Below are 115758 nucleotides of genomic sequence, written 5' to 3' on the forward strand. Positions count from 1 at the left end.
TAAAATTATTTTCAGTTTCTTCCATTAGAGTGAAAACTCTTAAGACTAAGAAATTTATATTGTTCTCTTTGGCTCTATCCCTAGGACCTAGATAGCACCTAAAACATATGGGCACTCAAAATACTTGTTGAAGGAATTATTTATCGAACATTTCTTTGTACCCAATCTCTTTGTGTCATAATAGGAAACCACTGGTATAATTAGCAGGTTCTTACACTCAAGTAAAAATAGTAATGGGGGATGCCTGGGTGGCTCAGCGGTTTAGCTCCTGCCTTCAGTCCAGGGCGTGATCCTGGAGTCCTGGGACCGAGTCCTGCATCGGGCTCCCTTCATGGAGCCTGCTTCTCACTCTGCCTATGTCTCTGCCTCTCTCTCTCTCTCTTCTGTGTCTCTCATGGATAAATAAATAAAAATCTAAATAATAATAATAATAATAGATAACACTTATAGACTGTTTGCCTGTGCCATAGCCTCTTCATGGCACCTCATGTATGTTTTAGTCTTCACAACAAGCCTGTAAAGTAGCCACTATTTATAAGTCCATTTTGCAGACAAGGGAAATATAATACAAATATTCATATAATTTTTGTTCATTTTTATTTTATTGTTGTAAGAATAATGTGAAATTACTTTTTTAACAAATTTTTAAATGTATAATGAATTATTGTCGACTATAGATACAATGCAGATCTCTAAAGACTATTCATTTTAGCTAAAATTTTATGCCCATTGACTAGAAGCTCCCTATCCGTCCCTTCGGTCCCTGGAAACGACCATTCTTTTTAAGTCTATGAATTTGACTATTTTAGATACTCATACAATTGGAATCATGTAGTATTTATCCTTCTGTGATTGCCAGTTTCACTTAGCATGATGTTCTCAGGGTCCATTCAAGTTGTCACATATTTCAGAATTCTCTCCTTTTTTAAGGCTGGATAGTATTTTATTATATTAATATACCCACTTTTTCTTAAGCAAAATTTAAAATATATTCATCAGAAAATTTACATTACATCATAACCTTTAAAAATATGAATACTTATTTCATCTCAGCAAAAGGAATGGTATTATTGTAACCTTTTTTAATTTTTTAAAAGGTTTCTTTTTTTTTTTTTAAGACTTTACTTATTTATTCATATAGACAGAGAGAGGCAGAGACACAGGCAGAGGGGGAAGCAGGCTCCATGCAGGGACCCACCCCGGGTCCCCAGGGATCACGGCCCGGACAGAGGCGGCACTAAACCACTGAGCCATCTGGGCTGCCCTAAAACGTTTCTTTTAAAAAACTTGTTTGAGTACAGTGGACACATTAGTTTGAAGGGTACAACCTAGGAGGGATCCCTGGGTGGCTCAGCAGTTGGGTGTCTGCCTTTGGCTCAGGGCACGATCCCGGAGTTCCAGATCGAGTCCCACATTGGGCTCCGGGCATGGAGCCTGCTTCTCCCTCTGCCTCTGAGAGTCTCTGCCTCTCTCTCTCTATGTCTCTCATGAATAAATAAATAAAATATTTTTTTAAAAAGGGTACAACCTAGTGATTCAACTTCTCTGCATGTTATGCTATCTATGCTCAGCACAAGCGGAGCTACCACCTGTCACCATACAACCCTATCACAGCATCATTGACTATATTCCCCATGTGTCTCTTTTATTCCCATGATTTATTCATTCCATAACTGGAAGCTTGCATCTCCTACTCCCTTTCATTGATTTTGTCCATTCTTCCCTTCCCTTTCTCCCTGGCAACCATGAATTTGTTCTCTGTATTTACAGGTCTGATTCGGCTTTTTGTTTGTTTGTTTATTCATTTGTTTTGTGTTTTGAATTCCATATATGAGTGAAATCATATCGTATTTGTCTTTCTCACTATGACTTATTTCACTCAGCATAATCCTTTCTAGGTCCATCCATGTTACCACAATGGCATAATCTCATTCCTTTTGATGGCTGCACAGTATTCCTGTGTGTGTGTGTGTGTGTGTGTGTGTGTGTGTGTGTGTATACCACATCTTCTTTATCCATTTATCTATTGGCCGGACACTTCCATATCTTAACTATTGTAAATAATGCTGCAATAAACGTAGGGTGCATATATATTTTCAAACTAGTGTTCCATCTTCTTTGGGTAAATACCCAGTAGTGGAATTACTGGATTATATAGTATCTCTCTTTTTAATTGTTCATGGAATCTCCATACTGTTTCCCACCCCCCAACAGTGCACAACGGTTTGTTTGGTTTTTTTTTTTGTCTACATATTTGTCAACACTTGTTATTTCTTATGTTTTTTATTCTAGCCATTCTGACATGGATAAGGTGATGTCTCATTTGGTTTTGATTTGCATTTCTCTGGTGACCAGTGGTGTTGATCATCTTTTCTTGTGTCTATCAGCCATTTGTATATCTTCTTTGGTAAAATGTCTATTCAGTTCCTCTGCCCATTTTTTAATCAAATCATTTGGGTTTTTTGGTGTTGAGTTGTATAAAATCTTTATATATTTTGGATATCAACCCCTTCTCAGGTATATCATTTGCAAATATCTCGTCCCATTCGTAAGTTGCCTTTTTGTTTAATGATGTCCTTCACTCTGCACAAACTTTTTATATTGATGTAGTCCCAATAGTTTAATTCTGCTTTTGTTTCCCTTACCTTAGGAGACTATCTAGAAAAATGTTGCTACTTCCAATGTCAGAGAAATTACTGTCGTGTGTTCTCTTCTAGGATTTTTTTAGGTTTCAGGTCTCATATTTAGGTCTTTAATCCATTTAGAGTTTATTTTTGTGTAAGATGTAGGAAAAGGTCCAGTTTCATTCTTCTGCATGTAGCTGTCCAGTTTTCCCAGCACCCTTTGTTGAAGAGACTTTCTTTTCCCCATTATATATTCTTATGTCTTTGTCATAGATCAGTCGACCATATATATATGTGGATTTATTTCTGACCTCTCTATTCTGTTCCATTGACCTGTGTGTCTTTTTTTATGCCAGTACCATATTTTTTATTACTATAGCTTTGCATTATATCTTGAAATCTAGAATTGTGATGCCTCCAGCTTTGTTCTTTTTTTTTTTTTTAAGATTTTTATTTATTTATTCATGAGGGCACACAGAGAGAGAGAGGCAAAGACACAGGCAGAGGGAGAAGCAGGCTCCACGCAGGGAGCCTGAAGTGGGGCTCGGTCCCGGGTCTCCAGGATCACGCCCTGGGCTGAAGGCAGTGCTAAACCACTGAGCCACCAGGGATGCCCCAGCTTTGTTCTTTCTCAAGATTGCTTTGACTATTTGGAATTCTTTATGATTGTATGGAAATTTTAGTATTATTCGTTCTAGTTCTGTGAGAAATGCTATTTATATGCCACATTTTCTTTTCAGTCATCTGTTCATGGACATTTAGTTGGTTCAATGTCTTAGCTATTGTGAAGAGTGCTGCAATGAATATGAGTACTAATATCACTTCAAAATCCTAATTTCAATTCTTTTGGATAAATATCCAGAAATGGGATTACTGGATCATGTGGTGGTTCTGTTTTTAATTTTTTGAGGAAGCTCCATACTATTTTTCATAGCAGCAGTTACACCATTTTGCATTCCCAGTGTGCGAGAATTTCAGTTTTTCCACATTATCACCAATGTCCTTTTCCTTTTTCTGATAATAACCTTCCCTACAGGTATGAGGCATATTTCATTCTGGTTTTGATTTGCATTTCCCTCATAGTTAGTGATACAGAGTTTTGTTTTGAGGTGTTTTGGTCACTTATATATCTTCTTTGGAAAAATATCTATTCAAGTTCTTAGCCTATTTAAAAAATCATGGTATTAGTGTTTTTGCTTGCATTATAGGAGTTCTTTCTATATTTTGAAGATTAACCTTATATCAGATAAGTGGTTTACAAACATTTTCTCTGATATAGTCCCACTTATTTATTTTTGAGGTGTTTTTGTTTGTTTGTTTTCTAACAGGACTTATGTAACTTAACCTAGGTAATGTACTGGTAACTGCCTAAGCTGGAACGTGAGCCCAATCAGTCTAGTTCTAGGTTATAAGCAGACCTACTAACTAACAAACTTTAAAGTACATCTTTAACTTCTAGGTTGGTGGTTTTCCAGCATTGATGTATTCTTGATAAGTCATTAAACTAAAGACCTGAAAGACTGCAGCTTTTGAATCTAGAAGGCTAACCAGAAGCAGAATATATATAAATTGTCTAAATTGCTTGAGAGGAGGCATTCACTACTCAACATCCAGTCAAAAATACAATGCCAAACTTGGTTTCTTTTCTAAACTTGCCTACCTCTTTTTTTTGTGTAATGCCTCATTCTAAAAAAAAAAAAAAAAAAAAAAAAAAAAAGATAGGACTGAATATTTAACAATATTAACGATTTAGTGCATAATAATATAAAAGACACTTCTAATACCAGAAGTGTCCAAGTTAAATGAGCTTAAGTGGTGAAATTAAACCATAGAACCTGAAAATGATTATTTAAATAAGTTTTAGCAAGTTGTGTTTGGCACATACATCTCTGTTTGGAAGTTACAAAATGATTTTAATTATAATAAAGGAAAAGGCTAACTTCTATTGAGTCTCTTTTAAGGAAATAACTTTGTTTTTATTCATCTTTTTTCCTCAAAGCTTCTAGCATAATGCCTAGAACAGGAGACTCACCCAAAAGCATTTATAAATGACCAAAAATATTATGGTAAAATATGTTGTTCTGCTTGTTTAAAACTGGACCTAAGTGAACAACTCCTTTGGTTTCCTTCTAACGTCACAAACAAGGCTGTTTTGATCTCTGGAAGCCACAACTTCCTGTTACCATCCCAAATACAATAATATGTTTTTTTACCTATTGGCAAGTCTTTGTTTGGGCCTAATAAAGTTAAAACAAAATACACAAGTAAGAATGAGACCCTGCGCTATGTGTAGAATACCTGAAAGTGTGGGAAAATAATCATTAAAAATGGAACCCCCCAAATAGGCTGTCAGAATGGATATGACACTTCTTCATGCTCTGAAAATATTTAGGGGAGAATATTCAGTATCAAGTGTCACCTTATAATATTTTTGTGTCTGAAAGGACACACCTGAAATGGAAAGAAAAGAAGGGCTAAAGTTGGAAAAGAAAGTCTAGACGTCTAGACATCAGTCTTTTGTTTAAGTAACTTGACGTACAGGACTAAATATCCATAGTAGAGCATGGAAAGGGTAGGGGCTTTTCTTCATTAGTTTTCTCATTCAGTTCCTCTACTCAACCTTGCTTGATCAACTGTGTGTGGACAGGCCTATCCCTTTCTCTCCACCTTAGAGGAGTTCACCAATGATTGGGTGTGTTTATTACTGAATTACTCAATAGGAAATGAGTCTCACATCATATTCATCTAATCAAGACAATTTCAGAACAAATGCCAATGTCACCACCACTGTCTCATTCTTTTATTGAGAAAAAAGAAAGGGAAAATAAACCTCAATTTTCCAAATACTGAGATAGTATAGACTTTTAATGATGAAGTAATCAAAATAATCAGTTGACTATGAAAATAAAATAAAATATGAATACATTTAATTCATATGTGCATTAAAATTTCTATTGTATTTAAGTGCTGTACTGAGTTCTAAGGTTAGAAGATGGAATGATTAATTGTTTTCCACTAGCTGGAAGACATAACAGGAGAGGAAACTGTAGATGCTCCTCCAGTGGTATGGGGAAAAAAAGGCTAAGGGAAGAGAGACGATGGAATAATTGCTTCTGCTTGGCAGAGAGATTACAGAAGGCCAAGGATTCACAAATAATTAAGATTTCACCAGGATAACAAAGAAAATTCATTCCAGGAAGAAGCAGTAGCATAAGCAAAAGTACTGAGACTTGAATAAAATGCACAATACATTTGTAAAATGTTCAAAAAAACTCAATCTGAAAGAAAAATAGTGCCCCCAGAGGAATTCTGGGTGTTGTAGGGAAAGGTAGGTTTTGAGAGGGCCCCATTTAGGGTTTTTTTTTTTTTTTTTTTAACTTGCTATGTCATGTTAACCAATTATTCTTTGACTGAATGCAATCTTTTCAAAAAGGATATTGTGTTACCATATTAGGATTAGGATTATCTAAAGAGAATAGACAATAATTTATTTTAGCTGTAGCATTCCTATCTGTATCAAGGACCCCTAATACAGGTAGGGAAAGTGTGAAAGGGGGCAATAGTTCATATATGGATAGTCACTTCAATAAATAATCATATCAAAAACCACATAATGATTAAAAGAACATTGTTAAACCATAAATATCGCAAATATCAGTGCTCTATTAAACTTGACTGCACTTGATCCAATTTACCTGGTTATTGGCCTTTAATTTGAGGTGGTTTGCCAAAATCTCAAATACTCATGTTACTTTTTATTTTCTACATAGGTTAATCTATGCCCTATTTATACTCCTTTGTTCTAATAAAATAGTGTTGGCAAATTGGCAATGGTCCTAACTCAGATTACTTTATGAATAGGAAATTAAAATTATTGGCATAAAATAGAACCACAGTGGATATTCACTATAATCTACTCTTCAGTTGCCTCGCACATATCCAAAGACACATCTCTAGCTCCAAAAATATCCTCACCATGCATAACGATGTGTCACCAAAAACAAACACCCATCTCCTTCCCAAATGGGAAATTATACTAAGTCTTGTCTGTTAGACCTTTACAATGTCCTGTGGTAAGTGTTCTTAAAGTCCAAACTTTCTGTATAATCTCCTTCAGTACAGTTGAATCAGACTCTAATATGAGTTTCAAAATACCAGTCTTGGGTCAGAAAATGAGTTTCAGTATTCTTCAATCAGGGTCCCAAAAAGATATAGATAGCACAACTAAACAGGTTAACTTCAAGGAGGAACTGTTTACAAAGGGACTATTTACTAAGGAAGGATTAGATGTGGGAATTACAAGGTAGAACACAGGAACCCAGGGTTTTGTAGTAGTTGAGCTATCACCCCTAGGCCAGAAGTTACCAAAGGAAAGAGAGAGTCACACAGAGTGATTTGGCTTGAGCAGATCAATGACTTTCTGTGAAGGTCACAGGAGGCAAACTTGTAAGAAGGGAGCCAGGAGATAAGAATTGTGACCTTATCCTCTTCCCTGCCTGTGATTGTCTTTAGACCAGTTAGGCTCACTGGTTGAGCTAAAGTCAATTTTCCAAACAAGAGTATTGCAATTCAGTGGAGAATAATATGGAATGATTTGGAGAGTCAAATGTAATTTTAAAAATATCTAATCTCTGTCTATAAGTAGACTAGAAAATTAATCCTACCATATCATGGTGTCTGGGCAATGGAATTATATTTCTTATGGTTTTTATAGTACATATTGTTAACAAGAGATCATTTTCTTCCATTTTTTTCTCTCTAAATGAGATATTTCATTATAGTTTCTCTTGCCTGTGGTGCACCTTTATTTGCTCCTCTGAATCCATTGTCCTCTCTCTACCTTTCTCTACCCTACTTTCTGTACTGGAAGGCTGGCCTGTTTAGACATCATTCATGGATCCTTACATCCTCTGGCTTCCAGATGGTCTAAGCCTATTGGGAAGTAGAGCAGTAGATTTGTGAGGCATATGTTCGTTTTGGGATATGCTGAGGATGAAAGTAGGTCTGACCAAAGTGTCAAAATTTTAGAATCTCTCTATCAGATATGAGGACAAAGAACAAGTATGAAATTAGTTAAAGGAATGGAGAAAGGACCAATGATGCAGCGGGGCAGAGCATTCCTGAGATATTCCTGAAAACTATGGGAGATCAGGGTAAGAGATCTAAGTAAAAGAGAAGCATGATTAAACTTGAATTTGTATATATGAAAAAGGTATAAGTCCCACCAAACAGGACTTTCTATAAATGTTCATGGAGCAATAATAACAGTAAGTGGTCCTTTCTATAAACCAATCTAAGAATTGAGGACCTTTCCTTAGGCTATTTATCAAAATATCCAAAACACAAAGAATACAAATTGCTAAGAATTTTTTTCTTGGAACTTCCTATGTGTATTCTCTATATCCCATATTGTTTGTTAGTTCTCGATATCAAATTTTTTAAAAGTTCATTTTTTCCTACCAGTAGTAGACTTTTTTTTAAGGCATGATAAATTTAAGGATTTAAGATAGTCAATCAAATGGTTAAAGTTTTCATTTGTCATTACTTTGAGAAGTTAAAGGATCAGAACTGTGCGATAGCAAGATACTTACACAGGTGTAGAATAATAGCTATAAGGATAGGCATTTATACCATTTACTTTTTAAAAAATAACCCTCTTCCAGTCAAACACAGATTCCGTTAAAAAAACTCAAAATACAAGCATACAGAGTTTATTTCTGATTTGCTTTTGATATTTAAGAACTGACAGGAGCTATGAAATAAATTTCACAAATGCAGAGGCAAATCAACAGTTGAACACAACTAAACTCTTCATGACAAATACTTATAATTAAAAAGAAGCAGCTTTTTTTTTTAAGATTTTATTTATTTATTTGACAGAGTGAGAAAGAGAGCACAAGCATGGGGAGCAGCAGAGGAAAAGGGAGTAACAGAATCCCTGCTGAGCAGGGAACCCAATGTGGGGCTGGATCCCAGGACACTGGGATCAGGACCTGAGTCAAAGGCAGATGCTTAACTGACAGAGCCACCCAGGTACCCCCAAAAGAAAGCGTTTTAATAATGAGTCCATCCTATTAAAAACTTTCAAAATACTATTTTTGAAAATAAGAAAAAACTTGGTCTCTCAGGGCTATTATTTTGCAGAAGAAAACTATTCCTTCCCCAACCCTAATATTTAGACATTTGAAAAAATAAAAGAAATGGTATTATGAAGCTATAAATAAATGACTTAAAATCTAAATGAATGTTCCACAGTCACGACTAATAATGTTAAAATCAACTGTTTTAATATATCAACCACACCTTCTTGGTTTGCCTTCTTTACTTCTCCATCATTACTTAATGAAGGATTATATTTTCAAACATAGTTAAATCTACTTGTGATATATGTATATGCTAATGCTAAGTGTATGAAGTGCATGTGTATATTTTGGGGGGAAAAGGATAGAGATGGGGAATAAGAACTGAGATAAGTTATAAGTAATAAAAATGAAATACAAATGAAATAACCAAATTTTAAAGGTTGTTGTTTCAGATTATTCCGTGAATAATTATTTGACCATATTACTGAGTACAAAACACACATATTAATGAGAAAAGGGTGGAGGGCAAACTTCCAGTTTCAAAATGGCAAACATTTGAGGTAATCTCTCCTCCTACACTAAATTTATAGAAATGAAGGAGATGTATTTTAAAAATAAAAACAACCAGAGTAAAAACCAAACAAATATAAGTCATGGGGATAAAAGACACAGCAAAAGGTATACAATCAATGATATTGTAATAGTGTTGTAACAGGAAGGTAGCCACAACTATGGTGCACATAGCATAATGTATAAACTTGTCAAGTCACTAAGTCATATACAGGAAATTAATGTAATATTGTTTGCCAACTATAGTTAAAAAATAATTAAATTAAATTAAATTAAAACCATCACCAACAGAAAAACAAACAAGACCTTATAGAACTACAAAAAGATTAATTGACCTTTGAAAAATACAAACAGGTATGAGAGAGGTTACAGATCAGGATTCCCTTGGGAAAGTCTGACCTAGGAGGTAAGAGTAGCAACACTAATGTTCTAAGCCTAAAGATGATGAAATCCAGGAGAAAGAGCTAAACCCAGAAGCAATTGGCAGGATGATTAGTTGGAGTACCACAAAGGGAGGAGCCAGCAGGTCAATCCATGTATATCTCTTTCTTCCTCCTCTTGCAAGACAAATGGCACTATCTACCTCCAGGCAGGAAAGATGAATATGAGCAGTTATTGCAGAGAAAAAGGACAATGGCCTTGAGGGCTAGTGGCATGAAGAGGAATGGGGAGCCCTCAAATCCAGACCAGTCATTAAGTTACCCTACCAGGCATGACATCCTTCACTAGGTGTAGAGAGAAAGTATAGAAGAAATATTTCAGTAGATAAATGACTAGAATTTTCCAGAACCACACAAAGACATGAAACCTCACAAAGGGCCAGCAAGGGCCATGCAAAATTAAAAACAGAAAAGAGATGGTGAAATCTTAGAATATCAAGTCAAAGAGGAAAATCTTGATGGCATTTGATTTGAAAGAAAAGATAGATTCCTTACAGGACAAGAAAAACAGACTTTTCATCAGCATATTGCTTGCAGTGAAACAAACAGAATATTAAGTGGAAAACCTTTGAACCTGAAATTCTGTATCTAGTCCAATTATCAAACAAAATCATTTTCAGAGAAAATAACTGGGAATGTGATGATTTCCTTTCCTAGTTCTGCATGAGTTTAGCTTAATGCTAAGTATCAAATAAGTTTTAAACATATTTCAGGTAGGATATGCAGCTGATCCTGCCTTCAGGCTCCCTGCCAACAGCCTACTATGGATGGAAGCAATTGTTAATTTCTCCACAATGAAATCTATTCTTTGGAAGCTACACTCAGTCTGTTTCTTTGTAACATGCTTATTTTCTACCCATTTCTTTATGCCTCCCCTCTACTTCACAAAGAACATAGGTTTTAAATTTATGTGGAGCCTCCTGTCTCTGCCCTGAGTCCCATATCTCTAAAACCCATCTTTCTACAATCCCATATGTCCACCAGACTTGAATCATGGCCTACCCCAATCTGGCTCATACAAATACCACTTAAGCTTTGGTTAGGGCAAATTAAAATTTTTAGTGACATAGGAGATTATATGTTATGTCAGAGCTTGAGGCCACAATGTGTCAATGATAAATCCGAAGAAATAAAATAGTCATCTAGCCTCTTTAAATTTAAATCTTAGTCCTACAATTTACTAGTTGTGTGACCCAAGGCCAGTCTCACTAAACACGTCTGAACCTATTTTTATAAATAAGGAGAATACCTTTTTACCTCAGGGTTATTGTGCAAAACAAATGATCTAATATATTTAAGAAGCCTAAACAATAGTAGGCTATCAATAGATGGGAGTTTTCTTCACTTCCTCCCTCTTAAGAGCAGGGAAAATTCCATGTATAAAGAAAAATAAATTGATTTAGCTTTGAAGAAGAATTTGAGAAATAAAAACAAAAATTCATTTTTCCAGTCCATGAATTTAAAAGGTCAAAAATGAGTTAAATGCACCGGGTGATATTTTAATTTACCCAAGTTGCTTTCTGTAAATGTCTATTTAAAAATCAAGTCATCAACGTTCATTAGATTACTTCTTTCTGCCCGTGGACACCGCCGGTAAGCATCATTAAAATCTCCCCTCCCACAGCCATCATGTCTAAGTCAGAGTCTCCCAAAGAGCCTGAGCAGCTGCGAAAACTCTTCATCAGAGGTTTGAGCTTTGAAACAATCAATGGAAGTCTGAGGAGCAATAGGGAATGCTTATGTACTGTGTGGTAATGAGAGACCCCAACACCAAGCCCTCCAGAGGCTTTGGGTTCTTCACCTTCACTGTGGAGGAGGTGGATGCAGCCATGAATCCAAGGCCGCACAAGGTGGATGGAAGAGTTGTGGAACCAAAGAGGGCTGTCTCAACAGATTCTCAAAGACTTGGTGGCCACTTAACTGTGAAAAAGATTTTTGTTGGTGGCATTAGAGAAGAACATCGTTAGGTGAGAACATCACCTAAGAGAGTATTTTGAACAGTATGGGAAAACTGAAGTGATTGAGATCATGACAGACCAAGGCAGTGGCAAAAAGAGAGGTTTTGCTTTTGTATCATTTGATGACCATGACTCAGTAGACAAGATTGTCATTCAAATATCCCATGCTGTGAATGGCCACAACTATGAAAAAAGGAAAGCACTATCGAAGCAAGAGATGGCTAGTGTTTCATCCAGACAAAGTGGTTGAAGAAGTGATTCTGGAAACTTTGGTAGTGGTCGTGGAGGTAGTTTTGGTGGGAATGACAACTTTGGTCGTGGAGGGAGCTTCAGTGGTCGAGTGGCTTCAGTGGCAGTCAAGGGGTGGTGGATACAGTGGCTGTGGGGATGCTATAATGGATTTGGTAATGCTGGAAGCAACTTTGGAGGTGGCAGAAACTATCATGATTTTGGCAATTACAACAATCAATCCTCAAATTTTGGACCCGTGAAAGGAAGAAATTTTGGAGGCAGAAGCTCTGGCTCCTATAGTGGTGGAGGCCAATACTTGGCCAAACCACGAAATCAAGGTGGTTATGGCAGTTCCAGCAGCAGCAGCTATGGCAGTTGCGGAAGTCTTTAATTACTGCCAGGAAACAAGGCTTAGCAGGCGAGGAGAGCCAGAGAAGTGACAGGGAAGCTACAGGTTACAACAGATTTGTGAACTCAGCCAAGCACAGTGGTGGCAGGGCCTAGCTGCTACAAAGAAGACATGTTTTAGACAATACTCATGTGTGTGGGCAAAAAACTCAAGGACTGTATTTGTGATAAATTATATAACAATTTTAGTTTCTGTTCTGTGGAAAGTGTAAAGCATTCCAACAAAGGGCTTTAATGTAGATTTTTTTTTTTTTTGCACTCATGTTGTTGATTGCTAAATACAATAGTCTGATCATGACGCTAAATAAATGTGTATTTAAAATAAAAATAAAATAAAATTATCAAATATTTGAGTATGTAAAACACATGAACCACTCCCAATGTGTTTATACCGTGTAGTTATATATTTGTGTAACTAAAGCATATAAACCAGAGTATTTGTATGTTAACTCACAATGAGAAATACTGTCAACCTAGCTAAGTGGACCATAATTTTCAGTCTGGCCTGACCAGCACATTCTTTTCTGGTAGTCAAATCTCCTGGGAAAATCAAACTATCAGAATATTCTCTAGTGAACATGTGTTAGAATAAACATTAGTTAGGCAATTCCAGTGTAGCTGATGCATCTTCTCCACAGTGGACATCTACCCACTGGGTTATCCAAAAACTAGGGGTGGCCTCTTACCCTGTGCTCGGTTTGATGTTGTTTCTTGCTACTAATAGTAGACCTTGGAACTCTACTGGTTTCTGCTTCTGTGGCTTAATTGTTCTTCCTTTAAATTTACTTTGTCTTCTATTGGGGTTCGTGGAAAATGAACTTTAAATTTTGAAGCAGAAGCTTCCAAGAAGAAAATGACATACAGTTTTCCTGCATGATGTGGAAATTAAGTAGGCCTTTTACACTTGTACACAAGCAACTTTCCATTATTCTTGAGGAGAGTCCTGAATATAGGGAAGTAGGCCCCAAGGAGAGAGCCCTGACACTGGGCTGAAGTGTTCTGCTTGGTTATATAAATTTGATTTATTAGCAAGGCTGCCTCCACAGAGCTGAAGACAGTTGCTCTTAAATCTGTTTTCAGTCTGCTCCTTACCTGAAAATTACTATTTAATTCCTGGAAGCTGTGTTTATAATATTTATTCAAGAATTTACTCCCAGGAGGGTAGGAGATGGGCAGCCTGGGTGGCTCAGCGGTTTAGCGCCGCCTTCAGCCCAGGGCGTGGTCCTGTAGACCCGAGATCCAGTCCCACGTCGGGCTCCCTGCATGGAGCCTGCTTCTCCCTCTGCCTGTGTCTCTGCCCCCCCCCCTCTCTGTGTGTGTGTCTCATGAATAAACAAATAAAATCTTAAAAAAAAAAAAAAAGGAGGATAGGAGATGAAATTGCATTATATTTGCAGTTGGAACTTCTCCTTGCCTCATCCTGAAGGCATGACTAAAAGCAAACTATTGAATTTGGTGCAGTGGCATTTGAACTACGATGTAACCTTTTCCCATAAAGTGTTATTTGAGATGGAATTGGACAAATCATGTGACTGGTTTAAGTAATTGGTTGAACCAGATTCCATTAGCGGCAAGGATGTGGGTTTTCCTCTGATCAGAATGGAATTGTTCCTCACACGCCGTGTGCGTGTGTGTGTGTGTGTGTGTGTGTGTTGACTCATGCTACGTCGAAGTCTGATGGTTGCTTTGCAGGGACTTGGAAGTATAGTTGGGCTGTAGGTTCTAAGAGTAGCTACTTGTGATAGCAGCTATTAGTCAGAGATATAAACTAGTGGCTCACAGTCCCATTGAAGCCCACAGAAATGTTTGGTTTGGCCATGGCAGTGTCATTTAAAAAATAAAAGAATCAGGTGCCACACTGCTCTGGAGTAAAGTTTTGCTAAAAAATATTAGCTTCAGACTTCTTGCAAAATCAGGTCTGGCAACCGAGGTCTTTGTTCCCAAGGGTAAACTTTGCTCCCAGCAGCTTCTCCCTTTCAATAGAGCAGGTGTTGGCCAGTTCACCACAACTCTCACATTGCCTGTTATTTGGTGACATTTAGGCCAAATCTTGTGGCCACTTTTCTTATAGCACGCAGCCTGCGCACTTCTCCATGACCCAGTGGGGTCTCAAGCATCTTATGGAGAATTTCCAAAACAGTGTCACCCCTCAGGAGCTGCGCAGGCAATGCCAGTGGTAGTTAGAGGCAGAGTGACAGGGTGATAAACATGAGTAGCCGCAAAGGTAGCAAATATCCTGTCAGCCAGCAGGATTGGAAGGCTGTAGGGAGGAACTTCACATAGCAGAGCTCCTAGCCATATGCAAGGCAATACTCTGGAAACTCTCCAAACAGGTGCAAATATCTGATAATCAGATAGTCTTTATGCATCATTATCTAGACATGAAAATTAAACATCACCTCTGTTTGTAGTGACAAGCTAATGAAGCTGGAGACATGTATTGCACAAGTTCTGGAGGGGTCATCTCAGGGTCACCTTTTCACTTTCTTATTTATTTTTCACTCTCTAACTTGCATGTGAAGGCTTGCTTTGGCTTTAAATAGAACAGAAAGTAAGCAGTTTTCCTTTGAAAACAGTAGACAGGGGTAGGGGGGAGTGACATGTTTCTTTAATGGCTATAGAAAGGCAGTGATTTAGATGTGGGTCACACCTTCTTATAGGGAGCATAGCTTAAACCTTATACTTTCCCCAAATGTGGTCACAAATGTGAATATTTTCACTAGATGGATAATAGACTTTTATATAATTCTGTATTTTAGAGTACTGACAGTATGTAATTTGTGCTGTTGCATTTGCTTTTGGAGAGATCTGCTGTACAACAGTTCAAACCTGAAACCTTTCGTAGAAGTTGAAATACCTGAGATCAGATATACTGTGGGAATGGGATAGGTATATTCTTTTTGGAAGAAGCCTTGTAAAGACAAGAGTTGGACCTCCAACTGAGCATCGTTATCTAAGGAATAACTTTTTAATTCACTTCAGTGAATTTAAGTACCTATATGTACGTACATTAATTATAAATTTTATATAATCTATCTAATATGTCATAAAGGAAAGAGAAGTATGTGAAGCAAATGCAGAGAAACGAGAATTTTTTTCTGCTTTGTTTTTTGTTGTTCTTGATTTGTTTTTTGAGAAAAAATAGTTTTTATAAGTAAAAACGGAGACAGGAAAGATCTGGATAATAGGGAGTGTCCGTGTGCAACTATTGCAAAATATTGCCTAATTGCCTCCCAATGTTGTTTACCAATTTACACTCCCATGAGCAGTAGGCGAGAGTTCCTGTGTCCATCCATGGGTATTTCTGTCATTATATCTCACGTACCTACACATAGCAGGAATATAAATGATGTTTGATGAATGAACAAATGAATGAGAACAAGGATTTTTTTAACCATAGGCACAGTCCAAAATATAGATTCAGTCCCAGCTCTTCCTAACATCATGTAAGGGCAAATCTAGCATTACACAGGGGCTGTTCAGAGAAGCAAAGTAGAACACACTACATGGAAAGAATAGTGACCAAGAACTATCAAATCCCAGGTAAGAAAAATGTAATAGAATATGGATAGGACATGGCAGGAAGGCAGTTCTCCAGAAGGCCATATACAGAGATCCAAGCAGCACTGACTATTTCAGTGAATTCTCATCTAGTGGGAATTCAAACGCTGAGGGCAAGACCCCAGTTTCTAGAAAGGACTGTTGGCTTTATGGGAAGAAAGATAGTGGGAGGTACAAAAGACTTTAAGGGGCAGCCCGGGTGGCTCAGCGGTTTAGCACTGCCTTCGGCCCAGGGCCTGATCCCAGGGACCTGGGATCGAGTCCCACATCGGGCTCCCTGCGTGGAGCCTGCTTCTCCCTCTGCCTGTGTCTCCGCCTCTCTCTCTGTGTCTCTATGAATAAATAAATAAAAATCTTAAAAAAAAAAAAAGACTTTAAGGAGGATAGGCATTGAGTGGAAACTAGAAAAAAAACACAGAGTTAGAGAAGAAAGTTGAGACATTTTGAGGGGATCATTCTACTCAATTATAGCCAATAATAAATGTAAGGAAGATATAATCAGTAACATGTTTCTTTCTTTTTGCTTCCTGATCTCAAAATTAATGAAAAGTTTTGCTTTGATTAAATGCCTCAGTTCAATATTTATTGTTTGTATCTATTGTTTTACTATTGAAAAATTATATGCATAAGACTTTATATGCTACAAGGTACCCTAATAGAAAATAATAAAATGAAAAATAAAGACTAGCCATTCCTTATAAACAAGCACTTGTCAGAGTTTCCATAAATTTTGCAAATCTGAGTGGCAGGCTTTCTCTATATTAACACCCCTCATGGGGGGGGGGGGGTTAGGGGCTTTAACCTGCACCACTTGAGTGCTACAAGTAAGGCATGATTCTCCACGGAAGCAATACTGCATCTTTGGTGGAGACAATGAAAGTGCTTCATCCAGACTACTACGCCTTCCAGAGTTCAGAAGTCAGATGTCATTTAAGAATCTGGGGCTATTGGGACGCCTGGGTGGCTCAGCGGTTGAGCATATGCCTTTGGCTCAGGACCGGATCCCAGAGTTCCTGGAGTCCCCCATCAGGCTCCCTGCATGGAGCCTGCTTCTCCTCCCTCTGCCTATGTCTCTCCCTGTCTTTGTGTCTCTCATCAATGAATAAATAAAATCTTTAAAAAAAAAAAAGAATCTGGGGCTATTAGGAGCAGAAAAATAGAATTGACAGATTCCTGTAAAAAGTTGGTATCTTGCCATACTTGTTTTTCCTAGAAGGAAATACATTTCCCCTACTTCTGTAAATGTCATTGAGGAATAAAGGAATGGTAAGTCCCCTCAACCTCTGGGTTCATAGCCAACCTTTAGTTGTCCACTTCTGATATTGAGTTCCTCATCCTGAAAACCACATATATGTTTAGAGATTTTTGGTTGAATAATAAAAAATTTAAAGAAAACTTTTCCTCCTACTTTTAAAACTCCTTAATTCTCAGAATCTTTCCAAGCTTTCCTTTCTTTTCTACATGACATTAAGGCCAAATGTTTTCCACCTGGAGGCCCTTTTGAACATCCTCATAATTCCAGGGAGAGGTTCCTGTTTATCCAAATCCCAGCAAAACAAGGAAGAGGATACAGCCCATGATGACTCAACCCGACTGCAGTTCAAAAGTAGAAAGATGGGTTAAGAGGGAAGACAGTGCTCTGCAGCAGATGTGCTTGCAAGGAGGCAGGGGTGTGGAGCATGCAGAAAGCACCTCACCCACATGAACAAAGCCCATAAGTGTTCGCTCATCAGCTCAGTAGCTTCTGCAGCCAACATCTGCCATGACACCTATGTTTATAGCCATGGTAATTGCACTGTGTCAAAAGGATTATTTCACTGTCACAATTCACTAAGGGCAAACCTTGTTATGAGAAAATTGAGGCTTGGACTTGGGTTTTTTTTTTTTTCATCTTTATTAAGGTATAAAATTCATCTTGCATAACTGAAAAGTAGGGAATGCTTCACAAATTTGTGTGTCATCCTTGGCAGGGTTCATGCTAATCTCTGCTTGGCTCCAATTTTTGTATATATGCTGCAGAAACAAGCACTAGGCTTGTTTGGATTTTTATTTGGGGTGTTGTATTTTTTCAGTTACTATTCTGACATTCTATAGGTCTGACAAATCATCAAATCTCAATACACCAATATGCTCTTTGAGAAAAATAGATTTTCACATCATTTTAATTGTTCCTTTACACTGAACAGAGTTGTTTTCTTTTTCTTAAAACAGTGCGTGCTGATTTAGTTATTGTATAATTATTATTTTTGAATTTCTGGTGATACTAGTTCTCTCTTCTCAAATATTTCTCAACAATGATCATCTATAAATTCTTCCAGATAAAACGCTGAATCATTTCATCAAGTACGCCTCCCGTAGAGAAAAAAACCTCTTAATTTTTTCTCTCATCAAAATATATTCCTGATAGTCTTGAGTTAAATATAAATATGCAAACCAGCACCAGAAACAATTAGAAGGAAACATAATTGATTATATCTTACCTCCAGGCAGAGAAGAACTTTCCCGCATAAAAAGCAAAGGAAAAAGCACACGATGGCTTAGTTTTACTTGCTGGATAATCTTGGGCAAAATATTTATCCTTTCTATTCCTTTGTGTCCACATCTATGTGGTTGAGAAATAAGCTCAGTCATGGTGAGTTTATGGAACATCAACTATATGGAATGTCAGACAAGCAGTGAAAAACATACTGAAGAAGTATAGGGATAAAAAAAAAACACTTATGTAATCTTTAGAAGTAATGTAGTATAATCATAAGAATAGATTTTGGCATTGGACAAACCTGGTTTGTAAATTCTGCCTTTGTCACTTTAGTAGATCTGCGACTTACATATGATGATAGCAGTTAATTTTATTCATTTTTTTTGAAGATTTTTTATGTTTTTATTCACAAGAGAAACAGAGAGAGAGGCAGGACATAGGCAGAGGGAGAAGCAGGCTCCCTGCAGGGAGCCTGATGCGGGACTCAATCCTAGGACCCTGGGATCATGCCCTGAGCCAAAGGCAGATGCTCAACCGCTGAGTCACCCAGGTGCCCCTGATGATAGCAGTTTAAAGGGTTGTTCTGAGGTTAAAACAGTAGAGGCTATAGTACCAAAATTATAATTTCATTATCCAAAACAGTAAACCAATCATCCAAATTCTAATGCAATCCAAAGACCAATCCTAACTCAATCAGTTCCTTCCAGAACAATCTTCTGTCTTTGTTTAATTTCTCCTTGTAACAAGGCTATCAGCATCACAATCTACTCCTAAAAACATGTCAACCAGATAAGAAAGCAACTTACAGGGATCCCTGGGTGGCGCAGCGGTTTGGCGCCTGCCTTTGGCCCAGGGCGCGATCCTGGAGACCCGGGATCGAATCCCACATCAGGCTCCGGTGCATGGAGCCTGCTTCTCCCTCTGCCTATGTCTCTGCCTCTCTCTCTCTCTCTCTCTCTCTCTCTCTCTCTCTGTGACTATCATAAATAAATAAAAATTTAAAAAAAAAAAAAAGAAAGCAACTTACAAAAAAGAAGAGTATTTGCAATGCATGTGATCAAGTGTTAATGCCTTTTATATTAAAAAAAGACTCCTAAAAATCAATATAAAAGACGAACAAGTTAAATAGAAAAAATGAGTAAGTAACTAGCAATTCGTAAAAGAAAAACAAAGAATGGAGACAAAGATGTTAGTTTCATTTGTAATTAAAAACTGCAAGTTAAAATAAGAATATACTATTGTCTACCAATCAGCGTCAGGTATTAAAAAAGACTGATAATACTCAATGTCGCTGACAGTGAGGGTGTAATAGTGACTGGTGGTGAGTTTATAAATTGGTGCATTTTTGGAAGGCGATCTAATAGTACATTCAAAAATCCTTAAAAACTTAAATTGTCCTTAGCAATATCATTGAAAGTAATTTGACCTAAAAATATCACAGAGAAGTATAAATATTTATGTACATGAATGTTCATTAGAGCATTATTTTATAATAAAATGAAAAAATAGGGCAACTTGGGTGGCTCAGCGGTTTTGCGCTTGCCTTCAGCCCAGGGCATGATCCTGAGTCCCACATCCGGCTCCCTGCATAGGGCCTGCTTCTCCCTCTGCCTGTGTCTCTGCCCCGCCCCCCACCCTCTGTCTCTCATGAATAAATAAATAAAATCTTTTAAAAATAATAAATAAATAAATAAATAAATAAATAAATAAAATGAAAAAATAATCTAAATTTCTGTCACTTGTGGAATGGTTAGATAAATACGTAATTGCCATCTGTTTGTGTATTACACTACTACCAGAAATAGTGACTTTGAGGGCCATCTAAATATTGAAGAAATACTTGTAACTAAGTGTTAGACGGAATAAAAAGGATATAAACTGTATTTCTTATACTATTCCGATCCTGAGAATGAACCACTTCACCACATACACACGCACGCACACAACAAACACAATGTAATGTACATGAAGTCTAGATTTTTTTTCACTTTTTTTTGATTATCAGTATTGTCTAAAGTTTCTGCAATGAGGATTTATTTACAATTTATAGGTTAAGAACAGGGTTTCTTTTTCCTTCAAAAAAGTGATCATTTCATATACAAGTGATATTTTATTCTTTCTGTTTTAATTAATTCTACTTTTTCCAGATGTTTGCAATCAATCAATAGATAAATAAGTGTGATTATTTTATTTCTAAAAAGACCTTGGTGATGAAACAGTCCATCTTTATAGCCTGAATGCTGAAGTGTATATAAAGACAGAATTTAGGACACACGAACAATAAAAAGGCTTAATCAGGAATCAACAAATGCAAAAAAATTATATCAACAATACAGAAGGATGATTTGGTCCAGCTGGGTAAGCTTTCGTTTATTTTATTTTTTAAAGATTTTATGTATTTATTCATGAGAGACACCGAGACAGAGAAAGAGGCAGAGACACAGGCAGAGGGAGAAGCAGGCTCCAGGCAGGGAGCCAGACATGGGACTGGATCGTGGGTCTCCAGGGTCACGCCCCAGGCCGAAGGCGGCGCAAACAGCGGAGCCACCCGGGCTGCCCCAGGTTTTGTTTAGACTCAGGTTCAGGCAAATACACCACTCCTACTAAATTGAGCTGATGTCCCAAGTTCTATCCTTCACCTGTCCAGAAAAACAGACAGAAAAAAAGGTTTGGAATGGAAAGAGCAAGCCCAATTTATTCACAGTATCAAGCACTTGTTCAGTGAACTGTCTGATCATTTAAATTAATGCTGATTTTGAAGGAGGAGAGCAAGGGTCTCGTCTTCCAGAGTCAAAGAATGAATCTCACGGACAAAGGAGAGTAAAACGATAGGAGCTTAAGTTAAGGACACAGAAAAAGCTCCCAGGAGTGAGAGATCCCGACAGGGTTGCCCACGTGGGCCTCCACTGACAGTCTTATTTAGAACTGACCAGGGAGCTTGTGGTCTTCTCATTTTTTTTTTTCTTTTTTAAGGTTTTATTTATTTATTCATGAGAGACACAGAAAGAAAAGCAGAGACACAGGCAGAGGGAGAAGCAGGCTCCATGCAGGGAGCCCGACGTGGGACTCAATCCCAGGTCTCCAAGATCACACCCTGGGCTGAAGGCTGCACTAAACCGCTGAGCCACCTGGGGTTCCTGGCTCTTCTCATTCTTGTGCCGTCTTGGTTTGAGTCAGGACTGGTGAGAACATCTTTAATGGCTTCCTTTTGGGTTTGATTATTCTTGGTTGGTCACAGGCGACTGTCATATATATATTTTATGACACACACACAAAAAAATATATATATATATCTTCCCCATCATCCACACTTAGGACAGAGTTGTCTGGTTTGTTCCCTTATCTCTGGTTTCCTTACACCTCAGCATTTTGGGGATTTTGTTTTGTGAGCCTGATTCCTTGGCCCCCCTTCCTATTTTTCCCTACCTAACCCAGCCTGTCCCTTACTCAATTTGAGTTAGAAATTGAGGTAAAGGGGATCCCTGGGGGCTCAGCGGTTTAGCACCTGCCTTCGGCCTAGGGCGTGATCCTGGGGTCCTGAGATCCAGTCCAGGGATGGAGTCCCCCGTTGGGCTCCCTGCATGGAGCCTGCTTCTCCCTCTGCCTGTGTCTCTGCCTCTCTCTCTCTCTCTCTCTCTCTCTCTCTCTCTCTCGGTGTGTGTGTGTGTGTCTCTCATGAATAAACAAATAAAATCTTAAAAAAAAAAAGGAATTGAGGTAAAGGGTGTAGGCATAACTTAAGGAAATGTGCAGGCAGGCCCTACACGAGCAGGATGTGCAAGCATTTCATTTCCTGGACCAAATAGTAAAATCATTAGTAAAATCAACATATCTATGGTTTTTCTCAAATCTAATAGTCTATGATGTTATATGTTGTTTCATAATTAATGAATTTATGGATATGCAGGAAATTCCTGTCTTCTAATTCCATTCTGAAAAATATTTGATCAAAGTGAAAATAGAGACAAAATTGTTGATGACTAGTCATCCTATAAAGGCATAGCAAAACAGCTACCAGGTCGTAATTTTAGCTGTGGTCTTACAGGAAAAATTTCTTATTGTTACCCCAAAATACTGCATGATGTTCTTTGTGAGGGAAAAACCCCAAAGCAGGCAGCATGCAGCTAAGAGAAAATAACACTTACAAATCCCTTTATTTTAGTTCTCAAGTGCTGAGTCAACAGCCTTGTTGATAAAATCTTCAAATTTGGCCTCTTGGTCCCCGCATGACAGCATTCAAATATTTTAACAAAGTTCACATTAATAACTGTGGTCACCTGCATAATTTCTCTTGGAGTTTGCACACTAATCTTACCACTCTCTGAAGCAGTTGGGAAACTCTTGATGTATGTAGTTATTCTTTAAAAGCACCAAGAGAGTAATTATAATATAAGGATGGGTGGATGCATATAATTTGGAATTTTAACTCAGAGATCCCTATCTAGAAATTCCCTGGCGATGAAACTTTGTCAGAGAGACAAATGCTTGTACATATACAGGAGAGATTCAAATGCCTGGAGAAGAGAGGGTGTAGTCACCTCAGAAAGGAGCGGCCTGGTGCTTTGGTTGCAAAGCCCTGAGGCAGATGCTAAAGACTGGTGTTCCTCTTTGGCTTTCCTCTCTTTGTTTTTAGCCTTCTAAATGCTGTACATGCATAGTAAAGCCTGAAAATTTGAAAGTCTCTGGAAATGAAATTGAAAAATTAATAGTTTATTGGGGGCTTGGGTGGCTCAGTCAATTACACATCTGGCTCTTGATTTCTGCTCAGGTCAGGATCTCAGGATGGTGGGATCAAGTCCCAAATCCAGGCCTGTGTCCCACTCAGCAGGGAGTCTGCTGGTCCCTCTCCCTCTGCTCCCTGCCCCCTACTCACTTTCTCTCAAATAAATAAATAGGATCTTTAAAAAAAAAAAAATTTAACAGTTTCTTATTTTTAGGAAGCGAAGTATCTCATTTATGTAGAAAAGAGGTAATCATTTTTCAGCGGATTGGCAAATGCTTTCATTCTTACTTGGGAAAGACTTCTTAGATGCTGTTTGGTCTTTTCTATTATTTTATGTAAAATAGTCTATAGAAAGTGTGCTGTGAATTAGACATCTTTTCTCCTGCCATTGGGGCTAATGTCATTGACTCATTTCTAAGACAACACCATGAAACCCTCAGGTAAGGAGTCACTGGTTGTTATTACTAGGTTGAGCAAGTTTTAGAACTAATGATGCGGTTTGAAGCAGTGGTGGGGCTTGGGGCCAATGGCCAAGAAAGAATTCTCGAGACATCGTCAGTGCAAAAAAAGGTGGTTTTATTAAAGCACAAAGACAGGACTCATGGGCAGAAAGAACAGCATCATAAGTGTGAGGGGTGACTGCTTACAAATCTTGGAGTTGGGAAGTAAAAACAGGGAAGTTTCCAAAAGGACTTTCATATGTTAAAGAGGACTCAGGATCCTGGAGCGCTAGCTATTATCAAGCCAAGGTTGTGTTTCCCACTAGTAAAGCATTAAACTTAAGACATTTAGGAGTTTCCTGGAGAAACATTATACTCTACCTGCCTCAAGTATCTATCATTGGACTGAATTTAATTTCATCTACATTTCCTTCTGCCTTTGTTTCCCACTGCTGTAACATGCAGAGGAAATTTCTAAAGTGTGAGTTAATCCTTTTCTTTGCTCTAAATGGGATCTAAACTGTGTAACTATTGTGAATGCAGTCTAAGAAAAGGAAGAGTGAAAAAAACTGGCTTTACAGACGGAGTAGTAATCATTAAGCTGGATAGAATAGTCTCTTCTAGTCAGATGTAACTATATAAGACCCTAACAGGTAGAAAATTCATTTGACATGGAGTCATCTTTTGAATGATGAGTTTATGCTAAAGGATTCATCCAGACCAGGATCTATCCAGACTTCACCCTTTCAAAACTGATAAAGTCTGTAAAGTTCCTTAAATATGATTTAATACCTGTGTCTCCCCCTTGGTCTGCAAAGCCCAGCTCTTTGGAGGTTCCTCCCTGAAGATTATACTAGATTTTTCCTTCTCCTTGTTCCCAGAGTATATCATAGATTATTTTATTATAATCATAGCTAGTGCATACAGTGCTTACTATGTGATAAGCATTATTTTAGGTTCTTTAGCTATATTAATTCATTTTAACTTCAAATTAACTTTATAAGTAAGGTTCTAATATTTTATTTTATTTTATTTTATTTATTCATGAGAGACACACACAGAGAGAGAGAGGCAGAGACACAGACAGAGGGAGAAACATGGGACTCGACCCCAGGTCTCCAGGATCACACCCTGGGCTGAAGGCGGCGCTAAACCGCCGAGCCACCCGGGCTGCCCTATAACTATCTTTACATGCTTAGGTCATTGTGATGTGATTTATAATAAGTGTATCTTTGTTCTTCCTGTTCCTGGCACAGAGATCCTAAAACTCTTGGAATTTCCTAAATGATGAGAGCCAAAAAGGTGTCTTCTATTATGTTAATGAAGTGACTTTTGGGAAGCCCTTAGGTCGCCTAAAGGTGGGGCTGGTTGTCCAGGGAACCAACCAACTGATGAGAGGTTTGGACCCTTCAGTCCTTCCTCCTGACTTTCACAAACTGCAGAGGAGCTGAAGATTAAGTCCAATCACCAATGGCTAGGAATTTAATGAGTTTAGAGAGCTTCCATATTGCTGAACCAGTATGCCTGGCTCCAAACTCCACAGGGAGAGAAGCTACTTTGTTTAGGACCTCGCCCTATGTATATCTTCTTCTGACTATTATCCTTAGTAATAAACCACTAGTCTGGTGGCTAAATTGGTTTCCTGAGTTTGGTGAGCAGCTCTAGCAGATAATCAAATCTAAAGAGAAGATCATGGGAATCTCTGATTTATAACCAGTCAGAAGCACAGGAAACAACATGGACTTGTGATTGGCATCTGAAGTGAAAGGCAATCTTGTGGGACTGAGCTCTTAACCTGTGGAATCTGATGCTATCTGAGTGGATAGTGTCAGAATTAAGTTGAATTATAGGACACCCAGCTGGTGTCAGAGAACTGCTCGGTGGTGTGTGGAAAAACCCACATATTAGAATTGAGTGGAATGTACTAGTCATCCTTAAGAACTGGGGCGTAAGGGTCGTAACTTACTCATCTTTATATTCCCACTGCTGAGTACACAGTGTAGGAGCTTAATAGTTGTTGTTGAAATGAATTACAGGGTGCTTCGGTGGCTCAGTGGGTGAGCCCCTGCCTTTGGCTCAGGTCGTGATCCAGTCCCCCTCGCCCCGCCATCAGGCTCCCAGCAGGGAGCCTAACTATGTCTCTGCTCTCTCTGTGTGTCTCTCATGAATAAATAAATAAAATCTTTTTTAAAAAAAAAAGAAATGAAGGGCAGCCTGGGTGACTCAGCGGTTTAGCACCGCCTTGGGCCCAGGGCATGATCCTGGAGACCTGGGATCGAGTCTCGCATCGGGATCCCTGCATGGAGACTGCTTCTCCCTCTGCTTGTGTCTCTACCTCTCTCTGTTTCTCATGAATAAATAAATAAAATCTTAAAAAAAAAAATTACAAACTCTTTAAGGACTAGAATCTTTATGCTTTTAACACTCACAGTATGCATCATACTTTGAATGTTCTGCATACTGGAAATGGTAAGTAAGTATAGATAAAGGAATAAATCTATCCCCTTTTGAAAAGGATAACTATTAAAGGGAAGAGTAGCAAGTGTTGCAAAATATAAAATATAAATGGGATTTATTTGTAAAAATGGGATCTCTTAAAGGTTAAAAAGTCAGCAAATCTGAATCCCCTTTTAAAATGTAATTATTTCTCCTTTACAAACTGCAATAATTCACTTCTCTTCAAACCAAATTTCTATCATCTTATGCACTGACTAAACTTTTTCCTTGGAAGGTCAAAAACATTAGTGTCTGAGATGAGCAATTTTGAGCTTTTTATTCTCCTTGGCACAGAGGCTATTTCTTGAGTAAGACAGTTACAGGTTAACACATAATTCCTATCCACTGGACTCTGAAACTTTCCCCTTTCCCTCCGTGAAATTTTTTCAAGTCACTTACATGACTCCCTGATTCCCTCTTACAGCCCGTTTCCAGATTTGGTAATCACTATCTAACACCAGTTTTTGTCTTCCCCTTATTTGTTTCTGGTTTTTATTGTTTTGAAGAGCTAACAATTCATTTTCATTTTTCTAGCAATTTCTTTGCTAGTGATCCTATTTATGCTCGGACTATGCTCTGCTATATTCCAGGGGACCTAAAAATTCCCTTTTATATGTTTCTTTCTTTTTCAACCTGTCAACAGATAAAATTCAGATGTATAATAATTATTAAGTATATATATTCAAATTTATTTAATGGGCTTACATAATTTCTTCCAAACCATATCTTTGATTATGAGTCATCTCAAAATGTTAGTGACCTGACAAAGTCACAGTCCATAGTTAGTCTGGCAGTTCCCTTCAATAGCTCTCTTAAAATTGTTGACTCAGGGAAGTCCCATGCTCAGTTTATCCATAGGACAATAGTGAAGGACCTTTAAGAAGCCAGGTCTGGGAAGTGACACAAATGGCTTCTGTCTATATCCCATTTACCATTTCATATAACTGCAATCTAGCTGATGTAACTTCAAGAGACACTTGGAACCATAGCACTACCATATGCCTCCAAAAAGGCAGTAAGATTAATGAGCATCTAGCCAGTCCTCCTTTCTGGCTGCTTATTATCCCTTTATTCATCCTCCCACACATAAAACACAGTCACTTCCATCACCAACCCAAAACCTTTAATCACTAACTGCATCAACTCAAAATCCAGGCTCTCCAGTTGCCATGTAGTCCTTTCCATCTGATCAAGATGTGAAGCCCCAGGCTCTGGAGACCTAAGAACTAGAAAGACAAGGAAGTGATCCTCACCCAAGCAGATATCTAATTACAAAGATGGAGTAGGGATAAGATAACCACAATTAACACTTCCATTTAGAAGAATAAGAAACACAGCAGTCACTGGTTCTAACCAATTTTGAAATCCCACTGGGCAGACACTGCCCCTGGGCAGGGGAAAACCTTGATTAGGCTCAATTATCTTTTCTGGGGAGAACTTCATTAACCAGTGTCCTCAATCTCTGGAGGGCTCTTCCTTGTCCATTATTTTCCTTGACTAAATCTGGTGTGGGTATTGTATAGATTGAAGGGGATGTATAGATTGAAAAGCCTACCTACTCCTGCATGGTTGGGGTTCTGCAAGTTGTTTTAAATCCCAATATCACAGATGGTTTTTTTTATTGTACTTTCTTAGTTTCATTGGTAGAATCATTTCTTCAAAAATTTAGTGGTTTAAGATCTGTGTCCAATTAATTCCAAATGCCAGTAACCACACCAATAGTCTTTTTCTAGACATGATTCTGCAGTCTGATTTGTGTTGTAGCTTCACCCTATGATTTCCTTTTTACTTAATGGCAGCTACCTTGAAATCTATCTTAAGCAAATTAAGGTCATACTCATAATCTGATCCTTTCCTTTATCCTTTATCCTTTATCCTTTATCCAATCATCGGGTTGTACTTAACTTTCTTCATTCTTAGCTTTTAGTAAATCTATCTCTGATTGTTTAGGGTTTAGACATTAGGACTCTTAAGCTTGCAAGGCCCTAAATTTCTATTCTCTCTCTCTCTCTTTCTCTCTCTCTCTCTCTCTCTCAATTCTTTTTTTAACAATACTTTGCCAAATGAGCAAATAGTCCTAAAAAAAAAACACTGCTAACATTTGGTTTTCCAAACTCTTTTCTGTAGCGTTTACAAGATCAATTGGTACATGGTCTGCATTGTAAAGAAAAGCAGGTAACAAATATACTGAAAATACTGCCACCATATAACGCAGCTATCCATAACTATTACTTCACTCTCCAGAGCCAATAGCTGACCTAATGCCACATATTTTAGGTTTTTGTTATGCCAGTACCTCACTTCTGTTACCAATTACTGTGCTAAAAGGAGTAAAGATCACTAGCAGCTTTAACAATAAACCTTCAAATCAGAGGAGCATAATACAACAAAAGTTTGTCTCCAGTTCATAATGTGGCGCAAGGAGCTTTTTCAGGCGACTCTACTCCAAATGAAGACTCAGTTTTGGATTCCTTCCTTCGTCACACTCTTCCATCACATTTTTAACCTTGAACAGAAAGGTAATGTGAGATAATAGAAAATACATATATTGGACTTTGCCCCCAGTTCCTGGCAAAGAGCTCCTAGAACCCTTGTAATTTCCTAAGTGGTAAGAATACCAGGAGCAACTCTTATTCTAATATTGGTCTTTGACCCCATCTCTGACAAAGGGCTCCTAAAACCCAAATAAATTCCTAAGTGATTCCTTCACTAGGAATATTTTTTGTTCTAATGAGGCAACTCTGGATGGATTCCTACATGGCTTCTGGATGGTGGCTGATCACGGGGAAGACCAACCCATGATTATTAGAAGCTTAGAATTTTCAGTTCCAGCCCCTCTCGCATCCCCTTGCCATCTTTAGAGAGGGGAGGGCCTGGAAATGGAGTTAATAATTGGTCTTGCCCATGTGAGGAAGCCTCCATAAAATCCTAATAGTGTAGGGTTCAGAAAGCTTCCAGGCTGGCAAAAACTACATGGGGGAATGATATACTCCAACTCTATGGGGACAGAAATTCCTGTGCTCAGACATCCTCACCCCTCACCCTATGTATCTCTTTATCTGACTTTTTTTTTTCTATACCCTTTATCATATCCTTTAATAAACTGGTAAACATAAGGAAGTGTATCTATGAGTTCTGTGAACCACACTAGCAAATTAATCAAACCCAAGGAAAGGGGTGTTGGGACCTCTGATCTATAGTCAGTTGGCCAGAAGCACAGGTAGTAACCTGGGCTTGCAACCTGTATCTGAAGGGGCGTGTGGGGTGGGAGGGGCAGTCTTATGGGCCTGAGCCCTTAGCCTGTGGGATCTGACACAGTCTCCATATAGATAGAGTCAGAACTGAGTTAAATTGTAAGACACTTAACTGGTGTTGCAGAGAATTTGCTTGGTATTGGGAACTCCACACATTTGGTGACCAGAGTGTCAGAAGTGAATCGTTCTATGTGAATAATAAAGGACACTCATAAAAAAGAAACATACGATAGGGAAGAAATGGGGTTTTCCTTATATACCGGGGGAAAAAAATCCTTTAGAGAGTATATATAAGATTGAGGAGACATTTTTAGTGGCTAGCACTGGAAGTGGCAAACAGCACCTTAACTCATTGTCTATAAACCAGTCACTTGGCCCCATGCTAATGACAAAAGAAGCTGTGAAATGTAAGTTTCCTGTGTGCTTAGTAAAATGAAAAAGTATTGTTCAGTATATAGGCAATCCATCTTTGCCACAGTATGATAGTGAGAAAAAGCCCCAGATTTAGAGCAGTTTGTATTTGCATCCTGACTCTTAGTTCTTACTAAATGTCTGATCTCAGCCAAGTTAATTAATGTCTCTTAATTTTTGTTTCCTAATATGTAAACACTATTCATAAAACCTAGCTTTACAAAAAAAAAAAAAAGCGCTTTATTGAAAGGATTTTATGTAATGAAGAGAATTGCCAAAAAAAAAAAAAAAAAAAAAAAGAGAAGAGAATTGCCAGGAAAGGAAGAGAACCACATTCTGAAATGGGGAGTGTACAGAGGATACTAGGCAACAGACCACCACTGAGACCATGGACCTGGGGCCATGAGGGTACTGTTGTTGCCATTGGTGATCCTTGGATGCCACTACTTGCACAGCCACCCACCCCTGGCACTGGACACCATATACCACACCCGTTCTTTTTCCACCCGAGCCATGGAACAGGTGTTGCTTATGTACTGCTGCCACTATCGGGGTAGATTCTTCACCACTCCTGCTCTCTTGTATCACTAGCTCCCCGTGCTAAGTCAAGCAGATGCAGCTAATTAGTTGAGTCCAGATCATGTTCCTGTGCCCTAGCTGGAAAGGAAGATGGTATAAGTATACATGGGCTGTAGGGCTTCTGTCAAAGAATTCCACAAATACAAAAAGGGAATTTGTGCTCAAGGCAAAGAGAACAACAAAAGATAAATATTTACTTCAGATACTTGTTGGTCTATATCTAGCAATTTCTGGGTTCAAGGGGTAAAAGTAAATGAAATAGTTCCTACCTCTAAAAAGCTGTATATGAAAGTATTTTATGAATTGGAAAGCTCTCAGAAATTGAAGATCCTGATATTACCGCAATAATTTTAATATCCAGACTATACTAATAGATTCTAGAGATATTTTTATAGACTTACATTAACGCATCCATCTAATTTCAACATTACCTTAATCTATTCAAACATTATATGTTTGAATATATGCCTCAAAATTTTACTTCATATGTACAATATTATTTTTAACCAATAGCTTTTGATGAAGATTAGTTGATAGCAACTCCAAAGTTAAAAAATACAGTATATGTGAATGAGTTCTATGATTTCCGTTTAATCACTGAAGCTGTAGTTCCTGATAGAGCAGAAGACTTGCCTTTGTTTATATGGAATCATGTCAAACCACTTAGGAGAAAAAAAAGCAGGCAAAATAAAAATGTTGTCTTCTACTGTAAATAGAGACTTTGGAATTTCACGTGTTTCATTAAAGAATTTCTTACTTTTTCTACATTATGATATAAAAGAACTGTGGATCTCTGAAGAGTACTTCTTCCGCAGAGAACAAAGGAAATGTCCCTCTCCCAGAGCTAAATTAGTAATTAACATTCAGTGAGTTGAATGTGCTTCTAAAAGAAAGCACTGCAGGGCAGCCTGGGTGGCTCAGTGGTTTAGCGCCGCCTTCAGCCCAGGGCCTGATCCTGGAGACCCGGGATTGAGTCCCACGTCAGGCTCCCTGCATGGAGCCTGCTTCTCCTTCTGCCTGTGTCTCTGCCTCTCTCTCTGTGTCTCTCATGAATAAATAAATAAAATCTTGAAAAAAAAAATACCGCAGGTCATTTACTTTGTTTATTGTGGCAATGGACTTGGGAGTTTGTGACAGAGCCTGACCCAGAAGGACAGATCGAAATGGGAGGTAGCACCAAGTCTCACAAGTCCTACTTCTTCGGGAAACAAATCATAAGGAACAGGTGATAACAATCAGCATCCAGCAGGCAAACACAAGGCAAAATAAGCAAAAGCTTGTAGTTCCAACATGATCAGGTCTGAAAGGGTTAGTTGGTTCATCTGTCTTGGGATTTCAAAATAACCATTTCTGCAAATGTAAAATCATTTCAAAATGCAATATGTATAAAAATGCCCATGAAATAACCAGAAAGAATAAATATAATTATGCTGAAAATAGAGAAGCAGCAGCAGAATCACCCTTTACAGAGCAACTACAAACCACTTTACAATAATGTTTCATTCAGTAGGTAATATTTCTGAATCTATTCCTTCTCAATCCACCTAGTCAAAGAAATAACTAACCTAACCTTGTTCACTAGCTAGAAGATGAAACAGATGACAACAGAATTGTAATCTCACTGAATGATATAATAAGCTTTTTCTTTCTCAAATAGTGATGTCTACATTTCTTCATCCCCCACAACAAGCTCACTCTTTTTAAAAACTTTTTGAAGCACTTTAATCAGTGACAAAAGACATTCTTTAGAGTCCCCTAGGTGCCAATTTAGCATTTTTACCCATGATGAACAGTCACTACACCATCGGTTAAGGAGCAATTGGTGATATTAAAACACACTTAATATAGTTAAATATTCTATATGGGAGCATAATATCCTCTTAATTTTTACATTCAACAGTTAAGAAAATATTATTCCAACCATTTCCTCTAATAGACTATGCTGCATATTCAAGTGCCTTCTATTTCTTTTGTGTTTGTTCAAAGGAAACAATACAATAAAGATATAGAACACAGAGTAAGTGCAATACAAATAATTTTGGCAGGCACAGAGCTCCAAAGATAATCCTCTTTCAAGGTCATTAATGATGATTAAAGAAAGATAAAATAATAGCTTCAAATGAAATGCTTCCTAGTGACAGCATATTAAAATCTTTTTTTTAGCATATTAAAATCTATTAATGCAATATTTAGTTTCACTTAAACCAACAAGATAATTGCAAAGGAAATTCCACTTGAAAAAAACCCCACTATATTTGGCATGGTAAAACATGAGGATTTTAATGAATATGGTATATCATTTCTTTTTTTTCTACATTTATGTTTACTAATATAAATAGATGCATCAATTAACATCAATTTTATAGCTTATCCTGTTACTATCACTTGCTGAACTAAAAAGTAGAATTAAAATATAGCTACTATGATATTATCTTCTTCTAACCCTAGACAGTATTTAAGAGCAGGGGATCATCAGAGGCCTAAAAATTAAATATGCTCATCTTCAGCACTGATTTTCATATTCTTTCTCAAAATACCCTAGTCTTCATATCCCAGGTTCCACTGTGTATTATTATTTTTAGACTATTAAATTCACAGAATGGAATTATTTTTTTTAAGATTTTATTTATTTATTTATTTATTTATTTATTTATTTATTTATTTATAAGTTACAGAGAGAGAGAGAGAGAGAGAGGCAGAGACACAGGCAGAGGGAGAAGCAGGTTCCACGCAAGGAGCCCAATGTGGGACTCCATCCCAGGGGCCCTGGGATCATGCCCTGAGCTGAAGGCAGATGCTCAACCCCTGAACCACCCAGGTGTCCACACAGAATGGAAGTAAACACACTCTCCATTTCATTGCACATTATCAGCATCTGTCAATATCTTTTTGTTTGTTTTTAATTTCCAACTTTTACTATTTTTTTCCATTCATCTACCAGCTTCATCTCTCTGCCACCCTTGTATATTTAATATATACCTTTCCAGTCTGTTATTTCTGTTGATTTAGACACATTCATATCCTTAAAAATAAATGTAGTGTTGTTTTCTGGGTGTGTGTATTTGATCTCTTTAAAAGATATTCCCTTATAAATCTCGTATTCTTTTTTTTCCCACTTGTCATGATATTTGAAGATTCATCTAGCTATATATTAACAGAGAACATTAATTATTTTTTAAAAAATATTTTGTTTACTTATTCATGAGAGACACACAGAGAGGCAGAGACATAGGCAGAGGGAGAAGCAGGCTTCCTTCAGAGAGCCTGATGTGGAATTCTATCCTGGACCCTGGGATCATGATCTGAGGCAAAGGCAGATACTCAACCACTGAACCACCCAGGCATCCCAACATAGAACATTAATTCTGAGTGCTGCATATTTCTTAATTATCTTATGTCTATTTCTCATTTTACTTCCCATTCCTCTTCTGATAGACATCTAGGCTTCCTCCATTTCTATTACCTCAAACAGTGCTATAAAAACTATTACTAGTGACAGTTGTAAGAGACCTGGGGTATAATTGCTACATCATATAGAATGTATAAGTGTAGTTAATTTACCAAGTACTTCCAGATTGCTCTCTGGAATGATTGCACCAGTTTACTGTCCCTAAAGCTGTGTGAGAAGTTCCTTATTGGGTGCTTGGGTGGCTCAGTGGTTGAGCATCTGCCTTTGGCCCAGGGCATGATCCTAGGATCCTGGGATCAAGTCCCACATCACCACATCAGGCTCCCCATGGGGAGCCTGCTTCTCCCTCTGCCTATGTCTCTGCTTCTCTGTGTCTCTCATGAATAAATGAGGTATTTTTTTAAAAAAAAGAGAGAGAAGTTCCTTATTTCCCAACATCCTCACCATGACTTAATATATCAAACTTTATTTTATTTATTTATTTATTTATTTTATAATCAAACTTTCTAATTAGTGTTCTAATTTGCATTTTTATGATTAATACTAAGGGTAAATAGCTCTTCAGTTGCTTATTAGTCATTTGGGTTTTCCTGTTTATTTTTGTATCTTCTGTTTTGACAGTAGAATGCAAACTTTATGGATGCTGTTATTTGTTTGCATCTTCTTTCCTTTCCTGGTTGGTTTTGTCACAAAGTTATCTAATTAATCTTTTAAAAGAAAAACCAGCTCTGGATTTGTATAGCAATGCCTAGCACTTAGATGCTCAATATATATCAAATGAGCGATGAATAAAAGAATGCATGACAAATGAATGTTATTTGCTGCATAATAAACAACTGCACAACTCAATGACAACATGGGCGTGCAGACTGGTCTGCTGAAAGTTGTGGCTCTGCTGAGATCTACCAGGCTTGGCTCCAGTCTGCAGTTTGGAGTAATATCTAAATGATTTAATAACTAGATAGCATGGACAACAACTAATCTTTTTTTTTTTTAATTTTTATTTATTTATGATAGTTACAGAGAGAAAGAGAGGCAGAGACACAGGCAGAGGGAGAAGCAGGCTCCATGCACCGGGAGCCCGATGTGGGATTCGATCCTGGGTCTCCAGGATCGCGCCCTGGGCCAAAGGCAGGCGCCAAACCGCTCCGCCACCCAGGGATCCCAACAACTAATCTTAATAGAATGTTGAACATACTGGAACAGATAGATGCCTGTGTAACTATCTGATACCGGTGCAATGCTGAATGACAGCCTAACTTGGGACGATCATCTCTCTTTGCTAGTTATATGTATCATCATAATCCTGATTAATATCTCTATAATGCAAAGTTTTTATACCAAAATTCTCTGCCCAATGACCCAGTTCCTTTTTTTAAATAAATTTATTTTTATTGGTGTTCAATTTGTCAACATACAGAATAACACCCAGTGCTCATCCCGTCAAGTGCCCACCTCAGTGCCCGTCACCCAGTCACCCCCAACCCTGCCCACCTCCCCTTCCACCACCCCTAGTTAGTTTCCCAGAGTTAGGAGTCTTTCATGTTCTGTCTCCCTTTCTGATATTTCCCACTTATTTTTTCTCCTTTCCCCTTTATTCCCTTTCATTATTTTTTATATTCCCCAAATGAATGAGACTATATAATGTTTGTCCTTCTCTGATTGACTTACTTCATTCAGCATAATACCCTCCAGTTCCATCCACGTCGAAGCAAATGGTGGGTATTTGTCGTTTCTAATGGCTGAGGAATATTCCATTGCATACATCGACCACATCTTCTTTATCATTCATCTTTTGATGGACACCGAGGCTCCTTCCACAGTTTGGCTATTGTGGCCATTGCTGCTAGAAACATCGGGGTGCAAGTGTCCCGGCGTTTCATTGCATCTGTATCTTTGGGGTAAATCCCCAGCAGTGCAATTGCTGGCAATGACCCAGTTCTGATGCTGATCTGTTCTAAATTGGTTGGTGACATATTTTTGAAATCTTCTCCCTGTAACAATTAAGAGATCATTCACATTTTATCATGAACAATATGATTTTTAAGATTACAAAATATTAGGATGCCTGGGTGACTCAGTGGTTGAGTGTCTACCTTCGGCTCAAAGCATGATCCTGGAGTCCTGGGATCAAGTTCCGCATAGGGCTCCCGCAGGGAGCCTGCTTCTTCTGCCTCTGCCTGTGTCTCTGCTTCTCCCTGTATCTCTCATGAATAAATAAATAAATAAAATCTTTAAACAAAAAATATTACAAAATGTTTAAGATGTTAAAAGTTAAAATACTTTCAAGAAAAATCTGCAATTATGAATATTGTTTATCATCCAGCAAGGATATTCTTTTTCTTTCCAAATTAGATGACCTGACATAATATCAAATTATAATCATGGATTATTTTATTTATTTTTGAAGATTTTATTTCTTTATTCACGAGAAACAGAGAGAGGTAGAGACTTAGGCAGAGGGAGGAGAAGCAGGCTCCATGCAGGGAGCCTGATGCAGGACCTGATCCCAGGACTCCAGGATCGCACCTTGAGCCGGAGGCAGACACTCAACCACTGAGCCACTCAGGTGTCCCATGGATTATTTTACATAGAGTTTTTATATCAAAATTTAACAAAACAGTGATGAGCTTTATTTGACACTACAGTCCTTACTGTTCTCTTTTAAAATATTTGGGTCTAATATTCAAGGGTCAGAATATTTCTTCCTAGGAACTTGCTTTCAATTAGCCTATCTTGCCACTAGATGGAGAGTGATGACGGTGTACAGTCTCATAACCAGTCAGCCTTTAAAGATAGCTTTTTAGGGTACTGCATATGTTTGAAGCCTTGCCTTAATCTAGCAAAAGGTTAATATTCTGGTTTCAAAGGTAAAATTAGAAGAGTTCTTTCCCCTCTAACTCATTAAGTATGAATAAAACAAGGCTTCTTTTTAATTCCTCCTCTAAGTCTCTCTATATTTGTTTGGGAAGAAAAGGAAGAATTGTTGCCTCCAGTAATAGCAAGTAATCAATCAGTCGGTCCATCTATCCATCAATCTCTCTTAACATTTCAGTCTAGATGCTGAACTTGCCACCTGGTAGAAGAAAAAGATGTATCAACTGTTGTCCTGAAAATCTAAGGGTTCCCCAGAATTCATCCAGCCACATTAATCAGGAAAGGATAGTGATTCCCTTAGCAGATTCCAGCAGATGGAATGACAGCTGTCTGTTTGGGCCTTTCAGACCCCCCTGAATCAAAGAACTCTTTCTTATAGAGCTTCTTTCCCTCCAGAGCTCTTACTGCGAGTGGCAAGACATTCAGAGGCTGGACCCATTCACAAGTAACCCACAGACCTCATAAAACTATACTGATAGATATTCCAATACAATTCAAGTCTAGCATTTGCACCAAAATTGAAGTGGCTGAATCATAATCAAGTTATATAACCTTATTTTAAGTTAAAGCCTACAGGCTTACCTAAGTTTAATTTTAGGACAGTAGAAGAAGAACTTTTCCTTAAATATTTATTTGAAAGACATACAAAGGATTGTCTGTCTATCAGTACAAGCTATAGTAAGAGGCCACTAGATTTTAAGTCACTTATTTAACTAGCGATACGTGTGCATGGATGAACAAAACAAACGTTACATTTCTTATCATTTGAGATAATGAATAAAGGCATTGTTGAGAAATATTGGGGTAATGGGTGAAGACTTGACTGTAATTCACCTATGTAAGAATTAAAATGTTCAAACTCACTAGCAAAAGAAATTCTTAAGGTTTTTTTGTTGTTATTTTGTGTGTGTGTGTGTGTGTTTTAAGTAAACTCTACCCTAAATGTGGGGCTCCAACTCATGACCTCAAGATCAAGAGTCACATGCTCCATGTACTGAGCCAGCCAGATGCCCCTGAAATTCTTAGTTTTTAAACGATTTTTTTTTTTTTTTTTTTGAGAGAGAGAGAGAGAATGCGAGGGTAGGGGATGGGGGCAGAGCAAGGGAGAGAGAGAATGTCAAGCAGGCTCCATATTCAGTGCAGAGCCTTAGAGGGGCTCAATCTCCTGACCCTGAGATCATGACCTGACCAAAAATCAAGTGTCAGATGCTGAACCAACTGAACCACCCAGGTGTCCTGTGTCATTTTCCTTTTTTAAAGTACAAATGCAGGGCACCTGGATGGCTAAATCAGCTAAGCCCCCAGGCTCCAAGCTTAGCAGGGAGTCAGCTTGAGAGTATCTCCCTTACCCTTTGCCCCTCCCCCTGACCCTACCCTTAAGGCTCTCTCTCTCTCTCTCTCTCAAATAAATAAGTAAATCTTTAAAAAAAAAAAAAAGAAGAAAGAAAAGTACAAATGCATTTATCATGATTGACAATATGGAACAAAGACAGATATAAAGAGTATAAACTGGTATAAGTTTCCAACAGGGCAATTTTGCAACAATTATAAAAAACTTGAACAGAATTCATATTGTTTGGCTCAGAGATTTCACTTATAGGAATTTAATTATTTATCAGAGGGAAAATATGTATCAATCTAAAGTCAAAATTCAAAGAATGGTTAAATAAATTATGATTCAATGCTCCACTTTCCATATTAGTCTACTTCTAATACCTCTGATAGTCCTGTGCCTTTGAGGTTGGAAGGCAAAAACTGCATTTCCCACATGGCTTCACTGTTAGGGTCCTGGGTAGGTTTGGACACCAGGTCCATGGAGGCAGGACTCATGGCAGTGGCTATTTATGGTGCTGCAAACCCATGGGAGCTCGCATGGTTCTGCTGGTCACCGCTTTGTGATTTGATGACTTCCCAGAGGCAGTGCTGCCTCCAGAACAGGGAATTAGCAGGCAAGTGGAAGTAATCACAAGTTCACTTAGTTCCTGCCATTCCAAAGAGTTTAAGCCATCTAACACCCAATATTAAAATTTTGCTTAAATTAGGTATGACAGTCTGCAAGTGAACACCATGTCCAATAACTCATCTTGTATGATGGAATATGACACATCAATTTAAAAATCACATTGTGGGATGCCTGGGTGGCTCAGCGGTTGAGCCTCTGCCTTTGACTCAGGTCATGATCCCAGGGATCAAGTCCTGCATGGGACTCCCCACAGGGAGCCTGCTTCTCCCTCCTGCCGATGTCTCTGCCTATCTCTCTGTGTCTCTCATAAACAAATATATAAAATCTTAAAAAAAAATAAAAAATAAAAAAGAACTGTCTTGTAGTCCTTCCTCTGAATGACTGACTACCTTTTATCTGCATTGCATAGTCTTTATTCTAAAAGTGTCTATAAACATATACAGATCATATTGGTGTGGTCTCAGGTTTATAAGTTTTTCAAATAAAAATATGATGACTGTGTCATCTCATAGAATGGAGGTAGAAAACATATTTAAAACTTGGGACACCTGGGTGGCTCAGTTGGTTAATGTCTGATGTTGGCTCAGGTCATGATCTCAGGGTCCTGGGATCCAGCGGAGGTCTGGCTCCCCAGTCAGCAGGGAGTCTGCTTGTCCCTCTTCCCCTCCTCCCTCATCATCCCTCCCCCTCCTAGTCCCTTTCCTGCTCTCTTTCTCTCAAATACATAAAATATTTTTAAAAAAGAAAATGTATTTAAAACTAAAATGGACTGTGCTTCTCCTATGTGCTGTTAAAAAGATAAATTGAGGCATATTAAAAATTTTGAGTTTAGCTGAGCAAAAATCAATTCAAATTGGGTGGTGCCAAACCAGAAATAGTTAGGGTGTTCCACCCACAAGAGCTGCAAAGAGACTTTTATAAAGAAAAAGCTGAAGTAAGGTAAGGAGATTATTTTTTCACTTTAATTCAATTAGTCAACATATAGTAGATCATTAGTTCCACATGTACTTTTCAATATCTCATCAGTTGTACGTAATCCCCAGTGCTCATCACAGTAAGGAAATTAGTGATTGGCTATAGCTTAAAGCCTAGTTAGCTGTTGTTTGTCTTTACCTTTTGATGTAGTAACATTGAGGCATTTACAAGCTTAGGGTTTGGTTTGCTTACCTGGGTCAGCAGGATGTTTAGAGCCACCTCAATCCAATGGCCTCATTGGTTGATTAATTTGATACAGGTAGGGATAATGTAATTTATTTGAGAGGGAAAAACATTTCTGTCCTATTCCCTTACCCTCTTATAAAGAATGGGGACAAGCGGAAGACCAGTAGATTAACTGTTCAGAAGGAAAAAAAAACACCAAATGGAAGCCATCCTCCAACCTTCCATCTCTTCCCAAGAATTAGCTGAACAATTGGAAGCAGGAGATATGCAGGATTTATGCCATTTATGTGAATTTGAGCCAAATTTGTTTGAATATTGAAGGACAGGCTAGATGATTAACTGCATTACTCCTAAAAAACGCTTTTGAGGGAAACTGGGTAGAACAGCATTTTAAGGTTAACAGCAGACGGGAAGTCTTTTTAGTTCTTAAGAGTTAAAAAATCGTATGTAATTTTTCTTACAACCAGGTTGAACTCGAACTTATTCCGTGAATTTGAATGCTTGTTCTTAAAGACATAGAGGCCCTTTAAGAAGATAGTTTTTGGCATAAGTAATGATCGATAAGTTATAAATCAGTGGGAAGTAAATTGAGCCAGTAAAAGAAATTAGAAATGTAGTCGTATATCATTAAATCTTAATTTTGACAATGTTGTGAGCAATAGAAGCAAAAAGAAAAAAAAAATGTTCACCTTTAGCCCAGAAAGCTGACTCAGAGCCTGCATAATTCCGATAAGGATCAAATACGTGCTGGCTGCTACATTCTTAAAGGGTCTCATGACAGTACATCTTACTGATAGTTAATACCCAGCTGAATTTCTTGCAGAAAACTCTTGCAAAAGTAATTTTACAAGTAGAAATTTGAAGCAGGGCAGCCTGGGTGGCTCAGCGGTTTAGCACCGCCTTCAGTCCAGGGCCTGTTACTAGAGACTCAGGATAGAATCCCAGGTTGGGCTCCCTGCATGGAGCCTGCTTCTCCTCTGCCTGGGTCTCTGCCTCTCTCTCCTCTCTGTGTTTCTCATGAATGAATAAATAAAATCTTTAAAAAAAGAAAGAAAGAAAATTTGAAGCAAACATTTATGATCTAATAGTCCCTGCACCGGCCCTCCCCCTTGAACACTAAGTATATAACCACCAGCTTCCGACAGGCAAAGCGCAGCCTTTTCTACACATCAGTCTGGTCCTTGTGCTACTTAAATATATTAAGTTGCCACGTAAAATGTCTCAAGAGTTCTTTCTTGACCATCCTGAGCTCAAGGATCCTTACAACAATGTGATTTAAAAAAATTTTTTTATTTATCTATTCATGAGAGAGAGAGAGAGAGAGGAGGGCAGAGACACAGGCAGAGGGAGAAGCAGGCTCCATGCAGGGAGCCTGATGTGGGACTTGATCCAGGGACTGGATCTCAGGATCCCGGGATCAAGCCTTGGGCCGAAGGCAGACGCTCAACCCCCCAGCCACCCAGGGATCCTTAATTGACTCTTTTTTAATGCTTGGTAGAATTCCCCTATGAAGCCATCTGGCCCCGGACTTTTATTTATTGGGAAATATTTAATTTTGATACAATTAAAAATTATACATAAATTGTATACAATTAATTGTGATACAATTTCTTTGCTGGTTATTGGTCCGTTCAAGTTTTCTATTTCTTCCTGTTTCAGTTTTGGTAGTTTATATGTTTTTAGGAACTTACCCATTCCTTCCCAATTGCCCAATTTCTTAGCATATAATTTTTCACAATATTCTCTTTGTTTGTATTTCTGTGATGTTGGTTATGATCTCTCCTCTTTCATTGTGATTTTATTTATTTGGGTCCTTTCTCCTTTCTTTTGGATAAGTCTAGGAGGGGTTTATCGATTTTATTAATTTCTTCAAAGAACCAGCTCCTGGTTTCATTGATCTGCTCTACTGTTCTAATGAATAGTTTTTGTGTTGTTCTTTTTTGTTGTTGTTGTTTCCATATCATTTATTTGTGTTCTAATCTTCATTATTTTCCTTCTTCTGCTGGCTTTAGGCTTTTGTTGTTCTTTTTCTAGCTTCTTTAGGTGTAAGGTTAGTGTTGTGCCTAATATTGAGAATCCGAGAAACCACCAAGGAGCTGACACCGATGCAAGTGAATGAAGGTTTATTTGCAAGCTCGAGCTTGGGTCCAAGTTTACCGACACAGCGGAGCAAGGACTTGGACCCCGAAGTGGGTTACAGCTGGGTTTTTTATAGGCTGGTCTAGGGGATTTTTCAGAAGGGGGGGGAGGAATTTCTCAAGTTCCGTTTACATTCTGATATGGGGCTTAAGGGCATTGAGCTCTGTTCTCATTCTAATATGGGACTTTCTGCCTGGGCTTGGGCTCTGTTGTCATTCTGATTTGGGATTCTCTGCCGAGTACATTGAGGACATTCTGTAGTCCCCCCGCCCACCCCAAAGTTCAGCTCTTATTCACAGGCCTAAGATGGCTGTACTTGTGCTAATGCTAAACTTGAGGTGGGATGGCCTTAATTTTTCTCGGCCTCCACAGTTAGATTGCATATTTGAAATTTTTCTTGCTTCTTGAGGTGGGCCTGTATACACTTTCCCCTTATGACTGCCATTGTTCCATCCCAAAGGTTTTGGACCATCATGTTTTCATCTTATCTGCTGTTCAGTCCACATTATGGTAAAAAATTATTAGCCTTCAATATTCATGTGTTACTTTCAGCTTTAGCCACACAGAGAAAATGATTCCCAGTCTGATTCCTGAATTCTAAATTCTGGGGGAAGTGACTTGGAACTTATTCCTATTCCTACTTCACCTTCCTAAGCTGTGGCCATAAGATAACTCTGCCATTATACAAAAGTGTCTACCAATAGCTGTGTATCTGAGGAGCAGTTAAGCACAGTTGTAGAGCTGGTCATAATGCCCTACAAGTGTCAATTGTTAGATTTTCAGAAATTCTGGAAGCTGGTTGTTGGGTGTGGTTTTTTTTTTTTTTTTAAGATTTTATTTATTTACTCACGAGAGACACAGAGAGAGAGGCAGAGACACAGGCACAGGGAGAAGCAGGCTCCATGCAGGGAGCCCAATGTGGGACTCGATCCCAGGACTCCAGGATCATGCCCTGGGCTGAAGGCAAACGCCCAACCACTGAGCCACCCAGGCGCCCCTGGAAGCTGGTTGTTAAACACACGGATTATTAAAAATTAGATTTATATAAAGCGATAGTTAAGTGCATTATATTTAAAACAAAAGTAACAAATTTCAAGACTGATCACTTCCCAATTTTTTCAACTAAATTTTAGTATTGTCTATGTTCTTGAGGTGATCTATATTTACATCTATTGCATCTGCAGAGTGGAAATAATATATACGTATGCTACTGCATACTTCTCAACTTTATTGAGTGATGTGATGTCACATTTGTAGCTTGAAATAGGTCATGGTGGGAGTATTTATACCACAGAAATGGGCAAACACTACAGAGAAGACTTTTTTTTTCTGGAGAGCTGGTTTTTAAATATTTACCAGCTCACCACCAGTTAAAGGAGTCCAATTACCCTTTACTATTTACTACTTCTACTACACTAGATGATAAATTCCTTTAAACTGGCTGTAACACAATTGATTCTAATACAGTAGTTTCTTTTATGATTTTTGATATAGCTTTTAAGATCTTATTCATTTATTAGAGAGATAGTGAGAAAGAGAGTACATGTGGGGAGGAGAGGGAGTAGGAGGTTCCCCTCTGAGCAGGGAGCCCCATGTTGGGCTCAATTCCAGGACCCTGAGATTATGACCTGAGCCAACGCAGCTGTTTAAATAACTGAGCCACCCAGGTGCTCCTGATTTTTGATATTCTAACCAAGTTACAAGAAAACTGAGTATGTACCCTGGTTAGCATGATTTGAATCTAATTGATTGTGATGTTTTAAAGGCACCACATCCAAATATACTCTTTATAGTAGAATTCATTCTTCAAATGATTGGATTATATTTTTCTAATACCAGTGGCAGTAAAGGATAGAGGATAGACAGACCTTGGAATCAGAAAAGGCAAGTTCAGACTCTAGTTCTGCAATATACTAGCCATGAACTTCTATCTAGCAATCTATAAAATAAGGGTTAAATGACAGTGCACATAAAACACTTTTTATAGTGCTTGGCAGCTAATCATTACTCAGTAAATTTTGAACTGTTATCTTAGGACATTATTGTCCATGTATCAGTTGCTTCATCTCTAGTTTCCCTAACTCTCCCAACACACATGTATAATACCCTCACCCTTGTACTACGCATTGCCTCGGTATAATGGGCCTGTACTCAATTTAGATTTCCAAGTTAGAATCTCAAACATTTACTGGAAAAAAAAAAGCATTTTGAGTTCATTTTCATGTCTGCATTCAACAAATAATGGCTGCACAGCTCCTTGTTTAGTACTACGGGAGGATAAAACTACAGATAGGGTAAGGATCATACATTTTTTTAAAAGATTTTATCTATTTATTTATTTATTTATTTATTTATTTATTTATTTATTTATTCATGAGATACACACACACACACACACACAGAGAGGCAGAGGGAGAAGCAGGCTGCATGCAGGGAGCTCGATGTGGGACTCCATTCTGGATCCTAGGATCACGTCCTGAGCCAAAGGCAGATGCTCAACCGCTGAGTCACCCAGGAGTCCCCCCCCCTTTTTTTTTTTTTTAATATTTTATCTACTTATTTGAGAAAGAGAAAGAGAGAGAGAGCATGAGTGGTGGGAGAGGTAGATGGAGAGGGGGAGGCAGACTCCCTGCTAAGCAGGGAGACCCATGTGGAGCTCTATCCCAGGACCCTGAGATCATGACCTGAATCAAGCAGACACTTAACTGAGCCACCCAAGTACCTCAAGGATCATACATTTCTTTTTTTTTTTTTTTTTTAAGATTTTATTTATTTATTCATGAGAGACAGAGAGAGAGAGAGAGAGGCAGAGACACAGGCAGAGGGAGAAGCAGGCTCCATGCAGGGAGCCCAGCATAGGACTTGATCCTGAGTCTCTGGGATCACGCCCTGGGCCGAAGGCGGCGCTAAACTGCTAAGCCACCCGAGCTACCCGGATCATACATTTCTAAAATTTTCAAAAAATTTTAAAATCTTTTTTTTTTAATTTTTTTATTTTTTATTTTTATTCATGATAGGCACACAGTGAGAGAGAGAGAGGCAGAGACACAGGCAGAGGGAGAAGCAGGCTCCATGCACCGGGAGCCTGATGTGGGATTCGATCCCGGATCTCCAGGATCGCGCCCTGGGCCAAAGGCAGGCGCCAAACCGCTGCGCCACCCAGGGATCCCAAATTTTCAAAAAATTTTAAAAATTGTTTACCATTTATTTTCATAAACACTTTATAAAGAATTGTACTATTCTGGTACTCCAAGTATATATATCCCAATTTTGGTTCAAAAACTAAGATGGTGGTTTTAAGGATAAATTACTGCTCACCAGGAGGATAAATTACTGCTCACTATGTGTTTGGATAGTCATGTACACAAGTAGCCACAAAGAGAACAGCAAGTGTAATGGGACTACAGAGCATGCTGTGGTCACTTGAGGCAAACTGAGGGATATCTCTCTCTCTCTCTCACACACACACACACAAAATACTAGTTTTCCTTTATACAAGGTATACATACTTAACATTGATTAAAAATTAAGGTCAATAGGGACGTCTGGGTGGCTCAATGGTTTAGGGCCTGCCTTCCACTCGGGGCGTGGTCCTGGAGTTCTGGGATCGAGTCCCACGTCAGGTTCCCTGCATGGAGCCTGCTTCTCCCTCTGCCTGTGTCTCTGCCTCTCTCTCTCTCTCTCTGTCTCTCATGAATAAATAAATAAAATCATTAAAAATGTAAGCAAATAAAATTACGGTCAATAAAAGAAAAGTGGAAAGAAAATGTCACAGTTAGGAAGCATGTTTGATTCCTTATACAGAGCATGGAGGGTACCAATGCACAGCCTTTTAGGCAAATGCCACATAAAACAACTGGAATATAATTTAAGATACAAGAAATAGCTCTGATTGTTTCACAGATTTTGCTGACTTAATCTCATCTCTAGCAAATATCTTTCTTATTTCCTTCTCCCAGAATCAAGTCATCATTATGGGGAGTTGGTGTTGATTGTTTTTTTACTTTGGCTGCTCTTTATGCCATAAACAGCATTTTAGTCTTCTGCTCTTGACCCTGTGGATTTTTTTTTTTTTTTTTATTCATGGCCTCTGGCTTATCTGTTTCTGTTTCTGCTGATTTTACTTTTTTTAAAAAATTGAGCTATAATTGACATATAATACTGTATTAGTTTTAGGTGTACAACATAATGATTTGATATATGTATATATCGTGAAATAATTACCACAGGACATTTAGTTAAAATCCATTACCACACATAGTTACAAATTTTGTCCTTGTGATGAGTACTTTTAAGCTTTACTCTCTCAGCAATTTTGAAAAATGCGATACACTATTATTAAATATAGTCACCATGATATATATTGCACTCCCAGGACTTTTTTATCTTCCAACTGGAAGTTTGTACCTTTTGACCACCTATCCTTATTTTGCCTACCTTCCTACTCCTTGCTTTTGACAACCATCAATCTGGTTGATTATAAACTGTATATTATATAACTATAATTATAAATTCAGCTTTAAAATTTTTTATTTTATTTTATTTTAAATTTTACTTATATTTATTTAATTTTATTTTCTATATTTTTAAGTAGGTCCCATTTCTAGTGTGGAACCCATTGTGGGGCTTGAATTCATGACCCTGAGATCAAGACCTGAGCTAAGATCAAGAGTCAGACACTTAACTGACTGAGCCACCTAGGGGCCTGTGGTTCACACATATAAATGTGGTTCCACATATAAATGATGTCATATAGTATTTGTCTATCTCTGTCTGACTTATTTTACTTTAATTAGCATAATGTCCCAAAGGTCCAACCATGTTGTAAAAGGCAGGATTTTCTTCTTCTTCTTCTTTTTTTTATAGCTGAATAATATTCTATTGTACACACACACACACACACACACACACCAATATTTTCTTTATCCATTCATTAATCCATGGGCACTTTGGTTGCTTTTCCATCTTGGCTATTACAAATAATGCTACAATGAACATGGAGGTGCAGATATCTTTTCAAGATAATGTTTTCATTTTCTTCAGATAAATAACTAGAAGTGGACTTGCTGGATCATATGGTAATATTATCTTAATTTTTTGAGGAACCTTCATACTGTTTTCTTTTTTCTAAAGATTTTACTTATTTATTCATGAGAGACAGAGACAGAGACAGAGAGACAGAGACACAAGCAGAGAAGCAGGCTCCATGCAGGGAGCCTGACTTGGGACTCGATCCCAGGTCTCCAGGATCACGCCCTGAGCCGCAGGTGGCGCTAAACCGCTGAGCCACCCAGGCTGCCCCTTCATACTGTTTTCAATGGTGGCTGTACCAGTTTGCATTCCCACCAACATTGCACAAGGGTTCCCTTTTCTCCATATCTACTGAATACTTGTTCTTTCTTTCTTTTTTGATAATAGTCATTCTAAAGGTATGAGGTGAGATACCTCATTGTGGTTTTGACTTGCTTTTCTGATGATCAGTGATGTCGCACACATTTTCATATACCTGATGGCTATGTGCATCTTCTTTTGTGCATCTTCTTTTGAAAAAAAAATAGTTCCTCTACCTATTTTTAATTGGACGGGTTTTTTTTTTTTTTTTTTTTGGTCTTTTTTTTTCTGCTCTTGCGTTGTAGGAGTTTTTTTTTTTTTTTTATACATTTTGAATGTTAACTCCTGATCAGATATATTATTTTCCCATTCCATAAGTTACTTTTTCATTTTGTTGATAGTTTCCTTTACAATACAGAAGCTTTTTTAGTTTGATGTAGTTTCACTTTTTTTTTTTTTAAAGATTTTATTTATTTATTCATGAGAGATACAGAAAGAGAGGCAGAGACATAGGCAGAGAGAGAAGCAGGCTCCTCGCAGGGAGCCAGAGGTGGAATCGATTCCCGGATCCTGGGATCATGCCCTGAGCGAGCCAAAGGCAGAGGCTCAACCATTGAACCACCAAGCCGACCCACTTGTTTTTGTTTTTGTTGCCAAATCCAAAGAGTCATTGTCATGACAAATGTCAAGGAACTTACCCCTATGTTTTCCTTTAGGAGTTTTATGGTTCGGGTCTTATATTCAAGTCTTTATTCCATTTTGAGCTGATTTTTGTGTATGGTATAAGATAGATGCCCAGTTTCATTCTTTGGCATGTAGATATCTAGCACCATATATTAAAGATGCTATCTTTTCCCTGTTTTTTGTTTGTTTGTTTTTAAGAGTAACAAATGTTTATTTAGAAATGGATAAGTAATACAAAGTCTTCTTCCTTATTGCCTCTTCCTTTCCTTTGAACAAGAGACACAGATGGGGAATATACAAGAGTGAGTGAGAGGTAGAGTGGGACACAAGAGAGACCACATTCTCTTCCCAGTTTCCTATGATGACATCGTGTTGAGCAGAGTAGAAAAACAGGCTTCAGCCCCCAATGTATCATATGGCTATCCAGAGGACAATGTCCAGATCACCAGACAGCTGCAGCTGGGCTCAATGAAACTCTGTAATAACCAGAGAGGCCTGACATGGGAATAGGATGGGGGAGGAGAGGGTAAATCATGCATGCAATGCCTTTACTGTCCTACTTTGAAACAGAATCCAAGCAGTGATCCAACTGTCCCTAATACCTGGGAGACCAGGTCTGTCTGGGTGCTTTCTTTGGCCAAGAGGGAGAAAGGGTAGGAGGAATGTCTTCCAGTACTAAAGAGAACTAAATTTGTACCCATTCAAAGAGGAAGAAGGGAACAAAAGGAGTTTCTTTTCTTTTCTTTTCTTTTCTTTCTTTTCTTTTCTTCTTTCTTTCTTTTTTCTTTCTTTCTTCTTTCTTTCTTTTTCTTTCTTTTCTTTTTCTTTCTTTCTTTTCTTCTTTTTTCTTTTTTTTCTTTTCTTTCTTTTCTTTTTTTTCTTTCTTTTCTTTTTTTAGAACTGGAAGTAGAGCACCATTAGGCACATTTCTTAGATTTCCCAGACCTGCACAACCCCAGAGCTGGAGGACTGAGCTGGTCTCAAACTCAGGTCTTCTCTGCTTCACAGATTTAATTCTGTGGAACATGAGTTTGTCGGTTTCCTTCTTCACTGGGCTAGCCCAAGCAGGTCACGAGAGGCTCTTAGTACCTCAAATCCATTTTACTTTTTGGCTTGTGCCTTTCACAGCACTTGCTACTGGTTTACTGGTTTTGTAGAGCTCCCTGAATCCTGCTCCCTAACTCGCTCCAGCTCTGCCAGCCTGGATTCCCATTACAGCCCCAACAAACAAACAGAAGACTGAGAATGACATTGGAGCAAGGACACCTATATTCAGGGTTAAGTAGGAGGAAAGTAAGGGTTACCTGTTGATTTTCATGACTCCCTCCCTGTAAGTTTACCAGAGGTTGGCTCTGTCCCTCTATCCATGGCCCCAATTCCTAGCAGTCAATACTATACAGTTATCCTATCTGGATTCTGGTAACTTCACCCTGAATTTTCTCATTCTAGCCTAGTGTAGTGCTATGGAATCCAGATTAAGTGAGGAAGAATATAGCCAGCATTTGTAGCTGAGTTGCACAGTCAGTACTGAGTAAATGCCAGCTACTGATATTATTGAGAAACAGAACAATTTTAGAAGCCCAGAATCTTTAAATACCCTAGGAGTAATTATTTTTTAAATGCTGTGCAAAACCCTGGTTATTTTTAATACTATATTTTGAAAATCTGTTTCCTATTTCAAGAATTAAACCAATATAATTTTCGTTAAAGGAGGCAAGGCAGTCTTCTGTGGTACACACACAAAAAGAACACTAAAAGAAACTTGATGTTGATATCTAGATGCAGAAGAAAAGGTTCAGGTACCTGGTTTCAAATCAGAAGACTAATATAATTTCAAATGTAAGAATGCTGTGCAATATTTAATTAGTATTCATATTTTTATTGACTTTTTCAACTTAAAAGTTTGTTGTTATAAATAACTCCATCCGCTGAGCATGCGGTTTAAATGAGATAATATACGTGAAAGAAAAGTTAAAGTTCTAAGTAAACGTGCCAGTCAAATGTTATTTTAAGACTATATACTATGCTGAATTGTGCAAGCCAGAACACGCTACACCAAGCACTCTGCTACATTACATTCAATTGTTCAGCAATATTTACTGTGGTTTGGTAAATGTGATCCTTCCTCATTCTTTGGCAGTTCTGGAAGAGTTTCAAGCAATTTGTTAACCAGAAAGGACCTAGTGTTACTAGGAACCAGACTTGAATTCAGTCTGATTCCAGAAGATGGTGCAGAATACATATTGAAATATGCTTATTGATTCCCATCAAGGTATCTTTAAATCTTTTTTTTTTAAGATTTTATTTATTTATTTATTTATTTATTTATTTATTTATTTATTTATTCATGAGAGACACACAGAGAGAGGCAGAGACACAGGCAGAGGGAGAAGCAGGCTCCTCGCAGGGAGCCTGATGTGAGCCTTGATCCTCGATTGTGTCCTGAGCCAATTCCTGGACCCCAGGATCACGCCCTGAGCCGAAGGCAGACCCTCGACCACTGAGCCACTCAGGCGTCCCTCTTTAAATCTTTATAAACCTATCTCCCATGGTTCAGGACATTCCCTCTCTAACTTCTTGATTGTGTTATTTTATAAAAAGATCTCATCTTTAGGATGCATGAGAGAAGATATTTTCAGTTACTGCTTAGCTCTGATAACATAATCATGGATTATCAAATGGTATTTTGATATCATCTCAATTTTTTTTGGCTGTTTCTCTTGTTCTTTAAGATTATTAAAGAAAACTTCAAATATATTTTTAAGAAAGTAGAGAGGAGAGTATGTGTCTCTATGTATGCACTATCACCCATTTTCAACTCATAAGCATGCTTGTTTCATAGCTAACCACCTTATAACTTCTGTTCTTATATCGCTTCTTTTGAAGCAAATCTTGGATTCTGTATCTTACCATCTGCAAATATTTTAGTGGGTGTCATGAAATTATAAGAATTCTTTTTAAAACATAACTTACTACAACTAAAAAAAAATCAACAACAAGTTTTTAAAATTAATTCACTCAGTTTTTGAAGTTTGTGATAGGTATATGTGAGTATGAATATGTGTTTGTGTGTGTACTCATGTATTCAAATCAGCGTCTAAATAAGGTCCAAGGTATTAGTTTCATAGAGCTGCTAAAAAAAAAAAAAATGCCTGAAACAGGGTGACTTAAAACAACAGAAATTTATTCTCACAGTTCTGGAGGCTAGAAGTCTGAAATCAAAATGTAGACAGGGTCACGCTCCTTCTGAAACCTGTAGGGGAGACTCTTTCTTTGGCTCTCTTAGCTTCTGGTTTTAGCACGTTATCCTTGGAGCTCCTTGGCTTTATCACCCAACCCAACTCTGTTGTCACGTGCGTGTTTCTTTGTGTATATCACTGTGTCTCTTTTCCTCTTGTCAGAATACCAGTCATACTGAGTTAAGGGCACACCCTACTTCACTCTTACCTCACCTTAATGAGTTACATATGAAAAAACCCTATATCCACATAAGATTACATTCTGAGGTACTTCAGTTTAGGTCTTCAACATATTCTTTTGGGGGACACAATTCAACCTATAACATCGATGTACTATAATTGGTTTATTGTTTTTACATCTCTCATATGTTTAATGTATAGAATACTTACTCCTGTAGAATTTCCTATTGTCTGGATTTTGCTAATGGTATTTGTATGGATTACTTAACTTATTCATCTGTGCTTTTCCTATTCCCTAGAGCATGATTTTTCAGCATGAGCACTATTGGCATTTGGGTAAGATAGTTCTTCGTTAGTGGGTAGGGGTGTGTATGTGGATAGCTTTAGACTTCTGTGCATCATAGGGTGTTTAACAGCATCCCTGGCTCTTACCCATTATGAGCTACTAGCATTTCTTCTGTTGGGCCAACCATAAATTTCTCCAAAAATTGCCAAATATCCCCATGGCACAGAATTTTCCCTGGTTTAGTTTTTTGGCAAGATTATTTCATAGATAATGTTATGTATTTCCATCAAGGGGCACATAAAATCTGATTGTCTTTCTGATATATAAATTAGCAACCTTTAATAATCATTGCCTTGATCTGTATTTCATTAATAGCCATAAAATAGCAGTCCTAGCTATATCATTGCTTCACCCCGGCCATGTATTAGCTCATATACGTTCATAGAGAAACTTTATCAACTATTTGCTTGGTAACCCCAAGATACAGTTCTACCTGGAAACACAAGGTTAATGATGATTTCTCTTTGTTTACAAGTTTTTAAAATAATTTGTTCCTTAGTTAGCATCATCCAAAGAGGACCGAGGGGCCTGTTTCTTTTTAACTATTTTAGAATTTATCGATTTAAACATAATCCAATGCAATTTTATCTTTACAGAGGAACAAAGTGTCTCATATTTGGCTAGTGGGAGCCACTTCAGTTAGCAGCTCTTCTGAGTCATTTTGACAGGATCCTAGCATTCTCTGATCAGTTTTCCAGTATGATCAGATGTCTTTGATTCACATTGTATATTTGCCTTCCCTATGTTGATATTCTTTAAGACTTGGGATTGAGTCTTCCTTACTCTATAGACCTTTTCCAGGGCAAACGCACACTTGATACATAGACACTTCAATCAGTAATATTGGCCAGGTAAAGGCAATTGAGAGGAATGATTCTTATTGAAAAGTGATTAAAAGCATTACACGTCAACAAAAGCACACAAGCACTGTGTTGGTTCAAAGAAAGTCTTAGATCAGCAGGCATCAATTTGCAAGGTGTGTAATGTAATCTAGTCTTGCCTGATTTATTTATTCTTTTTTCTTTAGTCTTGCCTGATTTAATGTTGAGTATTGTGAAACATATGTTTCGGAGACTCCAGATTTTATTGTTTTCCTCTGAGGAGTGCTGATGACTTTGAACTTATGTATGACTGGTTTTACATTTTATAGGCATTAATCTTTGGAAGGTGCAAGGTGTTTTCCATTCCTGCCCTCCAGTGGGCTCAACCTTGAAACTCTGTCTGCTCAAATCTTGTACTGCTCTTGTTTCAGGCGAGGTCCTGATTAGGCCCTTGGGATCCCTTTCATTGGCATTCTCCTTACATCCTTGACCATACCATGGCCTCTTTTTCCCTCAGAACTTTTGTATGTGCTGTTCTCTTCCTGGAAGACTCTTTCCTTCACCTGTTACTAGGTATCAGTCTCAACTTCACCTCAATAAGGCCTTTACTAGTTTTTCCACATAAAAAGCTCGCCTCCCCAACCCTGCCTCACTATAATTGCCTCTTACTTGTGTCTTTCATAGAGTTCATCATGATTTTTTAATTTTTTTTTTACTTATGTCTTGTCTCCTTAATTAGAATGTAAAGTTGAACTCCTTGAAGAAATTAGATTCTATATAATAAATGAATCTTTAAACCCTAGAGTCTGTAACAATATTTGGGACTGGAACAGGAATTTAATAAAACACTCGCTGACTGAATCAATAAGCGAGTAGAACATGATATAATGCTTTTCTTGATTCAGCCTTTTCTTACCTAACCATTGAATATCGACCTGAATCCAACCAGGGCAGCTCTGCCACCTTGGACCATTTTTTCCCGAAAAACATCGTTCTACCCACCACCTCTACCCTTTCTTCCTAGGTTAATAATAGTGTTTCAGATCTCAGGTAGGCTTAATTGTCCCTTCCCCAGAAAGCTTTCCTTGACTCTATTCTGTACCCTCCACCAGTCTGAGTGACACGCCCCTGAGAGTCCCCATAACACTGCGTTTACTTGAGGCACTACTATCAATTGGGTGGGGGCCGGAGGTAAATTGCCTGGACTTGAATTATGTTTGTTACCACTCCTGGTGACCCTGAGCACTTTAATTTCATATTTCCTCACTTTCCCTTTATGTAACGTAGAGCTAGAAATAATCGAATTGGGCTTTTGGAAGATGATATTAGATTGCACAGGCCAAATACTTAGAGCAGTACCTGGGCACACAGTAAGCACACACAATTTTCAGCTATTCCTATTACACACCAATCTTCTGTTATCTTGCTTCTTCCATACATTTTACTGGAGAATTCCTTAAGGGCAGAAATACTGTTGTTTATCCTTCATTCCTAAGCGTCTGATAAGCAGCTGGGTTTTACATTACCTGTTTTTTTCTTCCTCTTCCCCCCCCCCCCCCCCCCCCGCAGGCCCTCTTTGAGCTCCTCCCACTGACATGAGCTTGGCCTCAATTTGTTACAAAGGCCAGCAAAAAACCAAGACACTCTACACTACTTGTCTTCCTTTGAACAAGCTGTTAGTTTTTATGTGACAATGTTACCCTTGCTTCCCTTCAAAATTTCCTTCACTTGTGAACTCAGTTATGGGACAGTGAAACTAAGGGACATTTTCAATCTTTTGGACAATGAACTTTTAAATTTATTTTTATTTTTTTATTTCTTTTAATATTTTAATATTTTTATTTTTAATATCTTAATTTTTAATATTTTATATTTTTTATTTAAAATTAATTTTTTATATTTTTTATTTTTATATCTTTTATTTTCTCATTTTTTATTTTTTAAATTTTTAATTTTTAAGATATTTTTTATATTTTTGTATTTTTTTACTTTTTAAAATTTTTTATTTTTATTTTTTAATTTTTTTAATTTTTTAATTTTTAATTTTTTAATTTTTATATTTTTAATTTTTATTTTTTATTATTTATTTATTTTATTTATTTATTTATCTTTATTTTTTATTTTTATATTTTTATTTTTTATATTTCATATATTTATTTTTTATTTGTATTTTTATTTTTTAAATATTTTTATATTTTTTATTTTTTACTTATTTTTATTTTTTATTTTTTACATTTTTTTATTTTTTATTTTTTATTTTATTTTTATATTTTTTATTTTTATTATTTATTTGTAAATTTATTTTATTTTTTATTTATTTTTATTTTTTAAGTATTTTTTTATTTTTTATTTTTTATTTTTTTATATTTTTTATTTTTATTATTTTAAAATTTATTTTATTTATTTTTATTTTTTATTTTTAATTGTTAATTTTTTAATTTTTAATTTTTTTATTTTTTAATTTATTTTATTTTTTATTTATTTTTATTTTTAAAATTTTTTTAAAATTTTTTTTGGACTATGAACTTTATGAGGATTTCCTTGCAGATTTTTTCCCCCTCCTTCCAGATTTTACCGTATTGTGTAGTTAGGTGACTTTTGGTCACTTGTGGAGTTTCAATTTCTCCAGAGTCTGTTTACATCGACCGTGCGCCCCCCCGCCCCGCGCCTCGCTAAGTGTCTAGATCAAACCTGGGACTTCGTGACTTACGCAGCTGCTAGAGTACAGCGGGACTAACCTCCTCAAGCACAGCGAGCGAGGCGGGCTTTTCTGGGCCAGGTGAGCCGGCGGCGTCCGCGCTGCCCGCGGCTCGGCCTAGGGCAGCGGAGCAGAGGCGGCCGCCAAGGGACCGGCCCGGACTGCGCCCGCCTCCGGTTTCCGAGCGGGGCCGCGAGCTGCGCGGCACAGCCGGAAGCACCTTTGCCCGAGGGAGGTCCGTCAGTCGGCTTTCCGGGGAGGAAGCGGCGCCACCCGGGCGCACCCAGCGCGGCCCCCCGCCGGGCAAGCTACAACCCCGGCGACCCAGTCCCTAAACGGAGCCTCCAGCGGCGGACATCCGGGCTGCGGGAGGCTGAGCGACGTGATGACGCCACCACGCGCCCCTGCCCGCCCGCCGCCCCGCCGCCCCGCCGCCCCGCCCCTCTCCGCACTGTGACGCTTCCAGCGAGGAACGAAGCGTAAACAGCGCAGGGCATTTCGGGAGCGGGATTGTTTCGCGCAGGAAGCAGGCTCCATTTTAGCGCCGCCCGCCGTCGCCATCTGTTTCCCTTCCCTCCCCCTCGCCCCCTCCCGTCCCCAAACCCCAACGAGAGGGCCGGGCCTAGGGCGCCAGGGGTTGCGGTGGAAGGAGAGACGGGAGAAAGGGAAGGAGCAGGAAGGAAAAGGGTGAGTGAGAAGGGAGCGCCGTGGAGGCCCAGTGAGCAGCGCGCAGCCCAGCGGCCGGACTGACGGACGTGCCCGAGCCACGGCTGCCGCGGCTGCGGCGCCCGCGCGAGTCGCATCGAGGCGGCGGCGGCGGCGGCGGCGGCGGCAGCGGCGGAAACAGGAGGGGAGCAATGGCGGCCGACAGCCGGGAGGAGAAAGGTTAGTGCGGAGGAAGGTGACCGGGCGGAGGCGACGCTCCGGGGTGCTGGAGGAGCCGCGGCGTCGTTGCGGGGTGGGGGAGGGGGAGGGGTGGGGGTGGGGGTGGGGCTCAGCCTCAGCCTCAGCCTCAGCCTGCCCCGCGCCCGGCCGCCGCTGCCCCTCCGAGACTCCCGCACTCCCTGGAAGAGACCAGGCCCGCCTTTTGGTCCTCGGTGCCCGTCTGACCTGGCGCTCCCCGTCGCCTAGGGTGCTGGTTCTTGATCCCGTTCCCCTCTCGGCTTTCCGTTTGGCAGCCCTGGGCGCGGCCGAGAGGGCCTGTTGTGAGTGGCCGGCCCCCAGGTTTATTTCCCGGTGGGATGCTGGCCGCGGATGTAATGCGTATTTTCCGAACGGCTCTTTTCTTTTAGGCAGAATTTCGAAAAGCTCTTAATGGCGCGATCAAAACTGGTAGCCGAGTGAGAGCGGTGTTTAAGAAGTTGTGCAGGTGCAGTAGTGGATCCCGAAAAATACCTACCGAGTTACTTACGGCGCTTCCTGTTAAACAGGCAAAGGGGCAAGAATCGCTCTTTTGGTTTTTTGTTTGTTTGTTTGTTTCCGAACCCTTATTTTGGAAGACATTATGTTTGGAAAGATACTTAATCTGATTTAGACTTGGCAAAAAAAAAAAAAAAAAAAAAGAAAGAAAAGAAAAGAAAGAAAGAAAATCCTGGCCACTATTCTGATAGAAACAAATTGTGCTAGCCCCCAAAGGATACGACCGGGAACAAATGGGAGTGATTTATAGAAAGCTGTAGGAATAACATTACAGTGAAATACAGGAAGAACTGGTGTTGGCAGAATGGAATGTCATGTGCTTTGAAATGCCGACCTCCCAGGCCTACAGGTATTAATACATATCCCGGATCATTACCCGTCTAGCGAGTGATCTGGACTGGATGCTGCTTTTAGGGGGAGTCTTTTTCTGACTTTAAGATTACCTTGGTAGTTTTGGAAAGGTTATAGTTGATAAAAAAAAAAAAAAAAATATATATATATATATATATATATATATATATGGCACAGCTGCTGCTCTGTGTCTCACAGATCTACTTGTCTGTGTGGCTAATTAACCTGGGGGTGGGGGGTTCGTTAAATGGATCCTAGGGTCAAGTTGCATTTAGGCCATGATCTCTCTAATTTTTCTCTTTAAGAGGAAGAAGAGTCTTCGTGCTTCAGCAAACTGCTCAAGAGTAGGGACAGGCTTGGGAAGTGGTGCGTGGGAATATGTTTTAAGATACTGATGCTGTCTTAAGGCAATTTAGTGATTGGGTTGTAGTAGTGTAAGGAATTTTCATTAAATCTTACCCCCCCCCCCCAGAAGTTTGAAAGGAATGTGCACTTCAGGTTGCACGGTGATAGTGATGAGAAGAAACTGCTTTTAATTACTAGTAAAGTCAGTTATTAAAGTAGATGATTTTAATTAATAAAAATTAATTCGGTCACCATTTGTATCAGAGTGTAATCTGTGAGCTGTGTGTGTGGGAGTGGGTGGTGGTTGTGGTGGGTGAAATAGACCAAATACAAAATGAGTAAAAGTCAAGTACTTCCCAAGAATTCATTGTTAAAACGAACATAATTGTTGCCAGTGATGATGGAGACACAGTAATGTAATGTACATTGTGGAAGAGAAGTAGGTTATGTTTAAAAAAATTTTTTTTTTGAAATGGATTTAGTGCAATCCAAACACACTTTATAACATTTTTAGGGACTTAAAATGCCACCTATTAGCAATACTTAGGATAAGTCCTCTAGCTTTTGAAAGACCTTACATTTGTGTAGTTTTTAAAAAACTTAATTTCTGTAGTTGAATTTACATCTATTTTAAAATCTCTGATATAAGTGCTTACCTTTATAGTTTAGATCAAAGATTGTCTCTAGTTTACTGGGAAAGCTAGCAAATACAAACTTGGAATTGTTTATTGTGTAGTAAGATTTCTAGGATAACTTATTTTGCAAATCAGGAAACTAAGGTCCAAGGTGTCTCACTTAATCATTGTCACACAACTAGAATAATAAGCAGAATCAGAATACCTAATTCACTCTTCCTTCCCATACTTCAACAAGAAAAAGTGGGAAGTGAAGTACTTACTGTCATTAGTAATCTTATATGAAGCATTACGAAATTATAAAGTTAAGCTCTGTAAGAATCTTAGACTTGTCACAGGCCTTCGATGATTTCATGAATGGTGTAGAATCATGATAAGAACTGAATTTAAGTTGCAGAAATTTGCTGTTAGTCACAGAACAGTTAAAAGACTTGGTTATAGAGTCCTTGGATTATTGGGCTTTGTACCTTAACTGTATAACAGACATTAACTTTTATAATGCTCTATAATACCCATACTTAGAAGCTGAAACCTATATATGACAAATTGCCAACTCCCTCTGATTCCTGTGGTGATTCTATGTCCAAAAAGTGGATTTGAAAGATACTGGAATGTTGGTGGTGTTAAATAATGGTAGTTTTTCTATGTAAGGAATGCATGTCTTTTCTATTTTAAACCTCTTGTGTTCATTTTATTTCTTAAGCTCTTAGGAAGTTCTCTCTGAAAAACAATGTAAAAGTTTAATATATCCAAAATGAGGATAATGAGTTACCACTTTAATAAGTAACGTGCTTTCCACATTACCAGATTGAAAGCTCCATCAGGGCCAAGAGTGTGTCTCTCTTGTTCACCAGATTCTTGGTGAACAGTTAATCATGACTCAGTGCCTTGAATAAATGACTTCCAAGGTTGGACTTCATTGGTAACTGTGAGACATTTGTTACTTCTATCCAAAGCTAAGAGTTTTCTCCACTTAATTTGTACACACAGTCACACAGGCAAGTACATATAAACATGCACACACGGTTGTATATACATACACATGTTCTATGTACGTAGTAGAACAACCTTTAGAAAAAGGTTGACTGTTTTTAAAATATTTTATTTATTTATATATTTATGAGGGGGAGAGATACAGATAGAGATAGAGAGAGAGACAGGCAAAGGGAGAAGCAGGATCCCTGCGGGGAGCTCAATGTGGGACTCGTATCTCAGGACCCCCGGAATCTCGCCCTGTGCCACCCAGGTGCCCCAAAGGTTGACCTTATTTTGGTCCACTTTAGTTAGAGTTTTAGAAAGCATGGACTATGTATTTGGTATTCCAGTGTATTTGTTCTACTCAATAGAAATAGGATAAAAAATTTAAAATGCTCTCCTTAGACTTCAGATTGTATGCTTATTGGAGAGCAGCAAATTTGGGTGGGGCGGAAAATGTTAAGTCTCTACACTTCATTTAGCGGAATGACAGTTTTGAATGACAAAACAGTAACTGAGACTGGTCTAATGTTAAATGTAACAGAAGGGGAGGTTCCAGAAAATCTTGGTGTCAAAGCCCATTAAAACTATATTAAATGAATTAAAAGATACAGTGTATTTCGGTGTTCTGTGTTGTAAAACAGGATGTGTAGTATATTTAACTGCCAGGTTTTCTTTGTTTAAGTACTCTAGGTCTTAGTTTGTTTCTGGACCCTCAAATAAATAATACTTTGTATCTCCTGATCCAGAAGCTTTAGGCTGTGTCTCAGATAAAGGTTAATTTTCTACACTGATAACCCCAGAGTTAAGGTTTTTGGCCTTCCTGGGCCAGGAATTTCAAGATTAAGGTGTAATTCCGGTATAATGCTAAGAGCACTGAATTTTTCACAGATGATTGCACTTCCCCAGAGGAGTCAAGCTAGCAGCAACCTGCATTTTTGTTTTATTTTATTTTTTTCATTTTTGTTTTATTTTTGAAGCAACATTTAAGTCAGTTTCAAATGGAAATACGAGTTTGGGAATCCTCTTGAAACTTTGGAAGATTGGACAACATGGTGCTTGAATTTTGTTGAAGTAGTTAATCCACTAGAATTGTGTAGGATTGTCCTTGCTATTTCTATTTCATAAAGTCTCTTACATGCCAAATTTTTTTGCAGCTATTTAACATTATTTGGGAGTTACTGCATACTGGGGTCAGGCAGATAAAGTACTTGTTTAATAGTTAATGTAGGTGTTAGGCTAAAGAAAAGTAAAAGAGCAAGGATAGTTTGTGTGCAGGCAGTATTTGTGTGTGTGTGTATATATACACACACACACACACACACACACACACACATATATTTACCAGGCATAAACCCAGATTGTCTTTTGTAAACCTTGACATACTCCACCTTCTCTGTATCAGGACTGCTCCTGCTGGTTGCTTGCAGGTGAGAATCTGGGTCTTGAATGACCAAATAGCCCTTCTAAAAATGCAAGGTGTGTGCATTTTTGTATTGAATCCTTGTAGTCTTCACAACAGTGTCTAAGAGCTAGATTCATATTATAATTGTTAGGGTATAACTTTTGGATGAATTTTAGTTGTAAATAGCAGTACTATTTAATGAATAATTTTGAGCTAATTGTGACAAAATTCATTTTGTGGCATCTTAAACAGTTTTGAATTTTTAAAATAATTTAAAAAATATTGTATTCTTTTTTTGTTTTTTTTTAAAGATTTTATTTATTTATTCATGACAGACATAGAGAGGCAGAGACACAGGCAGAGAGAGAAGCAGGTTCCATACCAGGAACCCGACGTGGGACTTGATCCTGGGACTCCAGGATCGCGCCCTGGGCCGAAGGCAGGCACTAAACCGCTGAGCCACCCAGGGATCCCCAAAATATTGTATTCTTTATACAGACTTACCCAAAGACTACATGAAGTGCTTTATCTCAAATATTACTAGTTATTTTTGTAGTATGTGAATTGTGTATGTTCATAGAATTCTTCTTAATCTGACATTTGTTAACCTTTGTTCATTTCACTTTTTTTTTTAAAATTTTTATTTATTTATGATAGTCACAGAGAGAGAAAGAGAGGCAGAGACACAGGCAGAGGGAGAAGCAGGCTCCATGCACCGGGAGCCCGACGTGGGATTCGATCCCGGGTCTCCAGGATCGCGCCCTGGGCCAAAGGCAGGCGCCAAACTGCTGCGCCACCCAGGGATCCCCATTTCACTTTTTATTAATAGTCTTAGGTTGGGGTGCAGCTGTCAGGCTACTATGAAGGAATTGAATGTAAAATACACAGAATGATAATATAATATACAGTATATTTTAAGACAGTGATTCAAAATTATTAAGCATTTATTTTAAAAATAAAAATTAAGTTTTTTTAAATAAAATTAAATTTATTAAGGTACTTTAAAGATCACTCTAGAGAACTACTGGGTGTTACTTTGTCTCTTAAGAGAATTTTTTTTCCCCAAAAAGGATATTCCAGTGATGATTAGTCTTCAGCAGCAGTAGCTTCTGAGAAATTAAAATAACGGTTTACTTTAGGACAGCCTGGGTGGTTCAGTTGTTTAGCGCCACCTTCAGCCCAGGGCGTGATCCTGGAGACTCTGGATGAGTCCCATGCCAGGCTCCCTGCATGGATCCTGCTTCTTCCTCTGCCCATGTCTCTGCCTCTGTCTCTGTCTCTCATGAATAAATAAATTTTAAAAAAATCTTAAAAAATATGTTTACTTTATAATTACTTCATTCTGGGTTGAAAAAGTGAAATATGTACAAAGTGTACTTTTTCTAGCCAATGAAAGAAGTGGTCAGAGAAAGCAGCTTAAATTAGCTTTGTAATAACTCAGTACTGTAAATACTCAACCTTTTAAAACTGTATTTCGGTTTTTAAAAACACACCTTACATTTGTAATTAAAATCCTTAAGTTTAAACAAAACTAAGTTGATGGTTGGTGATAGTTGAAAACACCCACCAAGTATCTGACACTTCTACCATCTATTAGGTGGAGTCTGTTTTCCTCTGTTTGAAACTCGGGTTGACTTTTGTGATTACCTCTGAATAAAATAGTGACCTGAGCTTCTACCTGGCCTTTTCTCTTTTGGGATATACATCTTTAGAGTTCTAAACCACCATGTAAAAAGTCTGCCTACCTTGAAGCTGCCATGATGGAGAGTGCCCACAGAAAGAAACGCCCTCGAAGCTTTAGCTGTTTTGAGTCTTCCCAGTATAGGTGCCAGCCAGACACGGAATGAACAAGGCTTCAGGTGATTCTAGCCCTAGCCACCCTCTGAACTGCAAACACATGAGAGACCTTAGTTGAGCACCAGAACCATCAGCAGAAATAAATAACAAATGATTATATTGTTTTAGCCACTAAGTTTGGGGATTTGTAGTTATACAGCAATAGGTACTCGGAACATGTATTTATTTGTTTATTAAAAAAAGAAGAGGATTTTTGTGTTCTGGACCAGATTTTGTGTTATCATGTACCCTAGTCATGAACACAAGGTTTGTGGCAGGCAGGGCTTATTAGAATCTGATAGTGATACGGAATGGCTTATAGGTTAAAACACATTCAAATAAGTGTGCTCCTTTTCCTTTCCCCAAACACTGGTCTTTTTATTCTAAATGCCTCTTACCAGAAGTGAAGAAACTGTGGAGCTCAGACTGGGACCTTCCTGAAGATACCTAGCTCTTATATGATAACCTGGATTTTCTTTCTTCTAGATCCAGATCTTTTTCCTGTATATTATATTTAAGTAAATATATATATAAGGGGTTTTAGTAATGGAGAAAACAGTTTAAAATGCCATTTATATTAAGGCTTGGCATACTTTTTTTGTAAAGGGTCAGATAGTAAATAATATTTTAGGCTTTGGGGGCCACATAAGGGTTTTTTGTCACATGTTGTTCTATGTCCCCCCCCACCCCCTTTTAAACATAACCTCTTTAGGATGCAAAAACCATTCTTACTGATAAATAAACCATAGGCTGAATTTGTTCTGTAGGTCTTTTGCCAGTACTGTGATTAAATACCACAGTTCGATTATTTTTTTTTAATGTTTTTTTTTCCTTTAAGATTTTATTTATTTATTCATGAGAGACACACACACACACACAGAGGCAGAGACACAGGCAGAGAGAGAAGCAGGCTCCATGCAGGGAGCCCGCTGTGGAACTCGATCCCAGGTCTCCAGGATTACACCCTGGGCTGCAGGCAGCGCTAAACCGCTGCGCCACCAGGGCTGCCCCCACAGTTCGATTATTGATATCATGAAATATAAAATGGATAAAAGTAAGTGGACCGTTAAGTGAGGATGTAGTGTTTGATCTTAAAGTAAATTTCAAGATGCTATAATGTCAATTATACAGAGCTCTGTGGTACATTAGTTTTTTTTTTTTAAGATTTATTTATTTATTCATGATAGACACAGAGATTGAGAGAGAGGCAGAGACACAGGAGGAGGGAGAAGCGGGCTCCATGCTGGGAGCCCGACTTGGGACTTGATCCCAGGACTCCAGGATCACGCCCTGGGCCAAAGGCAGGCGCCAAACCGCTGAGCCACTCAGGGATCCCCTAAACATGACTCTTTAATAATATTTTGCATTTTTGTTATACTTTGTTTAAAGGTTTTTTTTTTTTTTTTTTTAAATACTCCCCATCTAATTTAACTCTAGATTTAGAAAACCTGAACTGTAGGCTTGTACCCATCTATCTCTAGACATGAATTTGGCCACCCTATACTTATGTATCTGTGAAGTAATAGATGATAAACCATACTTTAGGTGTTTCATATATGTACATAAGATACGTGTGAAAGTGCCAAATGTTAAAAAAAAGTATTGCTTAAAATTTGTTGTCCTAAAAATTTGTAGCTTAAAAACAGCAGCCAGTCTCTGCATTTGACTTAATACAGTTAAGACTTTTTAAAACAATACCTTTTTGTAGGGAACCCATGATTTAAATATGCCTGAAATTTGCATTGATTTAAATTAACCTGAGCAGTTCCTTCATTCTGTGTTAGATTTAGCATATATAAAGTATATAACTTCATTTAAATGTTCAGGCTTTCCGGTTGATTCTGTAATACAAAGCTAGTAATTTCATGGAAAGATTTGTGTAGCACTATACTTACTTAATTGCCTATTTCATTGTGATAGGTTTTTTTTTTTTTTTGGTTTAGAAATGTAATTTTTGTGAAGATTGTTGGATTTACTTTTTTATTGACTAGAGAGCTAAAGTAAGGAAATCCATATAGTATGTATATTCATTTTAGAAAAATAGTAAAGTCCACTCTTTTTTTTTTTTTTTTTAAGATTTATTTATTTGACAGGGTGCACAGCGGCTGAGCCACCCAGGTGCCCCCTTGATGTTCTTGGCAGCAACTGTTGACTCAAAATACTAAGGAAGATGTTCTCTTAAACAGTAACTGTGTCTGACTCCAAATACTGAGATGTTACTTTTTCTGTACCCTGTGTAACCTTGTTTTCTTTCATATACCTACATTAAATATTTTAGTTCTCTTCAGTCACTGATTTCTGTCCCCCTTTGGAGATACTTTAGTTTCATTTATCCTGTTTATAGACCTTAAGTCAGGTCAGTAGCCCTTGCTATAATTTTGAATGGGCTTTGCTTTTTGACTGGAACCATAAATGTAATTGTCCTGTCTCATCAGTGTTCATGACTTTATATTTCCCTTTACCACACTTTAAATTTGGGAAGATAAGCACCAGAATGCTTAGGTTCAAAGCATTTACCATTAGCTTTAGTGTATTATTAAAAAAAAAAATCAATTTTATTTATTTTATTTTTAAAAAGATTTTTTTGTATTTGAGAGTGAGCATGAGCAGGGGCAGATAGAGAAGCAGGACACACCCCCCGCCCCCGCAGGAGGGAGTTGGACCTGAGGCTCAGTCCCAGGACCTGAACTGAAGGCAGATGCCTAACCAGCTGAGCTACCCAGGCACCCCTATTAAAAAAAATATAAAGTAGTAAATATTTGCATGTATTTCTAGGATTTATTTTGTTCTGTTGGATGTGGCAGGAATTAAGGATGCAGTGCAAATACTGAGTTACAGGTTTTCATGATCATTAGTATGTCAGTTATAGTCAGTAGTTCTCTTGTCTAAATAAGTTAACATGTTTCATAGTTTGTATCAGCAGCCTGAAATGCTTTTGATTGTGTAGCACAAAAGTACTCTTTGTGTGTGTGTGTGTGTGTGTTGACATTTGGACAGAATAGCTATAAGAATAGTACAATATTATTGTTATTATTATTATTTTTTATTTTTATTTTTTTTACCTTTCAACCACTCCACAAATGTTGACTTCCCATATTATTTTTCTTGAGGTCATTTGCCCCTAATTTTCTCTGTGGATACATGCAGACACTTTTTCTGAACCAAATGTCAGTTGCAGGCATAATACTTTTTTGTTCTTGAATACTTAAGTATGTATTTCCTAAGAATTAGGACATTTACTTAATGATAGTATTATCAAAATCAGGAAACAGTGATATTTATAGACCTTATTATAATTTCACTAGCTTCCCAGTTATGTTTTTTATTCAGTTATCATGTCTTTTTTATCCTCCTTTAATCTGGAGTAATTTCTTACTGCTTGTAGTGCATGACCTTTCATTTTGGTTTATTTGATATTTTCTCACATATAGGTTCAGAGTTTGAATATCACAGATGTGTGCATCATGCCAGGTGGTCTGTGATACTGATTTGACTCACCTTGGTTAAGTTTGAATCTGTCATCTTCCTCTACTTAAAATTATTTTTTCTTGGTAATCAATAAGTATCTTGAGTACACATCCTTATTTAAGTGTGTGTGTTTATGTTACCTGCATGTATTTCTGTACTAATATTTTGTGTACGTTTTAGAGCAGTTAGAAAAATGAGAAATTATGTGATGAGATACAGATATAGAAGTTCTTGACATTTTCTTTTTTCGTAGTTTATCCTTTCATATCCTATGGGGTGGGTGTATACTACTCCTGGCTTTGTAGGTCTGTATCATGTTCTTTACTGTGAATGGTTTTATAGAATTAGTCTTGTATTTGGTCCTGAAATAAAAGGTCTTTGAGGGTTATGTTTTCATATTTACTTAGACCCAACATAGTAGTAGTAGAAGATAAATGCTTCATGGTAATGATTTTTCCCTATTTTTAATTCTTTGCTTTCAGATGGAGAACTTAATGTTCTTGATGATATTTTGACTGAAGTACCAGAACAGGATGATGAACTTTATAATCCAGAGAGTGAACAAGATAAAAACGAGAAGAAGGGTATGTAATATTTTTAAATTTTGTTAAAATAAGTTTAAATAAAGATTTAATTTATTAAGAAAGTGACTTTTTTTTCTTATTCCTTGAATCTGTTAACACCAAAGTACAATCATAACAAACTATGGTACCCAATTCTATATGAATAAAAGTGATCTATTGTTTTTCAAATGTGTAATATTTATATTTGCAAGCTTTTTTTAATGATTAACATTTTAGAAAACATTTTAAAGAAATTAGCCTTTTTTTTTTTCTCTGATACATATTATCTGTCAGTCTTTGGTGAAACAAATAGAATGCCTAAAATACTTTTATATGCTTTCTTTAAATTGTATTTTTAAGGATCAAAAAGAAAAAGTGACCGAATGGAATCTACTGACATCAAGCGACAAAAACCTTCTGTTCATTCAAGACAGTTGCTTTCTAAGCCATTGAGCTCATCTGTTAGCAATAACAAAAGAATAGTTAGTACAAAGGGAAAGTCAGTTGGAGAGTATAAAAATGAGGAATATCAAAGATCTGAAAGAAGCAAGCGTTTAGAAGCTGATCGGAAGATTCGTTTGTCTAGCAGTGCTTCTAGAGAACCTTATAAGAGTCAACCTGAAAAAACTTGTCTACGGAAAAGAGATCCTGAAAGGAGGACCAAATCCCCTACACCAGATGGTTCTGAGGTAGTAAGTGTTATTGCAGATGTAAAACAAAGCAATTCTTATTGAGGCTTTAGAACTATTTATTCACTCTGACCTTGTCTGTTATATGACTGCTGATTCCCTTTTTCTTTAAACATCAGAGAATTGGGCTTGAAGTGGATAGACGTGCAAGCAGATCCAGCCAATCTTCTAAGGAAGAAGTAAACTCTGAAGAATATGGCTCTGACCATGAGACTGGCAGCAGTGGTTCTTCTGATGAACAAGGCAATAATACTGAGAATGAAGAGGAAGGGGTGGAAGATGTGGAGGAAGATGAAGAAGTAGAAGAAGATGCAGAGGAAGATGAAGAAGTAGATGAAGATGGAGAAGAGGAGGAGGAGGAGGAAGAAGAGGAGGAGGAGGAGGAAGAAGAGGAGGAGGAGGAGGAGGAGGAAGAATATGAACAGGATGAGAGAGACCAGAAGGAAGAGGGAAATGATTATGATACTCGAAGTGAAGCTAGCGACTCTGATTCTGAATCCGTTTCCTTCACAGATGGATCTGTTAGATCTGGTTCAGGCACAGATGGATCAGGTACTAATTTTTGTATATACAAGTTTGTCTTTAAAAAAAAAAATACCTGCTTTTTTTCTGAACATGCTTTAGTTGAATTATGAAATACTTTGAGATGTGGGATGTTAGTAAGGTTGTCTTGTGATTTTTTTTTTTTTATAATTATATGCTTTTGAGTATTATAAATACATTTGAGTAAGATTTATATATCTTAGTAAATATGCTTCCCAGCTTCATATTGATTGTATTCTAAATGAATACAAATCTGATTACTGTATGGAAATGTATTTCAGGTTTTAATGTTATAAATTCTTAAATTTTTTTTTTTTTAAAGATTTATTCATGAGAGACACACACAGAGAGGCAGAGACACAGGCAGAGGGAGAAGCAGGCTCCATGCAGGGAGCCTGATGCAGGACTTGATCCCTGGACTCCAGGATCACACCCTGAACTGGAGGCAGATGTGCTTAACTGCCAAGCCACCCAGGGGTCCCAATTCTTAGATTTTCATTCTAGTGAACAGGTTATTTAAACACTGATGTCTGATGTACTTGAAATACATATATATGGATTTTTTTTTAAGTTTTTTTTTTTTTTTAAATTAGAGACAGAGAGAGAGATAGAGAGAGGCAGGCAGAGAGAGAAGCAGGCTCCATGCCAGGAGCCTGACATGGGACTCGATCCTGGGTCTCCAGGATCACACCTTGGGCTGAAGGTGGCGCTAAACCGCTAAGCCACCGCGGCTGCCCATGTACTTGAAATACATTGATATGGAACTTGTCTACTAGGTATTACAGTATTTCCACGTTCAGTGCCTCTAGATTTCTGTCATATGGTAATAGAAATTAAAACAACTTTCTCTTTCTCTTGGGCGTACACACTCTTTTTCCACTTCTCTATCTGTAGGCTGACTGACTTGGGCAGGATCTCCCAAAGGCTGGGTGTAAAAGTACAAGAGGTGGAAAATAGGAGTTTAAAATTCTTGTGGAGAAATTAAGAGCTTTCTTGGGTCATTGCTTCAGTACTACATGTCCTACCACTTTATCCCTATCTGATCTACGAGATGTAAATAATAGGAATGGTAGGTAGTTGTCACTAGTTCAAGGTGGGGGGCTCTTTTGAGGGGAAATTCAGAGTGTACAACAAGGAGCAGTCAGGGTACTTAAGAAATCTATTGGCCATTTTATGATGATTATGCTTACTGTCATGGCTATCCTTTGTCAGGATACAGCCAGATATGCTACATACGCTAAATGAATGAAACGTTGGAATATTAAGAAAAAATGCATTCTTTTGTTATATAGGATCATTATAACTTCATTATTACTATTATTTTTTAATGATTTTATTTATTTATTCATAGAGACAGGGAGGCCGAGACACAGGCAGAGGGAGAAGCAGGCTACATGCAGAGAGCCTGACGTGGGACTCGATCCAGGGTCTCCAGGATCACGCCCTGGGCTGCAGGCGGCGCTAAACCGCTGCGCCACCAGGGCAGCCCATAACTTCATTATTATACAATTTTATCATTTTTATAGTACATTCTTAGTAATATCATTTTAATAGTACATTGTTAGTAAATCATATTCTTAAAATTGAATAGATGATAGAGCAGATGGCCAGCTATTTTCTAGAGATTGGTAACTGAAGTGCTTTCAACCTTTTGCTCACTGAAATTCTAGGCTTGGGAGTTTAGAGAGGATTTTTTTTTTCTTTTAAGATTTTATTTATTTATTTGTGAGAGACAGATTGGCAGAGACATAGGCAGACGGAGAAGCAGGCTCCCTACAGGGAGCTTGATGCAGGACTCCATCCTAGAACCCTGGAATCACAACCTGAGCCAAAGGTAGACGCTCTACCACTGAATCACCGAGGTGCCCCTAGTGAGGATTTTGAAGGGGGTTAAAGAGTTAAACTGAGTAGATGAGTAGTTGCAGTTGATATAAAACTTGGTAGAATTTTTTTTTTTAAAGATTTACTTGAGAGCGAAATCAAGAGAGAATGTGAGCAGGGGTGGGGGTGCAGAGGGAGAGGGAGAAGCAGACTCCCCCTGAGCAGGGAGTCGAATGCAAGGCTTGACCCCAGGACCCTGACCTGACCTGAAGGCAGAGGCTTAACCAGCTGAGCCACTCAGGTGCCCCAAACTATGTAGAATCTTTAATTGCACTCTCCCATCATTTTTTTTTTTGCAAACTGATGGGATAACATATCTTTAATAATTTATAATAATGGATAGAAAACAAAAAGTGCATGACAGTGAATGTTCATTTATTGTGATGAATGTGTGAAACATCCATGGCATCGGGGACATTTTATTATAGGAATCTTTTTTATATCCATGTTAAGAATTCTTATTTGTCTTAATATAAGTCAAACAAGGGAGACTTGTTTAAATGAGTAGGATCTGAAATAATCTGCATTTTTAAAAATCTGCATTTTTTAACAAGCTCCTAGGTGATGTTAATCACTAGCAAGGTACTTGATAATTCATATTTTTTGTGAATAAGATATTTCAACTTGAATGGTAGCCCATGGGTTCATGAACCTTGATATCAAAACTGTTTATTAGAAGAGATTTATTGTTTTAAAAGAGATATCTGGAATTCTTACTTTGCTTATTAAAGGAAATTGGAGGATGCCTGGGTGGCTCAGCGGTTGTGCGTCTGCCTTTGGCTCAGAGTATGATCCCAGAGTCCCAGAATGGAGTCCTACAATCGGGCTCCCCCTGCATGGAGCCTGCTTTTCCCTCTGCCTGTGTCTCTGCCTCTCTCTCTTTCTTTCTCTCTGCATCTCATGAATAAATACAATCTTTAACAAAAAAAAAAAAAAAAGAAAGAAAGAAAGAAAAAGGAAACTGGCTTTTCCTTGGAAGATTCCTTATGTGCAACATGTTTTATTAGAGACTGTGTCTGGTGTGCAGGAAGTTATTGTTTAAAGATTTTATTTATTTATTTATGAGAGACACAGAGAGGCAGAGACATAGGCAGAGGAGAAGCAGACTCCCTGCAGGGAGCTTGATGTGGGACTCGATCCTGGGACCACAGGAACCACAGGATCATTCCCTGAGCCAAAGGCAGATGCTCAACTGCTGAGCCACCCAGGTGTCCTGGAAGTTACTATTTTTAATCAGGGAGTAGTTTCTCATAAAAATGTGTGAAAGAAAAAGGGGTGAATTTGGAACTCCTTAAGTAGGAGATGTCTTTTTTTTTTTTAAGATTTTTTTAGTTTTAGAGAGTGTGAGGGACAGGCTGGGGGTGCTGGGGTGGGTAAAGGGAAAGAGAATCTCCAGCACTCCCTGCAAAGTGTGGAACCTGACCCTGCGTTTAATTTCGGGACGCTGAGTTCCTGACGTGAGCTGAAATCAAGAGTTGGACACTGAACTGACTGAGCCACCCCGTCACCCCAGGAGATGTCTATTTTTGAACACAAGGGATCACGGTTTAGTTTCTATAATATGAGTTTCCTAGATTCTAGTTTATTTTACCCTTTTTTGATTCGGAAGGGGTATACTTGGGTGGTCATTGAAAGTTTGTTAGATCACTTTCATTGTTTTTTTGACCTGAGAATAATAGAGGAGATCATAAACTTAAGAGCAGTGGGAGTGTTTTATACAAAAACAGACGAAAAATCCTTGGAGATTTCTAATGATAATTTATTTTTAAAAGTTGAAATTTTCTCTTAGAAAACCAAACAGTTGAGTAGGATCTCAACTTTGCTCCTTTTTTTTCTGTATCACATTAGTGAGAGATCCTTTCAATACTTTAAACGATAAGGTATTGTTTTTAATCAGCAACAGGTGTGTATTATTAGTGATCGATTCATAATGACTAGACTCTTACATGTGCAAAGAGAAAAATTATAAGAAACATACTGAAATTTTTAAATAAATTAGTAAGGTTTTACTTTTTAGTCTCTGTCCTTCATCGATTCACTGAATTGGGTTTCTGCTCAGTGCTAGGCACGATATAGGAATGTGTATATGTGTATCCAGTAAACAAAACACATGTATGAGAGAGATTGAGGATTTGACAAAACCTTCTGTTTCTCATCTATTTGGGTGAGGTTTTCTAGTAATTTTACACTAAAAAGGCTTTAGTCTGTTCACTTGAAGTCTTATAGTTGGCCCTAGGGAAAGGATTCTTAAAATTTTTAGAAGTTCAGACATCATTCAAAGCAAGCAAGCCTGGAAATAAATGCTTTTCTCTGTAGCTGGTTGTTTGAGATATTATTATGCCCCCATGGTTGCTGGCTTTAAATGAGCTTGGTTTTGTAATTGTGCCAGTATTTACTGCCCTGCTCTTTCAGCCCTGTGTTAGGAAAATCATCACGTAACAAACTTCGTGTTATGTCTATTTGGACAGACAGCAGTACATAATAAAAGGAAAGAAGATATTTAAAAGAAAAGGAATGTAGAATGTCGTTGGAATTTTCCATCTTCAAACTAATTAGACTTGGAATTTAGGAGTAGTAGTAAAATATCTTTTCTATTTGCTCAATCAGAAGAGAGCTCAGGGCTTGTACTTTCAAGGTAGAGGAACTTGCATTTGAAACTAGGTTCTACCATCCAGGAACATGGGACCCTGGCCAAGTTGCCTAGCTACTCCTCTTTTCTGTAAATGAGAATAATAGCTTTAAGAGTCTTATGAGCTTATTATGAGGATTAGGGAGGTAATTTAGCTAAATCTTTTTAAATAGGTAACTCCTTTTTGTTACATAATAGAAAATTGTATGCAGGATCATTTCGTTTTAGCTTTTGCTATTTTTATAAAAATAAATGTGTGCATTTTCTGCCATGTTTATTCCTTCTCTCCTGGCTGAAAAGTAACTTATAATGATATAATTAAAATACCAATAAACATAGACAGGAGAGCCTAATTCCATTTTAAGTCTTTGTTTATATGCTTATAAAGTTCCAAATTAAGCTTGAAATTGTTCTTAAATGACGGGTAATGCAGACCTCTTCTGTCGACTGGACATTCTCAGCTTTTTAGTAGAAACACATAGGCTATTCAAAACATTTTAGAAGTAAATTTTAAATTCAATTTGAAAAGAACAGTAATCCAAGAGGGAAATGGTCAAGAAGAATGGAATTGAAGACATAAAAGCAAGCAGTGGCAGCCAGAAAAGGAATCACTAACTTACTATAGTGTATTACTATTTTTTGACAGTTGAAAAGTTTTGAGTTCTGGGGTTTGTCAGACATCTAAGAATCAGCATTGGAATTGTAATGAAGAATGATAGTATACTTTTTAGAGAGACGACTAGAACAGTGGTATCTGGTACATAGAAACACTATTTTTTTACTGAAATTAAAGCAGTGTTTGCTTTGCAGATTTTTCCTTCTCTTGGAAAATGTTATTCAGTACTACTTTAATGTAGGATAAGTAGTTCTCAGTTATGACCATGTGCTTTTAATTTGATTGAAGTTGATGGGAGAAACAACATGTTTCTGTTTTTTGAACAGTTTTTTTTTTTTTTTTTTTTTTTAAGATTTTATTTATTTATTCATGAGAGACACACACAGAGAGAGAGGCAGAGACACAGGCAGAGGGAGAAGCCGGCTCCATGCAGGGAGCCTGATGCAGGACCCGATTCCGGGTCTTCAGGATCACGCCCCAGACCGAAGGTGGCACTAAACCGCTGAGCCACCAGGGCTGCCCTGAACAGTGTTTTTGAAATGGAATACCTTCTGAGGAAACTGAGGGATTAGAGAAGAGATTAGCAATGAGTAGTATTTAGGGATTGTGCAAAAACCAGGCGTAAGATATATTCTTATTTGAGTACCTGTACCTATATTGTAATGTTTTAAAAAATCTTGTTTGATTCTTTTTAGATGAGAAAAAGAAGGAAAGGAAGAGAGCTAGAGGCATTTCTCCAATTGTTTTTGATAGAAGTGGAAGCTCTGCATCGGAATCATACGCAGGTATCCTCATTTTACTTTTATTTGTGATCATATCTGACTGATTCTAATATAATTTGCTGTAGAAAGTGTGGAGGCTGTAGTTTAGTGTGAATTTGTTGATGTTCATTAGTATTGATTTTTGGCATGTTCAGTGTAATACTTCTAGAGGAAACTAAGCTTTTTCTTATTATTTTAATCCTGTTCTGTTACTGCTTAAGTGGAATTTCACTTTTTTTTTCTTGGAAGATGATGATTCAGTGACTAGTTTTCTGAGTGGGAAACTGTTCAAATATACATACTTAAAAAAAATTCAAACAACCCAAAAAACAAAACACTCGTACACATTGAGAAGTATTTTTTTTTGTGTGTGTGGGTGCGCCAGGAAGAATAATTTGTCTTGAATGAGAACTTTATGTGACAAGACTGTAGAAATTTTGTCTTATCTCTATTAAAGCTCAATCTGAACAAATGTACTTTGGCTAAATACAGGTTCAGAAAAGAAGCATGAGAAATTATCATCTTCCGTTCGTGCTGTCCGAAAAGGTATCATTTAAATTTGAAATTGTTTTCATTGCATGCTGCATAAAGTCATTATTTTGCCTTATTAGTTCTCCATTAATGGTTGGTTTTAATGTAGTAATGTTCTGATATATTACATTTAAAAAAAGGGTTAATAATGTAATCTTACAAAAGGTACAGCTCCACATATACTTACTGCATATCTTTTAGAACGATAGCAAGGTATTTTAGTTTTGGACACAGATGGAATATATATTTTTAATAGCATATAATGGTCTATTTAAATGAATAATCTTGTAAAAGAAATCAATAAAATTTATAGCCGTTTCATAATTAAATGTGAATCTGATATATCGGAACATCACTAGATTAGATTTAACTTCTTACAGAATGCTGGTGTCTTTTCTTAGCTTTGCTCTATTATGTGTTGTGGCTCAGCTTTCCAGGTCGAATGGGCGATGATGAATTTTAAGTTTAGTTGGGTTGTGGAGGGCTAATTTCAGTACAGCTTTACACCTTTGTGATAATGGCCTCCGGTTAATCACTTTGGATTTCTTTTTTTCAGATCAAACCAGTAAACTCAAATATGTCCTACAGGATGCAAGATTTTTTCTCATAAAGAGTAACAACCATGAGAATGTGTCTCTTGCCAAAGCTAAGGTATTAGCATCAGTTCTGTTGAAACTATCCCAATCTTGAAAATTTTAAATGGAAGGTAGACTTAAAATATTTTGAGTAGTATACTGTGATTTTCATTAAAGCTTTCAGGATTCACAGTCCAGTTGCCATTTAGGGTCTGCTTTGTGGCTGATGAGGCATCTTGGTAGTAATTTAAGTCTTTTAAAGATGATATTAGAAGTCAAAATACTTGATATTGAAGAATATGTGTGTTTCATACTTTGTACTGTAAAATAGTGCTGCTTTTGATTTTTTTGTTTCTGAATTTGGTTGCTAAGTTATTGTACTAACACTTTAAAAGTTTATGCAATTAACATTTTTTGTTTTATATCAATGCTGATTTTATACCTTGAGATCTTCTTAAGAAATCATTCTATTATGGAGAGGTTTTTTTATTTTTTTATATTTAGAAGTAACATCACTTGGATTTAGAAGAAAAGGGAGAGTTAGCTTAAATGCCCACCCAAGGCTTTGCAAAAATGGTATGTCCAGTTGCTATAGGATATTGTAAGATACTAATTTTCTGCTACGTTTTTGCTACAAACATACATCTGTTTGTTACAGCATTATAAAATATTTCTTTTCTTGGTTTAAAAGGAGTCATTTCAGCTTCTATTGATTTTTAGAAAGTAAATAATTTTTCCAACCCTATTTTTGTCAGTGTAAAAATCTCATATATTTCACATTAATGATTACCCAACAAACTTTTTAAATGGAAGGAATAATATATTAAATAGCTATGTACTGGAAGTTTATCCTGTTGCTCTGCTAGATTGAATTTAAAGCAAAAGTATTAAGCACTTAGTGTGAATGAGATCTTGATTGTATGAACAGATTGAACTGAATTAGAGTTTCTGCCTTACTTTATCATTCTATTTTAATCTTGTTACAAACAAGTAATTAAAGTGTCTTTAGAAATCAATAACTTTTTTCTGGTGCTATGTACAACACAGGTTTCTTAGTCAAACTATTGATGAATAAAAATTTGAACTTAAATAGAAAAAATGAGAAAGGCTAGGAACTGGACAAATTCTTCACTGATGGATTTACCTATACAGTATTCTTTAATTATTTTGGCTAGGCGGTTTTTAAAGGAGAAATATGTATATATATATATATATATATATGTATTATTCACCTTCAAACATCTTATTTTTACCATAGTAAATGGTTGTGATATTAAAATAGCTGTAGGTGGTTCTTTCTGTTATATAGAATTCTAGCTCATAAAAGTTTTGACACCCCTGACACAACGTGTTTTTCTGATGTTTTTAATGATTTTGTGAAGGTTGAGAATTTTCTCCATATTTTTCTTGAGTTTTTAATAAATTAGTACATTATTTTGACAGTTGATAAATAAGACTTTATTATAGCTTACTTGAATTTAAAGCAAACAGTATCAGTAGTCTTGGTCTATTGCAGATAAAATTGCAAAGATGAAAGATTTGCATTAATTTCTGTCTGATCTTTACATCATTTGTGTAGGGTGTTTGGTCCACACTGCCTGTAAATGAGAAGAAATTAAATGCTGCATTCAGATCTGCAAGGAGTGTTATATTAATATTTTCTGTCAGAGAGAGTGGAAAATTTCAAGGTAAGAAAACAATAATGTGGATATATAAAAGCATCATTTATAGTAGCATGTATATTTTATATTATGATTTGATTCCCTTAGGATTTGCAAGGCTTTCTTCAGAATCACATCATGGAGGATCTCCTATACATTGGGTGCTGCCAGCTGGAATGAATGCTAAAATGTTGGGAGGAGTTTTTAAAATTGACTGGATTTGCAGGTAAATTGCACAATTGTGTAGATGATTAAATTTGCCTTTGTTTTGAATAGGCTACCAGTTGGGAGTAATGTTAAAACTCCACAGTCATTTAGTTTTAATTTATTTTTTCTTATTACTCTTTTTTTGGTCTCATTCCTAGGCTGATTTGGATCCAGAAAGTTTGGCAGTACTAAAATAAAACTAGTATCACCGTGTTTTGCTTGTCTTGTTCACTGTCTACATAATCTAATATAGTAATGTGAAGGGCAAAAGTTTATTTAGTCAGGAGTTTTATGTATTCCATTCTCTATGTTAGTAATAGAATAGTAAGTTTGTAACTGGAGTAGGAAAATAGTCACTTTTTAACTTGGCTAACATTTTGGAGGTGACTTAGCTGTGAACAACTGGCTTCTTAAGTTGGCAAATCGTGTTTAGTTGGCATTATAATGTTTTGATACTGATGTAATTAAGATTTAAATGTATTTATTTAGAAGAATAGACTCATTTTGAGCTCTGAGTTATTACCACTATTTTTATTTTTTTATTATTTTTTTTTAATATTTATTCATGAGGTGGGGGGGAGAGGGGCAGAGACACAGGCAGAGGGAGAAGCGGGCTCCATGCAGGGAGCCTGATGTGGGACTTGATCCCGGGTCTCCAGGATCACGCCCTGGGCTGAAGGCAGGCGCTAAACCGCTGAGCCACCTAGGGATCCCTATTTTTATATTCTTACTGAATGATTGTACATTGTTTAAAAATGATTAAAATAAATTTAGGTGATACAAACTTTTAACACTTCAGGACAGTGTCCTGTGGAGAACTATAGGATGAGGCAGAAGGTAGAAGGCTTTTCGTAGGATAAAGAATGAGGAAAAAGGAAGAGACAAATAGAAAATGTTTGGATAGGGCTACGTTGTCAGCCTTGTTTGGGATGAGAAAGTCCAGACTGAGGTGGCTTGGTGTTTGGGAATTGGCTGATTGGATATACTGCATTTCTGTCAAACAGAGCACTTAACAGGGATACAAAAGTTAAAGAAGCTTGTTGAAATGGCTCCTTGGACACAAGCAGTTCTATTCTGGACCTAGAAAGTTATTTTAACATAAAAAGCTAGTTATTTGAGTGAACTTTATGTGGCATGCACACATCTGTTGCCTGTAAAATTAATTTCAGTAAAAAAAATAAACAGATCATATGTATTTTTTGTAAGTTAAAGATAGCTTAGGTGTTGGATTTTGATGGAGATGGAGAGATTGGATAATAAGAATAAAAAGTGCTATTAATATTCTGGAAGGCAAACCAGCCCATGAGCATGAAAACAAACCATGGGGATAAGAAGGTGGGAAGGTGGGGGTTGATATGTGAGTAGAATAGGGAGCCACCTTTTTTTATGAAGCAGATGTTAAAGAGAACAAAAAAAAGCAAAGATGAACAGTAATGTGGGCCACCCTAGGAGTTAAACTTTTACTTAAGGGACAGTGAAGGACTATGAAGATACACGGGCAATGATACTGTTAAAAATAGTGCATTAGGTTGATTGTTGATAGAGTGGTAAAAAGCTATCTGCATAAATAGATCATTACTCCTCATCCCATCATTACTTTCTATAGTGTAAAATTAGAAGCAATCTAAATTCTTCCATATAGGAAATTGGTTAAGTGAATTATGGTTTGTCACTTAAATGTAGTATGCAGAAGTAATTATCCATGTAACAACATAGAAGATCATAATGAAAAATTGGATAATTATAATTTTGGAATGCAGTGTTGGTGCTGAGACTGTAGGTCATATTACTCTGCTCCTATTACACCTACAGTTTTAAATTATAAATTTATGATTGTTTAGAAATTAGGATTGTGCTGAGTGAAGTCAGTCAGTCGGAGAAGGACAAACATTATATGTTCTCATTCATTTGGGGAATATAAATAATAGTGAAAGGGAATATAAGGGAAGGGAGAAGAAATGTGTGGGAAATATCAGAAAGGGAGACAGAACATAAAGACTCCTAACTCTGGGAAACGAACAGGGGTGGTAGAAGGGGAGGAGGGCAGGGGGTGGGAGTGAATGGGTGACGGGCACTGGGGGTTATTCTGTATGTTGGTAAATTGAACACCAATAAAAAATAAATTAAAAAAAAAGAAATTAGGATTGTAGTTAAGTTATACTTAAATTATAATCAAATTAAAATCATAAAATTAAAAAATTCTTTATAGGGAAAACAAAGTACTTCCAATTTCTTAGCAGATTGATTTATTTGGATGGCTATAACTGTGAAGGCCAAAGAAGTTCATGGCTTTACGATTAGAAATGTTAATGATGTTACTGGAAAATATTTGGAGATGATGTCCTAGGATTAGGAGGCAAAATAACCAATTTTAGACTGGTTGCAGTACATTTTGTTTTGAATGTTACTTTTTCTATTAACCTTTGTTTCCAAATTCTTGATAAAGAAATCTTTTTCTTTATTTTTTTTTAAGATTTTATTTATTTATTCATGAGAGACAGAGAGGTAGAGACACAGGCAGAGGGAGAAGCAGGCTCCATGGAGGGAGACCGATGTGGGACTTGATCCCAGGTCTCCAGGGCCATACCCTGGGCTGAAGGCAGCGCTAAACCGCTGAGCCACGTGGGCTGCCCTTTTACTTAATTTCAGAAGATAAGCTTAATTTGTTCATATATTATTGTCTTCCTGTTTCTCTCCATTGACGTATTAGCTATTTTATTAACTTGTTTGAAATGTGTATACCAGCAGAAGGCGTACAAAACCAGCTAGTCCATCTTACTAACTTTCTGTACAAGATTTTGGGTTGTAAAGTTTCTGTATTGTATTTTTTTTAAAGACTTATTTATTTATTCATTCATTCATTCATTCATTCATTCATTCATTTATTCAGAGAGAGCGAAAGAGAGGCAGACACACAGGCAGACAGAGAAGCAGGCTCCATGCTGGGAGCCCGACGCGGGACTTGATCCTGGGTCTTCAGGATCACACCCGGGGCCGCGTTAAACCACTGCGCCACCGGGGCTGCCCTCTTTATTATATTTTAATTAAGTTTTAGGTTTACCTGGAAAGAATTTCCTTTTTCTTCTTTTTTCTTTTTTTTTTTTCCAAATTGTTTTTTTTTTCCTTTTTTTTTTTTTTTTTTTTTTTTTTTTAAGATTATTTTTATTAGAGAGAGAGAGAGAGGCAGGCAGAGGGAGAAGCAGGCTCCATGCAGGGAGCCTGATGTGGGACTTTATCCCGGGTATCCAGGATCATGCCTGGGGCTGAAGGTGGCACTAAATCACTAAGCCACCAAGGCTGCCCTTTCTAATTTTTTTCTTATTAAAGATTTAATTATTTGAGGGCACCTGGGTGGCTCAGTTGGTTAAGCATCTGCCTTCGGCTCAGGTCCTTATCCCAGGGTCTTGGGATAGAGCACCGCATCTGGCTCCCTGCTCAGCGGGGAGGGAGCCCCCCTTCCTCTGCCCCTTCCTCTGCCACTACCTCTGCTTGTGCCTGCTCGCTCTCTTTTTCTCAAAAAAATAAAGAAAATCTTTAAAATAATAAAAAGACTTACTTGAGAGAGAGAGCGCTCATGCGTGCATGAGTGGGAGGGAGCCAGAGGGAGTATGAGAGAGAGAATCTCAAGTACTCTGTGCTGAGCACAGAGCCTGATTTGGGGCTTGCTCTCACAGTCCTGAGGTCATGACCGGAGCTGAAACCAAGAGTCAGATGCTTAAAACTGACTGCCACCCCATCCCCCCGAAAGAATGTTCTTTTTTTTTTTTTTTTTTTTAAGATTTTATTTATTTGAGGGATGCCTGGGTGGCTCAGCGTCTTTTAAGCGTATGCCTTCAGCTCAGGTCACGATCCTGGGGTCCTGGGATCGAATCTTGCATTGGACTTCCTGCATGGAGCCTGCTTCTTCCTCTGCCGATGTCTCTGCCTCTCTATCTCTGTGTCTGTCATGAATAAATAAAATCTTTGGAAAAAAATTAAAAGATTTTATTTATTTGAGAGCTAGAGAGTGAGAGACAATGATCGAGAGAGAAGCAGCAGCAGGAGAGGCAAAGGGAAAGGGAGAAGCAGACTCCCTGCTGAGTGGTGAGCCCAGTGTGGGGGCTCTATCCCAGGACTCTGTGAATATGATCCAAGCTGAAGGCAGACACTTAGCTGACTGAACCGCCCTGGACCCCCCCATCTTTTTAAAAATTTCATTAATTTGAGAGAGGAGGGGCAGAGGGAGAGGGAGAAGCAGACTCCCCACTGAGCAGAGATCCCAACACAGGACTTCATCCCAGGACCTTGAGCCAAAGTCAGACACTTAACCGACTGAGCCAGTAGATAGGCACCTCCTGAAAAAAAAATATTCTTTTTTTTTTTTTTTTAAGATTTTATTTATTTATTCATGGTAGAGAAAGAGAGTGGCAGAGACACAGGGATAGGGAGAAGCAGGCTCTATGCAGGGAGCCCGACATGGGACTCAATCCCGGGACTTCGGGATCACGCCCTGGGCCAAAGCAGGCGCTTAAACTGCTGAGCCACCCAGGCTGCCCTGAAAAAAAATATTCTTTCTTTTCTTTTTTTCTTTTAATTTTTTATTTATTTATGATAGTCACAGAGAGAGAGAGAGGCAGAGACACAGGCAGAGGGAGAAGCAGGCTCCATGCACCGGGAGCCCCACATGGGATTCGATCCCGGTACTCCAGGATCGCGCCCTGGGCCAAAGGCAGGTAACAAACCGCTCCGCCACCCAGGGATCCCTGAAAAAAATATTCTTAAATAAAATTATAACTTTAATTTTTTTCTATATGTAACTTTAATTTTTAAAATACTTATGTTCAAGCGTAGTTTTATTATACTTAAAAGTTCTGGAGGGTCATGTAATTATTACATTGGTATTTCTTTAGTGTAAGTCTCTTGTACTCTTAAGTTTTCTGTATCAAACTTTATAAACAATTAAGGCTTTGCTATCAGTAACAGTAACTGCTCTCAGGTTTTTTTTTTTTCAGATACAAAAGTCATGACAGACTTGTTTAAGTACCCTTTGAATTTAATAACTAAACTTGTTTCATTAGGTGTGGTCCATAGATTACTTGTATCAGTAGTATCTGATTGTCAAAATGCCGTATCTTGATAGACACCCCACACTTGTTGAATTTCTGATAGTTCAGGTATTTTGTGGACACACTGAAGTTTACGACTGCATGATACATGTTAGATACAAGAGGAGCCACAAAAAGTGACTTACTTAAGTTGTCACTAGGAGTTAGCTCAAAATAAGGCAGTGTGCTATGAAATGTCATTTATCCAGATTTAAATCTACTGATATTTTATGCTCACCCCTTTAGTGTCCATTCCAAATAACCCATTTTCTCTCTTCTTTTAGAATTTCTCCATTACTTCTTTTAACTTTAATAATCAAACACTACCTAGTACAATAGAACCTTTGTATGGTTATATGTTCTTTTGTTAAGTTTGCCCCATTTAACCAGGCCCCTTAAATCAGTGAGTTATTTCAATGTTCTCTAAAGTGCTCACAGTAAAGCTAGTCATCTGTAGGCTTCGTCATTACACATCTGTTCCAAAGGTAACTTTTAGGATGCTTATTCTATAATAGTGAGGATTGCAGTTCTGCGGTTTCTCTTAATGTATTCAGAGTCCTGTTTTTCCAAAGACCTCATAATTCTCACTTGATACCTGGTAGAGATTTGTCAACATGGTAAAATATCTCTGAAATCTAGCTAGTTAGAACCAGTGCCACCAAAGATTAATAACTCCAAGGGACTCAACCAGCATAACATACAGTTTTACTTTGGACCTTTAGTATTCCATTAATATTTAAATAACTAATTTTATATAGTAATAATTGTAATTTTCCTAAATTTTGGTGGCTTGTAGGTTATTTATTCCTTTCCTGTAACTTTTTTTAACTGACAGTTTAGGGCAGCCTGGGTGGTTCAGCAGGTTAGTGCTGCCTTTAGCCCAGGGCCTGCTCTTGGAGAGCTGGGATCGAGTCCCATGTCGGGCTCCCTGCATGGAGCCTGCTTCTCCTTCTGCCTGTGTCTCTGTCTCTCTCTCTCTCTCTCTCTCTGTGTCTCATGAATAAATAAAATCTTTGAAACAAAATAACTGGCAGTTTAGAGGGGAAATCTAAGAAAGTATTAAAGTACAAAGCATAGGGAACTAGAGATTTCCCTCTGGATATTCTAGGCTGTGTATAGACTTGTTAGTGATAGTCTTATTTTTCCTAACTTCTGATAGGCTGAAAAGTTGAAAAAAAAAAAAGTGTATATATTTTGTAGACGTATATATTCTTTTTAAAATTTTTTATTTTTTTAGACATATGTATTCTTGAACCACTCTTGATGTGTGAAGTAAGATGAGTGTTACACTAGGAATTCAAGCTTTAAAACCTAGTGGGCATTTTCAGCATTCATAACCAATTCTCCCGTACGTTCGCATCACCACTGCCACAGAGTATGCCACTGTGTTATTTTGACTTTAGATACACTTTTCTTTTTTCCCAAGGTTTAAAATTTAGCATTCTGTGTTCATTTTTAAGAAAATTCGTATAAGATCAGAATAAATGGTTATATAGCTTATCCACTGGATCAAATCACTTGTTTGTGTTTTTTCTTCTCTATTTTATACCTTTGCACAAGCTCTTTCATTGCTTCAAATGTGACCCTTCCTTAGCTACTAACATTTGACTTTTCCTGGGTCACTCTTCTTTGAGGCATATTCCATATGCTACTTCCAGGAAACATCTTTTGATTATTTTCTTTCTCTCCAAAATAGGTATGACCATCCGTATTAAAAACAACAGAACTTCTCTGTTCTATTTGTGGTACCCATTCTTTTACCCAAATAATTGTGTATGTTCATTTATTCTTTTTTTGGTAACCGTGAAAGAAAATTAAGGGTAATTTTCTTTTTTTTAAAGTAAGCTCCCTGCTCAGTGAGGAGCTTAGCATGGGGCTTGAGCTCATGACCCTGAGATCAGACCTGAGCTGAGATCAGGAGTTGGCTGCTAAACCAACTGAGCCACCCTTCAAACAGCTCTTTTTCTTACTCATCTTTGTATGTCTTTGGGCTGAGCAAGTTTATGTGTATCATGGATATAATGAATAGTTCCTTAAAGCATTTATTTAATTTGGCCTTACTTTATGCACACATAGATAAAACCTTATCAGGTGTTGTTAATTTGATTATTCCTTGACAAGTAACAGGTTACATGTCATGTTTGCAGTCAGCATTGTGCTAGGTTGGTAAAGAATATAAAAGTATAGGATATTTTTATGTTGGTGAGATGAGACCATTTTACCCTGTGGCTCAGAGTTTCGAGCCAGGATTTAAGTTATATAGGTACTGCACTATAATATAAGTGAAGAGCATGATTAATGTGTGGAGATACATGAATTTATAAGTAAATATATTGTCAAGAGGCATTCCATGGGTGGTAGGAAGTATTGCATTATTGAAAGGAGGAGGACTGGAGTGCCTGGGTGGCTCAGTCGTTAATTCAGAAGTTAAGCTTCTGCCTTAGGCACAGGTCATGATACCAGGGTCCTGGGATGGAGCCATGTCAGGCTCCCTGCTCAGCGAGGAGTCTGCTTCTCCCTCAGCTTCGCCCCCCTCTTCCCCTCATGCTCATGAGTGTGTTCTCTCTTGCTCTTTCTCTTTCAAATAAATAAAAAGTAAAATAAAATATTTATTTTGAAAAAGAGGAGGGAAGGATATTTGAATCTGGGAGAGGAGCTCTGAACCAAGGATAGGGGATGCTTACTTTGATTTGGTATTAACTGATTAAGGTTCAGCTTTTTGTTGACGAGTTAATACAATTTTTTGAGAACACAGAAGCAAGAGATAGCTAAACATTTTATATATCATTTCATTTGCACGCTGTTTAGAACAAGTTTGAAGTGTAGGTAATTATACCCCTGTTTATAAGTGGAAGAAACTCAGGCTCAAGAGAAGTTAGGAGATTTAAACCCAGACTGTTTTGGTTTTTAAGCTCATGTTCTTAAGCACTATATTATTTAGCTTTTTATTATTTTCTTTTTATTTTTAAAAATTTTTTTAGAACCCTAGAGAATGCAGAAGGAATGCATTTCTAAAGGGGCTCCCTCTGTGGGAGATAAGTGCTACTAGTCTAAGTGATTCTTTAAATTTTAGTCACATTTAAATCAGGATTAACTGCTGAAGTGTAGTATAAGGTCCCTAAAGGATTCTAGAAAAGAATATAATTGATATTACTTTGTATTTAGGCGTGAATTACCCTTCACTAAGTCAGCTCATCTCACCAATCCTTGGAATGAACATAAACCAGTAAAGATTGGACGTGATGGACAGGTTTGTTGTTTTAATTGATTATTTAAAACACACACATTTAATCCTTTTAAAGATTTTTATTTAAGGACATTTTTAAGCCATATTTTTAAATAATTCATGTAAAAGATTACAGGAAAATGTTCTCTTTGGAATTCATGATTACTGTGATTTTGATCATTCTCCATAAATGTTGAAAGATAGGTATCTTTATATGTTACTTTCATTAATGGAATTGAAAGGAAAGTTTTTGAAGAGAAATTCTGGTCCTAATTTTAAATTGTTTTTCATTATGTTTTTACTGCACTTTGTATAATTTTAGAAATGCCATTATATATGCCATCTTCACTGAGGTTTTTCTCAATAAGAAGGAAGCTGTATGAAAAGTATATGTGCCCAGGTTTTCAAGTCTGCAAACGAAGTTAAAAGCGTGGTGTCTTAAAATAAACCTAAATCTTTGACCCTCATAGTTTCTATAAGTAACTTTGAACCAGAAGTGGTATACCCTCATTGCTCATAGATGAAACTGTTGTTAGTTAAAAATTCATTTAAAAAAGCCCATACATTAGTCTTTGTAGTTAATCTACTGCATTAGTGTATTTAGCAGTCCTAATTATCAAAGTTTTTGGCACACACTAACGCTCTTTACCTCCGCTGAGTTAAAGTAGATAACTTTGTCCTGATATTTTTGTATTTTGCACAAAGAAATGTTCCTTTGTTTGCAGAGGATAACTGTCAGAGTTTTAAGCAGCTACATTGGTGTATTTACACTTTTGGAGATTCTACACTTTTAGTTTTTATCCTTCTATGAATATATGAAACACTTTTTTTTTTAAGATTTATTTATTTATTCATGAGAGACACAGAGGCAGAGACAAAGGCAGAGGGAGGAGAAGCAGGTTCCATGCAGGAGACTGATGCCAGACTTGATCCCGAAACTCTGGGATCATGTCCTGAGCCGAAGGCAGATGCTCAACCGCTGAGCCATCCAGGCGTCCCCATGAAACACTTTTGAAAGGTTTTTTTCAAAATCTTTTAAGGAAGTTTTTGGAATCCTGTATGAACATCAACCTTGAGAAGGAAGTCTCCAAGTCAGTCTGTTTTTGTTCTTGTACTTCAGGAAAATACAAGTCTATTGAAAGTTTCTCCTGTTCTCGTCTTGTAAATTGCTACTTTCCTATTCTAGGAAATTGAACTTGAATGTGGAACCCAGCTTTGTCTTCTATTTCCCCCTGATGAAAGTATTGACTTGTATCAGGTCATTCATAAAATGCGTCACAAGAGAAGAATGCATTCTCAGCCCCGATCAAGAGGACGTCCATCCCGTCGAGAACCAGTCCGGGATGTGGGAAGGTTAGAAACGTTCTTTGGACTGATAATAGGCACATGTATCAGAATAACATGATGGAGGAATGTGATTCGTCAAAAGTTTGTCCTGCGGTAAAGAAGAAAGAGAAAATCCTCAAATCAAGCTGCATGGACTAGTTTGTGGCTTCATTGAGGATTTCACATGGTCACCTTGGTCTCAGTCATTTTTCAAGAGGAAAATGGGGATCTTTCCTTATGCAGAAAAAATAATTTGCTAAAGAGTGATAACCAGTTTAAATTAGATAATCTGATTATATACAATGTATACGATTGAAATGAGGTAGGCCTTTGTTGCTCAGAACAGGCTAGAAAGGAGGAAGAGGAGGAAGTCTTTATTTGCAAAAATTGTTAATATTTTGTAAAAAGCCTTTTCTTTCAGGTGTGTCTCTGGATAAGCCTTATCAGATATGGGACTTTTATAAAGGATCACTAATGTTTTTTCAGAAGATGACGCCTCATTTAGAGGATAAAATATTTTAAGTTATTTTGATATTCAAGAGGAGCATTATTGGGACTGTTTCAAATTTTATCACCGTGATGTGTTAACCCCATTGCCAGATATTCTCTAACATGTACCCAGTGAATTCACACATCTTGCTGAGCTTCTGAAAACAATAGGTTCTTTCCAAAGGGGATCAAGTGGCCCTGGGAGACCCGGCAACAAACCGAAAAGAAGGGCTGTTGCTGTGTCTGTTTACAACTTTTCCAGATGCTGGCAGTACCTGTGGACTTAAAGTGTTTTTTAGAGGATCGCCATGGTTATTGATCACTACTTTATGAACTAAGCAGCATTTTCCAGGAAAAGGGGGTTTAACTTGTTACAGAATTGGAGAAGTCTTTGCAAAGGACTGATTTAAGCCCTTCTACCCAACACCTTCCCCTGTGTAGATTTGCATACAGCTAAACCTAAAATATTCTGCTAAAGACTGTTGGATGTATGGTTGATGGGATGAAACCTTTGGTTAAGTTTCCTTTTGGTGGAAACATCCTGTGGTAGGTACAGATAATCCAACAAGAGAGTCCCCATTTCTTTGAGCTTAAAAAGGACACTGTCGAGTAGGTAGGAGGAAACCTGGCAGAGCCCCCTTATTTTTGGCCTTAAAGGACTGAACACCAAGATGTCTTTTGGAGTTTTAAGCTAAGAGGTTTCCAGTGCAATACAATATATACAAGTGAAGTTTTTACCTCAGTTTTGCAATGGACTGCAAACTATACTTATTACACCACTACACCTTCTCTCAAGCCTGCCAGGGCCTCCATATATGTATGTGGCTTACAGCTTAAAGTCAGTAGTTGGACTACTATATGAACTGTTACTATCATGTTTTATACCGGTCGTAAATGCACTCCCCAAACTACAAGAAAGCGGTATGTTTATTTTTTAAACCAGCTTTTAATTTTCTTAGTCTTATTTATTGTAGATGGAACTGTTTTTATTTTGTTGGGGGGATTGGGGTTATTGCACTTTGAAGTTTAAGTGAACTTGTGTTGGAAAAGATAATGAAAGCAGTTGATAACTCAAATAGCTGGAAAGCTAGTGATGCCAGGTTATTCTAGAGTTTTTATTTGACATTAAGGGTAAAAAGATATATTTAATACCAAAAATACTTGGAATTTTTATTTTGTGTAGCTCTTTATTAAAATGCTAAATAAAATGAAGTATACTGATGATGTATTACATTAACCATTGAGATTCATGGGAGATCGTAAGGAGCAGCCCTCTGAAGACAGTAAAAGAATTGAACATGTTTTATGAACTCTGTTAAAAACCGCCCATTACTTTCCAATTTTATCATAAGACATTGTCTCTAGAAAAAAATTCCCTTAATTCCTAAATGTTATTAACTATAGAAATTAGTTTTCCAAGTATTAAGATTTTCAAAACTTTCCTGTAAAATCACTTTTAATAAGTATCAAATTTTCTGTATGATCATGTGAAAAGCTTAATTTTGTGCAAAACAAAAAGAACTAAGAAATTCTTAATTTTGTTTAGAGTTCTTCTAAAATGGTATTAAGTTTGAATATATAGATTTTAGAGTTACCTGTTGTGTAATGATGATAGTTTTTTTAAATTTATTTTTCATCTGAATGGAGATTTTGAGAAAATGTTCTGTTAAACTGGAAATTACATTAATTTGAGGGCAGCTCATTTACTTTTGTTTAGAATACTGAAATTTGATTTATATATTTTGAGCAGACTACTTTTTCCAAGTTTTTCATTATAGTATGAGGATTATAGAGAATATCTATTTCCAGCAATATATTCAACGATTGATTCACAATAATTAGAGGAAGTAAAATTTAGAAATTTTAAGATTTGTTTACCAGAAATTATGATGTTATTTTAAAGGAAATAATGGGCTATTCTTTGTACGTACTTCTGTCAGAAACTCTTGCATTGCTGTTTGTTCTCCCAGCAGTTTTTGGTTTAATTTCTAATGTGTCTAATTTGTGTAGGCGTCGACCAGAAGATTATGATATTCATAACAGCAGAAAGAAACCAAGGATTGACTATGCCCCTGAGTTTCACCAGAGACCAGGTTAATATTTTATAATCCTGCAGATATTTGACATAAAATTATAAAACAGCAACAACAACACAAAACCATTTTATTGTAATCCTGTATTTCTAAAAGTGAGAAAACTTTAGGACAGGACTACTTAAACATAAGAAATTATCAATAGTTGTCACTTAAATTCTACTTTGTGAAGGTTAGCTAATCTATTTTAGTGTGACTTATTATCATAATTCGTTAATTACCCAGAGTTGCTAATTTATAATTATTTCACAAATGGAAACTGCACAAATGTTTCAAGATTAAAAGTGGTTAGGGAAAGCAGTGATTTTATACTTTATTATGCTTATTTTTCCTAATATGCTTAGTATCTTAAGAGATGCATAGTTTTAATTGGAAACTGAAATTATACCATATTTTTCTAAACAAAAAAATCTTTAACATGTTTTTAGAGGGAATGAGAAATATTTTGGTTTGTAATTTACATAGCAGCTTTTCAGTTAGTGTTTCCTCTAATCAGAATTTAAAAAGGCAAACTATTTAAGAGAAGATAATACTTAAAACTGTAATATAAAATTTAAGTAATTTGAAAATTGGTGTTAGCATAACAGCATTTTTACCTAACAAGTGGCTTGATAAACAAAACCTCATTCTTCAAAGTGGGATATTCCAGAGAGTAACATGGCCACGCAAATGTTTTTACATTTTAATTTGCTGAGTCCTTTATTAAAGAAGGGGAGAAATAATATTTTTCTCCCTTTTTTTTTTTTTTTTTTTGAGAAAGAATATTTCTTTTTTCACTGTGGCTCTTTCATTTAATGTATAAGCTTTGTTTTTGTGACTTTTGCAATTTTGTTTTTCTCCCCCTTAAGTTTGCATTTTTTAAAACTATCTGGTTGACTTAGCAAAGCTTGTGTATACCTAAGATGGAAGGTAAACATTTGTTTTAAGGAAGTCCTGTTACAGTGTCCTCAAGATAATTCCTCTGCCCTTACTTTCCTTATGGTGCAGAATGAAGAAATTTTCTATCTAGCGAGAATTGGGGTATGGATTTAGAAGATTCATATGAAAACCTCTCTCTCTAGCAGTTTATAATTCTGTGATATCAGTAAGTTACTTAGTTACTTCCTAGATTATCATGTAATCTGAGAAGAAAATGAAAATGGAATAATACAATAATAGCATCACTATATTTCATGGGAAGATTGAAATGAGTGGTAAGGAAGGCTTAATTGTAATGCCATAATAAAAAATATAAATTTGATTTACTAAAATGCTTGATGTTTGAACAGGGTATTTAAAGGATCCTCGATACCAGGAAGTAGACAGGTAAGTTGGGTTCACTCTTGCTTAGTTTTAAATTACATTCTTGGAACTAGTTTATGAATTACCTGAATTTAGTTTCACAAATCTTATTCCCAACAGACGATTTTCAGGAGTTCGCCGAGATGTGTTTTTAAATGGGGTAAGTATTTCATTTTATATATCTAATGTTCACAAAACCAGGATCTGATTTATTTTATAGTGCTGGGTTGGATTTTTATTATTGACATTAATATTTTTCATTTTAGTCCTACAATGATTATGTGAGGGAGTTTCATAACATGGGACCACCACCACCTTGGCAAGGAATGGTTTGTATTCATTTTTTTTTTTTTTTTTTTTTGCAAATTACTTAATTTCATTCACAGTTTCATTTATTTTGAATGCTTATTTAGAATGTGATTGTTAAGTTACCCATTTAAGAGACCTAAAATAAATATCTTCAGTGATAAATAGTTGGAGGCTTTTTTTAAAAAAGTGACTAATGAATAATTTGATTTGTGTTAATATAAGCTTGATAAGTGTTATGGTTTATTGTAGTGGCTAGTATTGCAAACTGACTGGATTCAAATGCCTTCCCTTTTCTGCAAATTCCCTTTTCTTCCCTTGGGCAAGATAAGTTTTCCTTATCTATAAAACTCGGTATTTGTCCATTTTTTGGCCCATCAAATTAGTATTTAGCACTCATTCTGTGCAAGGTGCTCTGCTTTACACTGGGTTGGTGAATTAAACGGGCATTGTGCTTATCTTTGTATGGTTTGAAATATAATGAATATCAATGTTGACCTCATGCGAGTGTTGAGAAGATAATTTACAAAATACATGTAAAGTTTAGCATAGTGCTTGATCTCAGTGCTTATTAGTAAATTCTTTCTATAAAATAAGATTAAATCCTGCACATAACTTTTTCCCATATATAATTTTTAATTTTTTTCTTTCTGTAAGAAAGCTGAATTTTATTCTTAGAGTATCTTTTAAGGTTTTGAGGATAGCTGAAGCATTAATTCCTGAGAAATAAAGAACTTGGATGTTTAAGTAGTTCTTACTGTGTTTATCTTTTTTTTTTTTAAATGCTGCCTGTAATGTGGTCTCTTCATCTGACTTATTTCACTTAAGGTACTGTATACAGATAGATGAATTATAAGATTACTTTCCTTTTCTGTGAAAGTTTTAAAAAGCCAAAGTATTATCTTGGTGCCAACTAGGAAAGTAACCTTTGATTTGCCTTTACTTATTTTATAATGGCATTTAAAAATTAATTAGGTCCTGGAGGGTAGATGTTTACATAGTGGTCAAGATTGATTCTAGAGGCAGGATGCCTGATGATGTATCCAGCTCCACCTTTTTACTAGCAGTCTTATATTAAGCAAATTGCTTAACCAGTTGGTGGCTCCGTTTTCTTTTATGTAACCTAGGAATAACAGTACCAATCTTATTGGGTTGATGTGAGAAATAAGATGTGGAAAGTGCTTAGGACAGTGCCTGGCTCATTGTAAGCACTGTGTGAGGGTTCATTGTGTTCTGTTATTTAAATGATATGGTCTGAAAGTGTAAGCATGTTAAATCCTAAAGGATGTAAAATTAATTCATCACACATATATTTTCAACAAGTACATTAGGAAGGTTTTTGAAGAACCTTAATGCCATCAAAGTAAACGGATAGTACAGATTATTAAATTATTTATTTGGGATAGGTAGTTTGGGTAGGGGAATTCTAAGAACAGTTTATTTACAAGGGTATTCGATAGATGTTTATGGAAGTGGTTTTCTTTTTTTAGGCTCCTTATCCTGGAATGGAACAACCTCCACACCATCCTTACTATCAGCACCATGCTCCACCTCCTCAAGCTCATCCCCCTTACTCAGGACATCACCCAGTACCACATGAAGCAAGATACAGAGATAAACGAGTAGTAAGTGCACGAGAAGGCTCAAGTGTGAGGGAACTACTTTGAATTCTGTAGATAATAACTATAGGGATACCAGAGTATGTTGAGTGGTAGACTGTTTCATATTCATATTCATAGTGCATACTGTTTTGAAGTAATTTACAACTTGTTTTTATTAGAAATGGCTAATCCCTTTGGATTATTTAAATAGGCTGTATTTCCACTGATCAAACAGATGTATATGTTGAGGCAACTCCTACATATAACTCTTAGGTAATATCCTAGAGATGAAGTATACTAGGATATTTTATTTCTGTATAGGGGTCTTCAATTATAACTGTAATTATTATTGCAAATAGATATTTCTAAGATTTCTGTATATTTTGACTCAGTTTTCATAGGATAGATGGTATGTAGTAAATTAACAGGTCATCTCTAGTCTCATTTACTTATTATTTCTCTTCCAAATTTTGTCAGTTCACCTCCTGTATCTGATTCTTAAGATGATGCTAACAAACGATAAACATGTTAATAAGGAAGGCAGATGAATGGTTGTCCTTTAGTAATTATTGGTTCTAATAATTTGATATGGGGATGCCTGGGTGGCTCAGTGATTGAGTGTCTGCCTTTGGCCCAGGGCATGATCCTGGAGTCCTGGCATCAAGTCCCACATCGGGCTCCCTGTATGGAGTCTGCTTCTCTCTGCCTGTGTCTTTGCCTCTCTCTTTTTGTGTTTCTCATGAATAAATAGTCTTTTAAAAAATAATAATTTGATATGGTTGATTTGAAAAGCTTTTTTGATCACTTCAAAACAGGATGAATGAAAGGCAATCTCTAGTTTGAGATTTCTGGGTTTTCATTATACTAGTTGGGTGTGTGTTCATTAAATGATTGATGTTCATTTTTTTCCCCTTAATACTTTTATTTTTTAAACTGAAATTGTCTCCTTGTACTTATTATTACAGTTCCTTTGTGTGTAAATTTGATAGTCTTAGAAAAGTAGTTTGTTGTTAAAAATAGGATGTACAGTTTGGACACATCCTGTGCGCCTCTCCCCCCTCCCCCCGCCCTTGAGGTGATGAGTTTTTTTTAATCTTCCCACTTAGTTGAAGAGCATGCATATTTGAGAGGGCCAGTCAGAGCAGCCTAGCCTTTCTTTGAAATACTTTTATGTTATTTATTTTCTTATTCTTATAAAGATATTAATTCAAAACCAAATCATATTAGGTTCTTTAATAGTGAAACAATTTGAGAATCCTAAGAGGCTTTTTTTCATTCACACAGGAAGACATACACAGCCTATGTATGATGAAATCTTAGTTGGCTAAATGGGTTGTATTTTTATTTTTAGTTTTTTAAGATTTTATTTATCCATTCATGAGAGACACACACAGAGAGGCAGAGACACAGGCAGAGGGAGAAGCAGGCTCCACGCAGGGAGCCCGATGCGGGACTCGATCCTGGGACTCCAGGATCACACCCTGGGCTGAAGGCAGGTGCCAAACTGCTTAGCCACCCAGGGATCCCCGATGAGTTGTATTTTAAAAAATGCTTTATATAGATGATTACATGGTTTTCAAAATAGGAATTCTTTGTAAGAGTCTTTTACTAAAGGGTATTTGTCTTTTTTGTGTAAATTTTTGGTTAGTATATATATTTTATGCTAATATTCATGTATTCGTTGTGTGTGAGAGGTAAGGTGGCATTGTGTTTTTGAACCTTATATTCTGAATATTTAAGATGACTTTTGAAAAAAGACCAAGGTCAGTAAGTAAAGATGAGAACTAAGAGTAGAAAGCTAGAGCAGAGCTCAAGCTTAGAAGTAGCCACTATGATAATTTGTACCTCACTTGGACAGTTGTTCATCTTACCTTCTCTTGACTTCCTCAGCCTTTTATCTATTATCAGCCTTTTATGTATTATTAGATCTATGTGGAGTAGATCTATGTGGAGAATCTTACTAGAGTACTTATTTTCTTAAAATTCTATTGTATTTCGTAAGTTGTTGGTCATTAACAGTGGTTTAGTTTGAAAGAAAATCTGTAATGTAAGAATTCCTGATTTTACCATGAGAGGGCAGACTGGGTTCGGGTTAGTTTGTAGAATCAAAGAAGGAAAAAAAGGGTTCAGTTGTAGAAAAACACTGATGATACTTAGCATAGTTGGCATCAGGCTTGTATCCATGATGGTTGATGATCATCACTAGGTTGATTACTTTGACCTAAATCTTATTAAAAAAGATTGGTTGGAAAAATCACTGAAGTTATATAGGAAACTGCATGAAGTAACTTTCAATAAGATTTAAATACTCTGTTGTAGGTGTCTCGTAAGACATCAAGGTCTTTTTTCTAAGCAGTGTCAAAATTGCATTTGCAAATTAATGCATTAGTGCCTTTTTGTAGATTTTTTTTCTTTACCGTACAGTAATTCATAATATAGAGACTCATAAGTTCCATTTGACTTTTGACATAGCTAACCCATTTCTTAACCTTTTCTAGCATGATTATGACATGAGGGTGGATGATTTCCTTCGTCGCACACAAGCTGTTGTCAGTGGTCGGAGAAGTAGACCTCGTGAAAGAGATCGAGAGCGAGAGCGAGACCGCCCTAGAGATAACAGAAGAGACAGAGAACGAGATAGAGGACGTGATAGAGAAAGAGAAAGAGAGCGATTATGTGACCGGGACAGAGACCGAGGGGAGAGAGGTCGATATAGAAGATAATGCGCTTTTGGAAGCACTGATTGTTTAAAGATAAAAAAAAATCTTGTATTTTTTTTTTTTTTTTTTGTGTGTGTTTACAAGTAGTAAATTTATTTTCAGCGGTCTACTTAAAGTTCATTGTGTAGAAGGGTTTATTATATCCCTCTTTGTTCCAAGCATGCAGTATAATAAGAACTGGAAAAACTCAGATCCTCCAAAAATACACAGTTGACAATTTGAGTTGACACTTTTATTGGAGCAGAATGGAACAGTCCAAGAATGTAGATATTGATTCATTCTCCATAAATGTTCATCTACTTATAGTGTGTTTATCCTAGAGTTATTTTTTGTTTGTTTTCTTTCTTTTGGATCTTGATTGATGACTGCCATGATATTTTGCTTTGATGTGTTTCTAAATGTAGTTGCACATGGTTCAGTAAAAATAATGCTGCTATCAAGTATGCAAATATTGAAGTATGATGGTTTGACAGTATGGCAGTGTTGTAGCAGCCTCTTTGTTTCTCCCTTTTCCTCTTTTTTTAATCTTAAAAAGTCACTTTTTATTTTTCTTCAGTCTTCAATGATGAGAGCAATATTAAGAAGACATTGCTATCTAATTTTTAATCTTTTTAAATAAAAAATTCCTATGTTCAGTAGCATGGTTAATGCTTTCGTTTAGCTTTCCCCTCCGAACTGTATACATTGGCTTGGAATGTTCACAACTTGCGTGTGTGGCAGCAGAAGATAATTCCCATATTCTACATTGCTACTGTTTTGTATAAAATAAATTGGTAAAGATTGACACTTACCTTTTGTACTTCTTTCTTGTCTGGTTGCAAGTTTGTTTTAACCATTACTGGCATAAAATTATGCTTTGTGTTTAGGAACTGTAGGAGCCCTGGTTGCTCCCCTCCTCCCTTGCCTATTTAGCAGAAATGATTGACTTAGGCCAATTATATTAAAAGCTTAGTTCTATTCTAATGTAAGAACTAATGGCACAGATGGGATTATGTTGATACTTGGTTAAGTATTCATCTGATAACAGCTTTGGATCTACTGTGGTCACAGGATGGTTTTATTTCAGGTTTTTTGTTGTTTCATCTTTGATAAGTGAATTACCTTAAAGCTGTTTTTCTATTTTACTTTATTTTTTAAAGATTTTATTTATTTATTTATTCATGAGAGACACGCACACACACACACACACACACAGAGGCAGAGAGACAGGCCCAAGGAGAAGCAGGCTCCATGCAGAGCCCAATGCAGGACTCGATCATGGGACTCCAGGAATCACACCCTGGGCCAAAGGCAGACGCCAAACCGCTGAGCCACCCAGGGATCCCCTATTTTACTTTTAAAATGCACTTTTAAATTAATCTTTTACAGTTGCATAGTTTAAGTTAACCATCAATCCTTCCCAGTGGTAACAAGGTATATAAAATAGAGGGCCATGCTAGAATGTAGTTTATGAAAGCCTTTTTTTGCATTTCAGTTTCTTGAGTTATACCTGAAAGTTTGGCTTTTATTAGGTTGAATATTTAAACATTTGGGATATATAAATATTTGACCACTTTTTTCACATAGTGTCCTGTTTACCTATTTACATTGCACTCTGTTCCAAGTCACGATCACAATTTTACATTTAATCTGTATTGGTCTGAAAAGGACTTGAGGGAACTTAACTCTTGAAAGATATTTGAAACTATCAGTTTACTGCTTTATATTCTCCGTGGCATTTAGAAAATTTTTTTCATGCATTCATAATTATTAGTTTTACTTAACATGTTTAAAAAATAAAGCCTAAGGATTTATTTTAAATGTGTGCAGTGTGGTAGAGAAGAAAGAATATTTAGCTGGGTGTTTTAGGAAACCTGGGTTCTAGTTGCAGCATTGCCTTTAATTAGCCTGGAAATAGTAATATAAGGGAGGTTACTTCACTGATGTTTGTATTCATCAATAAGTTACAGAAATAAATAGCTAAGGGTTTTTAAACTGAAATCTTCTGAGATGTACAAGAATCCCCAAAAATGTTATTTTAAGAAATAACCAATTATACAAAAATAGGTAATATTAAAGTCATGTCCCTGAAATAATAGTAATAAATTAGAAATCAAATTGACAGGATGTAAAGGTACTTTGTGCTGCTTCCATTACTGACTTATTTCATCCTGTAACATCCTACTTCCTATTTTTATAGATGGAGAGGCAGGGTCAGAGAGATTAAACTTGCCCCAGAGTACAAAAGTAGCAATTGATGAGCAAGATTCCACCCATATTTTATCTAATTTGGTGTTTCTAAAGAAGTTACTCATCTGTTTTGGAAAGAAACAGAACATAAATTTATAGAACATCTATTAAAACAATGGTGGTAGGTTCTATTAAGGATATTAAACATATTTTCTTCAAGCTTTCTTATTAAGGAGAGGCTTTTCCTGACGTGTCCAGTCACATAGATGTTACCCTATGCTTTGTATTTTGGGCGTTAAGCTTATTAACTCTCCATTTAATTCTAAGGAGCTAACATTTATTGATTTCTTACTAATTATTCTGTATACTTCTATTAGCTCATTTAATTTTCCCAATAACCTCTCTCTCTCTCTCTTTTGGATGACAAAACTGACAGGAACATAGTGTAAAAGATTGCTTTATAAATTTTTTACCCCCTGTGAAGAGGAGTCAAAATAATAGACCTGTAAAATTGAAATGTTTGATTAGTTGAAGACATAGTTTTTCTTACTGTAAGAGGCATGATTTCTTCCATGAACTCTATGATGTTAAGCCTAAAAATCTCTGTATCAGTAGCATACATACATTGTAACGTGTTCAAGTCAAAAACAAGATTCAGTTATTTAAAATTTAGTTTTTAAGAATTTATTTTAGTTATTTATTCATGATAGACATAGAGAGGCAGAGACACAGGCAGAGGGAGAAGCAGGCTCCACGCTGGGAGCCCGACGCGGGACTCGATCCTGGGACCCCAGGATTGTGCTCAGGGCCAAAGGCAGGCGCTAAACTGCTGAGCCACCTAGGGATCCTCCAAAATTTAGAAATCAGTCTGGAATTTTATTAGCTAGAGTAAAAGTTCAAGGGAATGAAATTGAATTCAGGTATGTCACTTCTCTTTTGGTTTTTCTTTCTCCTATAATGGCCTTATTCTTAGTTGTAGTCTATCACCACCTCCAGGCTTCCATCATCCATATACTTACCAGTGTCAGTTTTCCGCTGAATTTCTGTATCATTTCCTCAAAAGGACTGAATAGCCATGCTAGTTTCACAGAGCCAGCTCTGATAAAATGTGTGTTCAGGGAAGTGGGGTTCTTTGACCAGGCAGTATGGAAAGCAAAAGAAGTAGGTGATAATATGGTCAGCTGCAGGGAAATTACATCAGAAAGCACAGTTTCCAAATCAAAGTAACGTAATCAAACGCGTGATTTCATATAGAACTAATATCTGAATGTCTGACTTTACACTCACTGAGAGTATTTTGTAATAGGCATAGCTTCTTTCTGGGTATTTCTTTTCATCCTGCTGTAGAATGCATTGGTCAGTCTTCTGAAGGACATAGATTCTGTTTGTCATACTGTTAAAACTATCCCAGGGGATGTTGGATGTATGGAATAAGAAGGAAATGAGAATTGTTGCCTGCATTTCACTGACTATTCTAGAATTCCCTGACTTCAAGGTAAGGGTGACTGAAATATAAATCATTTTATCCTGATTTTTAAAATGGTTAGATAACGTATAGAAAAAATGCCTAATCCAATTTGATACGCTTATTAAAAATGAGGTGTGACATTGGCCCAGACTTTTTTTTTTGTGGGGTGGGATGCAAACTTTAGACCTCAAGTTCATTGTAGTAGGAATAGGAGGAATCTTAAAGCTTGATTTATAGTCCTACAAATCATCTAATTTTTTGCTTCTTCCTTGTTTCTAAATCTACTTTTGTTTCCCTTTCAGTTTCTTCTTTCTGTGTGTCTCTGTGTGGCATCTGAAAGACTGTTCAATCCTACTAGTGATATTCAGGGTATAACAGGTCAGTAAATGCTTGTTAGAGATACGGCTTTGAATAATAGTGAAAGGAACTTTGTTTTTAAATTATATGGTGAGAAGACAGGAAGCTGCAGTTAGCCTCTCAAAGTTTCTAAGGGACTCTAATTCTGAAATATAAGCTCAGTTTTTGGCTGATATATATCCGTTGGCAAATAACTAGTTTATAGACTGTAAAACTGCATGCTTCCCAGTTTGTAGTATGTTTCAGAAGTGGATGAGAATTATGGTACAAATGAAGACAAGTGGTTTTCATAGAACATTCTCTTCAGATGAGAGAAGTGTTTTCCATCTGTTTAAAGAGTTTTTAACTGAAATCTATGGGGATAGAATGTTAATTGAGATTAATTTTTGCTCTTATTTTTGTATTTTCAAACTTTAAGTGCACATGAAATCTATATGTACTACATATAGATTTCCTTCTGGGGATTTTGGGTAAGGTTAAATCCTCATTTCTGTCGTGTCTTATTTCAAAATTACACACCCATGTTCTGGAGTATAGGAAACGTCATTCAAAAATGGGCTATTATACTTTATAACTAGACATCTTTAGAACTATACATTGTAGTATAGCAGCTGTCTGTCATTGCTGCCATGAGAGCACACAGTTTTGAGAGCTTTGAGAACAGATACTACTGACTGTATTAATAAGATTTATTTATTTATTTATTTATTTATTTATTTATTTATTTATAAGTTTTAAATGATTTTAATGGGGTTACTGATTTCCTATATGGTCTTCATTCTTTTATCCAAACCGTTCAACTATCGCTTACATATCTGGTCCCACTATAACCCATGTCATTCAAGACTAGCTAGCCCCATCATCAGAGCAGACCTGATTGGCCTATGTTAGTTTATTTCCCTAGGAAATTCATTTTGCCAGGGCTTGGCTTAGAACTGAGCAGTTTACCATACATAGATAGGCCAGTGAAATGCCATGGGAGTTTTTTTGAGGATTTCCGGGAAAGAGGTTTACTTGCTCTCAGGAGACATTCAGGGAAGAAATACTTTTTTCACCTCGGGGAACTAAATTATGTGACTGAAGCCTGGAATTGTTCAACTATTTTGCCAGCTTCAGGAAACTGGTTTAAGATAAATCCAACAAGCAAGAAGACAAAGCCAAAATTATGTTGCATGATAGAATAGAATGGAATTTTTTTTTTTAATATTTGAGGAACTTTGCTTTTTCACTAGACCTTGAAACAAAGACTAAAGTACAGTCAAGCATTTGGGAAGAGGTTATGGATCTGGATAAAGTAGAGGGTGAGGGCACAGGATCAATAGGGACAAACGTCATATTAAAGTACATTTCAGCTCATCCAGAAGTCCTACAGCGATATGTTTTATAACTAGACCCATCAGATCCAAGTGTGGATGTGGAGGAAAGGTGTTCAGCACAGTTGAGTTGCAGAGTAAAAAATAAGGCAAATTAGGAAAAGCAAAAACTTTTTATGATGTCATTTAATCATCACAGCATTTCTGGTGGGTGCTTCAGACTTTATTGCATTTAATAAAGTCAGGCTTTGGGATCCCTGGGTGGCACAGCGGTTTGGCGCCTGCCTTTGGCCCAGGGCGCGATCCTGGAGACCAGGGATCGAATCCCACGTCGGGCTCCCGGTGCATGGAGCCTGCTTCTCCCTCTGCCTGTGTCTCTGCCTCTCTCTCTCTCTGTGTGACTATCATAAATAAATAAAAATTAAAAAAAAAAATCTTAAAAAAAAAAAAATAAATAAAGTCAGGCTTTGAGCTTCATTGTTTTTGTTTTATTTTGAGCCTCATTGTTTTAACTCCATAGCCAATAATCATATTTTTTTAACATTTATTGAGTTATCATTGACATACGATATACTAGCTTTAGGTATAAATGATAGTGATTTGACATTTGTATATATTGCAAAATGGTCACCACCAACAGTTACTGTCACCTTGCAAAGTTAATGCAGTGTGTTGTATATATAACTATATTCCCCGTGGTATACATTGTATTCCCATGACTACTTTTATAACTGGACCTTTGTACTTCATCACCTTCACCATGCTCTCCCACCACTACCCCACTCCCCTCTAGCAACTACCAATCTGTTCTCTGTATTTGAGTCTGAGTTTTGATTTTTTTTTTTTTTGTAGATTTCACATAAATGAAATCATGTGATCTTTGTCTTTCTCTGTTAGATCTATTTGACTTAACATAATACCCTCAAGGTTTCTCTATGTTGTTGCAAATGATGAGATTTCATTCTTTTTATGGCTGAGTAATATTCCTGTGTGTGTGCGCACATGCATATATGTGTGTGTATCATATCTTTACCCACTTGTCCACTGATGGAAACTTAGGTTGTTTCCATGCCTTGTCTATTATAAGTAATGCAGTGAAATGGGAGTGTGTATAATATATTTTTGAACTGGTGTTTTCATTTTTTGAGTAGATACTCAGTAGTGGAATTGCTAGGTTACATGGTAGCTGTATAATTTTTTTAAAAATTTTATTTTTTCATAAGAGACAGAGAGAGAGAGAGGCAGAGGCACAGGCAGAGGGAGAAGCAAGCTCTATGCAGGGAACCTGACGGGGGACTTGATCCCCGGTTTCCAGGATCACGCCCTGGGCTGAAGGTGGTGCTAAACCGCTGCGCCACATGGGCTGCCCAACTGTATAATTTTTTGAGGGACCTTCACATTGTTTTCTCCAGTGGCTGAACCAATTTACATTCCCATCAACAGTGCACAAGTTTCCTTTTCTCCACATCCTCACCAACACTTGTTTTTTTTGGCTTTTTGATAATAGCCATTCTAACAGATAAGAGGTAATACCTTGTGGTTTTGATGTGCATTTCTCTAATGATTAGTGATATAAGCACTTTTTTTAAAAGATTTATTTATTTATGATAGAGAGAGAGAGAGAGGCAGAGACACAGGAGGAGGGAGAAGCGGGCTCCATGCTGGGAGCCCGACGCGGGACTCGATCCCCGGACTCCAGGACTGTGCCCTGGGCCAAAGGCAGGCACTAAACTGCTGAGCCACCCAGAGATCCCCAATGTAAGCACTTTTTCATGTACCTGTTGGCCATCTGTGTGCCGCCTTTGAAGAAATGTCTATTGAGATATTTTGCCTGTTTTCTTAAAAAGATTTTATTTAGGGATCCCTGGGTAGCGCAGCGGTTTAGCGCCTGCCTTTAGCCCAGGGCGCGATCCTGTAGACCCGGAATCGAATCCCATGTCGGGCTCCCGGTGCATGGAGCCTGCTTCTCCCTCTGCCTGTGTCTCTGCCTCTCTCTCTCTTTCTCTCTCTGTGTGACTATCATAAATAAATAAATAAATAAATAAATAAATAAATAAATAAATAAATAAAAAATAAAAAAAAAAGATTTTATTTATATACTTGAGAGACAGCGTGAGTGGGGAGGAAAGGAAGAAGCAGACTATCCACTGAGCAGGGAGCCTGACGTGGGGCTTGATCCCAGGACCCTGAGACCATACTCTGATCTGAAGGCAGATGCTTAACTGACTGAACGACCCATGTGCCTCATTTTGCCCTATTGGATTCTTTTTTCTGCTTTTGAGCTGTTATGAATTCTTTTTTATATTGTGGTTACTAACCCTTTATCAGATAAGTGACTTGCAGATATTTTCTGCTATTCTGTAGGTTGCCTTTTCATCTTGATTTCCTTTGCTGTGCAGAGGCTCTTTACTTTGATGTAGTCCCATCTGTTTATTTTTGCTTTTGTTTTTAGAGTCCTATTTAAAAGATCGCCGTGACCAATGTCAAGGAGCTTGCCACCTCTGTTTTCTTCTAGGAGTTCTGTGGTTTCAGGTCTTAAGTTTAGGTCTTTAATCCATCTTGTGTTAATTTGTATTTGATGTAAAACAGCCCAAGGTGGGGCTTGAACTCACCACTCTTGAGGTCAATACCTAATTGAAATCAAGAATCTGATGCTTACCTGACTGAGCCACCCAGGTGCCCCACCAATAGCCTACAGTTTTAATTATGATTGCATTTTAATGCAGTTTGAAATCAGGGATTGTGATGCCTCCAGCTTTGTTTCTTAAGAGATTGCCTTGACTATTCAGAGACTTGTTTCCATATAAATTTTATGATTGTTCTATTTCTGTGATAAATGCCATTGTAATTTTGGTAAGAATTGCATTGAATCTGTGTACTGCTTTGGGTAGTATGGACATTTTAACAATACTAATTCTTCCCATCTGTGAGTACAGAATATCTTTCTATTTATTTGCGTCTTCCTCAGTTTCTTTCAGCAATGTCTTGTAGTGTTCAGTACACAAGCCTATCATTTCCAAGGTTAAATTTATTGCTATGTATTTTATTTTTGGTGCAATTTTAATTGTGATTGTTTTTCTTAATTTCTCCCTGATAGTTCATTATTAGTGTATAGAAATGCAGCAGATTTTTTATACTGATTTTGTAGCTTATTAACTTTACTGAATTTATTTAACAGTTCCCTGAGAGCATCTCCATAAACCACTAGAAGTGTGCCAGACCAGAAGCCTGGCCCTTCAGCCAAAGCTCCTGGAGATAGGCTCTGTCTCAGAAAGAGGATGTGCTTCTGTCTGCTAGCTGTGCAATACCCTTGGGATAATAATCTGCCAAGAGCTAGCTGCCTTTCCAGTTGTTAAGTCCCAGGGAACCCAGAAATGTAAGCCCCACAGGCCTCCTAGGGCCAAGTAATCAAGAGCTTCCCTTGAGTTGCAGCCATAAAATCAGGGACACGAGCTGTAAGACCTGGGGATCAGATGAGTGTAAAAGCTTCCCTCGGGGGGGTTCTGGTTCTCTGGAGAGTGGTAGAGAGTCTGAAGGTGATGAGAGGAGAGGGGAGATAAAGTGTCAAAAGTGGCTCTCAGCAACCTCCATCCCCTGAGAGTATCCCAAAAAACTCCTGCCTCCTGGCCAGTGCTTCTAAGGTTAGCAAATGTTTCTTTCACATAGGTTTGGAGGTTTTTTTTAGATGGCTGCTTCTGTGCTGGGCTCTGTGGTGGGTGAGTCAGCATGCAAACCCTTTAAGAGCTGTTCTCAGTTCATTACAGTCCTTTGGGTCTTATGGACATGAGCTTTCAAACTGTATGTTTTGGGGGTCTTAAAAGTTGGGGTACCCAATTTTGGGAAACTAAGCTATTGCTCTTCAGGAAGAAGCTTTGGGGTTGTGAGTTCCCTTCTAATTGTGGTTCAGTGCACTGGGGGTGGGGTTTATGGTGGAATTGGATCTCAGGCTCTCCTGTCTGCCTTATTAAATGTGTGACCTCTCTCATTTGCCCTATGTAAAAGAGTTGCTCAGCTAGTTTTCAAGCCTTTCTCAGAGGAAATGATTACATGTGTAGCTGTAGATTCCATGTGTCTGTGGGAAGAGGCAAGTTCAGGATCTTTTCTGCATTACCGTCTTGAACTGCATTGCATATTGTCCCAACACAAATATCTAGTCTTAGAGCTTCTGTTAAAAATGGTGAGCAAATTCATATTTGCTCAGCTAAACTGCTGAGCCACCCGGGGATCCCTCATTTTACATTTTGATAGGCATTGTCAAGTCATTCTTGAGACAGTTGTACAATTTACTTAAATAGTCTCTGGGACTTGCCCCTATTCTCTTGTCAGTACTGGAATATTTAGAGCCCTTAAATTCCTGCCAGTCTTGGGGCAGCCGGGGTGGCTCAGTGGTTTAGCGCCTGCCTTTGGCTCAGGGCCTGATCCTGGAGACCTGGGATCGAGTCCCACGTCGGGGTCCCTGCATGGAGCCTGCTTCTTCCTCTGCCTGTCTCCGCCTCTCTCTCTCTCCCTCTGTCTCTCATGAATAAATAAATAAAATATTAAAAAAAAATTCCTGCCAGTTTAACAGGAGAAAAACAGCATTTCATTTTTGTATTAATTTGTATTTATTTATAAATTTGAGCATCTGTTCATAAATTCATTTAGCCATTTAGGTTTCTTTTCCTGGCAATTGCCTTTTCCTAGTCTCTGCTCATACATTTGGGAGTACTTTAAGCACATGAATAATACATGTATGAATATTAATGATTTCTGATATATATTCTCTACTAATGATAGGTTATCTTTTTTTATGGTATCATCTTTCATTTAAAAGTTTAAAATTTCATACATTTAAATATGTAATTAGTTCATTTATGGGTTCTTGATTTTTCTGCTGTTTTCATTTTCAGTTTTTCATAAATTTTTAAATTTTAAAGTTTTTTTTGTTTATTACGTTTAAATCTGTAATACTCAGATCTAAAATTTGATTTTGTAAGAATATGGCTCTGAGATCTCATTGCATATTGTCTCAACACCATTATCATTGAGTAATAATGTCTGAATGATTTTCCAAGCCTCTTATCATACACACTGTATCTATATACACCTGGTTCAATTTTGGATGCTAGTCTGTTCTTTGATCTACATATCTGTATTTGCACCAGGGGCTACAGTGTTTTATAACTGTGTATTGTTCACTTTCAATCTTCCTTTTATTTTTATGCATTTAAGATTATTCCATAGTAACTATATATCAGCAAGAGAAAAACCAAGAACCATATGATCCTCTCATTGGATGCAGAGAAAGCATTTGACAAAATACAGCATCCATTCCTGATCAAAACTCTTCGAGTGTAGGGATAGAGGGAACATTCCTTAGCATCTTAAAAGCCATCTATGAAAAGCCCACAGCAAATATCATTCTCAATGGGGAAGCACTGGGAGCCTTTCCCCTAAGATCAGGAACAAGACAGGGATGTCCACTCTCACCACTGCTGTTCAACATAGTACTGGAAGTCCTAGCCTCAGCAATCAGACAACAAAAAGACATTAAAGGCATTCAAATTGGCAAAGAAGAAGTCAAACTCTCCCTCTTCGCCGATGACATGATACTCTACATAGAAAACCCAAAAGTCTCCACCCCAAGATTGCTAGAACTCATACAGCAATTCGGTAGCGTGGCAGGATACAAAATCAATGCCCAGAAATCAGTGGCATTTCTATACACTAACAATGAGACTGAAGAAAGAGAAATTAAGGAGTCAATCCCATTTACAATTGCACCCAAAAGCATAAGATACCTAGGAATAAACCTAACCAAAGATGTAAAGGATCTATACCCTCAAAACTATAGAACACTTCTGAAAGAAATTGAGGAAGACACAAAGAGATGGAAAAATATTCCATGCTCATGGATTGGCAGAATTAATATTGTGAAAATGTCAATGTTACCCAGGGCAATATACACGCTTAATGCAATCCCTATCAAAATACCATGGACTTTCTTCAGAGAGTTAGAACAAATTATTTTAAGATTTGTGTGGAATCAGAAAAGACCCCGAATAGCCAGGGGAATTTTAAAAAAGAAAACCATATCTGGGGGCATCACAATGCCAGATTTCAGGATGTACTACAAAGCTGTGGTCATCAAGACAGTGTGGTACTGGCACAAAAACAGACACATAGATCAATGGAACAGAATAGAGAATCCAGAAGTGGACCCTGAACTTTATGGTCAACTAATATTCGATAAAGGAGGAAAGACTATCCATTGGAAGAAAGACAGTCTCTTCAATAAATGGTGCTGGGACAATTGGACATCCACATGCAGAAGAATGAAACTAGACCACTCTCTTGCACCAGACACAAAGATAAACTCAAAATGGATGAAAGATCTAAATGTGAGACAAGATTCCATCAAAATCCTAGAGAAGAACACAGGCAACACCCTTTTTGAACTCGGCCATAGTAACTTCTTGCAAGATACATCCACGAAGGCATTTTTATGCCTTTTAAAAATATTTTCAGGATTTTGAATAAATTCATCAAGCCCATTAATTATTTGGAGAGAATAATTTAAATGTTGAGGTTACCCATCCAGGCACATGGTAGTTCTTGCCATTTTTTTTTTCATGTCTTTATGTTTTTAAGTAAATCTTTATATTTCTCTTCCAGTTTGTGTTACACATTTCTCATTAGGACTATTATTATTATTATTTTTAAATTATTTATTTATTCATGAGAAACACAGAGAGGGAGAGAGAGGCAGAGACAGGCAGAGAAAGAAGCAGGCTCCATGCAGGGAGCCCGAAGTGGGACTTGATCCCTGGTCTCCAGGATCATGCCCTGGACTGAAGGTGGCACTAAACCGCTGAGCCACCCGGGCTGCCCTCATTAGGATTATTTTTATTTATTTTATGTTTCTGTTGCTATTGTGACAAATTCTACAATACCTTATGATGGACTTCTTTTCTCTTATACTGATTTTTATTTATTTATTTATTTTTAGAGGTGCGTGGGTAGGAGGGGCAGGGGGGCAGAATCTTTAAGTATATTCTCCACTGAATGTGGAGCCCAAAGCAAAGCAGGGCTAAATCTCACAACTCATGAAATCACAACCTGAGCCGAAATCACGAGCTTATTAATCCACCGAGCCACCCAGGTACCCCAGAAATACACTGTTTTGAGAACTTAAATAACCTGTGATAACTTTTCATTTGTTGTGTTTGATTTTTCTTGATACCATATTACCCACAAGTGAGGACAAATTTTCTTCCTGTGCTCCAAATTTTATTTGTACGTAGTTTTCTTTTGAATTGGCCAGGCCTTCCAGTATAATACTGAGTAAGAGACTAACAACTAAACATTCTTGTCTAATTCTTGATTTTAATGATAATACTTCATTGGGGAAGGGGGAAAAAAAGAAAGCAACTTAGCAAAAACTTAAGAATTCATCCATGTGGTTTATCAGGCTTATATTGAAAGAGATGTATCTTCTGATAATCAGCCTTATTTAACCATTTCAGTTTTTGTTTTTTTTTTTTTGCTGATAGTTGTTTATCTCTAAAGCTAAATAATATATAGCTATTTCAAGATTTGTATTTTAGATAATGTATTTAATAAATTTACCCAACCTTCATAAAACTTACTGCCTCTTTCCAAATCAGCCACATTTTTCGTCTCCATTCCTTCTCTGAGAAACTGCAACCACTATGTCTTTTTTTAGAGAGAACTTCACCCGTCTCTTTATTTTGTGAGATGAGGACATTGGTTCTTCTGTCCTTGCACCTATCTTTGTACCTCCATTAACCTCCTGCCTTCAACTAACTACTCTAAAATGTACTGCTTTTACATTGTCAAGGTTAATAACATTTATATTGTTTTGTAACCATAGTTAAAGTTTCTATCCCTTGTAGATTGATTCTTAACAGTCAGTAAATATAATTTTCTTTGCTTTGTATATTGCAACTATTATTCACTCCGAAGCCAAATAATATTGTTTACTTCTGTACGTGTCACATGTCATGACACCCATGCTCCTGAATGGATAATATTCCTAGGGTAAATTTTAACTGCATTTCTTTACTCCTTCACCCCTCTACCCCCATATTTCTTCTTCCTCTTTTTCCTCTTTCTTTGCCATTGCTTCCTCCTCAAACTCCCTGTAGTCCCACCCCCCCATAATTTTCTTCGTCATGTCCTCCCTTTCTTCCAGTTCTTCGGTCATCTTCTCTTTCATTCATTTTTAACTAAGAGGTCTTCTACCTGGAGCCATGTGTATCTTCCTTCTCCAACCTAACTATACGACTTGGCACAGCAAATCCACCAAGAGTCCACTGTTTAGTGGTTCCAATTTCTTTTTGTTTCTTGATTTAGAGGTTTTTTTTGGAGCAAATTCTTCACGTGACTGCTTTAGAAAGTCTAATGGTCATTAGTGCTGTTTACCATATATTTTTCTCCCCTGCACACACCAGCGACCTTCCAGGCACACTGTAAGTTTGTATGTTTCTGTTGTCTAAAATTAACTTGCTTTTTCCTTAGTGAAAAACCCTCTTGTCTTATGTGAGAGTTACCAAAAATCTTCTAGATAGTGGCAGTTCTGTCAGCCTGGTTTCTGGGATGAGGATAATTTGACAGAACTTTCAGTTTAATGGCAGTGGACATGAAACATAAGAGAGAAATACACTTTTATTGTTTTAAGACTGGAAGATTTTTGGGTTATTATTGCAGCATAACAATATATTTTGATATAGGAAGGATATGTGAGTTTGTTTTAATTTCTAAAATATTTAAAATTGTATTACTTTCTGAATACTTGATAGTTAACTTGGAGAGATTTAAAACTCTAGATTAAAAAATGCTTTTCTCTCAGAAAAATAAAGACATTGCTCTGTTGTCCTCTAGCCTTTCTTCTTGCTGATGAGACGCTTAGGGAAGTGCAATTCCTATTCCTTTGCAGATAATCAAAAGTTTTTCCTTCTCAAATCTTTTAGGATCTTCCATTTATCCTCATTTAAAATTTTATGGTGATGAATATTTTATGCATCCAGCTTGATTCTCCATTGGCTGTTTTTTTTTTTAATTTTTATTTATTTATGATAGTCACAGAGAGAGAGAGAGAGAGAGAGAGAGAGGCAGAGACATAGGCAGAGGGAGAAGCAGGCTCCATGCACCGGGAGCCCGATGTGGGATTCGATCCCGGGTCTCCAGGATCGCGCCCTGGGCCAAAGGCAGGCGCCAAACCGCTGCGCCACCCAGGGGTCCCTCCATTGGCTGTTTTTGAAGATCACATTCATGTCTGTATTCTGGAAAACTTCATTGCTTTGTTCTGCTAATTGCTGCTCTTTTTCTTCTCAGTTCTTTTTTTCTTCATTTTATCTTACTTGGACCCCTACCTAGAGTAATGCTTTCTCACAATTTCTGTCATTTTTGTCTTTTTGTTTATACATTTTCAGAGATTGCCTTATGTTTCAACGTGTCTTGTTTTCATGTATTTCCATTTCAGCTACTATAATTTATCTTCTAGGAGTATCTCTCTGAGCTTATTTTCCTGTAGAAAGCTGCAGTTAAGAAAGGGGCTTGCATATTACTATTTTGTTTCTAGAATTGATCCTATGAAACAGGTGTGTAGGAAAAGGAGGAAGGGAAAGCCAGTACCAAGTTTCATTATCATCCTGGACCCTGCTGTGGTTTCTGTCCTGCTGGGACCATCTAAAGTGGTGTGTAGAATGCTTCTTAGGTCAGGCCACCTAAAAAATGGTAAAGAAGAGAATGTATTATTGGCTCTTGTCTCCCATTTGTCAAGGCTTGCGTATGGTGCTCTCTGCCGTATTTGGATATTCATGTGGTCAACATAGCTTCTTATTAGATGCTCTACACAGTAACTGAGAAACTTGGGGCAGAAAGCAAAATTGTCAGGACAGGTGATAAGTGACAGTGGCTATCCCTTTAAGGGAATTGGTTGACAATGCAATGGCTGAAGGAAAATGAGAGTGGTGGTGAGGTAGAAATCAATGAAGGGGTAAGGTGGGACAAAATGAATGATAAATATAGTCCACATTTTGCAATACTTTTATCCCTTGGTGCCCTCTATTAAGTCCAATCAATGATAGAGTTTTCAAGATGGTGGCCAAGTTCAGCTTTTACAACAAAGGGGTGTTAATAACAAACTTTTGTCCTCATTATGCACCTGGGCCTGAGGGAATAAGTATTTATCATCCTCCTCCTCTATTACCAATTTCATATTTCCCTCTCTGGGCCACCAGTTTGGCTGTTCTAAATTATTAGTGTGATGGGATGACATGAGCCTTCATTCCCAAGTTATTACCTTATCCTTCTTGGATCGTGGTTGCTGTATGTACACCCTTAAGAGTTATCATTTGGCACCGAGTTCTTACCTCTCTGAATTTTAGGCATTCCTCTACATCTTCTGGGTTGTGGAAAAATCCCTGTTGTTTCTATCCTGGAACTGTGATCCTAATCAGGGTAATTGTCAGAGTCTTTTGTCCCCACTTATAATAACTATTTTCTGTTTCACTGATATGAGTCCAGAATGACCAAGTCATAGGTTTAGTTGAGTAGAAACCTTACTGTGTTCCCTGATAGATTTTTCTTTACCACCCTACCCCCAGAAGCAGAACCCAGAAAAATATGGGGATTCAATATTTTCAGGTTTGTTCCCCCGCCCTAGGTCTCAGGATTCCATTGTTCTAGCCAGGGGCTGACGTTGGTGTAGGAGGATTGTTGAAGTTGTGAGTTGGGTCTCCATTGTAGCTCTGTTATCTTTGCAATTAAATTCTAAGTTTGGTTTTCTGCTCTTCAGAAGAAGTCTATATACTGACAAGGAGAACTTCTGACTTTCACAGCATGTTTCGATTTGATATTTGTTTAAACTGAGCGGTTGTTTTCTTTTTACAAGCCTTTTATTTATTTATTTATTTATTTTTTTAAAGATTTTATTTATTCATGAGAACACACAGAGAGGATTGAGAGAGAGAGGCAGAGACACAGGCAGAGGGAGAAGCAGGCTCCATGCAGGGAGCCGACGTGGGACTCGATCCCGGGTCTCCAGGATCGCGACCTGGGCTGAAGGCGGCGCTAAACTGCTGAGCCACCCGGGCTGCCCATGTTAACAGTTTTAAAAGGCTTGTAAAGGGCAGCCCGGGTGGCTCAGCAGTTTAGCGCCGCCTTCAGCCCAGGTCGCGATCCTGGAGACCCGGGATCGAGTCCCACGTCGGCTCCCTGCATGGAGCCTGCTTCTCCCTCTGCCTGTGTCTCTGCCTCTCTCTCTCTCTCTCTCTCTCACTCTCTCTGTGTGTGTGTCTCTCATGAATAAATAAATACAATCTTTAAAAAAAATAAAACTGTTAACAAAAGCCATTTTTGTGGGGATGCCTGGGTGGCTCAGCGGTTGAGCATCTGCCTTCAGCTCAGAGTGTGGTCCTGGAGTCCCGGGATTGAGTCCCACATCAGGCTCTCCTTGAGGAGCCTGCTTCTCCCTCTTCCTTGTCTCTGCTTCTCTCTGTGTGTCTCTCATGAATAAATAAATAAAATCTTAAAAAAGCCATTCCTATGTAATTACTATTATGTCCATATAGTCCGTAAATCAGTACTTTACCTTCCCTATTCTTTACTCCTCTATGTGAATCATAAATTGTGATTTTACTGAATCCTAGGAGTGTCACCATTGCACATGTCATCAGCAATGAGATGATTATTGCCAGTTACTAGTTAATTGTCCAATTCCCAAGTTTCATCTTGTGGATCTGCTTTTTTTTTTTTAAGATTTTATTTATTTATTCATAAGAGACGCACAGAAAGAGAGAGGCAGAAACACAGGCAGAGGAAGAAGCAGGCTCCATGCAGGGAGCTGGACGCAGGACTCCATCCTGGGTCTACAGGACCATACCCTGGGCTGAAGGCGGTGCTGAACTGCTGAACTACCCGGGCTGCCCTGGATCTGCTTTTAACACCTGCACCCCAATGTTTCTAGCAGCAATGTCCATAATAGCCAAACTGTGGAAGGAGCCTCGGTGTCCATCGAAAGATGAATGGATAAAGAAGATGTGGTTTACGTATACAATGGAATATTCCTCAGCCATTAGAAACGACAAATACCCACCATTTGCTTTGATGTGGATGGAACTGGAGGGTATTTTGCTGAGTGAAATAAGTCAATTGGAAAAGGACAAACATTAAATGGTCTCATTCATTCGGGGGATATAAATAATAGTGAAAGGGAATAAAGGGGAAATGAGGAAAAATAAGTGGGAAATATCAGAAAGGGAGACAGAACATAAAGACTCCTAACTCTGGGAAACGAACTAGGGGTGGTGGAAGGGGAGGTGGGCGGGGGGTGGGAGGGACTGGGTGATGAGCACTGAGGTGGGCACTTGATGGGATGAGCATTGGGTGTTATTCTATACGTTGGCAAATTGAACACCAATAAAAAGTGAATTCATTAAAAAAAAAAAATAAAGCCAGTTCTGAGGCAGCCCGGGTGGCTCAGCGGTTTAGTGCCTTGCCTTTGGCCCAGGGCGTGCGTGATCCTGGAGTCCCAGGATCGAGTCCCACATCAGGCTCCCTGCATGGAGCCTGCTTCTCCCTCTGTCTGTGTCTCTGCCTCTCTCTCTGTCTCTGTCTCTGTCTCTCTCTCTCTCTCATAAATAAATAAATTAATTTAAAAAAACAAAGCCAGTTCTGGTACAGATGATCTCAGTGTTCTTCTCAGAGCCTGAGATAAAGATGAGAATGCAGTAGTGTATTTTGAGAAATCCGAAGGTTACAGGAGTAAGAGACAGGGAAAAGTGCAACAGGGAAGTCCAGGGGAGGGAGGAAAGTCAGTACAAGTATATTACCAAGTTGATTATCCCTGAACATCTGGGATTTAATCCCACTGAGACCCAGTGAAAAACTGTGTGGAATATACCTGCAAATGACTACCTAGAGGGTAGGAGAGATTGTGTTGAACATACTGCTAGATTATACACATGTGAGTGCTTAGGTGAGTTTTGTCAGTAGTTGTATGCAGTCATAGTGCAGAATGTGAGAGTTCTGTGCTGTTAGGTTATAACCGTTCAGAAGCTCCTTGTCCCAGCAAAAACTGGAGGGAAAAATGGACTGAAAAGATACGAGATGGGTCATAAGAGGGGTAAAATATACAAGAGCCTTCCCTTTTTTGTTTTATAGTATATTCTTAATATTAGTATATTATTCTTTATATGAATGAAGTATTTTTGGTATCTGAAGTTACTAATCTTTCATTTCTCAAAATTCTTATGTCTGTTCTGAGGGGGTGGGCTATATGTGTGAGTGTCTATTTTAGCCTTACCTCTGCCATTTTATTAGTTTTCTCCAAATGTTTGCTCATCTTTGGTTATCCATTTATATTTAAGAATGAAGCAATAGAATGATTCCGCCAGAGGAGAGGCACCAAGTGACTGATCACTCTAGTGCTACTATGATGGCTGTTTGAACAGATTGGTGATAGATACAGAGATGGTTACATGGGGGCCTAACAAAATGACTCCCTCTAACCACTACTGTGCTAGCTACCACTCATACAAAGAATCTAGCCTGCTAGTGTGTCTATTCTGATTATACATTTGAGATCAGTGAGGCTACAGACTCAATGGGCCTTCTTCAGCCCCATCTTTGAAGCTGGACTTCTATATAGCTGCCATTTCATAAACTTCATTTTGAAATTACTCATCTGAGGGGCACCTGGGTGGCTCATCCATTAAGCTCATCCTTTGGCTCCCATCATGATCCCAGGTCCTGAGATCTAGCCCCATCAGGCTCCCTGCCCTCGAGGAGTCTGCTTCTCCGTCTGCCTCTCTTCTCCCCCCTGCTTTTGCCTATTTTCTTTCTTTCTCTCTCTCTCTCTCTGTCTCGCTGTGCACAAGCTCTCAAGTAAATAGAATTTTTAACAATGAAAGAAATCCTAAATATGTAGTTAAAAATATGAGAAAAAACTAGTAGTATATTTGAATTACTTATCCTTTGATAAACATTCCATATATGGAATATGGAAGTTAAAACTCTTAGTTACACAATTCCTGACTTAATGGACCCAGCTTCCTGCATTAAGTTCATAATCATTTGATTTTTGTCTTCCACCTCTATGGTGCTTACATAATTCTGATTGTAAGCAATATATTTGAAATAAACAATACTAGTACAGGGATTATAAAGATGAAAAAATTACATCAGTTCTGTCATTCTGTGTAACCACTTGGAGTTTTGTGTTTAAGTTTTTTGGACTTTTTAGACATTTGAAAGCTGCTAGAATCAGTCTTGAAGAAACACATGGATAGTACTGCAATCTTTATAATTTATAATGGGATTTTTGTGACTCTGTTAAATGTATCTTTATGTTTACATCTTTTCCTAACTATAAGTATTATATTGCTTTATATGAAGCCGTTCAGAATTAAAAGGAATGAGAGAATTCTTGATCACCTGTGATTGGACATAGGTTTATGTATCTGGCTATATGGTCTATGGATTGGAAAGATCAACTTTGACAAGGTCATTATCTTATTTGTAGAAGTTACTTCATTAAACAAGTAAATTCAAATTCAGCTTGGGTAGTACACACAGAGTTGTGCTTCAGGCTAATGTGTATGTGTAGGGTTTTTCTCCGCAGTCCCCTCCCCGACCTGACTATTTTTCTAAGAAGATATTAATGCAATTGAAGAACATTAATACATTACTTTTTTCTTTGTACTTTGCTATTTATTTTTTACTTTTTAGTGACATAATTATATATTCCAAGTCTAATAAAAATATTCATTGTTTCCTTTCTGGATATTATCTTTAGTTTTATTAGTGATTATTGCTAAAAGTAATCTTTGTTGTATAGAAGAATGCTATAAAAATCTCCATATAATCAAAAGTGCTAAGTGTGCCTCATTTCCATCCGTTTATTTTTTTTTTTTAAGATTTTATTTATTTATTCATGGGAGAAACAGAGAGAGAGAGAGATTGGCAGAGACACAGGCAGAGGGAGAAGCAGGCTCCATGCAGGGAGCCTGACGTGGGACTCCATCTCAGTTCTCCAGGACCACGCCCTGAGCTGAAGGTGGTGCTAAACCGCTGCGCCACCTGGGCTGCCCCACCCAACTGTTTAAATACATCTCTTGTCAGGCAGAAGATCTGCTCTTAACTTGGTTTCTTTTTTCTTTTTGTGATTCACTTTGTAAGTTGTGTTCTAAGTCTAAAGGCTCTAAGGGGATCCCTGGGTGGCTCAGCGGTTGCCTTTGGCCCAGGGCGTGATCCTGGAGTCCTGGGATTGAGTCCCACATTGGGCTCCCTGCATGGAGCCTGCTTCTCCCTTTGCCTGTGTTTCTGCCTCTATCTCTCTCTGTGTGTCTCTCATGAATAAATAAATAAATAAATCTTAAAAAAAAAATAAATAAAGGCTCTATTGCCAGTATTTGAAGGAAAGCTTTTGAGACCTTTTTTGCTATTTAAATACTTTGTTATGCATGGACTTCAAAAATTGTTACAGTATTTGGCTCTTTATGCCATCTGCAATTTATATTTCTATGTGATGTGAGAAAAGAATTAATAAAAGGTTATATAAGTTTCTGTTTTTTTTTTTTAAATATATTTATTCATGAGAGACAGAGAGAGAGAGAGGCAGAGACACAGGCAGAGGGAGAAGCAGGCTCCCTGTGCGGAGACCGATGTGGAACTCATTCCCAGGATCCTGAGATCATGACTTGAGCCAAAGCCAGACGCTCAACCACTGAGCCACCCAGGCGTCCCTAAGTTTCTGTATTGATATCCTCAGTATCCCAGGTATTAAAGGAGTTAGAAATATTTGACTTGACACAAGGTAAGGCCAAAAAATGGGAGATCTTATTGGAGGGGGAGGGAAATCTAACACTATAATCCATAGGGATTGGATTAAATCTCACTGGGCCCCACCTATCATTATTACTCTGCCTTTTTTTTTTTTTTTTTTTTTTTTGGTGTCTTCCTATCCAGTTATAAAGAGTTGTTCAATAAAATGAGAACAGGAATTCAGACATCCAAAGCTTTGGGGGGAAAATATCTTTAGTCCTTTTAACCAAAGATTTTACTGGTTGCATAGTTTTAGGTAGGAAGCCAATTAAAACCATTCAGAATTCCTGTAACAAAGGAAA

At 37.5% G+C, this 115758-nt stretch overlaps 2 protein-coding genes and 1 non-coding gene across 13 annotated transcripts; 1 reads left to right on the plus strand and 2 right to left on the minus strand.

The window, feature by feature from the left end:
- Nucleotides 1-17801: 17801 nt before the first annotated feature.
- On the minus strand, nt 17802-17904 carry LOC140604411 (U6 spliceosomal RNA). The gene has a single exon (XR_012007311.1). It is a non-coding gene; the product is annotated as a U6 spliceosomal RNA (small nuclear RNA).
- A 17146-nt stretch (nt 17905-35050) lies between these two features.
- On the minus strand, nt 35051-55666 carry LOC140603563 (uncharacterized). Its single transcript, XM_072773932.1, has 3 exons — nt 55488-55666; nt 55146-55413; nt 35051-35660 (listed from the first exon to the last, which is right to left on the minus strand). Exons 1-3 carry the CDS (start codon nt 55664-55666, stop codon nt 35451-35453), a joined length of 657 nt encoding a protein of 218 aa, XP_072630033.1. The 3' UTR covers nt 35051-35450.
- On the plus strand, nt 55667-95111 carry YTHDC1 (YTH N6-methyladenosine RNA binding protein C1). Of its 11 annotated transcripts, none has more exons than XM_072775253.1 (17): nt 55667-55792; nt 66022-66123; nt 66463-66794; nt 66911-67343; nt 73156-73245; nt 73714-73767; nt 74309-74403; nt 75907-76015; nt 76097-76214; nt 84445-84529; nt 85692-85858; nt 88331-88413; nt 89682-89718; nt 89791-89854; nt 89961-90023; nt 91491-91649; nt 94100-95111. In XM_072775253.1, exons 3-17 carry the CDS (start codon nt 66486-66488, stop codon nt 94322-94324), a joined length of 2091 nt encoding a protein of 696 aa, XP_072631354.1. In that variant the 5' UTR covers nt 55667-55792; nt 66022-66123; nt 66463-66485; the 3' UTR covers nt 94325-95111. The 11 variants fall into 11 exon arrangements, with proteins under 11 accessions (XP_072631354.1, XP_072631351.1, XP_072631344.1 ...); XM_072775243.1 differs by lacking the exon at nt 55667-55792 and adding an exon at nt 56734-56873; XM_072775246.1 differs by lacking the exon at nt 55667-55792 and adding an exon at nt 56735-56873 and having other exon boundaries at nt 89815-89854.
- Nucleotides 95112-115758: the final 20647 nt, after the last annotated feature.

This window comes from Canis lupus, chromosome 14 (assembly GCF_048164855.1).
Source record: "Canis lupus baileyi chromosome 14, mCanLup2.hap1, whole genome shotgun sequence".
Classification (NCBI taxonomy): domain Eukaryota; kingdom Metazoa; phylum Chordata; class Mammalia; order Carnivora; family Canidae; genus Canis; species Canis lupus.

What these genes read in the sequence shown, in the direction of transcription:
- LOC140603563 (XM_072773932.1), bottom strand. Translation starts at nt 55,666, where the DNA reads ATGGCGACGGCGGGCGGCGCTAAAATGGAGCCTGCTTCCTGCGCGAAA. An exon ending in GCGCGTGGTGGCGTCATCAC is followed by an intron (nt 55,414 to 55,487) that starts GTCGCTCAGCCT and finishes CCGGGGTTGTAG; the next exon opens with CTTGCCCGGCGGGGGGCCGC. An exon ending in CGCTCGCTGTGCTTGAGGAG is followed by an intron (nt 35,661 to 55,145) that starts GTTAGTCCCGCT and finishes TAATTGTTACAG; the next exon opens with GGAGAAGATTTCAAAAATAT.
- YTHDC1 (XM_072775243.1), top strand. Translation starts at nt 56,834, where the DNA reads ATGTCATGTGCTTTGAAATGCCGACCTCCCAGGCCTACAG. An exon ending in CGATACCAGGAAGTAGACAG is followed by an intron (nt 89,719 to 89,790) that starts GTAAGTTGGGTT and finishes ACCTGAATTTAG; the next exon opens with TTTCACAAATCTTATTCCCA. An exon ending in CACCACCTTGGCAAGGAATG is followed by an intron (nt 90,024 to 91,490) that starts GTTTGTATTCAT and finishes TTCTTTTTTTAG; the next exon opens with GCTCCTTATCCTGGAATGGA.